The 144,179-nt window shown below is 38.7% G+C and overlaps 3 protein-coding genes across 4 annotated transcripts; 1 reads left to right on the top strand and 2 right to left on the bottom strand.

Moving 5' to 3' along the window:
- The first annotated feature begins 372 nt into the window (after positions 1 to 372).
- Positions 373 to 9,684, top strand: SPX (spexin hormone). Its single transcript, XM_042948288.1, has 6 exons — positions 373 to 378; positions 782 to 862; positions 1,033 to 1,090; positions 1,722 to 1,784; positions 2,777 to 2,860; positions 8,321 to 9,684. Exons 1-6 carry the CDS (start codon positions 373 to 375, stop codon positions 8,365 to 8,367), a joined length of 339 nt encoding a protein of 112 aa, XP_042804222.1. The 3' UTR covers positions 8,368 to 9,684.
- A 4,363-nt stretch (positions 9,685 to 14,047) lies between these two features.
- Positions 14,048 to 69,913, bottom strand: GYS2 (glycogen synthase 2). 2 transcript variants are annotated; one of them, XM_042948447.1, is made up of 17 exons: positions 69,793 to 69,913; positions 61,169 to 61,350; positions 57,065 to 57,256; positions 56,275 to 56,277; positions 48,779 to 48,961; positions 42,666 to 42,810; positions 39,086 to 39,203; positions 38,563 to 38,683; positions 35,452 to 35,558; positions 34,493 to 34,552; positions 33,245 to 33,323; positions 32,377 to 32,490; positions 22,950 to 23,076; positions 19,529 to 19,624; positions 18,222 to 18,385; positions 16,674 to 16,754; positions 14,048 to 14,512 (listed from the first exon to the last, which is right to left on the bottom strand). In XM_042948447.1, exons 1-17 carry the CDS (start codon positions 69,911 to 69,913, stop codon positions 14,294 to 14,296), a joined length of 2,112 nt encoding a protein of 703 aa, XP_042804381.1. In that variant the 3' UTR covers positions 14,048 to 14,293. The 2 variants fall into 2 exon arrangements, with proteins under 2 accessions (XP_042804381.1, XP_042804380.1); XM_042948446.1 differs by lacking the exon at positions 56,275 to 56,277.
- Positions 69,914 to 93,480: 23,567 nt separating this feature from the next.
- Positions 93,481 to 115,100, bottom strand: LDHB (lactate dehydrogenase B). The gene is made up of 8 exons (XM_042946004.1): positions 114,998 to 115,100; positions 111,790 to 111,924; positions 104,081 to 104,198; positions 102,687 to 102,860; positions 100,861 to 101,034; positions 96,981 to 97,098; positions 95,415 to 95,538; positions 93,481 to 93,845 (listed from the first exon to the last, which is right to left on the bottom strand). The coding sequence occupies exons 2-8, from the start codon at positions 111,916 to 111,918 to the stop codon at positions 93,678 to 93,680; spliced, it is 1,005 nt and encodes a 334-aa protein (XP_042801938.1). The 5' UTR covers positions 111,919 to 111,924; positions 114,998 to 115,100; the 3' UTR covers positions 93,481 to 93,677.
- Positions 115,101 to 144,179: the final 29,079 nt, after the last annotated feature.

Consider the following 144,179-nt stretch of genomic DNA (forward strand, 5'->3'; position numbering starts at 1 on the left):
TTTGATTCAGCCTGGGCTTGTTAATCATTGTCTCTACTACTACTAATAACTACTTTGGGAAGCTAGTGGGAAAAGCAAAAAACGATGATTCTGATATATTCAGGATATCTCCTGGCTGATGTGGTCAGTATCTAAATAAGTGATGCCCACTCATCAATCATTTCTCTACTTCCTGCAAATGAATCTCCCTGGAAAAATCATCAGATCCTCTCAATCTTGAATACTGACAAGAAGTCCCTATGGACTCCCTAACTCTACTGAAGATCCGGAGGGGTCCTAGACACTAAGATTTAAAAGCCCCACTCTCAGAACAAGATTAGAAAACTGACAGGCAAAGTTGTAGTTACCTCAGGTTCTGGAAAGGAGCAGAACATGAAGGTAAGTAGAAGTTTTACTTACTTGAGACTTTTAAGCTATTTTATGAAACGCTTTATAGTTTCTTACCCATTTTATCTTTAATAAGCATTTTATAGGCTAACGGATATTTAAACAATATGCCTTAAAATATCAAAATCATTTGATTTTACTTCAAAAAAATCAGTCATTTGAGTGAATTAATGGAAATAACATATTTCTACTTTTTCTTACAAAGAGAACTCCCTTGCGGATTAATTACAAGGTAGACTAGGGAATCACCCTCTCCCCCACATGCTAACTGTTATTAAACATAATTATCAAAAATAGAGCACGTCGAAAAGTAAGAGGTTTGTAATTGTTCGGGTGTAATGGAGTAGAAGATCCTATAGGCACAGAAACTACTTTCTTTGATCTTTTCTTGTAGGGACTCAGAAGTCTGGTGGCAACAACCTTGGCTCTTTTTCTAGTGTTTTCTTTCATAGGAAATTCCAGTAGCGCGCCACAGGTAATCAAACGCAAAAACCGGGGCTCCTGGATGTTCTTTCCCTCCCTTCCTTCTTTTCTGTTCTTTTTTCTCTTCTCCCTCCCTCCCTCCCCCTCTTTCTTTCTTTTTGCTAATAGAGGACTGGGCTACATTGTGTTATTAACCGCTTTTCTCTTCTACCTGGGTTGTAGGGACTCTTTGAGAGAAGGAACTGGACTCCCCAATCTATGCTCTATCTGAAGGGTGCACGTACGTTCCAAATACTTTGCTCTCCCTACAGCAATAAAGGAAGATCTTTAGGGGTGTAAGAATCCATGGGATAGATGCGTGGGGAGAAAATAATATCGAGTGTGTTCCCTTAATAGCCGAGGTCATCCTGCAGGACAGAGTGGGGGTGGGGGGGTGTGGCAACGGAAGAAAAAGACTCCCTGATTATTAGAAATTCTCCATCCTCAACTGGAGGGTTGCTGGCTCTTGCCGCACAGGAAGACTGCAGACTGCCCTGGGAAACACCCCACGGGCTTGTGAACCCGACCACCGCTCCAAAGCCCATGCGCCGCGGCGGGCCGGGCGCGGGCAGGTACCGGCTGGGTGCAGCAGGTGCAGGAAGTGCTCGGGCCCGTCCCGGCTTGGCGCAGACAGACGTGGGGGCAGGGCTCGTCTGGGGGCGGGCAGCGCAGGGGCAGGGCGATGGTAAAGGGCGCTTGGTGCAGTCCGGGGGTGCGCGACGAGCGCCCGAAAACCGGCTGTCCCGCGCGGACCCAGGCCGCCGCCGCGGACCCACCCCTCCTGACCTGGGGACCCGCGGCGCGGAGCCCATTTTAACCGCGATTGTTGAGTGTTTAGCGGGCCAGCTCAGCCCCGCGTCTCGCCTTTGCAGAGGGGCGCCGCTTCATCTCGGACCAGAGTCGGAAGAAGGACCTCTCGGACCGGCCGCCCCCGGGTGAGTGAGCCAAGGAGAGGGGGGCGGTCCGGAGACTGGCAGCAGGACTCAGCGGGCAGGGCGCGCTCGGCCAGGCGCCGAACAACTGCGGCTCCGCTCCGGGAGGGACGTGGGGGAGAGCCAGCCAGGGCTGAGTCCAAGCTGGCAGCCACGGCACCACGCACTGGTGCGCGGCTGAGGCTGGGGCTGACGCTCCCGAAGCTGAACTGGGCCTCGTCTGCTCCGACCGCCCTCTGGCCGACGGGTGTGCAGAGGTCCCGGGGGGGGGGGGGCGGTGGGCGTCATCCAGAGACAGGCCAGGCCTGGGCTTCACGTTCGAGGAGTCAAGGAGGAGGAGGAGTGAGAACTGTGCAACTGCCCCTAAATGTACCTCCCCGTTTTTGGCAAGACCTTTACACGGTTTCCTCTTCAATGTTCTTGTTATTAAAGTAGTGATTTTCCCGGACAAATATACGCTCCTATAAATTACTAGAAAGGGCTCTAAAGCAGCTTAAAACCGGAAATAGTTCATAGGCAGAGGCCATTAAGAGTAGGGCCAGGGACTGTTATTTTCCTTATGTGTGGCCAAGAATATAGATTATTATTTCAAACTGCTCTGAACGAATGAGAGAGGAAGTAGTCGAGACTCCAAGGAGGATCCATCCCATCCAGATGTTTCTGCCCAGACATCCCATGTTAAGCTCTGAAGGGAAAAGTTACTCAGGGTCCTTTATCCTAATCCACCCTCCTTTCATGGCATTGTCTGCAGTATATTTAAATACCTTTCCATATATGTAATACACAGCAAAACCAATTGTAAGTAACGTCCAAGGGAAGTGTGAAATGCTTCAATTCATAAAAATCAGTCCTCTGTGGAAGGGGCATCCTTGGCTAAGGCATCAAAAACCTATTTTATAAGGGTTTTTCTATTTATAGTATATCAGAATAGGGTTTATCTACTACAGGAATATTTAAATGCTAATAAGAATGTGTATACACTTCTATTTCTCCAGAAAGACGAAGCCCAAATCCCCAACTACTAACTCTTCCAGAGACAGCAGCTCTGCTACTGGCTTCCTTGCAGAGACCACAAGAAGGTACAAATATAGTGACTGCTTTCAACTGCGGGACAGGGAAGCTTTGATCACTTTTGGGATTCTGTGTTGAATACCAAGTTGCCTTTGTTCAGATTTTTGAATATAATTAACAGTTGCCCCCCTCCACAAACAATTCAGACATCTTTCTTATATAAACACTAGCACACTTCTCATTAACGTGAGTCCCCAAGAACATGAAAACATTTCCTCGAGGACACTGGGGAATTTCATATTGATTTCATAAACCAGAGCCTATTGTGACCTTATTTTCACTTAGAACTCTAGCACTAAAAATGCTCAAAGTTCAACCTCATTATATACAGTTAATAAAATTGAAGCCAAAGAGGTTTAAAAATGTTAAATCCAATTGCTCACTATTAAAGACTGGGCCAAATGAAATTGTTGACAATGAAATAGTTTTTACTTGCATATGTAGCAGTATCTTATGGCTGATCCTAATAGATTCTAAGCCTGTGTAATTTTCATTATACTATACAGCTGCTTGTATATGAAGATTAGGTATAATTTTCACATAGAGACACTCTGGACCACCTGGGTGGCCTGGTCAGTTAGGCATCCGACTTCAGCTCAGGTCATGATCTCACGGCTGGTGAGTTCCAGCCCCATATCGAACTGTGTTGACAGCTCATAACCTTCAGCCAGCTTCAGATTCTGTGTCTCTCTCTGCCCTTCCCCAGTTCGTGCTCTGCCTCTCAAAAATAAATAAACATTTCAAAAATTTTTTTAAAAATAGAGACACTCTGTCCATGTAACATTGAAACCACTAGTTGAATTATGAATTAAGGCATCTTGCAACAGACTGGGTTCAAATCCTTGTTCTGCTGCTTTACTAGCTGGATGACCCTGAGTCTTAGTATCATAATTGGAAAAATGGAATAATGATACCCATGTGCAGGGTTGCTATGAGAGCTAATTGGAACAAGGTACATAGTTTTAGTTACTATTAACAATAGAGGTCATCAAAGCATTATTCAGACCTAGAATGTTCCCTCTCAAAAATTATAATGATGCCATATTGTGACATAATTTAAAATTTTAAATATTAAAAAAAAAAGATATATATATATATAGATATAGATATAGATATAGATATATATATATATATAGCAAGTGGTCTGGTGATCAAAGCACAGGCTGCTGGCCTTGTGCTCTGACACGTATGCTAATGGAGAAGACATATCCTTGGTGCCTAGTATTGGATGGGCCATATGAGGAGGAAAAAAGAGCAAAACATATTTTCCAGCTTCAAGCTTATGGTTTTCTTGCGAAAAAAAAAATACTGATGAGAAGCAAATGCAAGAGAGTGGGATTGGAGGTCTTCTGAACTCAGTGCAAGGCCGAGGTCAACGTGGATGGGTAGTGGGGATTATAATACTTAATTGAGCAAATATGCATTTATGCCTGCTAGGCGCCAGCTAACTGGCAGGCAGAGAAGAAAGCAGATTAAGGGGAAGCAGGAATGAGAACAATCTTTGCAGCAAAATGATAGGGTGAGCAGTCAGTGGAATAGCAGAACGCAGGAGGAGTGGTTATGTTAGAGCTAGGACGACCATTACTGCTATTATTACTACTGCCCGGAGCTACTAGTTGTTGAGGGCTTACTATAATGCAGGGGGCCAGGTGCTGTTTCAGCATATGATATAGGTCAATACTTTTAGCCCTCATAGTAACCCTGGGAGGTAAGGACATTATTATCCACACTTTCCAGGTGAGGAAATAGAGGCACAAAAAGATGAAGTAGCTTGCCCACTATTACATGGCAGGTACTTACTAGAAGCGAGATGAAGAATGAAGATAATTTGTCTTTGTTTGAGAATCAGTAAGAAGTCCTCTGGATTCACAGCAGAATGATGACATGGTGAAGGAGGATGAATCTGATTATGGCACAGAGGGTAACAATAAAACAATGATTATGGTTCAGAGAGTAACAATAAGAACAGTAACAATATCTACAATATAGGAACATCTGCCGTGTGTCACATATGAATGCTAACCTTTATAGTTGAGAAAACTGAACCTTTATGAGGTGTGTTTACTTTCCTAAAGTCATGCAATTGGTAAAAAGCCACGTTGGGATTTTAACTCAGGTCCAAGTGACTCCACTGCTCTCTCCATTATATCTTGCCATCTCTCAAATGCATTGTATCGAACAGGAAAGACCACAGATGGGGATCAGGGAGAAGCCAAGGAAAGTGAAAGGAAACCACAGGAATGAGGAGGTGAGGTGGAGCAGTCAGGAATGGACAGAGAGGCTCCACTCCGAGGTATCCTGGAAGGAAGAATAAGTAACGTGGGATAACTATTCACTGAAAGGATAGAAGGGAATCCAGAACAAGCACATTTTTGAAGTGGTATTATGGGAGTTTGAAATGGTTATGCTGGTGAGGAATGAAAATTTCTGTGGATATAATGGAAGTTCAGTTTGAGATGACAGAGACAGTCCAGTGAGTAAAGGAGTGTAGGTCAGTGGTTCTCAATTATCCATCTATGGACTGGTTCCATTGGAGTTAACTGGAGAGAGTCCTCAAAATACAGATGGCTCAGCCTTAGACCCAGAGATTCTGATTCTGTAAAACTTGAATGAAGCCTCAGAATCTGTATCCTTAAAAAGTTCCCCCAAATGATTCTGATGGTCAGTCAGATATGGGAACGACTGGAATTCAGAGCCAGTTAATAAAGAGTGAAACCATGAAAATGGAAATCTCTTCTAGGCCTCAGATATAACAGGAGAAGGGCAGACAATAAAGGATTTGCCTTGGAGAGTACCTAGAGATTAAGGGGAATGGAGGAAAGTCATATCAGTGAAGGGACTTTTAAAGGAGAAGGCAGGGATGTAAGAGGAGAACCAGAATAACAGCATATCCAGAAATCAAGAATGGAGAGTTCCAAGAAAGGAGTGATTAAAGCATCACATGGAGCAGAATGGTTAGTAAGAGTACAGAAATCAATGGAAAGGAAGATCCTGTTGGCTAGGACGGGTCACTGAATAGCAGTTCACAGGACTTTAGCTCAGCCCCTGCCCAGTGATACTACTTGCCACTGCCATGCCCCTTCTGAAACCTTGTTGAGTGCGAACTGGGGACAAGAAGTAAGCAGTGCTAGCTGTCCTGGCTCTCAGGACTCTTGCAATGAAAAGGTGAGAAGTAGTTGGATCGTGGATAGAGGATGCTGTATCCAAGGTGACCTTTACTAAATTGGACATTCGGCAGGTATGCTTACTGATTGTTGAAATGTGTTAGGAGATCGCTGGCGAAGATGGATTGAAGGAGACGTTTTTTATTTGGTTTTTGAGAAGATGTGTGAAGCCAGAAAGAAAATAAATAAATAAAAAGTGAGCTAGAATGAAAGGGGGGGGGGTAATTTCAAAGAGGGGAAGAAAGGGGCCCCTGGGTGGCTCAGTCGGTTGAGCATCTGACTTTGGCTCATGTCAGGATCTCACAGTTCATGAGTTCGACATCTGGTTCTGTGCTGACAGCTCAGAGCCTGGAGCCTGCTTTGGATTCTGTGTCTCCCTCTCTGGCCCTCCCCTGCTCACGCTCTGTCTGTGTGTGTGTGTGTCTCTCTCTCAAGAATAAATAAACATTAAAAAAAAATTAAAGAGAGGAAGAAGAATCTTCATTAGAAACTTTAGGAAAGGGTGTGTGATTATAGGTCCCAATTTCAAGTCTTTTTTGGAAAATAAATATAACTTAAAATTTTTTATTCTAGAGAGAAAGAGAGCACGAGTGGAGGAGAGGGGGAGAGAGAGAGAGAATCCCAAGCAGGCTCCATGCTCAGTGCAGAGCCTGACATGCAGCTCAATCCCATGACCCTGGGATCATGACCTGAGCCGAAATCAAGGGTTGGACACTTAACCGACTGAACCACCAGGCTCCCTGGAAAATAAATGTAATTTTGTAGTCATTGAAGTTTCCAGAGTAGCTTGTTTCTGATGATGAAATAAGGGAACAAAATTTTATTACTTTAAATTGATGGGAAAGTTTTGGATTTATATACGATATATTCGTTACTAGTGCCTTTAATATTTTTATTCTAAAATCCCTAAGTATTACTTGGTAGACTCTTATTTTAAATAGTTAATTTTTATTTTAGTAACTGACATACAAGGATGCACTTCTTACAGAGTTTTTTTTTTCCCCCTTCTCTTTAAAGAGCAGCCCATCATCTGTAATATTCTAAAATGTGCTAGCCATTCAAGTTAAAATGTAACTCAGACATTTGAATTATATTGTAACTAACTAAAGGAATGTGATTTTATCTAGAAATAATCTTAAGGAAGGTTAGGAGAGGCATTTTCCTCTGGCAACTCCCAGTCCTGACACCATGGTAAGTTTTAGCTCTTCTGCCCGTTGTTACAGTCCCAGGAACCTGCTATCATCTGACTTCTTAGCTATCCTGACCCGGAAGTGATACCTCATGCTCTAAAGTTTTGCAATCCCATCCAGCTAACAAGTGTCTCCTCTTTTTGTTTCATTTCCTCCCCAGGCCTAGTATAGCTCAGGTAATAAGAGAATATGTGCAAAAGTATTCCCATGTCATCTTTCCCAAGTAGGATGCATTGTTAATAGGAAACAGGGAAACAGCGCCTTGATGCAATTTAATGGTTCTAATGGTGGATATTTTATTTTATTTTTTATCTTATTTATTTTAATTTTTTTAATGTTTATTTATTTTTGAGAGAGAGAGAGAGAGAGCACAAGTAGGGGAGGGCCAGAGAGAGAGGGAGACACAGAATCTGAAGCAGGCTCCAGGCTCCGAGCTGCCAGCACAGAGCCCGACATGGGGCTCAAACTCATGGACCCCGAGATCATGACCTGAGCTGAAATTGGATGCTTAATCAACTGAGCCACCCAGGCATCCCTAATGGTGGATATTTTAGACATGTGGCACACTTAGAGCAAGATATGTGACCTTTTCAGATTTCTACCAAACATACCATACTATAGTTTCACTCATTCTAGAGAATGACATGTGACATGTGAGTTCCCCTATGTGTGTAGATATGAGGGGAAAAAATTTTAAACCAAATCGATCAAAACACACTTATTTTGGGGCGCCTGGGTGGCTCAGTTGGTTAAGCGTCCGACTTCGGCTCAGGTCACGATCTCGCGGTATGTGAGTTAGAGCCCCGCATCGGGCTCTGTGCTGACTGCTCAGAGCCTGGAGCCCGTTTCAGATTCTGTGTCTCCCTCTCTCTCTGACCCTCCCCCGTTCATGCTCTGTCTCTCTCTGTCTCAAAAATAAATAAATGTTAAAAAAAAAAAAAAATTTAAAAAAAAAAAAAAAAACACACTTATTTTGATTCTTCATAGCAAAGTGCAGGAGTTAACATAATCTAGGAGGCTAAATGTTTATTTTTTAAATTTCTCTTTATCTTATTTTTTCTCCTTTTAAAACACAGAGAATTATGTTTATTTTATGTATTTTTTTTTCTCACAGCTGGAGAAGAAAACTTTGATCAAACCGGAATCCTAGAAGACTACTAACCTGGGGAAAATAGACCAAATTACATTCAAATACAGTTCCATTCTTGTTGAAAACATGAGCCATGTAAATAAAGCCTTTGGAGGCTTTTTACTTCAGTTGTAATCTTAGGAACATGCACAACCAGTTTCATTCTTTCCAGCAACCAAGGTAATGTAGAGTTCTTAGCTGAGAGCATCACCTTCTTTCATTGCTTCAGGTCCTGTTTAGGTCACCTTGTGTCTTAGTCCCCTTTAGAATTAAGCATAAGGCCAGCGACTCTTTAGAGTGTGCTTTCTTTTTGTTAAAATGAGTCTGTCTTGAACTAGTGATTCTCAGTTGTTTTTTTTTTCATTCTGTTACCCCTTGCATTGTCCTGTCACTCAGCAGCAGATCTCCCTCTCCTTTTCTGCCTTTTTCCCATCTTCATGGGTGGGGGGATGGGGAGGCATGGCAGGATGGGAAAGAGTAGAGTGTTCTCTTAATAGTTCATCTAGGAGACATAAATTAAGAAGGGAAGAGGAAGGAGTTGACTGGGAAGAAGCCCTGTGATAAGAACACTTCAGTGTAGGTGCTGAAAGAGGGCATGATCTCTGAAGCTGGTGGAAGGTTCCACAATGGAGAGCTTCCCTTTGTATTATTTGGGGATCTCCCTGAATTCTGGGAGTTACTGGGAAATAAGCAGATGGAGACACACACTCTGTTCCTGTGTACATTGTACAAAAGGAACAAACCAGTTTTTCAGAGGTAACTCATTTTTCACAGCTAAACAGATTCAAAGAGTCTGCTTACTCTAATTAACTAGAGCTCTAGGCTTTATTTTACCTTAAAACATTACATAAAGGCACCCTGATAACATCAGTACAGAGTGATATGCCTAATCTGGTCCTTCTCAAAACTTTGAACTTAGGTTCAAAACTGTCTGAAAAAAACACACACATGCAGTAACACACACACACATATCCACAGCTAGCATAATAACCTATTTTTTTGGAATTGGAATGTGATCACCATGTTAATTTTTTGACCTAATTAATTGAGAGCTATTATTGATAAATGTCATAAGTGGAAAACATTGTTAATTCTTATTGTCATCAATATATAGCCATTATTCAGTAGCTAAAGAATACCTTTATGTGAATGTATCTGTACCTTGAGATTACAGTTTCACTGTGTTATGAAGTCAAAACCTTGCTTATAAGATTTGTCTGTATCTTGTTTCATAATTGAATAATGAAACTATATTCAAGTTAATGTAACACAGATCTCTTGCAAAAACTAATATGCTAGCATTAAAAAAACTATGTGGTATTATATAGGCACCTGTCATTTATTATGAATTGACTTTAAAGTGGATTTTCTAGATAGTGCTTGTATCCAGTATATTGACATTTTACTCATCTGACATAGACTTATACATATTGGCTATTTAAACATCATGCTTATTCCAAGAATATTTTAAAACCCTATCATGTGAAATAATTCTTCCCACAACTAAGCAGAACAACCTCAAGTATTTCACACTAAAACAGAGTTTTTAAAAGCTTTCAGGAGGTGCCTGGGTGGCTCAGTTGGTTAAGTGTCTGACTTTGGCTCAGGTCATGATATCGTGGTCCGTGAGTTTGAGCCCCACGTTGGACTCTGTGCTGACAGCTCAGAGCCTGGATCCTGCTTCAGATTCTGTCTCCCTCTCTCTCTTCCCCTCCCCCACTTGTGCTCTGTCTCTCTCTCTCTCTCTCTCTCAAAAATAAACATTAAAAAAAAACTTTCAAAATGACCAACAGCTATTAAAATAATAGTGTTATATTATAATACTATTAATATTGTATAGAATACTAAGTATATTATAGGCGCCTGAATTCCTTGAATGTTGTTCTGCCATACAGATGTGCTGATTAACATAGTAGTTGCATACAGGCCCCTCTGCCCAGCTGCTATAACATTCTGTCTGTCTTGGGATATTTTGCAGTTCTCTTTATTTCTATATTTTTCAAAACTGAAATGAACAAAAAATGTTCACATTATATGGCTTATATTTTAAACTTGGGAAATACCTGCCTGCAAGTCACATCCATGTCCTAGAATACCACTTCCTTCAGGTGGACAGCTCCCACTGGACAGGACAGTGTCCACTGCTCTTCCCTGTTTGCTTCTGTATCCTTTCTCACCTTTTGCCATCTGGCCTCCAGCATGGGCTCTCAATTACTCTTTTTTCCCCTGGGTTTCCCCAGTGGGTGCCTCCTCTCCCCCAACAGCACCATAATGATCCCATGAGGAGAGGGACGGCAGAGGCCCTGGCATGTTAAAACCAGCCTCCAACTAGCATTTCCCCTTTATCTGGTTATGAGAAATAAACATCTGTATCCTATCAACCTTGATTGGATAATCAAAATAAGTTACATTATTTTGCTTCAGTGCCAGGAGAAAGGGAAGTGGGGATGTCACCTGTTGGTTTCCTGTTACTGGACTATAAATTCCATTAGTAAGAGTTTATTTCTAATGTGACCTCTTCTTTGTATCCCTCACATGTCTTCATAGAAGTGTATCTTCACCCTTTGGACCTCTCCAAGTACCTTGACCAGTTCCTCTCCTGAGTCCTCCTTGTGGGAAACTATTAGCAGAGCACTTGTCACATGTTCTAGTCTCATCAGTATATATAAAACCAGCTCTGTGCACCCTAACTCTTGACATGGAAGGAAGGGTGGTGCAATGCATGAAACATGTCTTGATGGCTGATCAGGCACACACTATTTTCTATGGTTCCTGTGCTCCAACTTATGAAGACATACATTCTTGAAAAACACCCATTTTCTTGCACTTCTGTTTCTCCCAATAAGACCATTCATTTGTGCAACAACTGTTTATAAGGCACTATGCTAGAAACAGAGTCACCTACCAATAGCCCTATTTGTTGCTCTTCACCTGGCTTTGTCAGTCTTGGGGAAAGGACAGTAAATGACTGGAGCAAGGGGATGGAGTCCAGTGGCAGCAGCTGTCTGAATAGAGGACGGAGTCCAGGGTAGAAACATGCCTGGCTTTGCACTGGCTGGGGCGCTGGGTGGCTCCATCAGTTAAGTGTCTGATTCTTGATTTCAGTTCAGTCATGATCCCAGGGTCGTGGATCCAGCCCCGTGTCAGGCTCTGTGCTGACAGTACAGAGCCTGCTTGGGACTCTCTCTCTCTGTCTCTCTCCCTCTCTCTTCCCCTCCTCCACTCGTGTGTGTGTGTGTGTGTGTGTGTGTGTGTGTGTGCACACGCGCATGTGTGTGCACACCTTCTCGCTCAAATAAACATTAAAAAAAATAGGTGTTTGCAAGTCAGTTTATTTCCATGTGCTCTATCATTTGTACTCCTTTCTAATCAGAGAACTATTCTTGCATTCAGAAAAAAAAGCACTTGAATTTTAAAATGTTTTATTAAGAAGCTATTTTATGGAGGAAATTTCATGCTTTCAATAACAATAGACTAACCAGTTACCAACAAAGGGTATCATTTGAATAGACGTATTGTGCCCCCTTACTAGGAATATATTTTCATTGTTATTGTAACACTGAAACCCCTTTTTATCATGAGATCTTTCTGGCACTTCAGCAAGTGAATATCTACATTATAATACAAATCCATCTCCTATTTTCTGACTCCCTGTGCAGACCTTTGCAAACTGCTCTGCAGATGTTGGGTTAATTTGGCATGCACAGGGCATATTTCAAGGATTAGGCTTTAGGTAATTTATTTCCCTTTCTCCTGGGCCCTAAATGAGGTGAGTTTGCAATCATCTTCCATTGTGACCTGATTTATGGCATATATCCACCATTCATCTACTTTTTCTTAACAATAGTGATGCGATTTGAAGTTTCAGTTTGAGAGCGAACAGCTAAGAAAGAATTTCTGAGATAGTTTTGGTGCAAAAAGGTGATTTTATTATAGCATGGGGACAGGACCCATGGGCAGAAAGAGCTGTATCTACAAATACAAGGGATGACTGATTCTATATTTTAGGTTTGTGGAGGGGGGGTGGGGTAGAGGTAACATAAGTTTCCAAGAAATTTTTGTATGCTGAAAGCAGGGTCTTGCAGGACGTTGAAGATTTAGCTATTGTCAAGATAAGGTTGCTTTTAGTCTTTAATGAAATATAAACATTAAGGCATTAAGGCAGCCGTGAACCCCTTGAGGCATGTCATGCCCTGCATCTATCAGTGGGCTGCAGGCTGTAAGGAGATTTAACATAAACTGCATTTTTCTTGCCTTTGTTCTCATCAATGGGGCAAGCAGTGGAGAGCTAGATTATAGTTTTCCCCTAGTCCTGAGCCATTCGACCCAGACCCACCACGGTCATTGTTACTCTTCCCTTGTTGCCATCGACAATCCCACACTGAACAGACTAAAACTTTTTTAAAAGCTCTGCAGATCTAGGTCAACTGATATGCCAACCAAGGTTTTCACTGTGATCTAAATGTAACAATACTCAAGTTGTGGGAAAAAAAAAAATAATCCAAGAATGAAGGTGGTTTCTTTTTTTCTTTCTTTTTTTTTTTTTTTTTTTGCCTATTTAGAAGTAATTACATTTAATAATGTTTTTAAAGTTTTTAAATTTATATTGAGAGAGACAGAGTGGGAGAGGGGCAGAAGAGACAGAGTGGGAGAGGGGCAGAGATAGAGAGAGAAAGAGAGTCCTAAACAAGCTCTGTGCTCAGCGCAAAGCCCAACATAGGCCTTGATCCCACAAACCGTGAGATCATGACATGAGCCAAAACCATGAGTTGGACACTCAACGGACAGCCACCCAGGAGCTCTTAGGTTTAATTACATGTAAAACAAAGATATGTTTATAATCACTCAACAATGTCCATAAGCACATCATGGATGTGTTTAGAAACATTGTTCTTATTATAATTAAGTAGACTCTACATTTTCTTTTTGCTAATTTTTTAAAAGACAGTTTTAAATGTTATCCTTTACAAGGCACTATTTCATAGTAGGTGCTTTCTACAAGTTATCTTATTAAATGTCTTATTTACAAGACATCAATGAAAGCTTAATTGATATGTTGATATTGACATATTAATTCATTTGGATTTAACAATTCATCATTTATAGAAGACTGATTGATTGACCAAGTTTTTGAAAAAGCTTTCCTTTTAAAGAACAGAAAAATTGTTTCAGTCAGATGGCATAGTACAGATGGTAACATCTTCCCATCATTAAGTTGAGACGTGACCTTGTAAATATGCACGAATAGGTATCAGGATCTGGATTTAAGGTAACTTGTTTTCTTATGGATTTTGATTATCTACAAAGCTAGATAGAAATTCATGGTTCTGACTCATGTGAAACATGGAAATAATCACTAAAGACTGAGTTAATTAAAATACGTTTGTAGTGGACATTCAGGGCTGAGATCAGGATCCTTTGTGGGGAAACTGGGAGGCTTGTTTGGTAGTTATGGAAGCTGTATAAATACTAAGCAAAGGATTATGGTGATGATCACTTGAAAATAAACACTAGCAAATGAAAATTCTTATTGCTGACATTAACCATTTTAAAAACATTTCTAAGAGCATCTGGGTGACTCAGTTGGTTAAGCATCTATCTGGCTCTTGATCTCAGCTCAGGTCCTGATATCAAGGTTGTGAATTCAAGTCCCACATTTGTAGCCTACCTAAAACAACAACAACAACAACAACACCCCACATCTAGTCTTCCTCCTTTAATGAACACTCTTCCTCATGCCTAAATTTACTGGGGAAAAAGGAGTAGGGGAAAATAACTTGGACTTTATTAGAAATTACAAAATTGCCATTCACTTAATTTTCTCCCCTTTGGAGGCAGAGAATAAATCCTGTTGTAATAGTTAGAAGAAGAAAATGAAATCTGTAGCATTTTCATGTCTTTAAGTAATCATTCTTACTATGTTCTTACTACATTAGTTCTGTTCTACAAGTGTGGAATTCAGTTCTTGTATTCACCATGCAGCTTTTTCTTCCCACGAGGAACACGGCCCAGAGACAATGGCGACTTGATATTTAACCGATCCCTTTCAGCCTCCTCTTCCTCATTGTAGCGCTCATCCTCTTCATCTTCCACATCACTGCTCTGAGGACTAGAGACCTGAGACCCTGAAGGGGAAGGTGGAACTGAGGAAGGCCTGGGATATTTAAATCCTTCTGTCTGCCAAAGACAAAAATAAGTCACAAACACTATAATGACTTCTTGAGTTTTCCAATGCTGTAAACACTTTGCATGTGCATTTAATAAAAAAGCATAGTTGGATATTTTTTATGGTCTGTTCATGAGCTATTATCTTTGATTTATTTTGATTCTGATACCAGCAAGCTCAGGAGAGATTCATTAAATAAATAACTTCCTTTTATTATGCACTGAAATGTGCCAGGTGCCATCTATCTATCTACCTACCTACCTATGTTATCTTATTCCTAATAACAACACCAATAAATTTGTTTTTCCCACATACAGAAGACAACTGAGGATTAGAGAGGTCAGATGACTTGCCCAAGGTCACACAGCATGACCCTGTGTTAGAGCAAAAATTTGTATCAGGGCTATGATCACTCCAGATCCTTTAATATCAACTGTCATGTTATGCTGCTGATATTCTCAGTCTCTATGTCACTTTTCAGATTTGCTCAATGAAATTGCAGAATATGGGCATTCTGGACATGCATGGACAGCCACCATTAGAAAGAGTCCTGGAAGCCAGGTCACTTAGTTTACCCTGAAATTCCACCAGTTACTTTTAGTTCAGTTAATGAGTAAATATCACTAGATTTAATCAAATTGCCCTTCTACTTAAGATTCACTCAGATAACTCATTTGTTAAACAAGAGCTAAGCACAGCTATGGGTCTGGCACCATAATGTCACTGAGGAAACAAAGATGAAAACCAAGATTCTTGCCCTTTAAGAGCACACATGCTTAACCAGGGAGGACAACTGTATAAAATAGTTGCAGCCCTCGTCACTCTGTATGTCAACTATTTGTGCACATTATTATCATGTCATACCTATACAATCACTGCAAGGTTCAGATATTTTGCCTGAAAGCAATAAAAAAGAAAAGAAAAAACGAGCTGAGTCATGCATTTAGGACCTGGCTCAAAGCAGGAGCTCAATACTTACTAATTGAATACTTTGAATAAATGGATGAATATAGGTGAATTACCATCAAGTAGAGTGACTGCCTCTAAATAAGCTAAACAATTAACCCTGTTAAAATCATGAACATGAGAGTTGGAATCTGTATTCTGAAGGGTTTTAAAAACCCTGTCATGTTCCATATGGGCAAATTCTACCTTGGGTTAACTTTTTAGATCCATTTCCCTTGAGACCTGATGAAGGTAGACCATAAGTTGTATTATTAAGCAAAATTGATTATGGTAAAAGTGACTCCTGACTGGGAGATTACATCTGAACTCAGAGGATTTATAAATACTTGACAAGGATTATAGCTTTGGGGAATCCCTGAATTTGATGACTCTTATAACTGTACATATTCTTTGTGGAGATCATGGAAGCTGTGGGATATTGGCTCCTGGGCGGGGGCGGGGGGTGGGGGAGGCATAAAACTACTAAGCTAAGATAGATCTCATACCTAATAATATAGGTTTCATCTGTTTTACACCTAAGCTTTTACCTGGTGGATAGGGTGGCAAAGAAGTGTAACTTTTGGACTGCTATGTAGACTGCTGTAAGGATGAATCCCACTGAAGAGAAATGTCTGATGCTGCCCTACTTCAAGCTGTGTTTCCTATCTTATATCCTTCTAAGAGAATGTGGTGACAAGTAGCCTATGCTGGTCTCATGAATATAGATATCTAAGTGAACTTCAGAAGAAGACTCCCGGGGGCACTGCTGACTGGTACATGAATACTCATCTAATCCAAATCCTCCTGTGGTTCCTGAATTCACTCTTTCTCTTGCCAAGTAGTCACCTGTATCTCAACATTTCCTTGGATAGCGAATTCACTGGCTATGAAAGCAGGGCAGTTCATTTCTCAATAACTCTCAAGAGAATGGGGGTCTAACAAAGCAGTTTCAAGCACTAAAGCAGGGAGAGTTTTAATGTGGGGGTGCTTCTCCAACAACATGAATTAGTTGACTGTCTGCCCATCTGCATAAGGCTAACTCTGAATCAAGGGCTTTGACTTGGTCTGATCTGTTGGTTCCTCTATTCTTTGCTTTAGGGCAAAATCATGAAAAAAGTATAATAGTTTGTGTATTTAACTACTTCTAAATTCAAAGGTATTGGTAGGACTTACCATACATAAGAAATTTAGCTTTCAAAACAAATCCACAATACATAAAACACTTACCGTTGGTGGTGATGTAGGTTCCATATGGAATTTATCTGGAAAAGCTCTGCTTAATGTCAGGTACCTGGCATGTTGATAATACTGTGATAGAAAACCAATTCACAGGTTTAAAAAATTATATATTTCAGTAACCAAGTTATTATGTAAAATCTTATTCTCCTAGTTATAAAATCCATTTTTAAAGTGGTAAAACCGGGGCGCCTGGGTGGCTTGGTCGGTTAAGCGTCCGACTTCGGCTCAGGTCATGATCTCACAGTCCGTGAGTTCGAGCCCCGCGTCGGGCTCTGTGCTGACTGCTCAGAGCCTGGAGCCTGTTTCAGATTCTGTGTCTCCCTCTCTCTCTGCCCCTCCCCTGTTCATGCTCTCTCTCTGTCTCAAAAATAAATAAAAACGTTAAAAAAAATTAAAAAAAAATAAAGTGGTAAAACCTATTCACCCTAAATTTAAAAACAGAAAAAAAATGAGTTTATAGTTTTATTATTTTCCAGTGAATAGGTAAAGAAATACACAAAAAGTTGGAGAGAGGGGCACCTGGATGGCTCAGTCAGTTGAGCATCAGACTCTTGGTTTCAGCTCAGGTCATGATCTCACAGTTCATGGGTTCAAGTCCCGCATTGGGCTCCACGTTGACAGCACAGAGCCTGCTTGGGATTCTCTCTCTCTCTCTCTCTCTCTAATAGATAAATAAACTTAAAACATATGTTGGAGGGAAAAGCCATACTGACCTTACTGAAAACTCTGAATTGAGCACTAAGGGGACTGAAAACACTGGCTTCATTCCATAGAAAAGCAGTATAACATGGGGAAAAGGTGGGATCTGAATAATCAGACAAACTGGACTTAAATTCTGCTTCAGACCTTAGGTAAGAAACATAACTTGTAATAGCCTTATCATTCTGGTTTTATTACAAAATGCAGACAGTACAATTAATCACGCAGGATTGTAAGGCACTGTCATTAGCATGTGTAGACAGTCTGCAAATGGAGCATCTATCATTTTTCAGGGAGAGTTTAGTGATATCTAAACAGATCTATTATGTGAAGGCAAAGTCAACTTATTCTTTATTAAATCATCCAGTGCTAAGATATATAGACCTCTGGGTACTTAACAAACCTATTGCATAATTGAAAGGAGGTATTTTCTGTACTTGTCATTTGAAAAACAAAGTTATTCCCATTCCCACTGTATTTGAGGCATATGGTCACGTTATGGCTTAGAGCCAAACAAGATACAAATGTTTCTTTAGATGTTTTCCTCATATTCATGAACCAATACCTGTAATGCATCAAGTTAAGCACTGACAATAGAGTAACTGGTAAGATCACAGCTAGCTCCTGACGGATTTGCTGTTATAAGCTCAAACTAAATCTGAAGATTTGAAGTGAGGACTTTGCGAGTTTATAGTAAGTAAAAAAGTACGTGAAAACATTAGTGGAGATTTTAACAATGATGGTACTAAGTTGACTTTGTAGATTATGACAAGAATCTCGATTTTTATAGTTCAGTGGGATTTTTAAAGTGGCTCTCTTGATCACAGACTTGCTTACTCTGCCCAAGTATCTCCAATCCAGAAGATCGGAGAGCCTCTCAGTTCGGTTTCTCTGAATAATTCTCTGGCGGCGGGACTGTTTGCAAAATCCATAGAGAAACTGAGTCAGCTGATTGCAGGAATCATCTGGAGACTGGAACCGCCTGTCAACAATGTAAATGCCTGAGGGGCACAAAAACCAAAGCACAGATAAACGTAGGGCTAACCTTGGAATATTTCTTCTCCCATTCCTTACATTCTATCTCAGACCGCCACATCCATTACCCACTCCCTGACAGCCCCCACTGCCTGTTTCATCTTTCCCCTTCCAAGACTGTATTTCTCCTGTGATCTCCTCCTAATGGTTCACCACTGTCACCAACACACAACCAACACAATGGATCTTGTTAAAAAATTTGGCAGCAGAGGAAAACCCTGGATCAGGGATTCTCCCCAGGACTGCTCACTAACCAGGTGAGACCTGGGTGTCAGTGATTTTTTTTAGGCTCCTTGGTGTTCCCACCATGCACCACTGGCTGAGAACCACAGCTGTAGCCTGAGGAAAGAGAACCGTGACAATGCAAGGGTAGGAGACCAGGAAATTGGCAATGTGTGGGCAGACAATCTATCCCATCTCCCTTTCTTGCTGCTGGGCAACATGGACACAGAGATAGTGGTATGCAAATTCTCCTGCCATCTTAAACAATTTAAGTGAATTTTGCTAACTTGGCACAGACCCTTAAAATAATGACACTGGGGCGCCTGGGTGGCTCAGTCGGTTGAGCGTCCGACTTCGGCTCAGGTCATGATCTCACAGTCTGTGGGTTCGAGCCCCGCGTCGGGCTCTGTGCTGACAGCTCAGAGCCTGGAGCCTGTTTCAGATTCTGTGTCTCCCTCTTTCTCTGACCCTCCCCTGTTCATGCTCTCTCTCTGTCTCAAAAATAAATGCTAAAAAAAAAAAATTAAAAAAAAAAAATAATGACACTGACCAATCTACATACTCTAAGGCCATGGTTACTGTAATGTCACTTCTAGATAGTAAAGGGCCAAACCAGTTCAGAAAATAAAAAGATAAAAGGGCCAGACTTGTCCAAGTTTAGCATGCCTTTTATGGTTTGTCTTTTGGACCATATATTTAATATTAACAGCATTTTTATGTTATCTGTGAACCACATAATTAAATCTACTTTTAATTAAACAAGAAGTATAAACATTACTTTAATCATCAGGATAGCTTTAGAGTTAGGCTCCATAAAGACCCTGTGCTTTGTTTGGCTAGAGGTCACTTCTCCCTGTGTTGGGTGAATGATGAAAAACCTCACCCACCGTAGGCAGTAGGATCAGCCACGTGCTCCTGCATGAAACAGCCAAAGCCGGACAGGTTGGTTGTCACACTGGGGATACCCATCACCGTACATTCAGCTGCCGGGGAAATAGACAAACGCTTGGCCTCAGGCCAGTCCCTATATCCTCTAATGCACGCAGAGGGGGCAAAAGCCCAAGTCTGCCTAGTGATAGTGATGTTTATTTTGTACCAGGCACAGTACTGAGCTCTTTACATGTGTTAACTCATTTAATCTTCTCAACAACCATGTGAAGTGAGACTGTCATTATCTCCATCTTACAGATGAAGAAATTGAGGTTAAATAATTTGCCCAATGTCATAAAGCCAGGGAATGGGGTAGAGCTGGGATTTGAAGGCAGGCGCCCAGCTCCAGGGCTCTTGTTTGGAACTGCTACTCTATACTGCCTCTCTCATTCCAGCTGGTTTTGTTTTTTGCTCCATTCTAAGCCATGTCTCAAAGTAAGTGGTGAGTTTGTGGTGTCAGTAAATAGACTTTGGACATGAGCACCTCCTCCTATCAAATTAATCTGCCATGCCACAGATCCCTCCCCTTTTCCAAGTGGTCACTGAACCTAGTCCTCTCTCACCTTCTAGTCAAAACCTGTTTTTCATAAAATAGCAGATATGGTTTTTGTTTTGTTTTGTTTTGTTTTGTTTTGTTTTGTTTTGTTTGTTTTCTTGTTTGTTTTTAAAGAAGTATTACTTCTCAGGGTGCCTGGGTGGCTCAGTCAGTTGAGCGCCTCAGGATATGATCTCACAGTTCCTGGGACAGAGGCCCATGTCAGGGTGTGCACTGACAACTCTCTCTCCCTGTCCCTCCCCCACTCGCAGACACCCTCTCTTTCTCTCTCTCTCTCAAAATGAATAAATAAACGTTTTTAGAAAAAGAAATGTTACTTCTCACAAGGATGTCTTCATTCTTAACAAGGAATTTACATTTGTTTATGGAATTACTCTTGGTTGACTGGTAGTTTGGGGTTAAAAAAAAAGATTTCCCCACTATTCAAGAAGTAATACAATTTAGACAGTGGCCTTCCTTCTCTTCTGCTCTGCAAGTATTTCCTCTAGAGAGATGTGGTTTCCTAATTTGGTGGAGAGGGATTGGTGGAGGAGAAAATGAGACAGGGATTATTGACTCATACAAGAATCTAATGCAAACCTGGACTTCCTTCCCAGAAAAATCCCTATGCATATATGTATAAGGAATTTTGCCTACAATTCCACACAAGTTCACTGAACCTTATTTTTATTAAATACTCATTAACACACATGTATTGAAATACCAGGTACCCATAACCTTAGTATATGTTCATTGAATGAATTTAATGGAGCATGTGCTAATATTCATTAGATTTTCTCAAAACACAAAACACAGACTTAAATGAATACTTTCTGGAGTATGTTAAACTTAGCATCAGATAAAAAGTTATTCTAAAACAAATAGAGTTATCTAACATGCTAACACCAAACTTATACCACAGAAGAGATATTGTTATTCCTGTAACTATAGGTTAGGTGAAGGGTGGCCAACTTTCTTTGGGTAATTCAAAACAGAGAATGACTCATTCACTATGGAGTATTTCTCAACCTTCTTTTCCTATCTACTTATCTTTTATAACACCTTTGGTGGACTTTATCTTAAAACACGAGATGTATCTCCTCTATCATTTGGGTTAAGTTTATCTTTGTCCTATAAAATGACATTTGGTGGAAAGTCCTCTGTAATTTATAGAACATTCTCTTTACCCAACATAAATGACTTCCCATATCCCTCAGTCACTCATGCTTTGATTTTGTGCTTCTTTATTTTTGAAACTTCCTTGATAATAAAGTATGTTACTTCCTAGAAATAAAAGGAACAAAAGTCAATAACAAAATGTTAAGTCCACCAGTAAAATGTGCATTTGATGTATCTTAAAGGATAGATGCTCTATTATAAACAATTTAAGATGACATGCGGGCATTTCATAAGGAGATATCATCTTTACAAAAGTGAACTGATACCCATAACAATTTTTAGAACTACAAGAGTGATAGCTGGAGGAGTTAGATCAATAGCTTTTCTGTGCCATATTTCAGGAAGAGATAATCCTTTATCTATTTCCCCCCAAAAGTTTTCATGTTTTTACAGCTGCTGGCAAATTATTCTTGGTGGAACTTAAAATGATAGAATAGGGCCTTATGTCAAAAGATGCAGAGACTTCATGTTGCTCTTGTTGTAAAGTAAGATCCTATTTATATAGAATTTTATTCTTTTTCCTTCTAGATGTCTATTTATTTGAGAGAGAGAGAGAGACAGAGAGAGAGAACGAGTGGGGGAAGGGCAGAGAGAGAGGGAGACAGAGGATCCAAAGTGGGCTTTGTAGTGACAGCAGAGAGCTGGATGTGTGGCTTGAACTCACGAACCGCAAGATCATGACCTGAGCCAAAGTCGTAGACTTAACTGACTGTGCCACCCAGGTATCCCCTATATTGAATTTTAAAAGCTATATTGAAATTCTGGGATCAGAATACAAAGATTAGAAAAATTCTTCCTCTACATAATTCAACCTATGATCTCCCTAACCTTGACTGCTGCCGCCTGTCAGTTGGGCAATGATGACATTGAGATCAGAAAGCAAAATATATTATTTGTAAAAACATTTTCTGAACCTTTTCTTTTAAAATTCTAAATGGAATTATATTTAAATAAAAAGGAAAATCTCTGATTGCCAATGTGAGAAGGAAAAGTTAGTATTACATTCTTTCCATTGTCATATATGTAAAGTACTTGTTTCCTTTTTAATACGCATTTCTGTACAAACACAAATTGAGTGCTCTTGATACCAATGACAACCATGCTCATAAGGGACAAAAATGGAAAACAGATAGTGGATCCAAGAACCCACCACTAGAGAGAAAAGAACAAAAGGAGGATGAAGAGGTAAAAGGGCCTGAATGGAAGGATGTCACTGGTCATAATACCTACCACTGAATTGGCATTTTATCTTAAAAGTACCTCTTTTTTGAATGACAAGGGTATGAAGAAAACTTTTCACTGTACACCTTCTTATATTATTTATTTCTTTGACTATGTGAATGTGTTCCCTATTAAAAATTAAATACATCTGTTAATTTTTAAAAAACCCACTTTGAAATAAGTTTTAGAGACTACTTTTGCTGGACCATTGTTTTTCATATTAAATTTACTTGTAGTCAATTTCTCCTTTACATGGATAGTTGGGACTGGTAGAGATAACTCAATAACATGTAATCTTTATAAAACATTCTTTTTCTTTGTAATATAATGTATTATTATTATTTAACCTTAGTGGAGTTACATATCAGCTTTGAATATTATATCTATATGCATAAAATATTAATAAAATTTAAAACATTCCCCAATCTATACAAGCCATATACCTGGAGTATAACCCCATGGTTCATAGTATGAAGGAAAAACTCCTAGATGACAACCTCGAACAAACTCTTCATAATCCATGGGTAATAAGGGGCTGGTGGAGGATAGGAACTCTGGGTGCAAAATCACCTAAAAAAGGGAAAATTCTAATGAGAAAAAAAGAATAGAAGAAATTAAAGCAAAAAATCTACCGTTTGGTATTCTGATACTGTAGAATCCTTGTGTTCTAGATTCAGGGAGAGAGAGAGAGAGGAGTAAAAAGAAAAAGAAAAAAGTGTGGGTGCTTTTCTCTCTCTCTCCATTCTGTGTATCTAGTCTGTGGACCTACTTTCCCTCAGGTTCCAAGGCCTAGATTGGAGGAAAAATGTGCCCATTTTTGTTCTCATGCTAAACTACATCCTTCAACCCAGATTTTGTTGAACAATAAGGGTATTGTTTTAAGACTTTATTTCCAAGTAATCTCTACACCCAACATGGGGCTCAAACTTACAACCCTGAGATCAAGAATCACATGCTCTACCGACTGAGCCAACCAGGCATCCCAACAATAAAGATTTTATTTTGTTTTCTAGTGGCTGACTGTTGTCTTATTTCTCAATTTGCTCCTACCTCAGGCAGGAAAGAGGAGAGCTATGTAATAGGCCATTCTCCATTGCCCCAGGCATGAGTTAGCCCAGAGTAACAGAGCTAAGAGACAGAGATACTAGGAATCTAATCTAAATTAGATCAGACTAGAAGCCTTCACCCAAATCACAATCCTCTCTCACCTCGAGGTAATCACCTCCTAATCCATCTCCCTGTTTCTATTCTGGCAAGGTGTCTACTCAATACAAGACTAGAGGGAACCTTTAAAAATGCCAACCCCTCCTCTGCTCAAAATCCTTCAGTGGCTTCCCATTTCACTCAGAGTAAAGTCCAAAGTATTTACCATGGTCTTTTAAAGCAGTGGTGTCCAGGTAAATGTTTAAGAATGAAAAATAAAATTATAAGTATATATTTGTACATAAATTTACTACACATTTTACTGATATAAAAGATGTATAGCATACAATTTCCAAATAATAAAAAAATGTACACACAAAAACCTACACACAGATGTTTGTATCAGCTTTATTCATAATTGATAAAACATGGGAGCCATTAAAATATCCTTTAATAGGTGAGTGAATAAATAAACTGCAGTACATCCAGACAATGGAATATTTTTCAGCACTAAAAAGAAATGAGCTAGCAAGCAATGAAGAAAAATGTACATGGAAAAAAATGTATATTACTAAGTGAAAAAAAGCCAATCTGAAAAGGTTAAATATTGTATGATTCCAACTATATGACATTCTGGAAAAGGCAAAACTATGGAGACAATAAAAAGATCAGTGCTCAAATGGGGGCAGGGTTGAATAGGCAGAGCACAGAAGATTTTTAGGACAGTGAAACTATTCTGTATGATTTTGTAATGATGGATACATGTCATACATTTATCAAAACTCACAGAAGGTACAAACAATGTAAACTATGGATCTTGGTAGGTAATAATGTGTCAATATAGGTTCACCAATTGTAACAGATATACCATTGTGGTTGGAGATATTGATAGTGGGGAAGGCTACATATGTTCCCAGGGAAGGAGTACATGGGAGCTTTCTGTACTTTCTGCTCAACTTTGCTGTGAACCTAAAACTTCTCTAAAGAATAAAGTCTATTAAATATATATGTAATGTACTCCTTATTATAAATTCTAGATGATTAAATACTCCCAAATGCTTTTGTTGACTGAACGTAGTACATGGTTTCAATGCCTGAACGTAGTAGTTCTGACGTGAGATAAATGTCAGAACTTCATAGTTTCATCGGTGACATGAGTGACTTCTTCCCTGAGTGGACATTAGCCTTTGAATACTGGAAAAATATCTCCTCATGTTTTTGTGCCACTCACAATTTTGTGTAACAACCATAGACACAACCCCCCTTTTTTTTAATTTTTAAGTTTATTTATTTATGACAGAGAGAAAGAGAGAGAGACAGCATGAGTGGGGGAGGGGCAGAGAGAGAGAGGGAGAAACAAAATGGGAAGCAGGCTCCAGGCTCTGAGCTGTCAACACAGAGCCCAATGTGGGGCTTGAACCCATGAACCGTGAGACCATGACCTGAGCCGAAGTCGGCTGCTTAACCAACTGAGCCACCCAGGCGCCCCTAAACACAACCCTTTTAAGCTTAATCTGCATTGTTAATACTTTATCCCTTTCTTAAGTCTAGACAATCGAGACACAATTAATCAAGCCATGATGGGTAGTGTTCACTGTCTTCACTCTCTAGATACTCCCACCATGGCCAGTTTCAAGTTACCAATGTGATGTCACTGAACCAGAAATAGGAAGGGCAGTAGCACGTCCTTATAGAATATTTCCACCGTGTGGGCACAATAGCCATAAATAACTTCAAGTGCATAGGTAATCATAGAATGTAATAAACAATAAGTATGTGATGTGTTTTGAGCATTACCTTTCATTTTAATATAATTGATTTATATTTTAAGTTGATATAATTTAAGTTTTTGATTAATATTTTTTAAGTAAAATTTTTTTTAATTTTATTTTTAGATGTTTATTTATTTTTGACACACACAGAGAGAGAGAGAGAGAGAGACAGAGTATGAGTGGGGGAGGGGGAGAGAGAGAGGGAGACACGGAATCTGAAGCAGGCTCCAGGCTCAGAGCTGTCAGCACAGAGCCCAACGTGGGGCCTGAACTCATGGACAGTGAGATCATGACCTGAGCCAAAGTCAGACGCTCAACCGACTGAGCCACTCAGGCCCCAGTTGATATAATTTAATTTTTTAAAATATCTGTTTTTAAAACTGGCTCACAAAATTTCTGAAAATTTAGCAATTGGCTCTCGAGGGCTGGTATGAGCCACTACTGGGACTTTGCTACCTGTAATGTTATGCAAAGGCAGGGACAAGGGAGACAATGGCTATCATTAGAAAGCTATGAATAGAAAAGCTACTTAACTGGTCACTTGGATGAAAGAACTCTGCTATTTCTCCTATTTATTAACGTTTTTCTTGAATCATTATTAGGTAATTTGTTAGTTTCTCCTCATAGTTAAGTAGTTATTAAAAATAAATAGAATCTGAGGGCACCTGGGTGGCTCAGCTGGTTGAGTGTCCAACTCTTGACTTCAACTCAGGTCATGATCTCACAGTTCATGAGTTTGAGTCTCACATCTGGCTCCAAGCTGACAGTGCAGAGCCTGCTTGGGATTCTCTCTCTCTCTGCCCCTCCCCAACTTGTGCTCTTTCTCTCTCTCTTAAAATAAGTAAATAAACTTTAAAAAAAAGAAAAAAAGTTTAGAAAATAAAATCTGATTTTAAAGTATTGGGACTATAATTAAATATATAAAATTCATATACTATATATTATAGTATTTATATTGTGTATATATACATCATATACATCATATGCAAACATATATAAACACATAATATAATATATAACATATATATGCTTATATATATGCTTATAATATATATATGCTTATAATGTGTATATATTATAATATACATATAAATATATATTGTTTATATTGCATATATACATAATATACATACATATATACATAATATAATATAATAAAAGGATAAGTATATATTTTTCCAAAGATAAATTTTTCTATATTTTTCCAAAGAGATTACTTTCAAGAAAAACCCTAATTTAGATATATAAGAACAATAACAGTTATATAATACGTTCTATATTATAAATAATGTTCTCATATATCACTTCACTTAATCCTAGCAGAATCATGATATTCTCATTACCCTAATTTTATTTTATTTTATTTTAAAGTTTATTTATTTATTTATTTTGAGGGAAAGGGGCGGGTGGGGGGAGAGAGAACGAGTGGGAGAGGGGCAGAAGGAGAGAATCCCAAGCAGGCTCTGCACTGTCAGAGTGGAACCCAGTGTGGTGCTCAAACTCATGAACTGTGAGATCATGACCTGAGCCGAAATCAATAGTCGGACACTTAACCGACTGAGCCACCCAGGCACCCGATATTACCCTAATTTTAGAAATAAATTATAAACATTAGAAATAAATTATATACATTAGTTATATTGCAGGAGATCCATAAACAGGAGGTAGGTTAAACTTAAAAACTAAAATGGTAAAACATCCAAAATTGACACAAATAGCAAAGTAAAAATAGGTAAAATGTTTTCCTCCATAAAGCCAGACCCGAGTTCCTATCATGTGCAAAGTACTGCAGTAGGAAAAGCAACAAAAATACAGATACTGACTGTGTCCAGGCAGTCATCAAATGGGCAGCCCATTGTACTCCTGGCAAATATCAGCAAACAGGGATTCAAAACTCATTGTGTCTACTTTGGCATTTGGAAGCCTAGGAAAATTTGTACTCTCCAAAGACCATTTTGGAACATGAAAACATCATGGCTCATTCGTTTTGTTTCCAGCCAAACAGAATGACAGCACAACTAAAATAAGAGAACAGCTGCTGTGGGCCCTAAACAGCCAATTACAAGGGCCCAGGGCAGAGGAAAGGATGTTTGAGGTCAGCCCAAGGTCATAGGGAGGATTAAATGAGATCCTGTGTACAAAAGCCCCTAGCAGAGAACCTGGCTCACAGCAGGCCTTGGATCAGTAGGGAAAAAACAAATAAAAACCAAAACGTTGCCTGACCATATTTATCCTGTGAGGGAATCAAGATCCCAGGAAGTTAATTTACTTTCACTGAGTGGTGGCACAGGGTCAAGACCTGGAATCTGCACTGTGGGGTTTCCCCACTACACACACTGCTGAGACAGAATTGATGATAAATTTAAATTCAAAATAATCTGCAACACTTCCTGAATCAAATGGCCACAGTCATATGGAGAGCTCATCATTCCACTCTGAGGGTTAAGAATCACTCGATAGAGTTCTATAAATATTCAGGTGATCAAATATGCACTTAAATTAGTTAAGCTTTTAAAGTTAGTGTTAAGCTTTTAAAGGATACCATTCATAAAATAAAATACCTGATTCTGAATTGACCAAAATCCATCTCAGTGCTTTGAGTGTATATTGTTATGAAGGAGTTATTCTTTTATTTCTTGTGTCAGTGTTTGCTTTATGATAATAATCAATGAATGTCTCAAAAGATTCATGACTGTAACTGTATAAACATAATTTGTATGAGACAAACTTCCTTCCCCATTCACTCTACATAAGCCATGTGCTTTTATATCTCTGGGCCTCTTCATCTACTTCCTCTGCCTGTTATCTTCATAATCAACTGATACCGGCATGATAAACTCCCGATGGCTCCTCAATCAAGATCTAGCTCACAGGTCATCCATTTTATAAAACGTTATCAAGTCCTCCATTCTCTACTCTCATCAAACTGTTTACACCTCTTTTCTAAGAGTCATTGAGTACCAGGATTTGCTAGTATGGGGCTAAGTACAGATAAAAGCTAACATTTATACTGCATTATTATGCACCAGGTACTGCATGAAAGGCAACATCCATCATTTATTTAATCCTCACAACAGTTCTGTGAATGTGGGTTTATTTGACCACCATTTCACAGATGAGAAGACTGAAGTCCATTATGTCAATTTACAAACTGATTAAGTGGCAGAGATTAAAGCCAGACAAGGGATCTTGATTGACAGCCCCAACTGCCTCCCCTGTGGAGAAACTACAGCAGTTGCTCTTAGCCTATAGACTTGGCAGAGGTGGGGACAAGGGCCAACTCATTTCTGCCCAACCAATGACTTTTTAAATGGGTGACATTTGTTTGGAAAAATCCCTACTGTGAATAGGAATCCCTATTAAAATTGTCGCAAGGCACCCATCTGCCTACCAACCTGAAACTGGTAGGTGAACAAAACACGTCAAAGTAAAACATAAAGGAAAGGTTTAGATACAGGGAAAAGACATATGTAGTAACACTTATATTTTAAATAAGTCAACAGTAAACCACGATCACACACGTGTGTGTGCACACACACACCTCACATGGGCATCTTTTGTATTAAGAAAGGAAGCACTGTAAAATAATTCTGAATCTGTGTTAGCTATAGATTGTACTGTTGAAAACTATTTTTGTGTGTGGGCACAGGAGTGCATGTGCCTCTGCGTGTGTGAGTGCGCGCGTGTGTGTTTCCTTCCCCTAACTGACCAGCCATGTTAATGGTCTGTTTTTCCCCCTCATGAGTCACTACATAGTGCTGCTATGTGTGCATATTTTTCATTTATTTGTGAATTTTTATTAATTCTAGTTTTTGTTAATGACATTTGAGTTTCCTTTCTGTAAAAAAAAAAAAAAAAAGGTTCAGCAATTTTTAGAACTGGGCTGCAGTCTGTGGGTCTTTACTCCTCATCCTTCCTCCCTGCTCTCTCCACCTGTCTGACTACCCCTCCCTGCCTGCCTTTGCCTTCAACCTCTTTATCTTTCACAGGCATTTTCACCAACAAGTGTTTCCACATCTAATCCTGTCTTGGTGTCTGCCTCTCAGAGAATGAAAACTGAGAAAATTCATATGAGACATAATCGCTGCCTCAAAGAACTCCCAGTCTCACTGGAGGAATGGACATAAATATTTTAAAAATACAAATAGTTCATTGTGATGATTCCTAATTTGCAGTAGATAGAAATCATCTTGAGGATGCACAGAAGGAGGCAATTGTTCTATTTGGAGTAGATGAATGCATGTTAAGAACAAATAAAGGAAGAGATGACTTCTAGGTTGGATCCCAAAGGAATTGTTAGAGTGGCTGAAGTTAGGGCACTTGAGAAAGAGAGAATAACAAAAACAAAGACACAGAGTTAGGAAAGCATTTGACATACTTAAGAAATATGTACTTGTCCATTCCTGAGAAATTGCTTCACTTCTACCATACTTAAAAAAACAACAACACAGGTCAGCAAAGCATACTTTGTTCAGAGCTCTTAATTTCAAGAGACCTTCCAGGCTCAGTCTTCCCAAGAGCAAAGGAAGCATGGAACCATAGCCATGGTTCCATGCTTCCTGTGCCATCTGTATTTACTATACATATCACGTGCCAGGCACCCAACAAGTCCTCAGGGGAAGAACCACAGATTTAAATATAAGTGTGACATACAAAGTTCTGTAAAGCTGAAAAGAAATTCATAAGTTTTCCTTCTGCCACTATTTCCTTTCTAAGGTGGGGGGAGGGACTTGAGAAGGACCAGTCTAATTACATGAAAACGAGGTCAAATTAGTGCTGATACACTCTGAAGTAAGGTATGTTTCTGCAGATCCAATCGTGCTGAAAAACGTAAAGGATGGTGCACCCTTGGGAGATACATCCCTGCATTTTCAGGGAAAAATTTGTAGCCTACCTATTATGTGATGTGTGCTACAGGTAAAAATTTTGGAAATGCAGAAACACAAATGAAAAAATAAGTCACCCATAATTCTATAGCACATATTTTGCATGAGTGTGTGTGTGTGTGTGTGTGCAGAATGTGTTTAAATTGGATGGGTAACACCGCATGGGATATTTTATAAACAGCTTCTATCATTTAATTCTGCACTATGAGCTGTTACTATCTACTATCATGAAAATTCCTCCTGACTTAATTTCTGAGATACTTTTCCTCTTCTAACTCTTGCTCCTTTCTTCCACGGACTTTTCCTCTAATCTCTTAAATCTTGAAGTTTTCTTGGGTCAACACTTTTCTCTGCTCACTCAAGCTGGTCTTCCAGCACAGCATGTTTGGCATTCCCGGTATCCTCTACTGCCCCTGCACTGATCCCTCCCTTCTAAACCCAGACTCTGTTTTCTAAGTACACACGAAACATCTCTACTTGAATAGCTCACATGTAACTCAGACTCAATCTATCAAAAACAGAACTCAATTCATGATGTGACCTGACCCTTAAGCAAGCTTCTGATAATGCCTTTCCTTAGATTTTAGAAAGTATTGATTAAATAATGAAGCTATCATCCTTGCCTTCACCCTCTTTTTCCTTCCCAATGACCATGGGTCACTAAGTATGATCTTTTCTGTAGGCAACCACCATTGTTCCGTCCTCTCCAGCACTTCCGGCATGGCCTTTGTAAAGGGCTCTTATCATCTCTCAGCTGTACTTGGTGGGGCGTCCTTAACTTGTCTCCCTCTGCCACACCCACTCATGCTTGTACCAAGGAGTGAATGCAAGATGAGGAATGAATATACGAATGGACTATTTTTTTTTTCCAAGAAATTTTGCAGAGAAGTGTGGAAAAGACAGAAACATTTAAAAACATCAAGAGGAGACCAGGTTAAGGCAAAGCTTGTTTGCTTATTAATGTGAGAATATTTAAGGAATGACAGCAAGGGAAGGAGCTAGTAAACCTGGAGCATAAGGGAGGACTAACAGGGGAATGAGATCCCAGAACACCCTCAGAACCTAAAGGAAAAGAAATAATAATAGGTCAAGATTTATATTTGAGGGGTCCTGAAGGAATTTAGATCTCATTGAATTCTCTGTTCACCTGATAAGGTGAGAGAAAGAAGAAAAAGTGAGACCTTTGAAAAGATTGGTAAAAGCTTATGACAACTTCATCTGGAATACTGGTGAATGGGTTGAGTAGGGATCAGCAACTATCATTTACATGTTCACCATTGTGCCCTGAACCATGCACTGTACCTGGAACATATTTGGCCCTCGGTAAACGTCCTATAGACTAAGCTCCACAGTGGCAGAAACCAGGTCTTATTCATGCAATGAACACTGTGCTTAATCATTGTAGAAACTCAACGGTCAAAAAGAATGACTTGGTCTATAGAAAATTCTATAAAAATATCATTAGCCACACTCTCTGAAACCAGAAGCTTCTTGTATTATCCCTTTAAAGTTGAACTTTATCAGGAAGAAACAAAGAAAAGTCATCCTCATCTCAGAGATTCACTAATTAAAGTAATTCTTAGATTATATTTGTATCATTAAAAATGAGGCAATTTCCTCATTCTTACTGCCAGTCTTGTACAACGTTAAGAATGATACTAAAATAGTCATTATATTTTAATCACCCAAGACAGGAAATATAATTATTTTTTTAGAAATATTATCTGAGGGGTGCCTGGGTGGCTCAGTTGGTTAAGCATCCAGCTTCGGCTTGGGTCATGGTCTCCCTGTTCCCTAATTCAAGCCCTTTGCCAGGCTCTGGGCTGACAGCTCAGAGCCTGGAGCCTGTTTCAGATTCTGTCTCCCTCTTTCTCTGCCCCTCCCCTCCTCATGCTCTCTCTCTCTCTCTCTCAAAAATAAATGAAATGAAATGAAAAAAAAATTTTTAAAGAAATATCATCTGAAATAGTTCTGATAGGTGTCAAAACAAACACGGGAGGCTTCTAATAAACTCTCAAAAATATATTCTATGTCATTTTGAAATGCCCTATGTAAACAATTAGTTCTACCTTGACTCTGTCTGTGCGGTTGTTGAAAAGTCCGATCCGTCTAATGGTGCTGAGGATGGGATCAGTGGAGTCATCAATCATGTTGTGAGTGGTCACTGGAGGCAAAGACTGTCGCTGAAGTCATAGAGGAAAGAAAATGTCAGTTGTGGAAAGAATGAGTGTGACTAATTTCAACAATAGGTCATTGGCAACACATCATCAGCCTTCAGTCTTCTGAAATGACAGTAATGATGATGACTAAGTTTTGTGTGTGTTTCAGAGGAGGATAATGGGTTGAAGAACTTCCTTCAGATATTATCATACCTTTGTTTTTCACCTGCAGCCACTATGTGAAAGGCCTAGACTTCTTGACTGCTTTCAGGATTTATTTAGAATGAAGGTGTCCTGAAATCTTGACTCAAGATGGATGCCTTTCCTGGATCCTTCTAGCAGGGCTGACCTCTGATGGCTCCTGATGCCTCACTACTGTGACAAGATGTGACACCTAGCTTCCATTTTTTGCAGTAAGTTCACTCAACTGAGAAACAGTCACCGTTTCTCTATCATGACTCAAAATGCTCTGCTTTTTGAAAATTTTAGGGATGATTTTATTGTCATTGCAATATATACAGTTTTGCAAATGGATATATTCATTCCAAATAAGTTTTTTAAGTGGATACAAGATACATTCCATGAAAATGTTCAAAAGAGCCCTGAAAAGCACCCATAAAACAAGCAAAGTTGTTATTTAGGTGAATGCATAAAAAATGACTTTTCTAGCTCTTACGTTTAAACATTTCCCAAACTAGCCCATTCCAATAAATTCAAATATTGATCTAAATTGATTTTAACAATCTCGGGAAGTGATGGGCACTCTTGTCCTTGTTACCTGAGTTGAAAAGATGGCTCTTTTCATAACTGTTACATCATCTCGATCCAAAATATTGTTCATGTCAGGAATTTCTCCTCTGTGAGGAAAACCATGTTAATAACAAAAATAAAAATAACTGGCACTAATTCAATGTTTCCTATGTGTCGGACTCTGTTCTAAGCACTTCAAAAGTAAATATAAAACATGGTTTTATATAAATATAAATATAAAAACATATGGTTTCCTGATGAAGCTTATAGACAAATTCCTAAAGCATGAAGAAAAATAAAAGAACAATTTTGATAGTATAAAAGAAAATGAAAATTTGTAAACATTAATGTTGACCATGAAAAGGACATTTTCATTATATTTTGCCTAGTCTTGAGTACCATGTTCCAAAGTGGCCATAACTGTCCATCTATGAGTTAATATTTTTACTGGTAAAAGGAAATGATGCATGCCTGCAACCATCGATCAGAAGATAACACAGCTTTCTCTTCATATTATAATAAAATCCATATATTTTATATATATTATTATTTTATAATACATTTTTTTTTTAATTTTTTTTTCAACGTTTTTTATTTATTTTTGGGACAGAGAGAGACAGAGCATGAACGGGGGAGGGGCAGAGAGAGAGGGAGACACAGAATCGGAAACAGGCTCCAGGCTCCGAGCCATCAGCCCAGAGCCTGACGCGGGGCTCGAACTCACGGACCGCGAGATCGTGACCTGGCTGAAGTCGGACGCTTAACCGACTGCGCCACCCAGGCGCCCCAGTACATTTTAATTTGATTTGATTATTTAGATTTTATTTTATAAATTTATATATTTCATTTATTTCATTATGTATTTAATGTTTATCATTCATAAAGTAAATATAGATTAATTAACATTACTTAATGTTAATAAATATTTTAATATGTGAGTAAATATAAGTATTTAATATATAAAGTCAATGTATTTTTTGACTCAAACTTCTTGTGAAATCTCCCTCCATTTCACATTGACATATTAATCCTTAATGAGAGTTCCATTGAATTAGAACCTATTTACCTATGTAAATATGTTCTCATTTGTACATCTTGTTTATAACTATTTGCCAGATGAAAGAGAAAATAAAACCTGTTCACATGACATAATACATATTCAAAGTCTACTAATTCCTTTATATTGGAACAAAGGAAACACATTATAGTGTAAATTGTTAAATTTGACCAGTGGAGCCTTAAAATGTTTGAAGTGGTCAGAATTCCCAGCACCTACCTTAATAATGCATCATAGAGTTTCTTTCCAAATTTTTCCTTCACAGAATGTGCAATGTCCCTGTATAAATTGAAAGATTTATAATTTAAACAGTGTCACAATTTGTAATCTTTTTTTGCTATGGCCATGCTGATGTTTTTGTCAGTGTATTTTTTGAAATTACAGGTCCTTTGGTACAAGCTCTTCTATTGTTTTTCCTGGTTGCCAGTCTAGTTGAATTAAAACCTCCAGAGCTGAGGCAGCAGAACTGCGCTGAGCGGCCCACAGAGCTTCACATTTTTTTGCTTCAGGCGAGGGTGGAGGGCAGGGAGGGGGTGTGGCTGGAAGTACAGATGTAACAAGATGGGGAAATTCTGTGATAATTGTTGAATCTGGGCTATGGGCATGTAGGGTGTCATTATACTAATCTCTTCGGCATTCATTTTTAAATTTTCACAAGAATTTTTTTTTTTTTTTTTTTAAGTTCAACCCATCTTTAAAGATTTCTAGGGCCGCCTGGGTGGCTCGGTTGAGTGTCCAACCTCAGCTCAGGTCATGATATAACAGTTCATGGGTTCAAGCCCTGCACTGGGCTCTGTGCTGACAGCTCAGGGCCTGGAGCCTGCTTCGGATTCTGTGTCTCCCTCTCTGTCTGCCCCTCTTTTGCTCATGCTCTGTTTCTGTCTGTCTCTCAAAAATAAATAAATGTTAAAAAAAAAAGTCTAAAAAAATAGTAAAGATTTCTACAGAGGTTTTATCCTTCCACAGTGGTTCATTCCAAAGCTTTTACAGTAACATAGTCCTATAGGCATTCCATAATCTGACATAATAGCCTAATGAGAAGTGAGTAGCATTTGTGCTATAATAATATTAAGGGAAAAAAAAAACCACAACAGTCCAAAAAGATGTATCAGAAATTATGCATGTTAAAAAAATCTCTACACTTATTGCTTGAGAACATTTATAGGACATGAGATTACCATAGTTGTTTCCGCACTGCCTGGCCTTTCAGGGTTTCCACATTGAAATTGTTTGTCTTGGCAGGCATAATGAAAAACACCACCACTGTGACGTCACTTTTATGCATCTAATGAGGGATTAGGAAACACAACCAGTCAACTACCACAGATAAAAGAAAACATCAACAGATGGACCTTAAACTTAAAAAAAAAATAGTGTTTTACATTATCTTTAGATAAAAGGAATACTTATTTATGACTGACAGAGAAATTATACCCACTTTCCTGAAGCTGACTCCGAAATATTATTTTATTTGGGCTTTCAGTCAAGATTTACTAACAATTTGAATATTCAGACACAAAATATTTTCATTAACCAGCTAAAATATAGAGCAACTGCTATTGATAATTACAGTGCTTTTTCTGGGGTTAAAAAAAGTCATAGGAGGGGCACCTGGGTGGCTCAGTTGGTTAAGCGTCCGACTTCAGCTCAGGTCATGATCTCATGCTTGTGCCCTGCACCAGACTCTGTGCTGACAGCTCAGAGCCTGGGGCCTGTTTTGAATTCTGTGATTCTGTGTCTCCATCTTTCTCTACCCCTCTCCAGCTTGTGCTCTGTCTGTCTCTCTCTCAAAAATAAATAAACATTAAAAAAAAAATCTACAGAAGTCATAGAATAGGAAACTCACTCCAGGAATAGCCACTGTATTAAAGAAGAATAAATGTACTATCTGAAAGAATGCTTTCTTTCAATTTCTCCAAGTATTATAATTATCTTTGATGTCTAAAATAGCAATTGGCTTTTTCTTCACACTTAAAAATAAAGTGACTATTAGGAACACCTGGGGGCCTAGTCGGTTAAGTGTCCCACTCTTGATTTTGGCTGGGGTCATGATCTTGGAGTTCATGACTTCGAGCTCTGCATTGGGCTCTGCATTGACAGTGCAGAACCTGCTTGGGATTCCCTCTCTCTGCCCCTCCCCTGCTTGCACTTTCTCTTTCTCTCTCTCAAAATAAATAAATAAACATTAAACATACACACACACACACACACACACACACACACACACACACACACACATTTATGCAGCCACTCTGGAAAATAGTGTGGAGTTTCCTCAAAAAATTAAAAATAGAATTACCCTATGACACAGCAATAGCACTTCTAGGAATTTATCAAAAGGATACAGGAGTGCTGATTCGTAGGGGTACATGTCCCCCAATGTTTATAGCAGTGCTATCAATAGCCAAATAATGGAAAGAGCCCAAATTCATCAACTGATGAATGTATAAGGAAGATGTGGCATATATATATATATGTACACACACACACACACACACACACACACACACACACACACACAATGGAATACTACTCAGCAGTGAAAAGGAATGAAATCTTGCCATTTGCAACAATGTTGATGGAATTGGAGAGTATTATGCTAAGTGAAATAAGTCAGTCAGAAAAAGATGGATATCATATGTTTTAGTCATATGTGGAATTTGAGAAACTTAACAGAAGACCATAGGGGAAGGGAAGGAAAAATAAGTTACGAACAGAGAGGGAGGCAAGCCATAAGAGACTCTTAAATACAGACAATAAACTGAGGGTTGATGGGGGTGGGGGATGGGGGGAGCAGGGAAAACAGGTGATAGGCATTGAGAAGGGCCCTTGTTGGGATGAGCACTGGGTGTTGTATGTAAGTGATGAATCATGGGAATCTATTCCTGAAGCCAAGACTAAAATGTATACACTGTATGTTAGCTAACCTGACAATAAATTATTAAATATATATATATACACACATATATATGTGTGTATATATATACACACATATATATGTGTGTATATGTGTATACACACATATATATGTGTGTATATATATATATATTTAAAGTGACTGTTAAATAAATGTATAGATAAATTGATTAATAATGTCCCTAAACATGATATATGTTTGATATAGCTTTGACTCCATCTATAAAGCTTGTTGAATAGATACATACTAGGAATATTATGGAATAAGATTATTCCAGCCTATTCTAGAAAAATCCATCTGGTCTTTATTAATGTATTACTTCCTTATTAATGTGGTATCAGGAAATCTTTTAGGATACTTAGTACAATATCTGCTCTAAGGCAAAAACAAATCTATGTGCAAGAAAAAAAATTAACTGGACAGTGGTTCAGAGCTCAGTAAAGTTTAGATTGTCTTGGTATCTCAGTAAGATTGAAATTCTACACCCATCACCTATAACGTACTCTTATTTATTCTATATTTCTACATGATAGAATTAGAATATAAGCCAGTAACTTTCATCACTAGATTTTACATGATACCATTTTGTATAGCTGCTTCTACTGGAACAAGTTTTATTGCTGGATTAACTGGGAACCTATATTAAGTCTCACCTTCCTGAGCAAAAAAAAAAAAAAATGATTCCACATTGAAGTGGGAGGCTCCTTTCCCCTCCTTCATGTATCCCTGTAGTGGGACATCTCCTAGTTTCACAATTCAAGACTCTTAATCTCAGGGGGAGGCATGGCGGATGAGTAGGGAGAGGAAAAGCATTTGTGTGTGTCTGCCCAGTTGTACAGAGAGCAAAGGCTTAGTTGCCAACTGTGCATGGTACATGTTCCTCTGAAGGCCTTCTTAGGTTGGGGGAAGATGGCAATCGGATAAGATAGCAAGGTCTAATAGCAAGTTCAATATTAGGAAGCCTATTGGTGTCATATACCAAGCCACATCTTCCATTAAAGACTTTTTTGGTTTTAAAAATTGCAAATTTTGTTCTGCATTTTCTTGATTTCCTCATATTTATCTTTCAATCAATTAACTCTTGGGACAGGAGAAGGAATGTTACAATGTCATCTTAAAACATAACACCATAAGCTTGTGGCTCTCTTTAAAAAAATATCTGATCAGGTAAATATACAAGTGAACAATGTAGCAATCCCAATAAGCAAATTGAAAGACCAGAGTCATTTTTAGAATAAGGTTGTCATTTTAAGTAATCAAAATCATGTATTCTCTTGAAAACATCCTAAGAAACCAGAAAGTTCTTTACTTCTCACAGAAGGAAGTCCTGTTATAAAAGTAGTACATGGTGTACCACCTAGGGTGTTCTTACCCTCAGCAGGAAATTTAACCTGGATAAGGCTTCTAGGAAGATGTCAGCTCCTTTGTTTGAAAACTCGTATCTCCCAGCAATGAAAAGGAACAAAGTCTTTTCAAGGTCAAAGTCCAGATGACTAAAACAAAACAAAACAGTTTCAAATAAAATAAGACAACAGCAACAAAATGTACAAATGAATTCTGTTAAAATTTAATGGGGCTGAGAAAGGTAAACATTTACTATAACAATCTTGTTTTCTCTATGTCATAGGTCCCTAAAACATGTGCTATTTTTTAAAAAAAATTTTTAAAGGTTCATTTATTTTTGAGAGAGACAGAGGGTGAGTGGGGAGGGGCAGAGAGAGAGAGAGAGTGAAACAAGAATCTGAAGCAGGCTCCAGGCTCCATACTGTCAGCACAGAGCCTGACACAGAGCTCGAATCCATCCATGACCTGAGCCGAAGTCAGACACCCAACTGACTGAGCCACCCAGGTGCCCCCGTGCTTTTTTTTTTTTTTTTCAATAAAGAAAAGCATACCCATAGAAATGACCTCGAACAAAATCTTGGATCCTGGCCTTGTACGTGGCATGTAGATTTTGAAACTCATGTACTGCTGAAAATTTCTTAACACTCAAGCCATTTGGAGTAACTACATCTGGAAAAGCAAAAATAAAATCACCATAAATATCTTCTCTTGGGAGAGGGTACCATTGTAGAAAAATAGTGTGCTTAAATGTATAAAATTAGATGTCTATTAACATTTCTAGTTTCTAGCATAGAACTAAAAATTCGTAACACTTCACAATAAATTGTTGATATAGGAAATCAGGAGTGTGTGACCAAAATAATATTAACTAGTACAATGAAACATCTAATTAAAAGCACTAATAATGATTAGTATAATTTTCCTTTATTGATTGCTTACTATGCACCAGGCACTGTTCTAAACACTTTAAAATGTAATTCATTTAATCCTTGCAAAAACCAATGGAGTAGGTGTTCTTATCTGCATTTTCAGAGACAGAAACGGAGGCACAGAGTTGTTAAGGAATCTGTCCGAGAACACAAGTGTCAGTAGGAGTAGAATCCATGCATTATGCCTCCACGTGTTGTGTCTTAATCATTTTGTACACTGAACTACCTCTTAGCAACTTATTTTGACCGACCATGTGGGAAATGTTCTGTCCACTTGGAAAATTGGAAAGGCAAGCCTGTATTTCTAATTCCCAGAAGATTTTACTCAAGCAGGAAGACATTTTTGTTTTCCAGAATACTAGTCTGTGACAAGAAAGATAGAGACTACTCGGAGTACAAAATTAGAGCTACCTACTGACTTGAATACATGGGTTGTTGCATTTAGTAGCAGTAAAAACAAATGAGATAAAAAAAAAAGAAGCTATGTCAAAAAAATTTAACATATGGCATTGGAGATTTTTGCTAGATTTGAGATTTGAGTTAAACTTATAAATATGCCATTATTTTGAAGGATATTTTACAGTTAACCAACTACCTTAAGTTTTTTTTTTTTTAATGTTCGTTTATTTTTGAGAGAGAGAAAGAGAGAGAGATAAAAAGTGTGAGTGGGGGCGGGGCAGAGAGACAGAGGGAAACACAGAATCTGAAGCAGGCTCCAGGCTCTGACCTGTCAGCACAGAGTCTGATACAGGGCTCAAACTGCTGGAACCGCAAGATCGTGACCTGAGGCGAAGTCAGATGCTTAACCCACCGAGCCACCCAGGTGCCCCAACAAACTCCCTTTTGAAATGGTTCCACAAAATCAACTCAGGCTTCTTGGTCATTTCTCATATAAACAACTCATGGTTCTTATGAGTTTTTACTAAGTAATTGGGCAAATGCTATACTCCTTTGCATACCTCCCCACAGCAGAGTGGATTTTAGGTTGCCAAGGTTTCTAGTAAAAGCCCTCGTGAATAATTCCTAGATGAACTGTATAGTGTGATCTGGATAGTAGACAATCCTCCTTTATAATGTATTTATCTTTCCATAACATTATATAGTGCTTACCTTGTGCTAGACTCTAGTATATTTGATAAATATTAATTTAATTTTTGTCAAACCACAGGAAGTATAAGTTATTTTGCTATCCTCATTTTACAGATGAAGAAACTGGCCTGTTGAGAGGCTATTTGGCCAAGATCAAAGTAACTACAAAGTAACAGAGGTAGGATTTAAAAACAAGGCAGCCTGGCTCTGAGGTCTATGCCTTTATCCACTGTGGTGGTCAGCTGTATTGTCCAAAAAGATATAGAAGCCCAAAATGTATATGAATATCTCCTTATTATGACTTTATTTCCTCTGGAATTTTTTTTCATTGTTTCACAAACAAAGCTATATAAGGATGAGATTGTGCAGATAGGATAGTAGCTTTAAGAGAAAGTTTTATTTTAAAACAGGAAAAAAAAACCACAAGTATTTTTGTAAGCTCAGAAAAAGATACTGTATGCAAGAAACAAGAAATATGCAAGAAAGAAATAGCGTGGTGATGGAGTACGTTTCTGTAAGGGACATGACAGTGATAATCCAACTGAATGCTGGAGAATACTTGGAAAGACAAAAGAGGAATAGGCTCTTTATTCTGCCATGATTCAAATTTCTTGGATTCTTTTTTTTTTTTTTAATTATCTGGCACCTTGAAATACTTCCTGTAGACATTCAACAACCTATATTTGGAAGAAAGACAACCAGAGACAAGATCACAGGGATTAAAGAAAGGATATGTTAATTAGGACTGTTTGGTCACAAGTAACAGACCCAGTGCTAACACTGTGTGAATAGGTCCTAACCCTGGTTTATCTATAATAATGAGGAATTTATTCACAGGATGCTAGTGTCTCATGGCAAGGGTTTATCTGGGCTTCAGGAATTGGTTTAAACCATTAGTTTAAATCACTGTGGAGAATCTAGAGTCTGTTTCTCCTTTTCATTGTACTTCACTGTAGGTTAGCCTTCTTTGCATCCCATACAACATAGAAGAAAAATGGGCACTGCCAACAGCTTCAAAGCTGACATTTCTTTTTTTTTTTTTTTAATGTTTATTTATTTTATTTTGAGGCAGAGAGAGGGAGTGGGGGAGGGGCAGAGAAAGAGGGAGAGAGTGAATCCCAAGCAGGCTCTGTGCTGACAGTGGGTCTCCATCTCACCAACTGTGAGATCATGACCTGAGCCAAAATCAAGAGTTGGGCGCTCAACCAACTGAGCCACCCAGATGCCCCTCAAAGCTGACATTTCTGTTATACAAGAGTGCATTCATACAGATTCATCTGTTTAGACTCCCTCCTGTGGGAGTATTCTGATTGGCCTGGTTTATGCTGGGTATCTACCTCTGGACCAATCTGCTGTGGCCAGGTGATACAGTCAAATTTTTTTAAAGTTTATTTATTTATTTATTTATTTATTTTGAGAAAGAGGGAGAGAGAGCACAACCAGGGGAGGGACAGAGAGAGAGAGGGAGAGAGAGACTCCCAAGCAAGCTCCAAACTGTCAGCTCAGAGAGGGGCTTGATCTCACAACCATGAGATCATGACCTAAGTCAAAAGCAATAGTTGGACACTTAACCTACTGAGCCACCCAAGCACCTAGAGTTATGTTTTATGAACATGCCTCTTGGCATTGCAACCTCTAGATGGATCTGGAGATAGTTCCCAGAAAAGCTTTCAAGGTCTTGGGAGAAGTAAAACAGTATGTTTCTACTAAACAGGACTGATGGGGCAGTGTCATAAGATGTAGGACTGACATAATCTCACACAAATTTCTGATATTTTCTGAACTTTTATTTCCTTAAAATAAAAAATTTAACTTGCTTACACCCACCAAGTCACTGTGACAACCCTAGGACATAGGCCTATTTCAAGCATACCTCATTCATTCAACAAGCACAGACTGAACACTACTATGTTGTAGATATAGCTTAGTGTTCATTTTATTACAAAGCTACTGAAATTGAGAATTAAAATATGTGTAAAGATCTGGGTGGTAATAGTGAATGCAATTTTTCCTCTATTATTTTATGGATTTTTCTTTGTTTTAAACAAAATTTTTATACTTCAATGTCATTTAGGACTGAAAGATTGCTGACAAACTCAGAGATAATAATTACCAGGCTTTCTCTTCAGCATATGTTCTGCCTCTATTGCTGTTATTTCAGATACTGTGGTGAACACATGAGCACAATGGACAGAGGCTCGCTCCATGCAGTACCGGTGGTAAATCTGCCTTTCCCCAGCCTCTTTGTCTATGTCAAACTGTTTAAAAGAAAAAAAGAAGGAAAAAGCAAAAACACAAACACATTTTCTCATACTACTGACACTTGAAAAGCATGGAGGTTAGTGGCATTGACCCCCTGTGTAGTCAGAAATCTGCATTTAACTTTTGACTCCCCCCATACTTAACTACTAGTAGACTACTGTTGACCAGAAGCCTTACCAATGACAAAAACAGTTGATTAACACATATTTGTATATGTGTTACATACTGTATTTTTACAATATAATAAGCTAGAGAAAAGAAAATGCTGTTAAGAATATCATAAGGAAGAGAAAATACATTTATAGTACTGTACTTATTGGAAAAATTTGTGCATGAGTGAACCTGTGCAGTTCAGACCTGTATTGTTCAAGGATCAGCTGTACTGATCCATTTACACAAGGAAAACAAAATCACATATATTCATACTGTTTTTCTTCAAGACTGTGTAAAATTTTATGACCAGAAAAAAGTAGTAACTTTTTATTAAACCTATTACTAAAATGTATACCCACTCATGTTTTATTTATTTCTTTTATTAAAAAAAATTTTTAGCGTTTATTTTTGAGAGACAGAGCATGAGCGAGAGAGGGGCAGAGAGAGAGAGAGGGAGAGACTGAATCCCAAGTAGGCTCCAGGCTCTGAGCTGTCAGCACAGAGCTGACGTGGGGCTCAAACCCATGGACAGCAAGATCATAACCTGAGCCAAAGTCCGACGCTTAGCCCACTTAGCCACCCAGGCACCCCCAGCCACTCATGCTTTAAAAAGTACTGTTCAGGGGCACCTGGGTGGCTTAGTCGGTTAAGCACCTGACTCTTGATTTCAGCTCAGGTCCTGATCTCATGGTTCCTGAGATGAAACCCTGCATCAGGCTCTGTACAGACAGCACAGAGCCTGCTTAGAATTCTTTCTGTCCCTCTCTCTCTGCCCCTCCCCCTGCCCTCTTTCAAAATATAAATAAATAAACATTTTAAAAAGTATTGTCCATTTCTGCTTCTAAACTGCTGTTTAATCCTCACGTGAATATTTCTACTTTGGTGTAATTAGAATTCTTAATTTTTGATATCTTAATTATATTAACTTACCTTACATTTTATAAACATTGAGCTAATTACTTTCCCCAAAGACCTTATCATATTTTCCCCATAAGCAAAGAAACAAAGCCGACAGTAAAGTCGATACTGAAAATAAGGATAATTATTATCACCCTTAATTCACTGAAAAGCTTTCTGACAAAGAGAAAAGACAAATGATTTTCCAGGGTTACATAACTCCTACCACTGTATAATTTCAAGAGGTGTATGGTTACTTTAATTGGATGGTGTGTTAAATTGTGCAATAATCCTTTATTCTGGGTATCTTAAAAAAAAACAAAATAACTTTAAAAACCAACAAGCCAAACACCAAACAATTGATTAAATAGTTGGCAACAGTTATGGGCTTTTGCCATTTTGCTTAGTTGCTGAATATTATGTCTCACATAGCTGCAGATGAAACTAGCTGTGTTTAAGGGAGAAAAGTATATCAAGTTTCTGGTATTATATTAGCAGGGTGCTTTCCATAATAAAGAGTATTAGAAGCTCAACAGTACTCATCAAGCTCTCTTCTAAGCATGATGTCATATTTAATCCTCATAAACCACTAAGGCTTGTATTGTGTCTTCATTTTGTGAAGGGGAAACTTGAAGCTTGTAGAGGTTAGGAAATCTGCCCAAGACCACATTCCTATTAAGTGTCTTAGCAGAGTCCTAAACTGATCCTTAATCAGTCTGACTCCAAGATTGTGCTACCTCCTGCTTATAGAACATTTAGACTCCAGCTCGACCAAGTCAGTCCCAGTAATTACTGTCCCATATAGAGGAAAATACCGAAAAAGACTAAGTAGATGATTCTAAAGACTACAACAAAGAAAGTCTTAGAGGATTCTTTCCTGTCTGTAATGTTTGCAACTATTTATCTGAAAATGTTTGAATCAGGGCTTTATATGGCATCCTTGGATCAGCTGAAGTTTTCCCAAAGGCTTATATGTCTGGTCTCATTTATTCAATCAAATCTGTCATTCAATCAATATTTGTTGAGTAATTTATTGTTTCTGTGGCCCTCAAAGAGCTTATAAATTAGTGAGAAAACAGGTTAAAATTAGGCAGAAATAGGTAAGTGCCTGAGGAAGGCATAGGGTCAGAGTGAGACTGATTTACAGAGTGGGACTGAGAATAGGGAAACATAGCTCATACTATGCAAGTGTTTATATTGTCAGTATCACTTCCAGAATGTAAGATTTTCAAGGGCAAGGACCATGATTTATTAATCTTTGTACCTCCAAGTTGTATTGTTCAAGGATCAGATGTACGTGAATAAAACGGCATTTGAACTGGGACATGAAACTTTAATTTGGGGAAAGGTTATTTTGGATTGAAAAATTAACTGTCCTAAAGAACAAGTACATAAAGTCAAATAGGGTTCCTGGGTGGCTCACTCGGTTAAGCATCTGACTCTTGATTTCAGCTCAGGTCCTGATCTCATGCTTCATGGGATCGAGCCCCATGTCAGGCTCTGCCTCTCCCCTGCTCACTCTCTCTCTCTCTCTCTCAAAACAAATAAATAACTATTTTTTAAGTAAAAAAATATAAATTCAAATAGCATGTGCAGAAAAATAGCATCTGATGTGACCGTAGCAGAGAGTATAGAATGTAGGAGACATAGTAAGACAATAGACAAGGCTAGAAAGTCAGCCTTTGTCCTGTATACAGTGGAAAGCACTAAAAGGCTCATTTAAACATACGATAAAGACGGTCTATGCTTAGAAAAAATAACTCTGGAAAAAGTATGAAATGTTTTCTGTTACTGAGCTTTTGTGAAGATTAAATGAGATAACACATAACAGATGTTTAGAAAAGCGCCTGGCACGTGGAAAGTGCTCAATAACTTTACCTATAATCATCATCATTATTGTTGTTTTTGTTGGTATTGTAGAAAGTAATAAGATTTCATATATGGGGAAGGGTTTACCATCTGGACATTTAGAGATAAGAAGATAGGATGTCTAGATGAGCACACCAAGTATGCAGATATACAAAGGGAGAATAGTAGAGGCCTCGTGATCCCGTGAAAGGTCTCCACGAAGACAGGCATGTGCCTTTTCCTGGTCCTGTGGGGTCCATTACCTTCCAGGCCTGCAGTATGCTTGCCACATCTGTGGTTTACAGCAACTCTAGGTGTTTATACATATTGTCCACTTTTCCGCATGTTTATGATAGCCTGTTAAAATCTCTGTCTGGTAATTCCAACATCTAGGACATATCTGGCCCTGGATATTTTGACCATGGATCTTACTTTCCTACATTTTTGTATATCTCATTACTTTTTCCTGAATTCAGGAAAATGTGTAAAAAAGAACAAAAAGTGAGGCAAAGCATAGATAAGTCAGCAAAGCACAGTCTAGTGACAGAGGATGATAATCCTGTGATTGAAGGTGATGAGCTCAAAACTTGGTCAGATGGAAGAGTTAAAATCCATCAAGCAATTGTCTATGGTTTCTTTCACTGTCTGTTCATCCCAGACAACACCGTCCTTACATTTCCATCCAGGAAATCCTGATATCATCAAAGAAAGAGAGTCCAAAGCATAAGAAAATTAATGGCCTTTTTTTAAAGCAGTAGTTATGTAGCCATTATAATTGAGGGGAAAATCGATCAATGGCTAGACCAATAAAAATGAATTTGGAAATATCTTCTTGGAGAGTCTCAGAAGACTGATATGCTGGCTGAAAATGGTTGAAATGCTATTTTAGTTAACAGAGTTAACTAAAAACTTAAAGCGACATCAAAGTCCTTTTGAACTGGCTATTAACTAAACATATTTTCAGTGAGCAATTAAAATTTAAGTGAAATAGTTCTACTCTTTCTGTTTTTAAATTAATTTTTATTTTTATTTTTGAGAGGTGCAAGCAGGAGAGAGGCAGTGAGGGGCGGGGTCAGAGGATCTGAATCAGGCTCTGTGCCTATAGCAGCAAGCCTGATACAGGGCTTGAACTCATGAACTGTGAGATCATGACCTGAGCCAAGTCGGTCGCTCAACTGACTGAGCCCCCCAGGTGCTCCTACTCTTTCTGTTTTTATAACAGTTGGGTACTATTATTCTTGTTCCCATTTCTCCCCCATATTTATTTGCCAGATTCAGAGCTTACCTGATTCTGGGTCTTGCATCAAAGACTAAATTATGACTCATCTCTTATGTTGAACTTTTAAAAATTGTTCATGTATAAAATTTGTTGTTATTATGCAACATCCAAATTCTGAACCTATTGTGAGCATGAGGTGGGGGGATCTGCTGTAGAAAATGATAATGGGGGCTTTTTCTGTGAAAAATGATTAGGAGTTTAACTCAAAATCTAGTTCCTAACTACTTATGATCTATACTCACACTGCTGGGAAGGATATTTTACTAGAAAGACAGGCTGGGGCTGACTAAACTCACATATTTCAACCAGTGAAGAGCTTTAAGCTGGTGAGATATATCCTATTTGAAAAAAGTATGATATAAAAGGATATTTTATTAAGAGGATAAAATTGAATTATGTAACTATATACTGTAATCATTTTTTTTACTTAAAAGCAACTAATAATATCCAATGAATTTTATTAGTTGTTTTTATTAATTGTTACTATATAATGGTTTTAAGTATACTGAAGTAAAATACTTGATATCCTTCTCCAATATTTTCTCTTTCACAAAAATCAAAGTCTGCTCTTTTCTGGGAAATAAGGTTTCTGAGCTTATCACAGATCACTGGTTTGCCCTTATCAGTCTACCATTACTACATACCATCAGAAAATTTCCCTGATCTGACTTTCTGAATTCCTTGGTGACTTTATTTTGAATGTACATCTTATGTTTACAATCTGACCTTTAGATTAGTCTGACCTTTTTATAGAAAAACTCTCATTAAGACCACAAATTGCTTTTCAAATGTTAAAGGTTGTCAGAAAGAACTTTCCTGCACTCAGAGGTCTTTGGGATAGTAGGACAGCTTACCACTACCGTTATCTAAGTGTTCATGTATTACAAACTCTCTCTCTCTCCCTCTCTCTCTCACACACACATACACACCACTCACACATGCACATATTATTTCCACAGAATCCTAGGACTTTTTTAAACTTGGGAAGTCTTTAGAAATCAACTTTCCAATTTCCTAATTTTTCTGATAGTAAATAGGACCCTAAAATGCTAAGTTGATTTCATTGGCAATATAGATACCAAATTTGTAAAAGCCTGACTTTGTGGTACTCAGATACTTTGTTGATATTATTGACATGATAATATAAAAGATATATTTTTATTAATCTGATTTAACTGACAGAAAACAAAAGAAAAAAGTCAAGACTGAATGACTTTGGTCCTCTTTAGAGTTGGGCAATCCACTAGGATAAGGAAACCCAACTGTTTGATCACCAAGGATCCACATCCCTGTTCTAAATAACCTGTCTTACTTGACCCTCCCACAAAACTCCACCTACACATTGCAGAGTTACAGGAGAAAGCTGACCATTTATTCATTCGAAGGAGAGAGGAAGACCATAGTGCAAGCTGTATGCCTAGAACCCTTGGTCTGTAGCTGCCACTCAGAGCTCGTGTGGATCTAGCATTCTCACCGTGTTTCTCCAGCTTCAGGGTAGACAGGAGTCCAACCCACCTATGCCCACCATGCCTCCTGGGATCTTGGGCCTGTAGCTCCAAAGTAGGTAGACATCGGCCTGTCACCACAACACTCTACTGCACTCTGAACAAAGTTAAACTGAATCAGCTGTCACCTCAGGGGAGGCTTTGTCATGAATATTGATTAGTTAAAAGGGCATTTCTGCCATCTGGCTGGCAGATGAAATGTAAAGATCAATACTTCTCATCTTTCAGTTTCAAGGATCAGAAAGAAAGGTGGTGAGGGAGGAAGGAGGAAGGACTTTTTACCTTATCGAGATGGTTGTAGAAATCAATGTTTGCTGCACAGAGATACCTGCCAAGCAGTGTGGCATGAGTGGTAAATATTGTAGCGATAGGAAGCTTCCGAGCTCGAGAAAGGATCAGTCCAGTTCCTGCCTGCCATTCGTGGAATTGGGAAATGACATGTTTCCCATCTGCATGATCCGTCACCTACATCAGAGAAGAAGCATTTAAAACAGTTGGTAAAGCCTGACCTTGCCCATGACCCACAGCATAAGGAAAGTTATCATACCTGTTAATTTTAGCAAAATTTAAAGAGAGTTAAACATGATGTGTACAGATTTAGCAAGCAGAATTGTTTTATAGGATTTAGCCGCATGTTCATAAAACCTATGTATTTTTATGGTATAATCCTTCCTTGCAGTAATGGATCAGATTTATTTTTTGTATCTACAGAGGGGCTTCATAGAACAAATGCACAGGAGGCACTCAATAAATATTCATTGAATGGATGAATGAATAATAGCAATAATATTCTTGAAGATCTTGCTGAGCAGCTGAATCAGTTGCGACTACCCTCTTACAAGCTTCTTTTGAAACAAACAATAAATGACTTCATGTTTTAACCCCATCTTATTTGGATTTTCTGTTATTTGCACTCAAAAGCATTTTAACTGACATATTATTTTAAGAATATGGAACTGGGCAGAAGGGGACTAATAACTTGTTTAGAAGCAAATCCTAATTTAGTAAGACCCTGAGAACATAGGTCTAATCCCGGTCTAGATCTAAAACTAGGGAGGTGTCGGAGGAGAGGGAAGATGGCGGCGTAGGAGGACACTGGGCTCACCGCACGTCCTGCTGATCACTTAGATTCCACCTACACCTGCCTAAATAACCCAGAAAACCGCCAGAGGATTAGCAGAACGGAGTCTCCGGAGCCAAGCGCAGAGGAGAGGCCCACAGAAGAGGGTAGGAAGGGCGGCAAGGCGGTGCGCGCTCCACGGACTGGCGGGAGGGAGCCGGGGCGGAGGGGCAGCTCACCGGCGAAGCAGAGCCCCCGAGTCTGGCTGGCAAAAGCGGAGGGGACTGACGGACTGTGTTCCGACAGCAAGCGTGACTTAGCGTCTGGGAGGTCATAAGTTAACAGCTCTGCTCAGAAAGCGGGAAGGCTGGAGGACAAAGGGAGGGAGAGCTGCTGAGCCCCCGGACGACAGAGCTCAGTTTGGTGGGGAACAAAGGCGCTCACCAGCGCCATCTCCCCCGCCCATCCCCCAGCCAAAATCCCAAAGGGAACCAGTTCCTGCCAGGGAACTTGCTCGCTCTGCGCAAACACCCAACGCTGTGCCTCTGCGGAGCCAAACCTCTGGCAGCGGATCTGACTCCCTCCCGCTGCCACAGGGCCCCTCCTGAAGTGGATCACCTAAGGAGAAGCGAGCTAAGCCTGCCCCTCCTGCCCCTGTGCACCTTGCCTACCCACCTCAGCTAATACACCAGATCCCTAGCACCACAAGCCTGGCAGTGTGCAAGTAGCCCAGACAGGCCACGCCACCCCACAGTGAATCCCGCCCCTAGAGAGGGGAAAAGAAGGCACACACCAGTCTGACTGTGGCCCCAGCGGTGGGCTGGGGGCAGACATAAGTTCGGACTGCGGCCCCGCCCACCAACTCCAGTTATACACCACAGCACAGGGGAAGTGCCCTGCAGGTCCTCACCACTCCAGGGACTATCCAAAATGACCAAACGGAAGAATTCCCCTCAGAAGAATCTCCAGGAAATAACAACAGCCAATGAGCTGATCAAAAAGGATTTAAATAATATAACAGAAACTGAATTTAGAATAATAGTCATAAAATTAATCACTGGGCTTGAAAACAGTATAGAGGACAGCAGAGAATCTCTTGCTACAGAGATCAAGGGACTAAGGAACAGTCACGAGGAGCTGAAAAGCGCTTTAAACGAAATGCAAAACAAAATGGAAACGACGACAGCTCGGATTGAAGAGGCAGAGGAGAGAATAGGTGAACTAGAATATAAAGTTATGGAAAAAGAGGAAGCTGAGAGAAAGAGAGATAAAAAAATCCAGGAGTATGAGGGGAAAATTAGAGAACTAAGTGATACACTAAAAAGAAATAATACATGCGTAATTGGTACCCCAGAGGAGGAAGAGAGAGGGAAAGGTGCTGAAGGGGTACTTGAAGAAATTATAGCTGAGAACTTCCCTGAACTGGGGAAGGAAAAAGGCATTGAAATCCAAGAGGCACAGAGAACTCCCTTCAGACGTAACTTGAATCGATCTTCTGCACGACATATTATAGTGAAACTGGCAAAATACAAGGATAAAGAGAAAATTCTGAAAACAGCAAGGGATAAACGTGCCCTCACATATAAAGGGAGACCTATAAGACTCGTGACTGATCTCTCTTTTGAAACTTGGCAGGCCAGAAAGGATTGGCACGATATCTTCAGTGTGCTAAACAGAAAAAATATGCAGCCGAGAATCCTTTATCCAGCAAGTCTGTCATTTAGAATAGAAGGAGAGATAAAGGTCTTCCCAAACAAACAAAAACTGAAGGAATTTGTCACCACGAAACCAGCCCTACAAGAGATCCTAAGGGGGATCCTGTGAGACAAAGTACCAGAGACATCACTACAAGCATAAAACATACAGACATCACAATGACTCTAAACCCGTATCTTTCTATAATAACACTGAATGTAAATGGATTAAATGTGCCAACCAAAAGACATAGGCTATCAGAATGGATAAAAAAACAAGACCCATCTATTTGCTGTCTACAAGAGACTCATTTTAGATCTGAGGACACCTTTAGATTGAGAGTGAGGGGATGGAGAACTATTTATCTTGTTACTAGAAGCCAAAAGAAAGCTGGAGTAGCCATACTTAGACAAACTAGACTTTAAATTAAAGGCTGTAACAAGAGATGAAGAAGGGCATTATATAATAATTACAGGGTCTATCCATCAGGAAGAGCTAACAATTATAAATGTCTATGCGCCGAATACCGGAGCCCCCAAATATATAAAACAATTACTCATAGACATGAGCAACCTTATTGATAAGAATGTGGTAATTGCAGGGGACTTTAACACCCCACTTACAGAAATGGATAGATCATCTAGACACACGGTCAATAAAGAAACAAGGGCCCTGAATGATACATTGGATCAGATGGACTTGACAGATATATTTAGAACTCTGCATCCCAAAGCAACAGAATATATTTTCTTCTCGAGTGCACATGGAACATTCTCCAAGATAGATCATATACTGGGTCACAAAACAGCCCTTCATAAGTTTACAAGAATTGACATTATACCATGCATACTTTCAGACCACAATGCTATGAAGCTTGAAATCAACCACAGGAAAAAGTCTGGAAAACCTCCAAAAGCATGGAGGTTAAAGAACACCCTACTAACGAATGAGTGGGTCAACCAGCAATTAGAGAAGAAATTAAAAAATATATGGCAACAAACGAAAATGAAAATACAACAATCCAAATGCTTTGGGACACAGCGAAGGCAGTCCTGAGAGGAAAATACATTGCAATCCAGGCCTATCTCAAGAAACAAGAAAAATCCCAAATACAAAATCTAACAGCACACCTAAAGGAAATAGAAGCAGAACAGCAAAGGCAGCCTAAACCCAGCAGAAGAAGAGAAATAATAAAGATCAGAGCAGAAATAAACAATATAGAATCTAAAAAAACTGTAGAGCAGATCAACGAAACCAAGAGTTGCTTTTTGAAAAAATAAACAAAATTGACAAACCTCTAGCCAGGCTTCTCAAAAAGAAAAGGGAGATGACCCAAATAGATAAAATCATGAATGAAAATGGAATTATTACAACCAATCCCTCAGAGATACAAACAATTATCAGGGAATACTATGAAAAATTATATGCCAACAAACTGGACAACCTGGAAGAAATGGACAAATTCCTAAACACCCACACTCTTCCAAAACTCAATCAGGAGGAAATAGAAAGCTTTAACAGACCCATGACCAGCAAAGAAATTGAATCAGTTATCAAAAATCTCCCAACAAATAAGAGTCCAGGACCAGATGGCTTCCCAGGGGAGTTCTACCAGACGTTTAAAGCAGAGATAATACCTATCCTTCTCAAGCTATTCCAAGAAATAGAAAGGGAAGGAAAACTTTCAGACTCATTCTATGAAGCCAGTATTACTTTGATTCCTAAACCAGACAGAGACCCAGTAAAAAAAGAGAACTACAGGCCAATATCCCTGATGAATATGGATGCAAAAATTCTCAATAAGATACTAGCAAATCGAATTCAACGGCATATAAAAAGAATTATTCACCATGATCAAGTGGGATTCATTCCTGGGCTGCAGGGCTGGTTCAACATTCGCAAATCGATCAACGTGATACATCACATTAATAAAAGAAAAGATAAGAACCATATGATCCTGTCAATCAATGCAGAAAAGGCCTTTGACAAGATCCAGCACCCTTTCTTAATAAAAACCCTTGAGAAAGTCGGGATAGAAGGAACATACTTAAAGATCATAAAAGCCATTTATGAAAAGCCCACAGCTAACATCATCCTCAATGGGGAAAAACTGAGAGCTTTTTCCCTGAGATCAGGAACACGACAGGGATGCCCACTCTCACCGCTGTTGTTTAACATAGTGCTGGAAGTTCTAGCATCAGCAATCAGACAACAAAAGGAAATCAAAGGCATCAAAATTGGCAAAGATGAAGTCAAGCTTTCGCTTTTTGCAGATGACATGATATTATACGTGGAAAATCCGATAGACTCCACCAAAAGTCTGCTAGAACTGATACATGAATTCAGCAAAGTTGCAGGATACAAAATCAATGTACAGAAATCAGTTGCATTCTTATACACTAACAATGAAGCAACAGAAAGACAAATAAAGAAACTGATCCCATTCACAATTGCACCAAGAAGCATAAAATACCTAGGAATAAATCTAACCAAAGATGTAAAAGATCTGTATGCTGAAAACTATAGAAAGCTTATGAAGGTAATTGAAGAAGATATAAAGAAATGGAAAGACATTCCCTGCTCATGGATTGGAAGAATAAATATTGTCAAAATGTCAATACTACCCAAAGCTATCTACACATTCAATGCAATCCCAATCAAAATTGCACCAGCATTCTTCTCGAAACTAGAACAAGCAATCCTAAAATTCATATGGAACCACAAAAGGCCCCGAATAGCCAAAGTAATTTTGAAGAAGAAGACCAAAGCAGGAGGCATCACAATCCCAGACTTTAGCCTCTACTACAAAGCTGTCATCATCAAGACAGCATGGTATTGGCACAAAAACAGACACATAGACCAATGGAATAGAATAGAAACCCCAGAACTAGACCCACAAACGTATGGCCAACTCATCTTTGACAAAGCAGGAAAGAACATCCAATGGAAAAAAGACAGTCTCTTTAACAAATGGTGCTGGGAGAACTGGACAGCAACATGCAGAAGGTTGAAACTAGACCACTTTCTCACACCATTCACAAAAATAAACTCAAAATGGATAAAGGACCTGAATGTGAGACGGGAAACCATCAAAACCTTAGAGGAGAAAGCAGGAAAAGACCTCTCTGACCTCAGCCGTAGCAATCTCTTACTCGGCACATCCCCAAAGGCAAGGGAATTAAAAGCAAGAGTGAATTACTGGGACCTTATGAAGATAAAAAGCTTCTGCACAGCAAAGGAAATAACCAACAAAACTAAAAGGCAACCAATGCAATGGGAAAAGATATTTGCAAATGACATATCGGACAAAGGGCTAGTATCCAAAATCTATAAAGAACTCACCAAACTCCACACCCGAAAAAACAAATAACCCAGTGAAGAAATGGGCAGAAAACATGAATAGACACTTCTCTAAAGAAGACATCCGGATGGCCAACAGGCACATGAAAAGATGTTCAATGTCGCTCCTTATCAGGGAAATACAAATCAAAACCACACTCAGATATCACCTCACTCCAGTCAGATGGCCAAAATGAACAAATCAGGAGACTAGAGATGCTGGAGAGGATGTGGAGAAACGGGAACCCTCTTGCACTGTTGGTGGGAATGCAAATTGGTGCAGCCGCTCTGGAAAGCAGTGTGGAGTTTCCTCAGAAAATTAAAAATAGATCTACCCTATGACCCAGCAATAGCACTGCTAGGAATTTATCCAAGGGATACAGGAGTACTGATGCATAGGGGCTCTTGTACCCCAATGTTTATAGCAGCACTCTCAACAATAGCCAAATTATGGAAAGAGCCTAAATGTCCATCAACTGATGAATGGATAAAGAAATTGTGGTTTATATACACAATGGAATACTACATGGCAATGAGAAAGAATGAAATATGGCCTTTTGTAGCAACGTGGATGGAACTGGAGAGTGTGATGCTAAGTGAAATAAGCCATACAGAGAAAGACAGATACCATATGGTTTCACTCTTATGTGGATCCTGAGAAACTTAACAGAAATCCATGGGAGAGGGGAAGGGAAAAAAAAAAAAAAAGAAGAGGTTAGAGTGGGAGAGAGCCAAAGCATAAGAGACTGTTAAAAACTGAGAACAAACTGAGGGTTGATGGGGGGTGGGAGGGAGGGGAGGGTGGGTGATGGGTATTGAGGAGGGCACCTTTTAGGATGAGCACTGGGTGTTGTATGGAAACCAATTTGACAATAGATTTCATATATTAAAAAAATAAAAAAAAATTAAAAAAAATAAAACTAGGGAGGTGTCAGTTTCTTTGCCTTAAACTTACCTTGTTTCACCCTTTACATTCTACTATTAATATTTACATCCCACTGCCATTATGATTGCCTATTTCCTCAATGAGGGAGTAGAATTGATAACGCAAAACATGTGCATTCAAGAAAACTGAGCAGAGAATCGGGAAGCCGAAAGTTTACCCAAGGAGGCAGGTCTCACATTTAGAGAACATCAGCATCACCTGGAAGGCTGGTTAATCATGGATATCTGGGTCCCATCACCAGGTAATCTGATTCAATAATTCTGGGCTGGAGGCAAGAGCTTTCATGTCTTACACGTTTGCAGGCGATGCTGCTGGTGGCCCATGGAAATACTCTTTGAGAACCACTGACTTAGGCTAGGACCTTTGTATTTTAGAGTACCTGCTCTTCAAAATTTCCTCACAGTTATTAGCAGTTGCACAGATTGGTGGCATCCAAGAGGTGACTGCAGAAACAGGGCTTGCCCAGCAGCCTGGGATTTTTGTCAATGTCTTTATTTACCCTTTGAATCAAAGAAAATTTCTGTTTCTGAAATGGCTTTATTTTAGAGAATATTGGGGCTTTATTTTCTTGCTTCTCTCCTCTCCAGTTCTCTTTAACAGAAAGGAAGAGGGCAGACACACACACACACACACACACACACACACACACACACGGAAGCTGACCTCAGTCCTGGGGGGCAGTGGCTCAGGGAGGTAGTTTTCAGAGGAAGAGTTGGTTCCACCAACTGATGATAACACAAACTGCTTACTGTCATTAAGCCAGATCTTGTCAGTACCCTCACCCTGTTCTCCTAATTCTGTCACTAACACAAGCAGTGGGACTGCCCCTTCACCTTCCCCTTGACTTCAAGGCAACCTTTTTGTGGCTATTGGAATATGACTTCATCGGTAAGAAAGACTGGTCAAGGGGACACACTGCCAAGCATGCAGTTCTGTGATTTGTCCTTAGACTACACCCCCCCTTTGCTAGGGATGTTCTTCCTTCACCATCTGATATTTAAGTTAGGCATAATCATTTTGAGTTAATGCAAGGAATGCAAAAAAAAAAAAATCCTCCTGCCATGCTTTGAGAACTTAAAAAAGTGCAGGCTTGGCTTGTTTCACAGGAATTGATTTCTAAGGCTCTTGGTTTTTTATTTTTTAACTTTTTTTCATTTTGGGGATATTTCAGTACTGTGGACTCCTTAGCACCTGCTGAGATCACTTCATCCCTTAGAAAATGATGAAAATATCTAAAAGCCACTGCAACTGCACAAGTACTCGTGCATAAACAAAACCAAATATTTCAAGCTACTTTCTACTCCCATAAGTCTAGAATTCATGTACATAGTGCATGATCATCAACCATCCCAAAGGCTAGTATCTAGTTAGAGGAAAGCTAACATTTTGTCAGATTCTTTTGAAATGTATTAGGACAATCATGACGGCATCATCGCATTTACCTTAATCTCAAAATCATGGGATCATTGCTGGGCACAGACCACAATCATGTTCCTCCTCTGTTGTATGACTATATGATAAACTATACCTCTTTTAAGAACCAGGCGGTTAAAGATCCGAATATTAGCATATCGTTGGCTTCTCGGTCATGATAAGGGATACCGACACTGCATGCTTCCCAGAGATCTCCCTTCCACCTGTCCAGGTTCCAAGCCGAAGAGCCTATGTCAAATAGCACCACGTAAGGACTCCCTTCTATCAGCCACCTTCCAAAGTACACCTGCCGTATAAGGAACACATGGGCTTGCAGTAATAACAGGCAATGCAAGGGAGAAAAAGGTATTTATGCTTAGAGTATGTACACTTTATTTAGAATTCAACAGCAGATGATCCAAGCTGTATAGGAAGCTGTAGTGGTAACCCAAAGCATCTGATATTTGAGCCTGAAGATGGAATGGGCTTGCATGCATTCATCTAGAACCTCCAAGTTCTTGCTCTTCATTAAATGTGGTCATTTAAAAACCAAGTATCTAGATCATGTGATCTTTGTCCATCTGTTTCTGATTACCCTCCTGTGACCTTGAATTCATGGTTTTAGGATTTAATATCATGGTCTATGTTTTTATGATAAAGTCATAAGATGAACTGGTCTGTATCTTTAACTTGTAGTGGGATATAGTGTCTATGGTGTCACTTATTTCCCTATATGCAACAGGACTTGTAATAATAGGTCACGCTAGAAAAATGTGTTTCTGTGGACAAATGTATACGATTTCTTTCTTTCCTTCTATCAAAAAAAAAAAAAAAAAAAAAAAAAGGTGACACAAAGTGTTTCCCAATAGGGTTGCTGCCAGATGTCTTAACTAAATATATTGCCCAAGATACTTTATCTCTTTAATCTAGCAGCTCAAAGTCTAATCCTATTACATTCTTCAAATTGAAGTCCTTTATTCCTATTTTATTTTGTGCAAGTTTTAATGTATTAGCTCTCATTTTTTTTCCAATTGTAATTATATAATCACTGTATATGTAAGTTTTAACTTTTTTTTTTGGCCTCTATTTTTTCTACAGTAATTTACACATTCTTTTGTCTTGAGTTTTATTTTATGTTTATTCTCCTATTTCATGGTATGTAACTCCATACATCACTTCAAGCGCTTCTTGGAAATTGGTGAAAACTAAGAGCCTCTCATTGGGTAAACTGAATGTGTCCACATGTTTAAATATTGACCCTTGTGACTCCACCCAACGCTGAATTTGGAGAGCTTGAATGCCCATTTGATCATCATTCTGTTGCACAGGACTCAGGAATGCATGGTGATTTCTCTCCCATCTAGCCTTGGACAACTGTGAAAGACCTCCATTATCTGTCGGTTGCTCCCATTGTGATTAGCATTTATCATGGCATTCCTCCCTTTTCAGACTGAGTTTTCCTGAGCCCCAAACAACTTTTGAATAGTTTTCTCTTTGGCACATTCATTGATTTATGTATTCATTCAATGACTAGTGCCTAATATGTGACATATGATACAGTGTGCTAGGGTCATAGAGAAGTGTTGATACTAGAGAATGTAAGCTAGCTTGTATTGGCTTCCAGTGACTTCTTGGCTATAACAGAAACATCCGTACATCAGAAATACATTTAGAACCTTGAGATCAATCAGTCAATTATGCTTTTCATCTCCCTCTTCTTTCACAAGAGCTTTAAATGCAAGCCCCTTCCAGAGTCTTATTTCACCCCAATAGTACAACAGGCATCCCTCTCTCATTTTCCTATGTTCTCTATGCTACACTCACTGATATATTTCCCTGTGCTCTGTGGGAACTCAAGTTCCCTTCATTTAAATCTTCTGCATCTTAAGCCTTGCATATAACTTGTAGATGCTGCTACCCACATGGACATCTCAATGAGGGCTTGTCATTTTTCCACCCCAGAAACTATATTCCTGGGATGAGTGTGAAGGAAGTTTCGATTTTTTTCATTGCACTGAAATTTTATTATTTGTGTATAAAGACATCTTTGAAATTTATGGTATTCAAACATACTACCTTTGCTTGTTCTATTAATCATCTGGTTATTTTTCCATCTTTTTCTGGGCAATTTCAAAATCCAAGATTTTATCTTACACATATACCTCATAGTTATCTGACTTTATTAACTTCAAAGAGCTTCATGTCCATGGCATTTCAGCCACCCAAGCTCATGGCTGCATCGTTATCCTTGTCAAAACCCAAACTATTCCTCCTCTGGTATAATAATAATGGAATTATTACTTGCCCACAATGTCTATACCTGCACTTCTCTCACTCTGTTTCTCCCAGTGTGTATGTTCTTTTTTTTTTTTTCCTCTTCAAGACCTCCAGTTCCTGGAACCTTCCATTTTTTCCTATATCACTGCCTCCTTTCTGACTTTGCTTCCTTTCCTATTCATTTTAGATATAACTGTCCATCAATTTCAACCATTAATTCAGTCAATTGTTTAATTACCTCCAGGACTTGTGCCACCTCATCCCATTGCTGAAATTAAACATCACTGAATCCCCAATTATTCAACTTCCTGCACTTACTTACCCCCAGGCTACTGGTTGCTGCTGGAGAAAGTCACAGTCATGCATATTTGTGCCGCTAAAAAGTTACGAGTATACCTCAAGGTGTCCAGAAATTCTTTCATCTTCCTTTTTCAGATCTTCTTCCTCAAATGATCTTATTTTAACACTTTCCTCCTAACTCTTACAAGATGACCTTCAACTCCTATTTCAGCAAGATCATCAAAAATGAGACCATCCTGCTTCTTGATCAACTTATCTCTATTTGCATTCATCCTTTATTTTCTGTTTGAGTCAAAGGGGGAAAATAATCCTCTCGATAGTGCTTTGGATTGTGTTCCCTCTCCAATTCTCAGCGATCTTACTCTCTTCAATTGTCCATTTCTTATGAATTTTCAACTTCTTCCTGTCTGCTAGGGTTTCCTTTTGGCATATAAATATGATCAGGTCTCACATTTAATAAAACACTAATTCTCAAAACAATGCCATTTGCAAACTACTTAATTATCCTTTTTTCTCATAGAAAACTCTCATTGACACAGCTTCTGTACCCTTTTCCTCCCAATTCAGTCATTCTTCAACCACTGCAATCTGCTTTAACCCTCATCTCTCCTGAAGCTATATTTCACAAGATTACCATGAAAGACCTGAATGTTGCTAAACCCAATTTACCCTGGTTTAATCTTTCATTGACTTAATCCCTTCTTCATACTTGAAACTTATTCCTCACTTGTTTTGACCTATTCTGTTATGATAGCAACAGATTACCACAAACCTAGTGGCTTAAAACAACACAAATTTATGACCTTACATGTTTGGGAGTCAGTAATCTGAAACAGGTCTTGTGAGTTAAAATCCACACATTGGCAGAGTCGCAGTTAATCTGTAGTCTCTAGGGGAGTCTGTTTTCTGGCCTTTTCCAGCATCTAGAGGCTACTGCATTCCTTGGCATGTGGCCTTTTCCTCCATCTTCAAAACTTATTAGGCCAACCTCTGCTTCCACTGGCACATCTTCATTCTGATTCTGACTCTACTGACTCTCTTTTATAAGGACCCCTGTGATTACATTGGGCCCACCTCAATAATCCAAGGTAATCTCCCCACCTCGGGACCCAAATATACAAAATCCTTTTGCTATATAAGGTAACATATTTTCAGGTTCTGAGGATTAGGAATTGTACATCCTTGTTTCTGTATCACTAGCTGTGTTTCTACTTTTACAATCTCTGAGTTGTGGGGGTTTTTTTGTTTTGTTTTTTAATATAGATGTTCTAACATGTTGACACTCCCCTCAAGGTTTGGCTCAAAACATCTGCTTTTAGTCTATAAACTTCTACTGAATAATATTATCAACAGCCATAATGTCAACTACAATTTAAACACAAATAACTTTCTCCCAAACATCTCTATCCTATACTTTTTGTTGAGCTCCAAACCTATAACCCTCCTGGACATTTCTTGATGGCTTTCACAAAGTGCCTCAAATGTAACCTATTTACACTTAAATTGATCATCTTTCTCACAAACCCTGTCCTTTTCCCTAAGGAGATAGTCTTCTCTTGTGAGGTCATGTGAATGGTGGTCTGTTCTCGCATAACAGTTTTACTAGGTCTTGCTGGGTGAAGTGTCAGTCGGTGTCCCTTACCTGGCAGCCATGTTTATTCATTGTGTCCACTGCTCTTCTGATAGCATCATTTATAGGTTCACACCGTTCCACCTGAGTCTTCATATTATGCTCAAAATAGGGGCCAATCAGAAAATAATTGTCTCCCCATTCATCTGCTGTGGTTTTGGCCTTCGTCTGAATCACAGTATAGATGCCACCAACTGTTGAAAAGGAATGCTTCTGTTTATCATTCAGGTTCGTATTTCACTTTAAGTGATGAAGGTATGGAAATGAGTCCTTGTTTTTAAGTTAGCATTTAGGATTTATCAAGCACAAGAGTTTATTTAACTTTCTAAAAGAAAGTTTTATTTATTTATTTAAAAATATAATTTATTGTCAAATTGGATTCCATACAACACTCAGTGCTCATCCCAACAAGTGCCCTCCTCCATGCCCATCACCCACTTTCCCCTCTCCCCCCATGCCCCATCAACCCTCAGTTTATTCTCAGTCCTTGAGTCTCATGGTTTGGCTCCCTCTCTCTCTGTAACTTTTTTTTCCCCCTTAAAAGAAAATTTTTAAAGGACACCAACAAATAGTTACTATTTGGTTCAATTCAATGCATATTTTAAAGCCTTTTCTGGGTGCATGTCAGAGAGCAGCAGGTTGGCAGCAGCAGAGAATTCCAAACATTTGAAGGAAATCTGAAGAGATGATTGGAATAGAGCAGTATGTAGCCTAAAGCTCTATCCACACTGAAGGGTCAAAGTTGTTTCCCATAGCCATTGTCACGACACACACCCTCAACAACAGTTTTCACCTTTTACTCTTGCAGTGGTCCAAGGGGCCAGAGTATGTCCATGTAACAGCCATTGCTGAAATGATGAGCATGTCTCTCAAGATAAAGAACCACTTACCTTCAAAAGTAACCAGCAAGGTACCTTTTGGTAAGAGAAAAGAGCTGATAGATTTTGAGGTGGGATGCTTGGCCCAAACCTCATGTCGAACCCAATGACACAAATTTTCACATGGTATTTCATTTTTCCCCTCTGGCACTGATGTCATGACTACTAAGACACAGGGCCAAAAAAATATGTACACTCTTGGGAAATATGCCCACTCTTGGATCCAGCATGTCCACATCTAGAAAATTGTTCTGGGAAATAAGAAGAGTGCCAAATGATGTCTATTAAGATATTTATTGAAGCATTACTGTGGCAAAAAAATTGGCAACAACTTAAATTGAACTAGTTAATTCAACTTGTCTAAGGCTCAATTAGCTCTTCTGTTCAGTGGGGATAAAATATTACTTAGCTTGGGGGCAGAAGGCAGGTTGTAGCAGAAGTATCCCAACCTAGGGCTCATTTGAGTAAATACTGAAAAGGGTGAAGAAATTAGGCAAGCAGCTATCATGGGGAAGAACTTTTTAAGCAGAGAGAAGAGTTACACCCAAGGCCCTAAGTTGACAGCACAGTGTGCAAGGGGAGAGTAACAGGATGCAAAAGGAAAGGTTTGAGAGGCAGGTAGGTAAGAGGAATAGGGAGGACCAAGGGGAAGACGACCTTCGTAAACTCAGGCAGAATATCTGGTGCTGGCTCTAAGCAATCATGTTGTATGAGAATATGAAAATAGTCTGAACCAACTTCTTGAATAATTCTTTGTCCATGAGCTAGAAGTGAGGAAACAACTCAAGAAATGCCGTGAGAAATCACAAAGCTAACACAGATCCTGGCACCAATCTTCAGCTCTATTTCCTGGAGCAATTTTATTACTTGTATATTAAAAAGAGAGATTCCTATTTTTCATCTCAGGTTTTCATAAGTTATTTCAATTCATCAGGATAGAGCGTTCGATAGCAATTGCATCTCTTAAATTGTCTCGGTAATTTAGGCTTTAAATAATAAATCTTACCAGTAATCACAATCTATGACCAAAAGGTAGAATTGCCATCTGCAAATTTTTCTTTACACCTGAACCTCAAAATATACTTTTGGTTAAATTATTTTTAAGAGGTGAGACACATAATGCAAATGTTCGTACTATTATATGAGACCAACAGGATTCATTAATTCACAAAAGAGAAGAGTTAATATAATTTCCCAAATGTAAATATTACATGCAAGCAATTTTCATATGAGTCTACATAAACTTATTGTCTTTAAGAACTTCATCTCTAAGAAAAGACTTTATGACTATAGAAAATTTAGAGAAATTTGAAACTAACTTGAACAGAGAATGGTAAGGACATTATCAATCACATTTCAGATGTCAGGTGATGAGGATAGCATGGAACACATGAAGAAAACCTGTAAACCTTGCCATCAGAGACTTCTAGACTGGACCAGGACCAACGGGATTCACTTACCATCAACAATGAATCTGAGATGACATACATTGAGGCCAAAACCAAATATGCCTAAATATTTCTCCAAATTTCAGAAAATTTTATGAACTGTTAAAACCATTTGTTGAGGAAAACAAATTTAGAGAAATAATTTGCAAGAGTAGCTAAAACTTTTTTCTTTAAAGAGTCACATCATAGCAACGTACTTATATATAAGCTTTATTCACACTTGCTATCCATAAAAAGACAAAATCTTCAAATAATTTCTTCTGTAGACTTATTTCCTTCATCTTTATCTTATCAGGGGCTATGTTATAGGATTCTGATGGCACACATTTATTAATGCCTTACTTACATCTCTACTCTTGAAAATTCTCTTTTATGTACAACTATGTATCTTGCCCAGAGATCTTAGGACATTCTTGTTTGTTAGATTATGTGTTTCAAGTTCAAATACACTTGGGTAAATGCAAATACATTTTTATTTGCCAAAGTACAAAAAGGAGAAGAGAAAATCTTTACTAAAAAACAAAAAAGAATGATTAGATGTGGGAATTGAAATGCAAAATTAAACATTGCTAATTAATTTGCTACTTCTTTTTCCCATTTCAACTTTGATGAGGATAGTCCCCAAATAGCATTAGACTGTCATAAATACTATGGATATGCTGTTTCAGTCTATCAGGAATAAAAACATAAAATTAAAAAAAAAAAGGCAATCGTGTATTGGTTGGGGCCTAATTTAAAATGAATCTTTCCCCCTTGACTTCTTCCTGTGCATCTATTCATGAGGAGGTCACCTCACCACTATTTCATATAGTCAAGCTCGTTTTAGCCTCTCGCTGTCCTCCTCATATTTAGATGCCAACTAATTTCCTTCAGCTTTTTCTTTGTCTAAATGCCACACGTTACCCCAAATTCCTCTCCTGGCATGCTAACTACAGGTGAATGTGATGGCATAGAAATAGGATCATTCCTATTTTCAAATTTGGAGCATAAACCAGACATTCCCCAACACATATTTTTTATTGAATTATTGTTTTGCCACAGCATAGGTCAGTGAATTTGGATTCACCCTTCACTTTCAAACATGTACTTTGTATTTTATTGATCTATATTTTCCTGAAACAACATGGGAGCTATCTTTAGTGTGAGGGCAAAGTATCAGGCCTTTCATAAGAAAGAAAAGATGAGATCCCATGGCATATGCCATGGAGATAGTTAAAACCCCAAATTTTCATCTGTAAACATTGCTTATATTGCTAAAATCAGGATTCCAAAGCAGTATGGCATATGGACACCAGCCAAATAAGATGTTGTCTCTGTATAATAAGTTATATGTTATTATGCTAAATATATTATATACAACAAGAATATACATGTTTTATATAATAAGGAGGTATAGTTGACCCTTGAACAATGTGGTGGTTAGGGTTGCCAACCCCCCACATAGTCAAAAATCCACGTATAAGTTTTGACTCCCCAAAAACTTAACTGCTAATAGCCTACTGTTGACCTGAAACCTTACTGATAATATAAACAATTAACACATATTTTGCATGTTATATGTATTTTATATTATCTTATTACAATAAAACAAGCTAGAGAAAAGAAAATGTTTATTTTAAAAATGAAAATGTTTATTTAAAAATGTTTATTTAAAAAAATCATAAGGTAGGAAAAATACATTTACAGTGATGTACTGTATTATGAAAAAACTCTGCATGTAAGTGGATCCACATACTTCAAAATGTTCAAGGGTCCACTGTATTTTATATATTGGGAGAATCTTCACTATTTTTAATTGCTTAAAGTTTACAGAATTTGGAAGTTATATGACTTCTGTATGCATAGCTACTAACCTGACCCTCCTATTCCAAGATACAGTTGCAGAGCAGGGGAAGTCATTATACAGTTAGACATCATTCTTTGGGCACCAGGTCTGATGGGAAAGAGTTACTGGTAACAATGGTCAACAAATGGTTATGTGTCCAGAGCTTTGCTGGTCTGTGGTTTAAATTAAAGCATATGCAGTTTGGGGCAGTGGAGGACAATACACTCAAAGCAAGACTTTAGACACTCCCCACCCTGAATATTCCACAATGATAACTCCAAATGTTTTATACAGGAGGGCTCAGACATGGTAATCTGGATGAAAAGGAAGTGAGGAGACTAGTGCTCATCTTGAAACTATGTGTGTGTCAAGCACAGTTTTTGCATAGATTTTGTTCCATGTGGTGGGGCTTGGGATGCCACTGACACAGCCACTGCATATCCACACTGGGCAAAGGCACCTCAACCGTAATTACTGTAACCCTGATCCATATCTTTCCCCTCCCCCTCTCTGCTTTTGCATTTAAAAATAGAATCATGGAATTGCTCAAAGTGAAAGGTAGTATGAAAATGAATGATCCAACTTCCTCATATTATGAATAAATTTTATGAAGAAATAAGAATAAGCTAACACCTACAGAGCATTTATTAAATGCTAGGCACTGTTCTAAGTGATTTTCAATTGGTATTTCTTCTCATTTGCACAACACCATTATAGGTAGGTGCTATAATTATCTTTATTTTTAAATAGAGAATCTGAGGCACAAAGAGGCTATGAGACTGATCCAACATCACACAGGTAATGATGAGTTGGGATTCCAATCCAGGAACTCTTACCCCAGAGCCCACAGGCTCTAGACAGCAAGATTGTAAGAAACTGTGTGGAACAACATATTGATGGATTTTTAAAAGTGATGGGTGGGAGGGACAGAGGAAGAAAATGACCAATATCACAAAAAGATAAATATCTTAAGATTTGGGAAAAGTGGAATCCTTTTTATTCTGCCTTAGAGAAAATCCATTTGGAAAACAATACTTAGAGGAAATAGCTTTTTTATTTTGTCTCTTGACGCTTTGGGTTAACAAAAAGGAACTCGGGGTTTAGGGAACTTTAGAGCAGTGGTCCTCACATCAGTCATTAAGGCTTTTGGAAATCTGATGAAAGCATTCAGTACTCTTCTCCAAGAGGACTTATACATACCATTTTCAGATACAGTTTTAAAGGTTTACAAACTCCTTGTGATCCTCTTTTATCAGGGTCCCACCTTCCAAACTCCTGCCTTAGAAGAGCAGACTTGTAGTTACAATCAGTTTTTACCACACCGTTTTGACTGTAGGTTTCTGAGTTTCTCCCTATGCCTTTCACACCATGTGACCTAAAGCGTTGATGCCCAGTTTGAGAAGGGAGAAAGTAGAGTATTAAATGTGTTATATTACATACTGGCCTAGGACTAAAATGTATTGATTTTAGTAAATTTTTAAAAAGAAGCATTCATTTAGCGACTATATTTCAGAAGTGCTCACATGTATTAAATTAGCAACATTATTTGTGACAATATTTATTCAAGTCTTTTTAATGATCTTAAATATTCTCAACATAATAATTGGTCCATAATCTACCATGATTTGGGCAGGTCTTTGCAGAAGAAATGATTGTAGTGAGGCCTGCCTGAACAAAGGAGAAAGTAAACCATTTTGTTTCTTACATCTGGGCAAAACTCTCTATCCTAGACCACGTCACAGTCTTTAACTTGTCTGTTACTTTCCTGCTATCCTCTCACCCAACTAGTAATAGCACTTTTTCAAAAACACACCTGACTACTTAGTACTTCTGCTGTTTAGAACTTCAGTGGCTTCCCACCATTCACGAATTGGAGGTAGAATTTTTAAGGCTATTAAGTAACCCTAAACTTCATGAACTGCCCCCTGCTGGTATCTCCCATCTGCCCTCACATTCCACTCCTTTCCCCTCTCTGAGCTTCTCTCAGATCTTTGAACAGAGTACACTTTCTCACCTCTGCATCTTGGCACATACAGTTCCCTCATCCTTCTTTATCCTTCCTCCATCACTATTACCCAATGGCTATTCATCCTTCAGGTGTCAGCTCAACTGTGTCTTTCTCACAGAGGTTCCACCAGCCCAACCCCAATCCAGGTAGAAACCGCCCCTCCCTTGCCCCCAACATATAGTCTAAGAGCCACTTGTTCTCTTATTCTTATTGTCATCACATTTGACAACAATCGCATGTTCAATGTCTATCTTCCTGCAGGTTTGTAAGTACTGGAAGACTGGGAATCAATTCTGTATTGTTAAACTCTATCTCCTTCATTTCCCCGTGCCTGACATCTAATAAACACTTGATGAATCTTTATGAATAATAAATGAAGAGCAATGATAAATGGATAAATGAATAAAAGCAATGAATGTCAAGGGCAATATGAACAAGGGAAAGTGTTATTTTGAAGTCTGAGGATTAACATCCAATAATTTAACTGTGACTCTCTCACTTGTTATATTTTACACATATTCATTGTTCATTGGCAAAATTCTGGCAGAGAGGGATTTTTTCCCTCTAATAAATCTTTTGTTTTCTTGGATGTAAATAGATTTCCTTGCTTGCCACAAAACATTGTGAGATACCAGGAGCATATGACATTAACTTCATTCATTAATAAATGGATATTCAGGTAATTTAAAGGATGTTTTTTCAAAGTCTTAGAAATCTATGTCCCTTGACCATAAGTCCTGTGTTCTTTCATCTATAGGACATTTCCTTAGGCAATGGTTTTAATTTTTCATTCTTCTGTGGTAGTAAAAAGAGAAATGAGCTTAAAGAAGACCTAAATGCTAGTCCCAACCCTGCCATTTGCTTAATCATTTAATGCCTTAGATACCCATTTCATCTTTGAAATAGAGAAGTTGGATCATTGATCTCTAAGATGCCTCATATCACTGCCATGAGCTACACGGAAGTAAAAGTTTAAAGTAAATTTAAAGAAAACCTACATATATAGTATCAGTGCATTGCCAAGGATGAACACAATAACTGTCCATTTATATAAAAATTTCTAAAAAATTAGGCTGTAATAAATATTAAAATAAAGATATGATGGAGATGATGTCAATGTTGGTAAATCACATTGTGGTTCCCTTTTCCACCAAAAAAACCTTTTTTTTCTTTCCTTTGCATGGGAAACAAAAGAAAACGGGTTTCAAGGAAACTTAGGGCTAAAAACAAAATGTATTTATTCCTTCATTCAAAAGAAAAAAAAATCCATTGAGGATTTTCTGTGCACCGGTACCATTCTAGGTCCTGAAATCAGCACACACGTCACCAAGATGTAAGGAATAACGGTTTTCAACAGTGTGTTCCCAGCGCCTGGAAACAATTCTCCATTAATGTTTGCTAAGTGGAGAGAAAAGAAGGAAAGAAGCAAGAAGAGGGGGCTCTACTCAGGTGCTAGAACTCACACAGGGGTCTTCTGAACTGATTCCTGGTGCTAAAGAATCCCCCCAATTTTTCCACCAACAAGCAATATCCTTGAGTTCCCACCTACTCTATAGAGAAAAAAAACCTTCATTTCAGGTCATAGCCTAGGATATGTAATAGAGATGACTCTGTTCCAGGGAACTTTGGGCACATTCAAACACCTTGTGAGTGGAAAAAGAATATTAGAAAAAGCTCTTCATAAAACACTTTTCCATAATAAGATTTCTGTCCTCTTTGCCTCCATCTCATTAAACTACAGAGAGGAAGAATGTACTTTGTTCTCTCACATTCATTCTTGCATTTCTACATAAGCAGAATTGATTTTTTATTTTGATTTTATGAATTTTATGAATGTACACACATGAGAACTTTGAACACTTAGCATAAGGTGAAAATCAGAACATATGTCAAATATAATTCCTCTAAGTTTGAAATATTCTCATTCTTCTTAATAGGAGCTCAATATAATACATTCTGAGCAGCTTCTAAGTTAAAACTTTAACTATAAGCTGATCTTGAGTTATTAGAAACATTATTAAGTATTTCACACAATCTTTAGCAGTGCATTAAAGTGCTTGGCATTAAAGTTTGCAATTGGTCCTGATCACATATGGTTTTCCTTAAAATAAAATACTTGTTTATGCTTTTTTGTTGAGAGAAATCATAAAACCAAAAAAGTAAATTATCATTATATTATAATATATATAATTATATATATAATATATTATTATTCCTGTTTTGTCATAACATGCATGTCAAATTTAATTTAAATGCACATTCCAACGACTGCTTTCAACTGTCTCCCTTCCACACAGCCCTATCTAAGTTATCATTGTCTGTTGAAATAGACAAGGTTAAATGTAACCTAAACTTACATTCAGTTTGAATACTTCCCTCACTCACTGTCAGTTCATTCTCACTACAGTCCCCTGTGAAATCCTAATCTGCATTCTTCAACAATCTGCCAAAGATCCACTTTCTAGGGCAGTACAAACCTTTATTGGTTACTTCCCAAGCGACTTCAAACAGCAGTAAATCCTCCACAGGAAGTTCTTCCACTTCCCACCGAGGAAGCCCGCTCAGGGATGTCACAGATAGAGATCGGCCTCGGAGCATTCTTTCTCTGGTCCTCTGAAACTTTTTTGAATCCCTTTTTCAATAAACTGTGATGCCAGTAGCGGTGTGTCGAGAGCCTTGCAGGGTCAGAGCTGGAAGATCTCAGGCTTGGGGAACTTATTATAGGTATAAACCAGTCAAATGAAATCTCATGTGGTTCCCAGAGAACTCTCAGTTGAAGGAGGAATTATCAGCCCTTCTGTACAGTCTTTCTGGGCAGGTCCAGTGAGGACAGTATCTCCAATCAGTATCAACCTGACCAACTCAATCATACATAAAATCCTCAAGTTCTGGGCTTAGGTAAGCACCCCTTCAGATGGTGGAATCCTCATAGGCTGAGCACGACACAAGTCCCGACCTTTAGTCCTTGTCCTTTTGGCCAAACTCCTAGACTCATTCAGTCATCAATGCTTATTTCATCACTTCCAGAGTGATCCAAGATTAGCAATTCCCCTTATTAGGGTTGCAGACCATTTTAGATTACACATAGAATTCACTGGGACCATTTACAAACTTTCAATACTTTTAGATTTCCTAAGTATTCTTTGAGTCTTATTTCTAGAGCATTAAAAAAAATCCTAGTTTTTGTAGTCTACATTTATAATCTAAATTTTGATGTTAGGCATAGATCTTGGTTCCCCCTTCTCTTAATTACTTTTCTCAAAAATTTCCCTATGAAAAAGTATAAATCCCAGGTGGTTTTGAGTACAACATGCAAGGAATGTAACTTTGATCAATGATGATTAAAAAGTAAAAAACTATCTCCAAAAGTTTAATCAGATCACCTCAGGATTGTTTCACTTATTCCCATCCTTAGCTCATTACTGTTTTTGAAATTCCTGGTCCTCAATTCTCATTTGGGGTTTCTGCTTCAAGTACCAGCATTCTCAACAACACATCATCTCCTAATGACCCTTCAAGTAGCCTTACATAACTCTTTTGATCCTATAATTCCTAACAGAAGAATCCCCTTTGCCAATTCTTTGCTTTTCTGTGGTGAATGCCATTTTCAAAATTTCTCCTTGAGTCAAGAGGAGTGAAATAAATGGAGTCATACAAAATATGTCCATGGGATATATCTTCATCCATCCATGTTATGTGGATGAATCTTCTTCTTTCGTGTGTGGCAGGGAGAGAAGGCAAGGAGAGACAGTAATTTATGTAATAAGATTTGGAGAGGAATCAGAAAAAGTTTTCTGCTTTCTGTTTCCTTGAAAATTCTCTTCAGAGATTTGTGCTGAAAACACAAATTGAGGGGCACCTGGGTGGCTCAGTCGGTTAAGTATCCAACTCTTGATTTCAGCTCAGGTCATGATCTCATGGTGGTGAAATTGAGCCCCACATCAGGCTCTGTGCTGGGTGTGGAGCCTGCTTAAGATTCTCTCTGCCCCCATCGCCCCACAACAAAAAATTAAAAAACAGTTTTTTTAGTAAAATAATAAAAACATAAAATGTTGAGCTGGGAGTAGAAAGAAAACAGTCATTCAGATAGAAAGGCAGGTGGAATTTCTCCAAGACGGCAGAAGGTCTCAAAAGTCCTGATCTCTAATTTCAAACTCACACTAACACTTCATCATTCAATGAAAATGAGGTAAGAGGACAGTTAGGGAAAAAGGAAGACTTCTGTTTGGTTTCCTTAGTAGGTATTCCAGCAGAGGTCACTAGATATGTTTAGAAAACCACACATTTTGCTTTGACAGCATGTAATCTTCTTGTAAGTCTTTAGGATATTGAAGGCTTGATTAGCCTTTACCTGCATATCCAGAAAGAGTCAATTAATGTATTTATGGAACACCTATTATGTGCTATTATTCTGGAAGCTGAAGGTATTTTAATAAACAGTAAACACGTCCTTGCCTTCATGTGGACAGATAGGCATCAATCTTGTTAACAACTAAACAATATTATTTCAAATGTTACTAAGTTTGTGAAGAAGAAAAACTGCAAAGTGATAGTGCTATTCAATAGAAATGAGTGTCTTAGCTGGAGAGTGCTTGGAAGATTGTTCTGAGAAAATGATATTTTAATTGAGACACAAAGGATAAGAAAGAGGCAAAATGTTGAAGATCTGGAAGAAAAGGGAGCCCTAGCACATTGTTGGTGGGAATGTAAAGTGGTGTAGCCACTGTGGAAAACAGTATGGAGGTTCTCAAAAGATTTAAAAAAAAAACTACTACAATATGATCAAGCAATTCTGCTTCTAGGTTTTTATCTGAAGGAAATGAAATCACTAACTCAAAAAGATATCAGCATTTTTGTGTTCATTTTACAGCATTATTTGCATTAGTTGAGACTAAAGATGATGTGTTTGTAGGATCTGGAAGTGCATCATATGAATATTTAACTTCTGAAAATTCAATTATATCTTCTAGACAAAAAGAAAACAGAAAGAACAAGAGAAAACAATTTAAATAGCTTGGGAGGATCCATGTGATGAGGAGAGAGGATGCCCCAGATGAGGGGGAACTAGGAAACCACATTTCCTGCATTTGGTCTTTCCATAGTCTGAGTATCTCATTGGCTGAGTATCTCATGTTACTGAGGTTTGACATACATTTTTCCATTTGTATAATGGCTATAGAATCCAACCTCAGTAAAAATGGCTCCAATTAACTCTATGTAAAAGATAGTAGCAATTTGCGGGAGAGTAATAATAGTGAAAGTAGAGAGAAGTAGGTAGTGGGATACGGGTAACAGTCGGCAGAACGTGGAATTGATTGGGTGTGGAAAAGTAAGGGTAGTTTGGTACCTACCAAAGAAGGCAGATGGTTAGGTAGTGGACTAAAGTAAGAAATATGGGGGGAAGAATAGATTTATTTGAGAAACTAGGTAATGACTTCAATTTTAGAAATGGCAAGTTTGAGATACCAGCCAGATGTAGAAAGTTAGATATTTTTGCCTCCTCAGAACCTCAGACAAGAGGTCTGGGACACAGCTGGTAACTGAAGCCATGGGAGTAGTGAGATCTCAGGAAGAGGGAGTGCAGAGTGGGTAGGGTAGGTCCGCTGGGAAGAGTAGGGTACATTGTTCCAGAAAGTTCAACTTTTATGGCAACGACGATGATATGGCGCCCTGAGTTGTACTTGGTACATACAGCACTGCACAAAAGGTACAATTATTTCTCAAAAATGGGGATTTCACACAAAACTTTGGATCTCTATGTTTCATTGAAAACAAAATCTAAATCCATTTTTCCTATTTTTTGACAAAGACAACAATCTGCTAGAGTAAATCTGTCCTTTTAACTGCCATCAGGGTCACCTTAGTCCCATGGGGCTATTTCACTCATTTACCCTGTCACATCTCTAGAAACACAGGAATCTTAACTTCCGATTCACTTTTTTTCTGTGCATATTTGGAGTTGATGATCAGGAAACGATTACTTCCAAAGAAGGAGGAAGTAATAATTGTTAAATTAACATTGTAATCTAAATGGACAATGTCCACCCATCATATTGAAGACAATGAGAAGGATTTTTGACTTTGACTGTTGACATTTTTTTTTAGAGACAGCGTAGACAGAGTCTTACTCAGACACCCAGGACATGTTTTTAGTGTAGACTTTTTGCTTTACTGTGCTGTCTTCTCTGGTTTTATTTTAATCTCTTCTTTAACTGAGTAGAGTATAAAAGCTAAAGATATTCAGAAGGGTAGCTTTAGCCCCTTTAAATAAAGAGGTGAAAGAATGAGATTTTGAGCAAGAGAGGAGGCAGAGATATCTCTCTGGAAACAGTCACCCTGAGAAGTTCAATCACATTTTGTGATGTTTTTGTCAATGAACACTCCTCCTCCATTTTCACAGTAAATTTTCAGTAAAATCAATATGAGCGTTTTTTTAAAAATCAGATAAAAAATCAGAATCTGGAGCAAAGGTTTGTGAGGATGGGAGCAAAAGCTGCCAAGAGCAGGAAACAGATGCTGTATATTTACCAGAAGGTTGGTAGAGGAGGAACATAGTGGAATTGTTAAAAATAAAGGCTTCGGAGTTGGGCTCATCTCAGTGAGAAGTGGACTATTTACTAGCCTGTAACATAGGGGTGATAATATTTACTTCTTGATGATGTTGTGAGGATTAGATAAGAGAATGTACACATGTCTCTCCTACAATATCTTCAAAATCCTGCTTCTCAGGGTCCAGAGACTGCAATCTAGATGCATGAAGTTGACTGATGACAGCCCAGCTCAAGCTGCTAATCTCTCCCTCCTGCCCTGGTCTCAACTCAATATTTCTAACCTCCACACCAGTGTCCCTGCATCTACGTAGAGCTTGGAGGAAACGGAGTTTAATGGCAGCCAACTAATGGTCTTCTAACTATGGGCTTACTTTTCTGATAATCTCCACCAATTCAGGATGTAAAATATTGGCAAATATTTTTACATAGTAATTATATAGTAAACACAGATATGTATACTATGCCAAGGCTCATATATATATATATATATATATATATATATATATATACATATATGTGTGTGTGTGTGTGTATAAATGTAAATGTCAAAATGACAAGGGTAACAAATAATGTATGTGGTGATGTTAAATGAATTTTCTTCCCAAACGGTGTCATGGAAATAGTTGATTTAGTAATATTTATTTGTTTGTTTGCTTTTGATATAATGAAAGAAACTGTAATGGTAGTACAGCCATTGCACTAGATCAGTTTCTGCTGGGCAGAACACCTGTTAGTAATCACCCACTTTCCCTTCCTTGTCAAGGCTCAGCGTAGTTAGGCAAACATACACAACTTGATGAAACCAGCAGTACATGAGACCCCAATTAATTCTTTTACCATCAATGTTCATCAGATGTCTCCTTGAGATCAGATATTTTTTTTGATTTAGCCATTTATATCGACCTAATAAATCTCCATTTTGTGTGCAGAAGGCATAAGATCTTGTTCTCATTAAACACAAGTCTTGGATTTGATGGAGTCAGAACAAAAGGAAAAGTCATAATAGTCATAGACATTACCTCGCCCTGTTTATAAACACAATTCCATGGGAAAATCAGATTTTAAAATTTAATGTTAGATTATATTCGCATTTAAAGTTTTTTTTTTTAATCATATCTTTCACAAGACCAGTAGAGAGTTTCTCAATCACTACACTTGGAAGAGAAGTGTTACTTTATGTAGTTGGCAATTCCACTTGCACTTTGACTAGAAAACAAGTTGTTCTTTTAACACTGAAGTGGCTCCCAAGGAATACTGTAGAGTCATTTTCCTGATAAGTGATTATAAAACTCTTTAGTACTGGGGCACCTGGATGGCTCAGTTGGTTATGCATCCAACTCTTGATCTCAGCTCGGGCCTTGATCTCAGGGTCATGAGTTCAAGCCCTGTGTTGGACTCCATGGTGGGCATGGAGACTACTTTAAAAAAATTGGTGTTGATGTAGACTGGAAGGTTAAGAAGAGGAAAGGGGTATAGAAGGGTATTAGAATGCCAAAAGATTTCTTTCTAAACCCATGCACTAGCCTACAGATGGCAAATATGTTCTATTTGTTTTAACAGCTCTTCCTAACCCAGTGCAATGAAGATAGGTATGCATGGGAGTATACGCCTCGTCATTACTGATATCTTAATAATTAAGAGCATGGGTTTGATTATCGGGCTGGTGTGTGTGTGTGTGTGTGTGTGTGTGTGTGTGTGAGATCCCAGGCAATTACTTTAAATGAAGTCAGTGTTTCATCAAACATGTGTATAACCATGTAGTTAAATCCACAAATGATTGAATAAATCAGTGATAAATTAATGAATGGTTGATTAAAGGTAATGCTGTTCTGTTACTTAATAGGTCATGTTAACTTTATTATGGGAAAAGAAATAAATTTTCTTTCATATTTTTTTAGAGAGGTTACTTAGATCAGCTTTGCTTGAAGAACCAAAAGTTCATTTCATGAATAAAAACAAACTTTAAAAATGCTTCCTTTTTATGGCCACCTCAGTGATTCAGTCAGTTGAGTGTGTGTCTGGCTTAGGTCATGATCTCATGGTTCTTGGTTCTTAAGTTTGAGGCCTGCCTTGGGCTCACTGCTGTCAGTGCAAAGCTTGCTTCAGATCCTCTAATCCCTCTCTCTCTGTCCCTCCCACACCCCACCTCAAAAATAAATAAACTTGAAAAAAATAGAAAGCTTCCTTTTTAGAATATGTACTAAATTGGTTTTCCCATTAATCCTGGGAATATGGCCACCTGACAGAGAACACATTTCTCAGCTTTCTGCAGACCAGGTGTAGACATGCAACTAATTTTTTACCAAAGGAAGGTGAACAGATTGATTTGTGTCCCTGACTTCAGTTTTCCCCCAAATGCCATAATTCATAAAAAATATTTTCTCCGTGAAAATATATCATATAATACCGTAATTAGATAAATAGTAGTTCTTATATAAAGGGTAACATATTCCTTAGGGTGAACCAATCAGGAAATATAAAGTAACTGCAGTACCAGCAGGTATCTCTCAGGTAAGTTCAGGAAATTAATAATCAGAATATAAAGCATGCAGTTTCTTTTTTTTTTTTTTTAGGAATTATTCCGTTTATTAGATGAATGTTTTGTGTGTCAGTCTGAGTACTCCCAGAAGCACGTGCCAAGGCAGAATTAAGTGTGTAAGGATTTTATTAGGTAAAACAAAGGTGAAGGGAAATATGGAGGGATCTGGAGAAGTCAGGGAGGGCAAGTTCAACCCTGAGACAGAGAAGAGGAAGATCACTATGCAGTCTATGGCCAACCTCAGAGGAATCTTGTGTCTCCCAAGAAGAAGGTGCTGTGACCAGTGATTGGCTTGGGAGCAGTCCCTGGGAAGCTGGCTTCAGCACAAAGTGTGCAGCTTGCAGTTTCTTTTTTCTTTTTCTTTTCTTTTCTTTTTTTCAGTTTATTTATTTATTTTGAGGAGAGCACGGGAGAGAGAGCGAGCGAGCACAGGAGCACAAGTGGGGGAGGGGCAGAGAGAGGGAAAGAGTCCCAAGCAGGCTGTGTCCCTGGGGAGCCCCATGCATGGTGCTCCATCTCAGGAACCTGTGAGATCATGACTTGAGCTGAAATCAAGAGTGAACTGTTTAACCGACTGAGCCAGCCAGGTGCCCCAGCATGTAGTATCTTCTGAAATAACCAAGGTAACCAGGAAGAATTAAAAATTAAAAGCAATCTGTTATCTCATTGGCAATTAGACTAGCAGTTCTTACCTTCAGGGGAGAGATGGGCAAATAGACAGAGACAAGTTAGATTAGGCATTTAAAAACAGATGTTGAGGAGCACCTGTCTGGCTCAGTCAATGGAGTGTACAACTTTTGATCTCAGTGTCATGAGTTTGAGCCCCACATGGGGGACAGAGATTTTTAAAAAATAAATAAACTTTAAAAAACAACTGATGTTGAGTCCTTAAGTCCTAGACCAAATTAATGTCTGGATTGAAATTCAAAGATACTGTTGTTGTTGTTGTTGTTGTTGTTGTTTTCTGAAAACATTTATTATCTCAACTTTGCAACTGTCTAAAATTAGGCCTTGATTCAAGAATAGAACATACAGCTTTCACAAGAAGACTTGTGGAAAAATAGAAAAAGACCTTGAAAGTTGTTTTTAAAGTTTATTTAGTTGCACATTATGCAAATCTTAATTAAGAATTAAAAAAAATCTAAATATTTTATAAAGCAAAAAGTCTACATGTTTGCAACTAAATGAATTCTACAAAGAAGTTTTGTTTTGTTTTTTAGGTGTTTTTTTTTTTTAGTTTTTGCTCACTACTGGTTCAATATCTGGCACCGTTCATCACACCACAGGAGCTCTGGGGACATACTGAGATATATGTATCAGTCTATGGGATACAATTTTGTCTTAATTTTTGTAGACTATTAGAAACTCACCTTTATGAAAATGCATCATTTAAAATAAAAAATGCTGTCTTCTTCAGGAAGGAACAGGGCAGTTTGTAGAATAACAGGAAGAAAAAGTAGTTATCTATCCTAAACACATTTCTTTCTCTTTTTTTTTTTTTTTTTTTTTTGGACTTCGGAAGATTCTAACGGCTAGGCTTTTACTCTGATAATTATTTGCTAGAATGATATTTTTGGAACTACATCTTCATGGAGAATTGACCTTAAAACTATCTGAAAGATCAGGTAGAAAGGAATCCAACTCTCCTGGTGCAATGAATTTATTCTCCAGAGTCAGCAAATGACACCGCAATTGGACTAGCGAAAACAAAATTCTCTGAGAAAGACTGCTCACCCAGTGTCTTTACTCTGGATAGCAGAAGACTGAGTGCAAATCAAACAGCATTGACCCAGTTGAGATACATAATGCTTATCAGTCTCTGGAGGGCTTCCCTAACTAGGATTTAATGAAGAAAACAGGGTTAGGTAAGAATGAGTGAATTCACATTATGCCATTAATAATATGAACAATTTTTAAACACTTAACTGAAGCATAATCTAACAGCAAAAACAAATGATAATTTTGTTATTAGTTTCTAGTTTCTTCCTTGCAAGAAATGCTGAAACCCTTAGGTAGTTGTGGCTGGTAGAAAAGTCATTCTTCTCATTATTTCTGGATCTTCTTTTGAGATACCTGGGTTTTACTGATGCTTTCCCTAAAGTTTCTTATCAATTACTCTCATGATACTGTCTACTGGGGATCATTACGTCTCTCAAGAGCCTGTTTCTCTCTGCTGCCTCTGTTGCTACCATGGTCCAAGTCACCCTCAGTTATAACCTGTTAACTTCTTATTCCTCCCACCTACATACCCCCCCACCCCGCCACATCACGTCAGCTCTTCTTCCTGTAGCATACACACACAATCTATTTTCTATGCAGCAACTAGAGTGATCATTTTAATAGGAAAATTGCAACATCTCATCTAATTCTAATGTACTAGGATAAATCCACCACCACCAAAACAACCACCACCCCTTTAAACCTTCATTCCACCACACAAAAGCATCAATTCATTCAGATTCTGCTAGGAGTTCAGGTAATTTCATATTGGGAAGAACAGATATTGTTACAATGTTGTCTTCTCATCCAGGAATATAAAATATCTCTGTGTTCAAGTCTTTTCATTGGTAAATTTTGTAACATAAAATTATTCCATTATAATTTATAATAGTAATTTTATAATTTTTATATGAGATTTTACTTTTATTTTGCTTTTCTTGTTTAATTTATTCATATGTATTTTAAAGCCTTTATCATTAGTGTGACATGTGAAAGGAGGTTTTTTTTCACTTCCATTTTGAATTTTTCTAGTATAAAAGAAAGCCATCAGTGTTTATATAGTTAGTTTGTATCTGCCATCCTATTCAATTGTCATATTAACACTGATAGGTTTTTAAATGCTGCTTCTTGGATTGTTTAGGTAGGCAGTCATCTAAAACAGTAATTCCTTCCCAGTATTTATAACCCATTTCATTTTTGTTTGGTTGCAATAGCTGGAATATGCCAAACATTGCCAAATAACAATGACAAACATCTATAATGTTTTACTGACTTTAATGACACTACTTTTAGTATTTTAATATAGTATTTGCTATTGACCTCTAAAATATAGCCTTTCTCATGTTGAGTAGGTTTACTTAATTTTCCCTTATTTTTACTGTATCAATTCTGCTTCTTTTATTCAATTTGTTAATTTCAGATACAGCGTTTTATTTTAAAGAATTTCCTGGGTTGTGTTTAACATCGATCTTCCAGAGCCACCTGGGTGGCTCAGTTGGTTAAGCAACGGGCTCTTGATTTCAGGTCAGGTCATGATCTCACCAAGGTGAAATTCAGCCCCACGTGGGTCTCTGCAACGGCAGCATGGAGCCTGCTTTGGATTCTCTCTCTCTCTCTCTCTCTCTCTGCCCCTACCCTGCTAGCACATGCGCACTCTCTCAAAATAAAATAAATAAGACTTAGAAAAAAAAAAGAAAAAGAGATTCTTTCTTGCCGGAGTCCAGCTCCAGTAGGTCCAGGGGTTCCCGAAGGATGAATGGTGTCCACGAAAATAACAAATGGACACGGAAAACAGCAGTGTGTTAGACTGGCCGCTTTACTGTGGCAAACGTGGCATTATGTTTGTTAGCAATTTCCTTGTAGTGTGTGTCATCTATGTTTCTTGGCATTCCTAATTCTTTTTTTTTTTTAATTTTTTTTTTAACGTTTATTTATTTTTGAGACAGAGAGAGACAGAGCATGAACGGGGGAGGGGCAGAGAGAGAGGGAGACACAGAATCGGAAGCAGGCTCCAGACTCTGAGCCATCAGCCCAGAGCCTGATGAGGGGCTCGAACCCACGGACCGTAAGATCATGACCTGAGCTGAAGTCAGACGCTCAATGACTGAGCCACCCAGGCGCCCCTGGCATTCCTAATTCTAAAAATGTTGCTTTGGGTAATCACCCATTAAGGAACATCATGGTTATTTCTTCGTAACGTTCCCTCCTGCTCTTTGCTTATTGATTAATTTCTTCATACTACTTTCATTATGAATCTATGTTTATTTATAGCCTATAAAGCATTTGCTTTGCTATTTTCATGAAAGCTCATCTAGCTCTCAACACCTCAAGTGGAACATTTACAGGGACATGACTTCTTAATTGTTCCTTTGAACCATTTGCGGTACAAGGAACAAAAGTATTCGCTTTGGTCTGGGGTGCCAGGAGGGAGCCAAGAGGGCTCTGGGAACCCACACCTTATGCATTCCCAGAGACAATGTATACCTAGGAACTAATGAACCATTCTGTACCTTCACCCACCAGGTCCAATTATCATCTGGAATGCCTCCTGGGGGCCAAGTGGGCCTAGGGGTTGGAGTAACTTTTATCCATGGATACATTCCTTTGTTGCCCGAGTGGGGATTTCGAAACCATTTGTCCACCTCCTTGGCTGGGAAATATATGGGGCTATCCTTTCTTTAGGTAGGGGACGGGCAGGTGGGGGTGGCACCGGCTGGATATAAGGTTTCTTTTTTGTCCTGGGGTCATCCCCAGAAAATATCCCCGAGTTTGCCCCCATGGGTTTATTTTGAATCATCAGTGTCAATTGGACCACTGGGGATGGCCATGATGAGTAACAGGAGGGATACCAGTAGCTTCCCATTCAGAGAAGCGCTGTGCGTTGCCCTTCCGCCAACCACCCGGGCTGTGCCATCAGGAAGGCTGGATGGATCAGCTCCCGGCACTTTCTCTCCCTTTGCTCCTCTTCTTCTCCGACACGTGAGCGCCCACACTCTCTCTCTAAAACAGTAATAACAATAACATCAGTCTTCCACATTAATGTTTAGGCAGTAATTTCTAATTCTAACATACTAGGATAAATCCACCACTACCAAAACAACCACCACCCCCTCAAACCTTCATTCCACCACACAAAAGCATCAATTCATTGAGATTCTGCTAGGAGTTCAAGTGATTTCATATTGGGAAGAACAGATATTGTTACAATGCTGTCTTCCCACCCAGGAATATAAAATATCTAATGCCTATCTGTTGTGGTCACTTCTGTATCTCTACACCTAGCAAATCACCTGACCTATTATAGGCACTCCAGAAATAGTTCCTGAAATAACAGATGAATGAGGGTCTCCATAGCTTCCTAAAGAGTTTGCTGCTAATTATTGTCTGAGGAACATTTTCTTATGTAATTTTAATACATAAAATTAAATACACATACATGTGCTCTGTGATATCTGGGCAGCTTCTTGGGATTTTGCCATTTTTGTGTTCAACACTCCTTGGCAAAAATGGATCACTTTTTGAAAGAAGAATAATTTCCTCACTGGGGTCTGACATTAAAAAAAAAAGATTCTCCCATTGGGCAAAAGCATAATCATCTTTTGTTGATTATTACTAGTTTAGAGATTAACAATTTCATGTCACTGAATGATTCATTCTAAACCAAGTTCAGCCAGGATTGAAGGCAATGGATATCATTACTGACAGTCTTCCTTGACTCCTCCTCTTTTCCATCTACATTCCCCATACCAAACCTCATAGCATCAAACATTTCTAAATTGGTTGTGTCAGCCAATGTGCTAGATAGTTTACGTTTTTTGAGTATTTTGTTCTCATAGCAATCCTGGTGGGAAGTACCAATATGCATGCACATTTTACAGAAATGAAAATCAAGACTAAGGTTAATGAACTGGTTTAAAGTCACGCAGCTGACAAGTGTTAGAGCCATGATTCATGTCAGGCAGTCCGGCTCTAGAATCTGCACTCCTGACACTGTGGCCTAACCCCTGCTCATTGCTCTTAGTGTTATCAGTGCAGCCTTGCAAATATCTCCAGCCTTCTCCCGTTTCTCTACTTCTCCATCACCACAACCCGGGGTAAGTTACAATCATCTCTTGTAATAGTTTCCAGGATCCACTCTTGCCACTTGGAAACCAAAGTGCTTTTTGAAAATACAAATCTGATCAAGTCATACTCAGACTCAAAACACTTGATTGCCTCCAAATTCTCTTAGACTAAGTATTCAGATCCTAAACCTGTATGACAGGATTTTGTAGAATATAGTAAATGCATATTTCTGCAGCTCTCTCTCTCTTTTTTTTTCTGAATCCCAGCTACACTGGCTTTCTTCCAGTTTCTTGAATAAGCCATGACCCTTTCGACTTCATAGCCTTTGTACATGCTGTGCTCTCCTCCTGGAATGCTCTGCTTCTCTTTCACCATCAGATCTAATGTAACTGTCCCAGAGAGAAGCTTTCTGTGGTTCCCTAAATAAGGCAGGTTCCTCTGTTAAAAGTCCTTGTTAGCATCCTGCAATTTTCCCTCATAATACTTAACACAGTTTGTGATTATATGTTTCTAGTTGTGTGATTATTTGATTAGTGTCTTTTTCCCTACTATGTTTCATGCCTGTTGCCTTCCACTCTTTTTTTAGAGCCTGTCACAGTGCATGGTACATAAGCACTCAATCAAAATTACTGACTAGGGGCGCCTGGGTAGCTCAGTCGGTTAGGCAGCCGACTTCGGCTCAGGTCATGATCTCACGGTCAGTGAGTTCAAGCCCCGTGTCGGGCTCTGTGCTGACAGCTCAGAGCCTGGAGCCTGTTTCAGATTCTGTGTCTCCCTCTCTCTGACCCTTCCCTGTTCATGCTCTGTCTCTCTCTGTCTCAAAAATAAATAAACGTTAACAAAAAAAAATTACTGACTAGATTCATGAATGCGTACCTGTTTCTGGGGGCACAGGCAGAATTCTTCATATTTAGGCACTTAAAGCAAGATTAGGCAAATTTCAGTCATCAAGCATGGGTAAAATGTTGAAATGTCACAGTTGCAAAAATACCGAGTATCTCTCTAAGGAAAAGATAGAAGATTTGGAAAGGATTGAAGGAAAGAAGAAGGGAAAGAAGGCTTTCTAACCCAGCCCTATCATGGAAGAAAGTCGAATGCACTTTTCAGGACCAGAAACTCTGCCTTCCTGGGGACAATCCCTCCTTCAGGAAATGATGCATTTCTTCCCTGTGACAAGCATCTCCATACATCCTAGCATCATGGCAGTCAGTTCTCAGGTTAAGGAATTGAGGAAGGGGAGGGGAGAGATTACTTATCTTTTATAAAACATATTTATGTCAATGAATGTCTTTCTTTAGAGAGTTTAATGAGTATGTTATTCTTACATCCAAAAACCCTGAAAGATCATAACTATTCAAATAGCCTAAATATTGTCAGCATTCACTGTAGATTTCTTTCCTTCTTTCTTTCTTTCTTTCTTTCTTTCTTTCTTTCTTTCTTTCTTTCTTTTAATTTTTTAATGTTTACTTTTGAGAGAGAGAGACAGCACAAGCGAGGGAGGGGCAGAGAGAGTGGGAGACACAGAATTCAAAGCGGGCGCCAGGCTCTGAGCTGTCAGCACAGAGCCTGATGCAGGGCTCGAACTCAAGAACGGTGCAATCATGACCTGAACCAACCGAAGGAGCCACCTAGGCGCCCCTCACTGTAGATTTCTAGATGCTCAGTGCGTTGCACCACCACAACTTCCTGTAGCGAATATCTCTGTGGAAGTAGGCCCCTGCCACTGGCTCCCGTCTCCTCATCTAACACTCAGAACTGGGAATCTGATGCTCCAGCGACACCAGGCTGCACTTCAAAGCCCCTCCCAATCCCCACCCCCCACTCCCCCCCCTGCACAATGATGTGACCTGTTTCTTTTCCTGTGTGCTTCCAGTTCCTCTCTCCTCTGGCTGGCTTAGTGAGTCGGCTGCTCATTCTGCACTTGGCCAACTCCTCTCTTATCCTCTAGGTGTCACTAGACCAACGTTTTTTTAGGCTCCACTTTCCTAGGTTATGGTAACTATTCCTCCGTGATGCTTCTTTAATGTCCTGTGCCGATTCTCTGGCTACATTTGTCATACTGCGTTTTATAACATTTTTCTGTTTGCATAACAAATCTTGTTTCTTAACAAGACTGTCGAAAGTGGCATTGTCTTGTTTTCATCTTTGAATCCCAGTCCCGAGCACAATATCTGGAGCATAATTGTCAAGAATTCTGGAGGTTTTGCTTGCAGTGGCCTTTTATGCAGTTGTATTTACTTATGATATACATTTTTATACAATATTTCAAACGGTTTACAATGATACATACAATAACAGGAAAATACCACAATTTTGAAGAAGGGTTAAAAAAAGAATAATAAGAACATGGATAAAGGATACTTAGGAATAAAGTTAAAACTGGATGCCATCATAAGTAAAACTTCTTATAGTATGAATCTGTCTCAAATATGTCCGTCATTGCTCTTATTCCATTCTTAATGTTCACAAAATAAGCAGCAAAAGCAATTTTTTTACATTTAAAAGGATTTTATGGTCATTTATATATATATATATATATATATATATATATATATATATATAATTTTTTTAATGTTTATTTGTTTTTGAGACAGAGAGAGAGCGAGCACAATCAGGGGAGGGGCCCAGAGAGAGAGAATCTCAAGCAGGTTCCACACTACCAGCATAGAGCCCAATGTAGGGCTCAACCTCACGAACCAGGAGATTATGAACTGAGCCTAAATCAAGAGTCAGACACTTAACTGACTGAGCCACCCAGGGCCCCTAAATATATTTTTATTATTAAAATTCAAATGACCTTACTATTTATTATATGGGTTAAGGCATGGAGGAAAGTGTTAAGTGACATTTATTTAGTTACTTATTTATCTATGTACTTTAAGTAAACTTTATACCCAACTTGGGGCTCAAACTCACGACCCTGAGATCAAGAGTCTCATGCTCTACCAACTGAGTCAGCCAAGCATCCCCCCTTTTTTTAAAGTAAATAAATGATATTTAATTTTAAAATGAGATGTAAATACATTACTGAGCTTACAACACATTCATGATTAACATACAGAAAAAAATGCTTTCTTATGCATCTTGCATAAATACAATAAAGTATAAAATAGGTCTTTTAACCTAAAAATAGTTCTGCAAATACACAGTTGAACTAGTTTTCATGAAAAGTATGCTTGTGTCAAACACATTATGCTAGCACACTTCCCTCTCCCATCCCCCCACACTATTATTAGGGTAGAAACAAAGAGTAATAAATTTTTAAATCTGAAGTAAGCTCATGATGTTGCCTTGCAAAGCCCTTGGCTAATATATAGGGGTTATTTTTGTCTACTGTTAAAAATATCTTGTGCATTGTTCTTATAATTATGTAGCTGATTAGAAAGGACCATTTACGATGTTGGCATGAATTGAAAGCACCAGCTGCCTGCTGTCAGGTGGGAGTCACAATTTCCAGGCAGCCTTCTAGATCCTCATTGCTAAGAGGACTTGCCCGGTAACCATGAATGTTTTGTAATGTGAGTGGCAAATACCATGTCAGTAGAACAAACAAGAGATAACCTGAGAAGTGAGTTGTCATCACTGTCTGATTTTTTTCCCCCCTTGGGAGAAAAATTCCCCGTGTTATTTAACCCTTCAAAACCTCAGGGTTTTCTATAATTTTTAGAAAGTTGTTTTCATGCCAAACCAGATTCAGAATGATCTCGTCACGTATATGTCTGTTCTTCTGTGTTCCTTAGTAATACAATTTCTTGGTTGGTTTAAAAGAAGTTAAATTAAATCTGTCTTCTAGGGATGTAAGATTTTTTTTTTCCTGGGGCGCCTGGGTGGCTCAGTCAGTTGAGCGTCCGACTTCAACTCAGGTCACAATCTCGCAGTCCGTGAGTTCGAGCCCCGCGTCAGGCTCTGGGCTGATGGCTCAGAGCCTGGAGCCTGCTTCAGATCTTGTGTCTCCCTCTCTCTCTGCCCCTCTCCGTTCATGCTCTGTCTCTTTCTGTCTCAAAAATAAATAAACGTTAAAAAAAAAAATTTGTTTTTCCTCCATATCACCCAGTTAAATCTATTGGTTTTAAGATTGTAACACCTGTCCTTTATTATCTGAGCAAGAACTAATATAGAACATTTAAGAAGAATGGTGGTGGGGTGCGTGAGTGGCTCAGTTGGTTGAGCATCCGGCTTCAGATCAGATCGTGGTCTCATGGTTTATGAGTTCGAGCCTCACATTGGGCTCATTGCTGCCAATGCAGAGCCCACTTTGGATCCTCTGTCCTCCTCTCTCTCTGCCCCTCTCCTGCTCATGCTCTTACTCTCTCTCTGTCAAAAATGAATAAACTTTATTAAAATTAAAAAAATAAAAAGGAATGATGGTTCTTTCATCATTAGCTCCTATGGGTCTCAAGCTAATAATCTGGAGATAAGGAAACATGTCTCAATATTAGATTCAGATTCCCTGAAACACAGTGTATATTCAGAAACTTGTACCATGGGCTTGAAAAGGGACATAGAATTTATTTCTTATAATAATGCTTATTCTGTGTTATACAATGAAAATATCTTATACAGTGTAATTTAGTAGAATCTCAAACTTTCTCAAGAGAAAATAATGAGATCTTGAGAAATCTTGTGAAATCTGACTTCTGTGAACAATAGTAAATAGCTTGTATAGTCTAATGACCTGATTGGCATGGGTTGCTTTACTTTATGATGCAGGTGAAAACATTAAAGAAATTTTTTACTAGAACATTTAAAATGTCTGCAAAGGATGCTTCATGAAGTAAGTTGTTTTTGTTATTTTTCCACATTGCAGAGGCTGAGGGAAAGGTGAAACAGACAAAATCAATCCATCGAAATTTCTGAAGATTTTAACGTCCTTGCTGTTATTTTTTACATTAAAAGCAATGTTTAATATTTTAAAGTTTATTTATTTTGAGAGAGAGAAAAGTGCTTCAGCAGGGGAGGTACAGAGAGAGAGAGAGAGAAAGAGAGAGAGAGAGAGAGAGAGAGAGAGAGAGAATCCCAAGCAGTCTCCAAACAGCACAGAGCCTGACGCGGGGCTCGAACCCATGAAACATGAAATCATGACCTGAGCTGAAATCAAGAATCAGATGCTTAACTGACTGAGCCATCCATGCATCCAACATTTTTTTTAAACTTTAATAAGCAATACATTTGCCTGCTTCGAAAACCATCAATAATAAAAATTATACCCTAAAATGTCCCCTTCCTCATGCCCAGCTCTCACCACACCCTCTTCCCCAACTACCACCCATTAGCTGTAAAGCTACATTGGCTTTTTCATAGTTTCTCAATGTACATACCCTTAAGGATAAAATGTGTTTTTTTGTCTCCCTCCATTTTCTACAGGCTATTCTTTTCACTTATCAATCCATCTTTCTGTCTTGCTATGTGGAAAACATGGTCCTTCCATTACACAATGGAATAATATTCTACTGAGTGTGTAGATATACTTCAATAGTCCTCTATTGATAGACATTTCAGTTGTTAACTGTCTTGTACTACTATAAACAATGCTGCCCAACTAAACTAAAACATACAATCATGTCATTCTTATGCTAACATGTAGAATTCATTCCCCAAAATGAAATTTCTGAATGAAAAGCATTTGCTTTTAAATTTTGATAACTATTGCTCCATTGCCCTCCATAAGGGTTATATCAATTCATGCTCCTTGCAGCAATGTATGAGCTCCATTCCCCACAGGCATGGGATTAGAGTATATTATCAAACATTTGGATTTCTATTAGGTAAAAGATTGTATGTCCAAATATTTTTAACTTGTACTTCTTATGAAAGAAGTTGAGAATTTTTTTTCACATATTTCATAGTAATCTGCTTTCTTTTTATTTATTGTTTTTATCTTCTTCCTTTTTACCTGAGCTGTCTATTCATATACCTTCAATTATTTTTCTATGGAATTTAAGAATTCAGTTTCTGAGAAGTCCTTATCGGGAGATTCACCCTGTGCCTGTTTATGAGTTGATATTTTTCCTTCCAGCTTTTTGTTGCCTTTTGACTTTTCTTATGTTGTTTTTCCAAGCAGGCAGTTCTTTTTTTTCTGTAGTTGAATTGAACAAGTCTTTTTTTTTTTTTTAATGACTCTGGATTTGGAGACTTAGTTTTAAAGGTGCTTCCAAGGTCCAGGTAATAAAGGAATGTAGTACATATGTATATATAATGTGTATATGTATATACATATATAATTTGTATATGTATATACATATATACATATACATATATAATTTGTATATGTATATACATATATATATATATACATATGTGTATATATACACATTACAATACACATTACAATACACATTAAATTTTGATTCACTTTAAAAATTGTTCTAGTTCAAGGTGTGAGGCACAAACACCAATTCTTTTTCAATCATGCTATTGGGTTATTCATAACTCTTTCTGCATATCTCTATCTTCTTTTTCTAAATCATCCCCATAAAGCATCTTTCAGTTCACAAAGATTACTGTTCAGAACTGCCATGGCACTTGGGATTTTACCACTTACTGTTATCATAATAATGTGCCTGTGTAGGGTTTTATAATTTATTTAAAGTTATTTATTTAAGTCATCTCTACACCTAACATGAGGCTCGAACTCACAACCCCAAGATCAAGAGTTGCATGCTCCAGGGTGCCTGGATGGCTCAGTCGGTTAAGTGTCTGACTCTTGATTTGCATTGACAGCATGGACAGCACAGAGCTTGCTTGGGATTCTCTCTCTGCCCCTCACCAAAGCTCCCTTTCTCTGAAAACAAACAAGTAAAAAACAAACAAACAAACAAAAAGAGTTGCATGGTCTCCTCTGACTAAGCCAGCCAGGCACCCTGGGTTTTATCATTTACAAAGACATCTTCTACATGTAATCTCATTTATATTTTTATTCATTACATTAAATTTTTTAAAACATTTATTCATTTTTGATAGAAAGACAGAGAGCCAGTGAGGGAAAGGCAGAGAGAGGGAGACACAGAATCCAAAGCGGGCGCCAGGCTCTGAGCTGTCAGCACAGAGCCTGATGTGGGGCTCAAACCCATGAACCGTGAGATCATGACCTGAGCTGAAGTCAGACACTTAACTGACTGACAGCCACCTAACTGCCCCTATTCATTACATTTTAAGAAAAGAATCTGACATTCTGATCACAAAGATTTGAAGAAGAGCCGTGACTCAGTAAGTGTAATGTTAGGACACAGGCATATCTCTGTATTCTGTACTCAATGCACAAATGTCATATAACTGCACTTCTAACGGTTTTATTTTCCTGGAGACATGGACTGTGTCTTCTGACTTCCCACAACAACTAGAAGAGTTATTTATATGAAACACTGAGTAAATATTTGTTTATTGGCTGACTTAGTGTTTTATGACTTCCCCTTTTAATTTTCTGCTTAATTATGTTCACATAGACCTGCTTGCTCCAAAACTAGATACAAGATTCCTACTTTCCTCTCGTCTCTCAGTTTTCAAAAGTAATGAATAGTATTTTTCTTTCTTTTTTAGTTTTTTTTTTAACATTTATTTATTTTTGAGAGACAGAGAGAGACCGAGCATGAGCAGGGGAGGGGCAGAGAGAGAGAAGGAGACACAGAATCTGAAGCAGGCTCCAGGCTCTGAGCAAGCTATCAGCACAGAGCCTGATGCGGGACTCGAACTCACAAACTGTGAGATCATGACCTGAGCTGAGTCGGATGCTCAACTGACTGAGCCACCCAGGCGCCCCATGACTAGTGTTTCTATGTGGGAGTTTCAATAACAGGAACCAAGTTAAGCCAGATTCTAGGAAGGAAAATGTAGGGGTTTTCCCCTCAAAAGGTCTACATTTGATGTAAAAAACTTCACTAAGGCAGAATCTAGATAAAATTGAAAGCAGTTATTACGTAGGTATTTGGGGGACGGAAATGCTAGGCAGTAAAATGGGGGATTGGAAAGGATCAGAAATTGGAATGTCAAGATTGAAAGACATTTATTGTTTTTGTTGTTGCTGTTGTTGTTGTTTCAACTAGCATGTTATTTCTCAGTGTCTGGTAACTTAAATTTCTGCTGGGACCCACCCTCTCTACCTTTCTCAGTTATTTGGCTCCAGAAAAATCAAGTTATTAGTAAGAACAGTGACCCTCCCAGGCCATGGAGATAGTTTCAAGAATGTGCATTTAATCAGTGAGATAACAGGATGCAATGAGATATTTTTCTGGAGTTTCTAGGAAAGCTGAACACAAGAGGATATGAGATTGAAGTTGTTATAAACAATTCACCGCAGAACCTGAGAATCTAAATATACAAAGGAGACAAGAATTAAGCAGGGAGTTGGAGAGAAGTTTGGTAATTCTGGTGACCTTTCTTTTGTTGTTTCTAAATAAAGTCTTGCTTAAGGTCAGTTCTACTTTTAGGCTTTTCAGTGAGGTACACCAATAAATTCTCCCTCCTCTTTTGTGTTTTGTTTTGGCCAGTTTGAAGGAGTACTAGCCAATAAATCCACAAACTAACCTGGTTGCATTTAGGCAAATCAGATTAGTACTTGGGTCTCAGTTTCTCCTTTGTAAAATAACTTGCAACACAGGTACCTCCAATGTTAAAATTATATGGGATAACATTTCCTTTATGAGTATACTATGTTGGTCCCAAACAGTGGTGATTTTTGCATTTTGGATATTGACCTCTGGAATATCTGAACCCATGTATTAACTACTTGTTACTCTATTCCTAGAGAATATTAGCAGTTCCATTTTCCATATTTCCCCAGAGAATAAGAAAATAACTGAAGTACCCCAGTCGAACAGGTGAGAACTCAGTTTTTTGGTTTTTTTTTTCTTGATTTAAAGTACCTTATTTTGGGACGCCTGGGTGACTCAGTCAGTTAAGCATCTGATTCTTGATTTCGGCTCAGGATAGAATTTCGCAGCTCGTGGAATTGAGTCCTGAGTCGGGCTGTGTGCTGACAGCACAGCCTGCTTGGGATTCTCTCTCTCCACCCTTCCCCTGCTCATTGTCTCTCTCTGTCTCTCAAAATAAATATTTAAAAAAATAAAGCACCTTGGGGCACTTGGGTGGCTCAATCAGTTAAGCATCTGACTTCGCCCCAGGTCATGATCTCACAGTTTGTGTGTTCGAGCCCCGCATCAGGCTCTATGCTGACAGCTTGGAGCCTGGATCCTGCTTCAGATTCTGTGTCCTCCTCTCTGCCCCTCCCCTGCTTGCACTCTGTCTCTGTCTCTCTCAAAAATAAACATAAATTTTTTTTAATAAAAAAGTAAAAAATAAAGCACCTTGTTTTGCTATTCTTATTTGTGTCTATCTCCATTAGATACAAAGTTATTTGCTAACATGTACATTGCCTGTTTCCAATAAAGTCTTAACAGAGTTTGTCACTGAGAATGAGCTTTGGCTAGCCGAAAGAGATACCCAAAATAACAGTGCTAGGAGTTTATTTCCTTCTAATGTAAAAGCAGTTTTGAAGCAGACAGTCCACAGCTGGTATAACACCTCTATGAAAACCAAGGACCGAGACTCCTTCCAGCTTTTGGCTCTGCATCCCAATGGTTTTGCCTTTCTGTTCATGGTCCATGACAGTTGATAAATTTGAGATTATGGCCTTTCCATTCTTTTGGCATTAAAATGTCTGTTTATCTGTATGATGGTGAGATTATATGGTTATATTTTTTTTCCTCCACATCCTTATTTGGCAAAATAAAAAGTTGTCAAACTTATGTCGAGATGCCCTACGTCACTCAACACACGTACTCATGTGAGGGCAAATTCTACCCTCAACGTGGGGCTCGAACTCACAACCTTGAGGATCAAGGGTCACACACTCCACTGATTGAGCCAGCCAGGCACTCCACAAAATTAAAAAATTTTTAAACCGATCCATGAAGTCTTAAGCTTGGAAACTTCTGGCTTATTATAAATTCAGCATTCACATAGAAACTGGAACAATGTATAACTTTTGTAGTTTTGTAGGAGTGCTGACAATTCTGACTCCAAATTAAGCCCTCCATCTTGTTCATGTTCGCTCAATGACCTCTCTTGGGGTTCTAAGTTCCAGGCCCCTTGGAGATTAACATATGTACCTCAGAAATGCCTGCCAGGTCCAGAATGGGGGAGGCTTGTTTTGGTCCCCCACGAAATCTGTTAAAGATAACAATCAATGTCTTTCCCCTTCCTGAAGCACAGGTGGTACCACAAGACCTAACTAAAGGTAGGTGTGTGTGTGAACCCTCTGATCTCCCTACAATGCTCTTGTGTGTCCCCTTGCTCTATTAAATCAGAGGATTAAGGTCCAGATCTTGCAGAGAATGGTTATGCAGCTGCTGTGGGTCATCCTCTGCTTGGAGCAACCCCCCCCACCAACAGTAAGTCACCCTGAATAAAACTGTATAAACTGTATAAAGTCACCGCCTTCGTTTTCTGGTCTCAAAGTATCTTCTCAGTTTGGGGAATATTTACTGTCTCTCCCCCACCTTCTAACACCTTTCTTCTTACATCTGTATGATCATTATACCAAGATTGACTCACTTTGGAAATGTGACTGGCAAAGGAACTTAATACCTTGTCTACCTTTCTGTAATACAGAATACCTTCATAACATGCTGGAATATTAAATGTAAGAATGATTTTGAGATTATTTTATAAACCCTAAAGATATAAAAATGTAACAGTAACTAGTATTTACTGCAGTATAGTACACTGTGATCAGGGAGGGATTAAGAAGCTATAATACCTGTGTTGAATCCCAACTCTTTGCTACTTAGTAGCTGAGCGTCCATCTGTGTACCGATATTCCAGTTTCCTCATTTATACAATGAGGATCCAGATACTTTAGCGCAGTGATTTTGTGCTCCCCAGGGGACATTTAGCATGTCTGCAGACATTTGGGTTTGACACAACTAGGGGGAGGGATGGGTTACCAGCATCTCATAGGCAAATGCTAGGGATGCTGTTAACCATCATACAATGCACAGCAGTCCAGAATCATCTATGCAGGAAATCACTATACCTTCCTCTCAATTTTGTTGTAAACTTAAAGTTGCTCGAAAAAAATTATGTCTTTAAAAATAAAAGGGTAATCATATTCTTAAGATGACAGTAACAAAATCATGTCATATATTGTAACAAAGAGCATGCTGTTTGGAGGGACAAATGTAGAAAATGGAGTGAGATGATCAAATTTAGGAAATTTTATGAGGGGGGAAGAATTATTTGAAATACTGACTGAAATCTTTCAGAAGTCACTAAAGAAAAAATCCCAGAAACAGAAGCACACTAAGATAATTTTATTTGTTCAAGGGCTCATATTGCAAGCACTAAACCAAGCATGGGCTTTGATTCTGTGAGCCCAGATTCACATATTTAGCAGGATAAAAGCAAACTGTGATCCATGTATATGGATGAAAAACTAAAGGCTCACGGTTAATCACATTGTAGTTTTAAATTTCTATAGCTTAGAGGCCAGAAGTCACAGGTCTTTTAGGTCTTTCTGGATGTCCCACAAAGTATCGGCACTTTTCTTGAGCTGAGCAACCTCATCATCCTTCAGCTTCTGGTTGATAACACTGGTTAATCCCTTAGCGTTCAGGATGCATGGAAGGCTCAGGAAGACTTCATTCTCAATCCCATACATTCCCTGCCAGAACAATAGAAATACAGACTAAGAAATGAAACCACAGATAAGAATGATCACAGATCCTATGTTTAAACAGAAAGAAATGTAGGAATTAATAAGATAAACACAAATTCATCCATTAATTTTCAACACTTACAGGCCTATATTTTCTAAATACTTACATTTTGAATTTGATTTTATACAAAGAATATACAAAATAAAGGATAAAACTAGAAATTTCTAAGAAAGTAGTAAGTACTTTATTAAATTTATTGACACATCCCTCTCTGCTTAGATATACTTTAATAAAATTTCATATATGTCTTCACATTAAATTGCACTGTAATGTGTTTCTTAATGGGCTGCTTTTCATGAAATCCTAAATTTTTAAAAATTATTTAGTTCAGGAATTTCAGATGATAGCTGATCAAGAATAAGTAATTGGAAGCCACTCAGAGGCAAGATTTCTGCAACATCCAAGAGTTGCTGAAAAAATAGTACAATTTCCAAAACACTTTATCAGTTTCTATAAAGCAATTAATTTATTCACAGGGTTAATTTAACCATATAACTAACTGGATTATTTAATTATATCAAACAAGTTGCTTTTATATATATTTTTAAACTTTTTAAAAAAAGTTTATTTATTTAATCTCTACACCCAACGTGGGGTTCGAACTCACAATCCCAAGATCAAGAGTCACATGCTCTCCCAACTGAGCCAGCCAGGTGCTCCTATTTTTTAAACTTTTAATTCCAAAATTTTTGTATATACAGGGTACTTGGGTGGCTCAGTCAGTTAAGCATCTGATTCTTGATTTTGGCTCGAGGTCATGATCTCACAGTTTGTGAGATTGAAACTTGTGTTGGGCTCTGTGCTGGTGGCATGGAGCCTGCTTGGGGTTCTGTCTCCTCTTTCTGCCCCTCCTCCACTCACACTCTCTCTCTCTCTCTCAAAATAAATAAATAAACATTTAAAAAATAAATAAAAACACATTTTTGAACATACATCAAAATAGAGATAAACAAATTCCAAACATGCACTCCAAGTCTGAATGGAGTTATCAAATTTTTGCCATACTTACTTTAAAGTTTTGCTATAGTATTTAAAAAAACCACAAACACCTGATACCACATTTAACCACCAAATACGTCTATATCTTTCTCTTTTGCATATTTCTTTTAATCTACTGCATTTTCCTCTTATGTTTTCACCCCTGCCACTAACTTGTGGAAAATGAATCAGTTAAGTCACACAATGTTTTAATACAATCTTAATTTTATTGAAAAATAATCATTTTCTACTGAAGTATATCATAGCTTTTAAACTGAACTAAATTTGCTAAGGTATCAAATACTGCAAAGGCAATCTATAGATTAATATGTCAACTTGAGCTATTATACATTTTGAGAATGTGTCAAAAAAGATTCACAGTTAATATTTAATAACAAGGGGAAAAAAAGAGAAATTTCCATAAAACTTTTGAGTCAGAAAAAATCAGACTGAGACTATCTTGTCCTTCTTTAAATAAATCTATTCATAGAATATAATACTAAAAATTATATTATATTTATTACAGTTTCTCTTACCTTCACCATTGTTGACACTGGATGAATCCTGGATAGATTTTTCAACATGGATTCAATGAGATCAGCCACACTTAATCCAATAGCCCAGTTGGTATATCCTTTTAGCTTGATGACTTCATAGGCACTAAGGAAAGAAAGAATCATAAAGAGATCATTGAAATCAGACTTAATAATTACTGAAACTGGACTCTGGATTTGGCTTCTGCTCTTTCTCTTATTAACTGTGCAATCTTCAGTAAACCTTTCTTATCTCAGTGTCCTCTACTATAAAATGAAGATAACAATGGTATCTATTTCACAAGTTTGTTAAATGACTTAACATACATGTAAAAATGTTTAAAGTTATAAACACTACCTAGAAGGCTCTTATATGAATGTTTCGATAAATTTAAACAGCTTATTGTATGCATGAATATTTACAAAGTCACAGTGGTAAAAATATTTTTTCCAACAAGTTTTCATATTCATAAACATAAATATTCCCAAAGTTATTAAGGAAATCAGGAAACAATGAAAATAAAAGGACCCTTACATTCAAAGGACAAAATATACCTTGATTTTGAGGTCCCACTTACTGTCACCTAGAATACTATGACTAAGCTAACAGCACAGTGAAGACAATACCTTGCTTGGCAATTTTCTGAGCTTAAAATTTACACCTGGAAACCCACAACGGCTCTGGTCATGGTGTAGCAGGAGTAACCAAGATTAGAATTTAGGAAACTGGCATTTAATGCAATCACTGGCTAGGAGACCTTGTGCAAGTTATATTGCCAGGGTGAGTCCCAGTTTTCTCATTTGTAAAATAAAGGGATTACGTTAACTGAAATGCTAAGTTTTAAATAATCTTTTCACAGTTTTAAATAATCTTTTCCTCCAAAAAAAAAATCATTACATTTAAACTAAGCAAAACAATTCCATGTTTGAGAAAGTCTTGTAGCAATTCTCTGCAAATAATAACAGCCAACATTTATTAAATGCTCACCAGTGTTATGTATGTGCTTGTGACTCAATTTTTATAATAATTCTATTAGCATATGACTTTACAGGGGACAAAACTGAGATTTAACTTCAAAGTTAAATGGCTTCTGCAAGACTGTAGTTAGTGCCAGTGTTGTGATTTGAATCCAAGCCCATAATCCTTTACTCTATTCCAGAATGACACCTTATTTTATAAGCATGAAGGTCACAGAAGGGAAGATGGTTAGTTAAAAAAAAAAAAGAGAGAGAGAGAGATAAAAGAGGGAGACCTCTTTAGTTAAGTGTGGAAAGGTAAATACAGCACAGCTTTCATACTTTTAGCAATCAATCAGAAAGCATTCATTTTAGGCAATGACGAGACAGTGTCCAGGTTCTAGGTTAAGTCAACGTTATTTATCGATAAGAGACAATTGGGAAGCCTTTCTCCCTTCTCACTTGTTAATTCCACATTTTGCTCCTGTTCCCTATATAACAGAATTTCTCCAGAAAAATATTTGCTTTCCCTAGGGGGACTTATATGGCAGCTTAATTTTATCTGAATAAAGATGAAACTAACCATTTTAAATCAACGACCATTCTACTTACCTTTCAACCACCATCTTGTGCACTTCCTTCCAATTTTCACTGTCATTGTCTGTTCCCATTTCCGGGTTCAGTTCCTGCAGAGAAACGCCTGCCACATTCACTCCACTCCAAACAGCCACTGGAGAAAAAGGATAAACATTTCATAGATTTCTGACACTATTTTAAAACCTCTTTTCTTCTCTTAGCTCAGATTTCACCTCAGAGGCAAGTTAGTGAATTCCCCCTGGAACTGCTCCCAAGACAACTGGCCAGTAAACTTTCCCCCAAAGGCAGACATGTGCTTTCAAACAGCCACACATTTGACATTTTAACTTTCAACCATTTTGGTGCAACACAGAATTATTGTGTCATTACTTACAGAGAATGTGAAACTCCTTGCCTCCCTCTAGGTTTGTGAAATCACAATGGGTTTCAGTTCAGGACTACCCTAAACTTTAGATTTGAGAAATTGTTAACTTCCTACTTATTTTTCTTACATAATAAACCTCTTTCTTCTGGAGCAAAGTTTAAAAAAAATCCTATGATAAGGTCCAAATATACTCTATCTCTTCATGTCCCAACTTTAGCCCATCCCTTGAACGAAACTCCATGTAACCACAGTGAATTTTTCTGGTCCTAACTGGATCAAATAGTTCCAGGAATGCCTCCAGAGGCATAGCAAAGGTCTATCAGTGACTGACTACATCTTTTGGAGGGCTTGATGCGTAAGAACACCCTTACCTGTGCCAGCCTTACCTTTACCCAGCCAAAAGTATATATTATATTAAAGATGTAGATGTACAAAAATGAATGAGGACATGTTCTGTGCTGTCGACAAGCTCAGAATTTACTGGGAGAAGCAGGTAAAGGAAAGGAAAGCAATGGGATGAGCTATCATGGAAGTATGGAGAAAGGATAATAAAACATAAGTGTCTGCTTTAATTTAAGGGTAAAGGGTGTCAGAAAGGGCTGCAAAGGGACGCCTGGGTGGCTGTTGGTTGAGCATCCGACTTTGGCTCATCTCATGGTTCATGAGTTCGAGCCCCACATCTGGCTCTCTGCTGTCAGTGTAGAGCCCACTTCGGATGTCTGTCCCCCTCTCTCTCTGCCCCTCCCCTGCTCAAAAATAAACATAAAAAAAGGGGGCTGCAAAAAAAATAAGCATTTGAAGAGGAGCTTGAGAAATAAGTATGGTTCCTCAGAGACCTTTGGAGGAGAGCACTGTAAACTCAGGAAATATGAGCAAAAGCATGGGTGAAGTCTAGTATGGCTAAAACTAGCTATGAAGGGCAAAGCTACCCATGCCCAAACAAGACTCCCTTTTAAGTCCACCACTTCTGCGAACCCAGGCTAATTCTTGGGAAAATTAAGGTACTCTCATGGCTTTTGATGAAACTATGAAATCTACATAATCAATGTCAGGGTTGTACACAATACAGGTCAAATGTGGAAATAGAAAAAAAAAAGCGTTTTGGAAAAAATGACAGTGATGAGTGAATAGAAGACTGGATAGGAGTCAGAAGACATGATTCTACTTTTGGATATGCCACTAACTGCTGAAGGATCTTTAATAAGCCACTACTCCTGCTTTGCCTTATCTTCTTCATTATGATGCAAGCCTTAAACTGTAGGACACATACTATCACTTCTAGATGTGTGGTTCTAATAACCACACAGTATAATAACTAGCATTGATTGAATTTTCACTGTACACTGGAGAGTTTTTTATATAGGCTGTAAATTCAAGCAAATCCTTGGATATAAGGAACTCTCGAATGAAGTGGTACAAGATACCTGAATAATAATTAGCATGATTATATAAAAAAGCACAAATACAACAGTCACAAGTCCAAATTCTTACACCAAAGCAAATGCTTAACTAAAATCACATTATACTCTCACTAAATTCGAAAGAAAATTTATACCTTAACCTTTTAGGGAGAAAATAGTTCCTTGCATGTAGGACAGATATGAATGTAGTAAAATAAAGACGATCATCAGTATTAAAGTATTGTGGACAATTACAGTTTTACACCATTAGCCTACACAATGTATTTTGGTTTAATAAATAGGCTTAAAAGTTATAAGATAAAATTAGAATTGTTCATAAGTGTTTTTACATCAAATTGTTTGGAAGAGAAATATCAACTCATTTAAAAATGTTTTAAGTTTATTTTTAAATTTTATTTTACTATTTTTTTAAATTTTTAATTAAAAATTTTTTTAAGTTTATTTATTTTGAGAGAGACAGAAAGTGAGCAGGGGAGGAGGGGCAGAGAGGCAGAGAGAGAGAGAGAGAGAGAGAGAGAGAGAGAGAGAGAATACCAAGCAGGCTCTGCACTGTCAGCACAGAGTCTGATGTGGGGCTCAAACTCACGGACCGTGAGATCATGGCCTGAGTTGAACCAAGAGTCGGACACTTAACCAACTGAGCCACCCAGGCACCCCTATTTTTTAATTTTAGATACATGTGTGTATATATACATACGTATATATGTGTATATATACCATATACATACGTATATGTGTATATACGTATGTATATGGTATATATACACACATGTATATGCCATATACATATATACATAGATACGTGTGTGTGTGTGTGTGTATATATATATATATATATATATATATATATATATATATATGGTAGGCACCACACCCAGAGTGGAGCTCAATGCAGGGCTTGAACTCAGGTCTCATGACCCTGAGATCAAGAGTTGGATGCTCTTCCAACTGAACCAGCCCTATTTATTTAATATTTCTGTATCCCGTGGAACAGAATTATTAACTTAAATGAAAGTTGAAATATTAACTTAAAGAAACGTTTTTTTTAACTGTTTCAAAACAAAGCATTATAAAAGAAATGGAGTGCAATATAACTTTAATGTTGGTCTTTTTATAATGATTAATTTATGTCCAACAATTCTTTTTAAATTCCTAAAAACATATTTGAGATATTTACCAAATGATCTCTTACTACTTAAATGAGTTATTAATGACTTATTAAAAATCAGATTTCATTTTTTTTCTTCATTTCTTTTTTTTCAAGTAGGCTCCATGCCTACTGTGGAGCTTGAAATCACGACCTCAGGGTCAAGATCAAGAGTTGGATGCTCTACCGACAAAGTCAACCAGGTGCCCCCAAATCAGGTTTAATTCAAAGCAAGATTTATTTTACACTATAGAATAGTACACTGGTTATGTAAAAGCTTTTGTTACCCATTTATTCCCCCTTCAATAAAAATAATGGATATAATACCTCTGTCCGTTGAAAGGACCTAGAAGCAGAGACATACCAGGATCATGAGCAAACCTAGGAGATCTTGGTTTCTAAACACCATTCCTCTTCGAAGGAAACACGGCACGTGCAGGGAACAGGGAGGTATAGCACCAATAAGTATAACACCGATATGATGCACTTTACTGTCCCAGACACAAAGAAGTGCTCAAAAAATGCTGGGATATGTCAAAAAGACACAGGAGCCAGTTTGAAGAGCCTGTTACTTGCCTAATCTGGGACAATTTCTGCATTACGATGACAGCAAGAGAACATTTGTGGAATAAAATAAAAATGTGAGTTCACATTTATATAAGTAAATGAATACATAACTGGGGAAGATAAAGCTCTCTTTTACAGTAGAACATAATAAATAGAGAAGGAATGATTGAATATTGTGTCTGACAATTATAGTAACAATTTATTTAATAAAGAATTATCAATGAATATTAAACTTAGCAGGCAAAAAACTGATGAGGAATGTATACATGTTTACCTAGTCACTATCAAAATATTCTCCCACAAATTACTCATTTGTAACATGAAGTATGTGAAAATTCAGAATGGCAAGAATAATACCATAAGTACACATAAGAATATTATGGATTTTTTCTTTACCACTTGAGTCGCCATGTTCTCCCAAAATCCATCCATGGCAGCTGCTGGGATGAATGCCAAGTTTTTCAGCCATAAGATAACGAAATCTAGCAGAATCCAGATTACACCCGCTTCCAATCACACGGTGTTTGGGCAGTCCACTTAGTTTCCAGGTAACGTATGTAAGAATATCCACTGAAAGGTTTAAAAAAATACGTGACTAAATCAAAACTGATTTCAACTGCTACATCAATTATGGGGAGGAACTTCCTCCTCCCCAACTTTTCCAGCCTTCAACTGAGATGTGGCCAGAAAGATGTGAATACTGACTTTATAGAGTTGGGGGATAATGGAGGTAAGAGAGAACCAGATCGTCCCATAAATTTCTTCCGATTGTAATGTTCCATGACAGTAATAAATGTCATCGTAACCCAAAAACCATGGGTTACTAAATTACTAAGACACACTACTACACATTTTCCTGGGCACAAAATACTAATCAGTAAGCAATTGTGATAATACAAGGGATTTACATTTTGTAGTATTTAATGAAAGGATGTCTAGGATAGAACTTCTATCCTGATGTGGCACAGCCCTGAGACTCCGTAGAGTAAAACCTGCTGGTCTAGACAGGATCACAGCACTTACAGGCTAAGCTGTCAAAAGGATAAAATGTGCACACAAGGAAGGCAAGAGGTCAATCTTGCAATCTCCACCTCCACACATATATAGACCTTGGTTATGATATTTTAAGGTCATTTTGGATGGGATATTATAAACTCTTCCTTGGCAACTTTGATTGGGTGGGAGTAACTCTCTGGAGAGTTAAGACTTTGAAGCTATACCTGGAAAGTTGTATAACCAGTTAATAATGTCTGCGTTAGGCACAGGATACAGCAACTTCCTGAGTGCCAGCTATCTGCTACTCCTGTTCCAAGCCTATGTGCCACTATGTACTTGCAACAAGTTTCATACATAAGAGTGAACTATTTAGTAACACCCATCCAGGATTGCCGATAATAATACTAATAGAATCTCTATCCTTGCTGATTCCCAACTCTCAATATTCCCTAAGCCATAAGGATTCCCCTGATTCTTATTCACAATCTTTTTCAACGTGAAGTGTCAGAAACCATTGGTTTTATCATTTTATCAATGTATCTACTATGCTCACCAATAAACAGTATGTTTGGTGGCAAATTACAGACACAAGTGTGAAACAGAGAGTGGCTTCTGACTATTGAGATGAAATAACGCAATTCTTTCTAACCAGAAGTTTTAGTTCTCTCTAACCAGAAGTTTTAATATTTTGCAAATGTTGATTTAATGAAAAAAGCAAGTAACATTTGGCATTAGCATGTATTTGTCCATCAAGATAGTCTATTTCTATCTTTAAAATTAGACTGACTAATGGCTTTTAAGCTACTCTCAAATTCATTGCCACTAGAACACACTTTTTGGCCAGCAGAAGGTCAAATATGCTAAAATGTTTCTTACAAATAGAAGCCACCTTTCAATGTTTCATTACAAATCCCAGGATAATCTTCCTAGAAAATTTAAAAAGCTTCTAGACTCTGCAACAAACTCTGATGAAAGAAACAGATGCAACTGTTTTATACAGAACTCTTCTCACAGTTTTAAACATTTGGCCTCGGACTCTGCCATTTGTTTTGAAAACACTAGTCTTTTGTGGTCAATAAAAGAAGACACAAGTATTACTTCAAGAATTGATTCTGCTAGTCAAATACTAGAACATATTTTTTTAAGCCAAAAAACAAAATAAAACAAAACCCCAAGACATTTAACTTAACAGGAATGAACCTGAAGACATCACTGTAATAAAATACCTGGATTGGAGACCACAATTATGATACAATCAGGACTGTACTTGACTATCTGAGGAATAATGAATTTGAAGACGTTAACATTCCTCTGCACCAGGTTGAGCCGGCTCTCCCCCTCCTGCTGGCGGACTCCTGCGGTTACCACCACAATCTTAGAATTGGCAGTCACAGAGTAATCTTGAAGAAGAGGGGGAAAAAGAGAAGGTACTTTAAATACAACTCTGCATCAAAATACATCATATATGAGATACTCTAGAAACTGAACATACAGAAGCTTCTAGAACTTATATAAGAATTACGTATGCAAGAATTCAACATTATAAGGATTTGAAGTCCGATGCTCAAGAGAAATGACTTCTTCCTCTTTGAGCTATGTAGAAGCAATCCAACTGGCTCGGAGAACGGACCGGGGAAATAAAGAAGGCCTTAAATTATGTTTCTGGCTAACAAATTCAAAATGCTGTTGACTTTAGAGAATATTAGATTGCTAGTAATTTGACAAAACAGAACAGTGAGTCCAAAGTTCAACAGGCAGCCCTCCAACAAAAAAAGGGACTTAAGGACACTTCTAGGTTTGTAATGTTAATCCAATCTATGAAGGGGAAGGAAGGCAGAGAAACTAATTTGTCGTTGGCTGGAAACTAATTTCTAATACGCAATATTTTGAGGAGGCCTATTCACTTTTAGCAGCTGTGTTTCTCTGGAGAATATTTTCTTCCTCAAGGAAGTGTGCCACACTTCCCAAAATGTAGACATTTTGACCTGATTGTGATCATTAGATTCAATAGCTATGGTTGAGTCACATCATAAACTGTATTGCTATGTGACTTTTGATGATTATTAATATTTTTATCAGTTTCCTCTTATAACAAGAAGATAATAAGATCTATCTCTCATAGGCTGGTTGGGAAAATGAGGTAAAATGTGATATTCAAAAAATTCACAGTACCCAGATACTAGTAATTCGATGAAGAGCAGCTATTAGTAATAGAAATTATTTTGAGGCCCACATTTCTGTCTTTAGATACTGCTATGGTGGCAATATCACTGCATACATGTGTTAACCCAGAACAGGGACAGAATATGAATTTTATTTTGCTTCTTCAAAGCACTCCAATTACTCTGTGCACATATTTTTGGGGGTTTAAAACATTCTTGTTCTCAGATACACATAAACAAGCATTATGATACAATTTCCTAAAATGTTATGCATCAGATGTGTGGAAATCATGTGGGAAGAATTCATAGAGGTAATACTTGCATTTGTCCTTGAGGATGAATTGAACTGAGAAGGAAAGAAAAACCACCAACGCTAGATTCACCAGGATAGAAGAGTAATTTTATATTAGAGTAAGGGCATCTATTATTAGATCACTTTGGTCATAAAATGCAACTACCTTTATCTGCCACAATTTTAGGTGTCTGAAGAAATAAGCTCCCATGTTGCAGATCCATCATTTCTCCTTTGAGTTTATCTTCCAAAACATCCACAAGGGCAAGTTCATCAGCCAGAGACTAGAAACACAAGAACAGGCGTTATAACCTTAAGCCATTTGAGGGCACCTCAGCTGAAGCGCAACAGGGACCCTTTAAATGGCTAAGTACCAAGTGTCTAAAAACCCTGAGAATTCTACCATGGAGTTAGGTGTGCTCTTTAAACTGCATGAGAAAGTCTTGAATTATGATTATTAAGATTTAAAACATTGATTTTTTCTAAATTTTACCTTCTAGTACTCAACTAGGATTCAATTACCATGATACAAATCACTTTAAGAATATGTAGACAAAGATTCCTCATGAAACCAACAGTTAAACAGTGGTCTTAGGATATACAAGACTTCCCATTAATGAGGGGTGGTGAAGATTCACCCAGACCCAGAAACAACCCTGGGCAGTGTCCATCCCTAAAGTCACCTCCAGTTTGGAGGGTTTTTCAGAGGAAAAATTTGGTTCAAACCACCAATAATTTGAGCATAGAGTAGAATTTGAAGCCCTGGTTGGAGCCTGAACTCCCCAGGTTGTCTTGAACCGACCTGTCATGATGGGGAAAGGAAGAGGCATCCTATGGATGGGAGGGTCCAGGAGGAGCAGATTCTCCTGTGATCAACCCAAACTTCCCCACTCTCTAAGCTCTCTTGTTTTCTATTCCAATTGTCATCCTCTGCTACTCATTCAAAATAAAAGTCTAAGTCAACAAATATACTATCTAATCTTGATCCAGTATCATAATTTTATATTCCATAAAATGTTTTATATGTAACATGTTTTATGTTTACATGTTCTCTATATCTTTACATGAAGAATGGGAGAAAACAAAGCCTTGGGTTATCCTTTTATCAATCATGTATGATATTTACTTTAATAAGAACTTGATCTCTTCTTGGAAAAGTAAGGAGGGGGGAGGTTGTCAGTCTAGATGTATCCAAACAACCTTTCAGCTTTCAAATTTGTGAAACCTTTGGAAAAAGTAGTTATCCCTCCCACCAAAATTAACTAGAGTCCTTGCCTTTACTGTCTTCAGGGCTGTTAGCAAAAGAATCAGCTTAATATGATATATCAAGACTGAAGCCCACTTAAAAATGCAGATACTGCTTCTAAGGATAGTGTCATCAGATATACAGGAGAGGGGTGTTGATAGTGAAAAGGGTAGGTAATTGGGTTCAGAAAGCACTTTGAAGGGAAAGGTAGAGTAGTCCAGGGTGGAACTCAGGGAGTCTGGAGGGCTGGCCAGCAGAGGGAGAAACCAGTAAGAAAACTTGACCTCCTTTAGTTTACCAGTCAAAGCAGGTCCTGCTCCCTGTAGGAGCCAACAAATGAGCACCGTGCAGTCTCTAGAATCCCAGTGGCTTGCTAGCCTCAAGAAATGAATTATAATAGGCTGGCTTGTGAGGGTTTCTGAGATTGAACCTCCCAATGTGTTAATTCCAAGCAACAGATTGACTTGCAAATTTATGAAGTAACCATTTTGTGAATTGGGGATTACTGAGTAACTATATTCTCATTTCCACATCTATCAAATACTGGCATTGATTGGTAGCAAGTTTTATTTAAAAATAGGTTTTGATACTTTTTAAATGGTTTTGTTCCTCTGTAGCCTCTGACAAGATCCCACAAACCCTCATTTGTGTTTTTTAAACCTTAAATTAATACATTATAAATTAATAATAGCCATAATATTCTGTCAAGGTACTAAGCACTCAGAATATCACTTTTATTTTAGTAACACCACATGTGTGCTGCTAAAGTCAGCATGGCAAAACAATTTCAGGCTTAAGTGGAAAAGGATGTCACAGGATCTCAGATCCTGTCTTTTGTTTCAGCCAGTGGGTGTAGAGAATTGGCTGAGAAGCTCATCCTCAGCTGGCAAGGAAGGAAGAGATGCAACACTTGAAAAAAATAATCGTAGCACTGAATTTAGCTGCATCTGCACAACTGAATATCCTCCGAGTGTGGGGGCAGGCAAAACAGAAGATATGTGACTAAGTACCGACACTTGTTGGACTGAAATAAATCTCCTTCTGTGTTCATACACAGGTTTCCCCCGCTATCATAAAGTAGAATGTTCCTATCAACACTTTTGTAAGCAGAAACGGCATAAAACAGAAGCGATTACCATTAACTTATATGGGAAAATTTTGAGAATTCTCAAATCCCAAAATAGCCTCTCTTAAGCTTTTATGATACCTCAGGACACATTTTGCTCAGATGCACAGAATTCAATTGAGGTAAAGCATAGATGCTCAGTTCAAAGCTGAGCAGCTTGAGGCTGAGATGCTGAGTGGGCGTGGTTCCCAGAGAAGGAGCTTGGTGGGGCCACTCACTGCTTGGGATGTGTGCTGCCTCTGTAACAAAATAAACTCTGACTGCTTTTTGCTTTTTTACCTTTTTGAGGTAAAACAGTTTCCCTCTTGGGATTTCGTTTGGTTAGCGAAAACAGCTATTAATGGAGGTCTTTCAGTAAAAGCAAAATGGCGGAACAGGAGCTTTCAAAAAGCAGGGAATAACGTGTAATATAAAGCCTATGAATTCACTTAAGCTGTTAACATATTTAAAATAGTTTGAAATAGCAAGGCTTAATTGCGAAAGCAGTAATCTTATCAAGGAACAGGTCAGGTAGAAGGCAAGAACATCACTGATGAATCTGACCCTTTGTTTAACATACAACAAAAATACCTTTTAATCTAAAGTCCTGTGTGGACCAGAGGTGGCCATATTTGCCTCTTGACCTTCTTAGCCAATAAATTACTTGCCACCAATGCCTTGGTATTTGATGGTTGCATTTTTACATTCAAGTGCTTAATCTGCATGAAATTTTGTGGGAGGAAAAGGTATAACTTTTTCCAAATAATGAACTAAATGGACAAGCACCATTTATTCAGCAATTCGTGGAATGCCACTTATATTAGTAAATACTGCTTGGGCCTTTTTCTGGGCTTTCAGTCTATGTTATTCATTGGTCTATTCTTATACAAGTACCAAATTTTAATGATGTCCTACTTTTAAGTCAAGTCCTGTTCTCTTAAAACTACTTCACAACAGGCCTGTAATTGCATTGCTCCTAGGAGACTTCTCAGGCCGTAGCTGTACCACCAGAACACAGCTAGCTGACTGTAAGTGAGGATAGATACTCCACGGCAGCTGAACACCGAGGCTAAGGGTTTATGACAACCTTGCGTGGAATGAAAGTTCTGCAAGACCCTGACAACATGATGCAGTTAATATTCACAGCCTCCCCTTGGCACCTAACATGGAGAGCCTGTGATTGGCAGTAGGGCAGGAGTTCTATTTGGCAATAGAAGCCATGGAAAAGGAAAAGCTACGATCGAAACTTGACAAAATGTAAGTGATTACTAGGAATAGCAGAAACATTTATTTTTGTGTAATACATACTTATTACTAAATGTGCCAGATATTATTCTACTAATCAGGAACACAGTAATGAACAAATTCAGCAAAGTCGCTTCTCTCATGGAATATCTCAGAAAGGGAACAGGAACTAAGCAAATAATTTGAGATGATTTCTAACAGAGGGTGAAGTTCTATAAAGACCATAAGGCAGGGATGCTTGGGTGGCTCTTTCAGCTCAGGTCATGATCTCACAGTGAGATCCAGCCTCACTCCACGATGGTGGGAAGCCTGCTCTGAATTCTCTCTGCCCCTCCCCCGTTCAAGCTTGCAGGCGCTCTCATGTTTCTCTCTCTCTCTCTCTCAAAATAAATAAAACAAATAAAAACATTTAAAAAAGACCATAAGGAAGGGTGATGTTAAAGTTTCTGCGAAGGGGGGGCACCTGGGTGGCTCAGTCAGTTAAGTGTCCAACTTCAGCTCACGTCACGATCTCACAGCTTGTGGGTTCGAGCCCCACGCCGGGCTCTGTGCTGACAGCTCAGAGCCTAGAGCCTGCTTCGGATTCTGTGTCTCCCTTTTTCTCTGTCCATCCCCCATGCACGCTCTGTCTCTCAAAAATAAACAAATGTTAAAAAAATTTACTGTAGTTGATGAATTAGAATCATTATTTAAAAATAAATGAATAAAATAAAGTTTCTGGGAAGGAAGTTAACTTGATATTGGATAGTCAGAGACTGCCTGCCTACAAAGGCATATCAAAAAGGAAGAAGTCAACTTTGATGGTCTAGGGTAGAACATTCGAGCTGACAGAAAATGGAAGGAAAAGGTTTTTTTTTTTCTCTCTCTCTTTTTTAATGTTCATTTATTTTTGAGAGAGAGAGAGTGGGGAAAGGGCAGAGAGAGAGGGAGACACAGGATCCAAAGCAGGCTCTAGGCTCTGAGCTGCCAGCATAGATAGAGCCCATTGTGGGGCTCAAACTCACAAACTATGAGATCATGACCTATGCAGAAGTCGGACATCTAACCAACTGAGCCACCCAGGCACTCCTGGAAAAGGGTTTTAAATTTTTTTTTTTTTTAACGTTTATTTATTTTTGAGACAGAGAGAGACAGAGCATGAATGGGGGAGGGTCAGAGAGAGGGAGACACAGAATCCAAAACAGGCTCCAGGCCCTGAGCTGTCAGCACAGAGCCCGATGCGGGGCTCGAACTCATGGACCGCGAGATCATGACCTGAGCCGAAGTCGGCCGCTTAACCGACTGAGCCACCCAGGCGCCCCTGGAAAAGGATTTTAGAAATGAGCATGGTATTTTGGAGAAAGATGACAGATGGTAAATGATAAACTCAGAGATGGGAAAAGTGTTGCTAACACTGTGTGAATGGTACCCCCTGGAGGTGTGTGTGCTCTCCACCAAATTGCTCTGTGAAGTCTCAGATTTTGAGAACTGTATCCTGTGTCCTGTGAAACTACTGGTAAGTTCAAGTACAGGAGCTACAATTTTTATCAAAGCTTACTACATTCAATATAAAGGCAATGAAGATGGGGAAAGTGAGCAAAAGAAGCAAAAAATAACTTGAGTTTTTGGTGGTAATGGGACACTGTACTAGGGAGCCTCAGTTGCCTTCTCAGGCCTAGCAAAGGTGTGGGCCTCCTCACCTCTCTATCTCTGATGCCACAGCTTGGCTCACTTCCTGGGGAGAAAGCAATGCGTATCCTCTGTAAAGCACACCAGTCCAGTGATGGACTCAAAACCGGATCAGGAACTTACTATCTCTGTGTGATCTTAACCAAGTGGCTTACCTTTCTAGTTTGTTTCTTTCCAACTGTAATACAGAGATGGCAATGCCCCACCAGCTTTTGAGGAGTAAATGAAGTCATATATGAACCCCTGACAGAGTAGGCACCGTTCTTTTCATCTATTAAATTAGTGGCACTTGTAATCCTTACCAACTATGAATCCTAATTCTGAAGCACTTTAATCCTCACACACTAAAATAAGATTTAAACATTTTTAATTAGTAAAAATGGTCTCTGAATAAAGGCAGCCACTCCTTCGTAGCATTGAAATTAGAAGACTCCTACTGTGTTAGCAGCTGGAGCTGTTCTCCCAAGCACTAGAACTGGGCCAAAGTGTTATATAACTGCAAACAGTCACAAGCTATTGACTGAAGGGGATTTTAAGTTTGCAATGAAAACCAGAGGTACTTTTCATGGAATGACGGCTCAGATGCTGTTTCCCAAAAGGTCCAAATTTTGCGATCAGCAGGAGGAAAGAAAAATCTTTAGCTCGTATTTTACTAACACCTTTATGTTCTTAACTGCCTACATACTAGCACAGAATAAAAAGAAACTGGAGGCGCTATGGTCAAGAGTCCAGAGTCCGCGTTCAAAATACATCTCTACTGGGGCAACTTGTGTTCTCTCAGGCGGTGCACCATGTGACTCTGATCTCCGTGTCGAGGGTTCGAGCCCCACGTTGAGGGTAGAGTTTACTTAAATTAAAAAACAAAACACAAACACACCTCTACCCTTCGGCTCTGTGACAGCTGGCAGGCTGCTTGTTCTCTTTATACCTCAGTCACCTCATCTGAAAACAGGATATGAACACTTCCCATTCTGAGGCTGTTGTTTAAAATGAGGGGTTTTATGAAAATACTTTTTTTTTTTTAATTTTTTAACGTTTTATTTATTTTTGAGACAGAGAGAGACAGAACATGAACGGGGGAGGGGCAGAGAGAGAGGGAGACACAGAATCGGAAGCAGGCTCCAGGCTCCGAGCCATCAGCCCAGAGCCCGACGCGGGTCTAGAACTCGTGGACCGTGAGATCGTGACCTGAGCTGAAGTCAGACGCTTAACCGACTGAGCCACCCAGGCGCCCCTATGAAAATACTTTCAATATGGTACATATTCGATAAACGTTTTAAAAGACATGTAAGCTGGAATATTTTTCATTTTAACTGGCATGAACAGTGAGCACTAAACTGTGATTGCTTCAATTCCCTGAAATTTGGGAAACAGCCATCCTAATAACAGGCACCAAGTCAATACTAGCTAGAAAAGTGTAAAAGCAGAAAACCTTCATTGGTGTGTACTACATATTTTAGTTGTTTTCTTTGATAATGTATACAATTGTTCCTTGAGAATTTAAACTTTGCAACAGAAACATACTTGGCTAGGGTTGTTCGGGCAGCCTTCAGATATAACACAAAGGGATAGTGTACTCTACTGAAGGCAAAGCAGCATTTTTTAGGGAGGGCAGGGTTCCTACATTTAAGGCAGCCTTCAGAAAGCTCAAGGAATCAATCCAGTGAGGTGAATAAGAAAAGACCGCTTTCCTCAAAAGTCCTTGGAGACTAAAAAAAGCAATGGCCTGACCTACCTGGAGTATATATACGGGAAGCCAGACGTCTATGGAGGTATATAGGGAAAAGTCTGCAGGGGTGGAAGGTGCTAACAGTATGACATCAGTGTTAAATCTCCTGATGCCGATAACCGTATTGATTATGTGAGAATTTATGTCCTATTAGGAAATGTACTCTGAAGGACTTAGAAGGTTATTTCCATAACCTCACCAAGTCCTGTGCAGATTATTTATTAATTATGTAGGGTAAAGGGACCTCTGCAATGGAGAAATCTTGTACTCATCACTTCAAACCAGGGCATCTTGGGCACTACCAGTAATAAGACTAGCTGATCATCACGTGCTGATGTGTGTGATGCCCCAAGAAGAAGATGACGTCACCTAGTGATAACCCCAAAATTTAACCTGAACCTAATTACGAGGAAACATCAGACCAACATAAATTGATGGGCATTCTACAAAACTGACCTGCACTCTACAAAATTGTCAGTGATAAGACAGACAAAGAAAGCTGAGTAACAGTTCCAAACTAAAGAAGAGTGAAGAGACATGTCAAGTATATAAAATATATGATTTGGGATTCGGGTGAAAATAGCTGTAAGAAGCTATAAAACAGTTGGGAGAATTTTAACTCTAAATACTATGCAGTAGATAACAGTATTGTATCAATGTTAACATCCCTGAGTATAGTAATTCTATGGTGGTCACATAAGGAGAGCATTCTCAGTAAATGCATGTTCATGTATTTAAAGGTGAAGTGTCATAAGGTCTATAACTTACTTAAAATTGTTCAGGAAAAAAAAATCTTTTAAAAGATACAATAAAACCATGAAGTGCCTAAAGAGACTGTATACACAAGCTGAAATTATCATGCATGGTGTTCTTGAAATGTACCTTTCCCAGAATGCTGATGGCACATGCCATACCAACTTGTCCAACACCCACTACAGTTATCTTATTGTTTGGGACGGCTGCCTCTTCTTTTGCCACTGGTGCAATCAGTTTTTCCTTAAGAGTTGCCATTGTGCCCTGCAAGAAAAGAATCAAAACGTTATACATACACCCACATGTGAAACCCAGATGGGAATAATCCATAAAATGTTACTGTTGCAATTCTGAACTATGGCATGGTTGAAAACTACCCTAATGACATTCTCCAACACAAAATCTATTTAAAGAACCATGTAGCCTGCTTAATAGAGAATTTCATTAAAACAAAAATTTCCATGAAGCCATAAGAATTTGGGTCCTTCTCTTCAGCCTGTGATTCTGTGCTAGTATTTAACAAGTTGCAACAATTTTGTCTTGTGGCTGTTCATTTATTGGCTGAAAGACATGAATATTTACATTTAGATTAGCCTACTTGTTTCCATTCCCCTCATAAAGAATTTATATGTAACTATGTAAACTGAATTAGGGTCCCATATTAACCCATATGTAAGCTTGGTCTAAAAGAATTAATGGCCAGTCATGAATATAATTCCTACTGCTAATGGTTATTATCACTCTTTGAAGACAGGGAATGGTTCTTCTACTTTAAGTCTCACTTAAAACCTGTTACAGTGTACTGGACATCCATACAGTGATAGGAAAAGGGTGATGAATGTTTACGTAAAATCTTCAGAAATATTACTCTCAATTCCGCTTAGTGCACCTTGGAAGCTAACTGGAAGGCAGGTACACGCTTAATACATTTTCCTTCCAGGGAGTCACATTAGGAGAATATCAGCCTTTGAATTATAATTTTGTTCCAGTCATTAAAAAAAAGAAAGAAAGAAAAAGAAAAGAAAATCTGTTGGAAAACTTTCCATCTGGTAACACCAAATTTATCTGTGACGTCAGATAATCAGGGGCATTTTCTGGATAACTAAAATGTCAAAAGTTACTGAAATAAACTTCAGTAATTATTTGCCAATTCTGTGGCAACTTAGGACACAAAATATTCTGCCCTGACTTCTTAAAGAGAGACAGTACAGGTCTCAACAAAGCCCTTTCTTCAGTGCAACAATCACTTATAATAGTAACCCATTATTAGTTTAGTTTTCTCTTTACTTTTTATGCTAGATTGTCAGGTCCACTGTACCTATTTAACTATTTCAAACCGTGCCCTGCTTTCCAGTCTCCTTTTTTGTTTCACATCTGCAGTGGACTAAGGAACAACACCTCATTTAGTAACTGATATGTTAAGTAATTGAGTTGGTAAGGCTCTAAGTTGGTATAAAGTACTTGAATTTGGAAGACAACTATGTGACAACTATTTTGTTCTATAGCTATTTTTCCTGCCCAAAATATTGCACCCCATCTGTAGGAACTACATTTAGTGATTATTTTGCAGAGTACATCTGCAGTTTTCTCACCGGTGCTAAAGAAAAAATAGTCAACCTAGTGCAATTGTCTCCACAAATGGATGGTCTTACAAAGAAATCCACACACGTCCTGCATTTTGAGCAGAATCTGATGAATACCACATCTTTTATTGTTGAACACAGACACAAAATACTCATGTTTTCTCCATTACATCTAGCTGGTTTAAGATCCTTATATATAGAATCCAGTAAGGGTGGAAAGGAAAAACCCAGAAACGGTTGCTATATACAGATTAGTTGTTCAGACAAACCTTCTAAATTAATTTTGTAAACTTCAGAAACTACAGTTTAGAGACTGAAGCCAGTACATATTTTCTTTCAGATCTTGCTGGAGAAAAGTGCTTTAAAATTTTTTCCTTAATAGGAGCTATAAGAAATTAGAAGAAAATGTTCTCTATTATATATGCAGGTCTGTGCCAAGATCAGAGTGTTGGCTGCAAGGAAAAAGAATGATAAACAGGGTTGGGGTGCCTGGGTGGCTCAGTCGGTTAAGCCTGGGACTTCAGCTCACGCCATGATCTCGTGGGCTTGTGGGTTCAGCCCCACGTGGGGCTCTGGAGCCTGGAGCCTGCTTCAGATTCTGTCTCTCTCTCTCTCTGCTCCTCCCCTGCTCATGCTCTCTCTCTCTCAAAAATAAATAAACATTAAAAATTTTTAAATAACAATAAAAAACAGAATGGTAAAGGGTAACAGTCGCTGACTCTTCGTCCTTTCCATCCTAACCTCGGGTCCAGCGCCTCTGCTGGTGGACATCCTTCCCACCCCCACCTCCTCCCGGCGCATATAAATCATTAGAAATGAGCCAATGAACCACAACTTTAGGTTCAGGTAAAAAGGTCCTTTTTGGAGGCCACCCCTCCATTTTAGCCGGTTAAAAAGCCATGTTTTGCCATATAATTCCTCCACTAGACAAGTCCCAGCCCGCCCGCTCGCCCCCGCCAGCTCTCCCGGGGCCCTAATTGCAGCTTGCGTAGCTCGCCGCCCACAGGCCACCTCTTCCTCCCCGCGCGGGCCCCCGGAGAGCAGCAGGTCACAAGGGAAGGCGGCAAACACAGATCTCCCAGGAGGTCTCTAGGGAAAATTCCAGCCCTTCCTTACTCTCAACACCCAAAGCTGGCCAAGTAAACAAAGCACCCGAAGCATGAAGAAAGGAGGCCAGAAGAGAACAGGCCCGCATGTCCAAGAAGGCCTGGATCTGTGGCCGGGTGAAAACTGGAGCGCAGGGCCAATCCTTCACCCCCGTCCCCGCAAAAGCAGGGGCATTTGTCCATTACCGTGCTGGTGGATTCCAATACCCAGACTGGAGATCAGCCAGCCCTCACTGTTGTCGGGTTCCCTCTCCCGCCCCTAGTTCCTCAAGCACGTGTCCGGGCTCCGGCCAGCAGCAGGCACTGGGGGTGATGCGGCCGCCATAAACCGGTCAAGGGCAAGCTGCAAATGCAACAAGTCTCTGCCCTGATACAGCGCAGGCTGGAGGCGAGCTCTGCGGCGGTGAGGACAAGGCCTGGGCTCTGGCAGTCCCTTCGCTCTGCCTTCCCGTTCCCCAGCGAAGGGCACGGCCTGCCGCCCCGCGCCCTGGGGTTGAGCAAGGCCCAGGCCGGATGCTCAGGGCGAAAGGCCCCAGAAAGCGGCAGTCCTTCTTGGTCCTTCTCCCTAGTGTCGCTACGCAAGGACTCCCCTGCACGCCCCACCCTGTGTCCCTGAGCGAGGACTCGGGGTCCTGGGCTGAAACCTACCAGAGAGAAACGGCTGTAAGGGTCGCGCGAAGAAGACACCGTCAGCGGCAAGCGTCTCCTCCGGCCCAGGATCTGCAAGGAGAGAGGAGGAGGCGGGGCCCACACGCCCCACAGCCTCTTAGCTTCCTCTATTGTGATTGGAAACCCGATCGCCGCCTACCCCTCCCCTCGGCTCGCTCAATCCCCTTCAAGGACAAGGGCTCCAGTGTGCTCACGCTCTCTCCCTCCCCACGTGAGGAGGTCACCTTCTGATGGCAAGGGCGGCCTCTGCTCTTTGCAGCCTCACAGTTTACGGACTTTTCAACACAGAAGCCCCGTTATTCCTACAACTTGCCCATCTTTGGCTGCTCTGGACTCTCATGCTCTCGTTTGAATGCATTTAGTGCAAATAGAAATAAACTTTAGAGGACCGCCGTTCTTGGCCAAGATGTTGGTGGCACTTTCCCCTGGAATAGTATTGGTGCTTCCGAATGTTTTTTTAAAAATAAAACTGAAAAAAAGAAAAGAGAGAGAGAAAGAAAGCCTGCATTTTCAATTTTCAGCTTTGTTGGTGATGAAGTTCATTCGCTACAACAATGACTACCTCCCATCCCCAAGCCCCCAGTCTTAATTCAGGAAATATCCTTCCATTTCCTACTAGTTGGCTGACAAGATCTGTAAGGCCTGGTGCCTGCCTTCTGAAGTTCCTCTAGAAATGTACATCCTCTCAAGGGCAGCTTTGCCCTCAAGGAAAGATAATGGGGTACCATGCTTTTTCTCTGTTGGTCCCTGAGCAACTGCAAAGGCGAGTGTTATTATTCATCTCTGTGTCTTTAACACCCAGCCCAGCGCCTAGTACAATACAGTGTTGGTGAATGAATGAATAAGCAGTTGAAGGCATCCTGAAGATTTAGCTTCAGTTGTGTGTGTGTGTGTGTGTGTGTGTGTGTGTGTGTGTGTGTGTGTTTTAAAATGCTTTCAGGTTTAGCAAACACCCTGTACGTGAAGGGAAGTTTTTTGTGTTTGTTTTTATGTAAATGATCATGAATCCAATTACTGCTTGCATTTCATTTTGTGCCAGGCATTGAAGGTACAAAGATGAATATAACACCACGCCCCCCTGAGATGCTCCCAGTTCAAAGGAGACAAGTAGGCAATTCTTTCAATTAGAATACAATGTGATTGGTTAAAGTACAATAAAAAAGTCAAAGACAGAGGCCACTAAGAAAGGGGTCTGTCTAGATGAACTGAAAAATCTCCAACTTTCCAGGATTATAGCAACCAGTTCCTGGTCCAGTTACAAATTCAAACTTGTGTAATGAAGGAGAAGAAGACTTTGGTGGATAATCTCAAAAGTATTCCATTCACCTTGAATCCAAGTTTGAAGCAAGACTTGAAAATCATCCTAGAAAGACTTCTCACCTACTTTCTGAAACAATCTACATGTCCTGTAGACTTCTAAATAGCTCCCTATTTTCTCTCCTTCTTGCCATCTCTATTACTGTGTGTGTCTTTGGGTGGAGGGAAAGGGGGACAGAAAAAAATAAGAAGAGGTCTCTATTTCTTTCCTCTAGCCTCATCTTCATACCCTCACAATCATTTAATCTGATTGATCAAAGTGAGTTCACCAGTATGCAACTCTGGATACCAGGACAGCACGTAGTACCAGTCTTAAAGATTTTTGAGAATTATAAAGCTAGATAGCTTATTTTTAAAGTATGAAGTGTGAGGGACGCCTGGGTGACTCAGTGAGTTAAGTGTCTGACTTTGCATCAGGTCATGATCTCATGGTTCATGGGTTCCAGCCTCAGGTCTGGCTCTGTGCTGACAGCTCAGAGCCTGGAGCCTGCTTCAGATTCTGTGTCTCCATCTCTGTCTCTCTGCCCCTCTCTTACTTGTGCTCTGACTCTGTCTCTGTCTCTGTCTCTCTCTCTTAAAAATAAACATTAAAAAAATTGAAGTGTGAATTGTGAAAGACAATTTTATACATGCAATGATTCAAACAATATATTTCCTTAATAGGGTTCAGGACATGCTACCCTAAAATGTGGCACCTTGACATACTGAATATCTATCTTAAGCTGAAGAAGTGTGAGATAACAGCAAAAGTGGAAGGTCACTCTGACCTCCGTCCACTCTTGCCCTTACCCTACTCCAGAAATCAGGAGATAAATCTCCCACGTGAAAGGTACCCTCCCTGTGCCAGGAGAGAGACATTCTTATCACCAGAAACAGAGATTTTGGACCCAGAAATCTGGTTAAACAATTCTGTTAAACTAACCTTTATCTTCCTAGTTACTTCTTCCCTATCTACTACCCCTTAAACCTCAAATCTCTTTGTCTTGTGAAATTCTTCACAAATTTATTGTTTCATTGTCTGAAAGATATAAAAGCTTCCTGCCCTGATTACTTCTTACCATCTTCATTCTTTTGCGAAGGCTCCCATGTATGTGTAAAAAAAAAATAATAAAATTTGCATGTTTCTGTCCTGTCAATCTGTCTCTTATCAGTTAACTTTTCCATCCTAGCCAGAGACCCTACCAGGGTCAAGGAAAACTTTCTCCTTCCCTACACCCCATATGATTCCATTCTTTAAGAAATCATTTAGAAGCTATATCCCAAACTCACTGAAAAATAAGCAAAATTAGGAATCCAAGAAAGGGGGAAGTTAAGGCATAAAGTGTAGACAGTATGGTATAATAAGAAAAATATTCGGTCTTCATCTGGTTCCCAGGACAGAACTCCTAAAACCCCTATAATTTCTTAAATGGTAGGAGTATCTTTTATTCATAACAAGACCTTTACAGCATACCTGAGTTTATGGTAATTGGTGATTTAACGTGGGGTCCCTACTAGCATCAGGCTGAGGCTGTTCTCCAGAAAGTCCAGGTAATTAGAGGGGGCAATTTTCAGCTCATGCACCAACCTCTGGAATGGAGATTGAAGACTAAATCTATTTAAAAAAAAAAAACCAAAAAACCAAAAACCTCTTGGACAAGATTTTATCAGATTCTGAGTTAGTAAACATGCTGAGAGGGTGGTGCACCCTAGTTCCATGGAAATAGAAACGCTTTGGACTCCTTCCTGGCCTCACTTATGGATCTCTTCATCTGGCTGTTCATCTTGTATCTGTTACAATATCTTTAATAATAAAATGATAATCCTATATGTAAGTGTTTCTCTGAAGTCTGTGAGCTGCTCTGGCAAAATTAATCCAACCCAAGAAAGGGGTCATGGGAACCTGTGACTTATAGCCAGTCAGTCAGAAGCACAGGTGACAACCTGGACATGTGATTGGTATCTGAAGTAGGAGGGGGAGGACAGTCTTGTGACACTGAGCCCTTACTTAACCTGTAGAATGTGATGCTATTTCTACATAGACAGTGTCAGGAATGAGTTAAGTTTGTAGGACACCTGGTCAACGTCTGTTGAGAACTGGAGATTGCTTGGTGTTGTGGGTAACAGAGGCAGTGAATGCTAAGCTAGTTCATTTAGAGATAAAACTAAATAGTTCCCAGAAATTTGGTTATAATACTGAATGCAAAAGTCAAAAACCCATCCAAAGAGAAGATTATTTTTTTCAAAAAATATTTATTGAGACATATGTGACAGGCACTGTTTCAGAGATCAAGATGGACAAGATGCCCTCAAATGGTGAGTATATATCATGTTAATAAACAAGTTTGTAAAAATGGTAGAATACAGATTGTAAACATAATAACATACAATTGCACTGTCTGTGCTTCTCCTACTTGTGGGCCTTTGTGAACAATATTGTTTTAATTTTTTTTTTAATTTATTTATTTTTGAGAGAGAGAGAGAGGGAGAGAGAGAGAGAGAGAGAGAGAGAGAGAGAGAGACCGAACATTAGTGGGGGAGGGGCAGAGAGAGAGGGAGGCACAGAGTCTGAAGCAGGCTCCAAGCTGTCAGCACAGAGTCTGATGTGACGCTGGAACTCACAAACCTTGAGATCATGACCCGAGCTGAAGCTGGATGCTTAACTGACTGAGCTACCCAGACCCCGCTGTGAACGATATTCATGAACCATGATGAAGCCTACTCTATGGGGTAGTGCTTTGTTTCTATAGTAAATTACCCCAAACTGCTGGTCTTTTCTTTCTTTCTCTTTCTCTTTCTTTTCTTTTCTTTTTCTTTCTTTCTTTCTTTCTTTCTTTCTTTCTTTCTTTCTTTCTTCTTTCTTTCTTTCTTTCTTTCTTTTTTCATCTTATGCCTTAAAAATATTATCTCCTGTTGTCAGATTATCAACTCTTTTAAAACTATATTCATGGAGTTTTAGGACAGAATAGGAGCTCTGACATAATCTAATCCTAATGAATACCCAGTGTTTGAGTCCCTGACCTCATATTACTCTATGTGTTACCAATAGAACCAGAAATAGTTTTGATCTCACCCCTGTGTGCCTGTGGGAATCCTTTTAATTGTTTTTTCGTTTTTGTTGTTCTGTGGTTATAAAACCAGATTAGCTAATCTTATTAAAACTGTAAATTCCTTCAGCGTATTTTATTCATCTTTATATCTTCAGGTAACACAGCATCTGACAAGATACTTTTTTCTCTCCCAGAAACGTAGGGCATAATATATGCAAATAAGCTCTGTGAGTTAGGATTTGAGAGGCATCTCTTGGTTCATAGATTCTTTTATACCAGATTTTTGTTTGTTTCTTTGTTGTTTTTTGCATTTTTCCCCACTGTCCTTTGTTTTCTAATTCTTACATATATTGCAGATAGCTGAGGCTCCTTGAAGCCAAGCTCTGATGGGTGACTTGTTACTCAAGTTGAAACTATGATGGCAATATTTCCTTATAAATGAAAAACTGATGTTGGTAGGTATCTTTAATTACAACAACAATAACAACAACAACAAACAAGGCCTTCGGTTATTAGAGGAGAAAGTAGTGAAGGTTTAATGTCTTGGAAATCTATTAAAATAATTAGGTTTAGTTGTCTAGCTGTTCACTGGATAGTTGTAACTTAGAGTACCTTTTCTGTGTACATATTGGCTATTCCTTTTTTTTTTTTTAATTTTTAAAAAATGTTTATTTATTTATTTTTGAGATAGAGAGATCGTGTGCACTAGCAGGGGAGGGGCAGAGGAGAGAGAGAATCACACCACGCTCTAAGCCACCAGTGCAGAGCCTGACTCAGGGCTCTCAGGGCTGGAACCCATGAACCTCAAGACCATGACCTGAGCTGAAATTAAGAGTTGGACACCCAAGCACCTCTTTATTTGCTTTTTATTTAAAAAATTTTAAAGTTTCATTTATTTATTTTGAGAATGAGACAGAGCACAAGCAGGTGAGGGGCAGAGAGAAGGAGAGACAGAATCAGAAGCAGGCTCCACACCATCAGCACAGAGCCCACTGTGGGGCTTGAACTTATGAATTATGAGATCGTGACCTGAGCCAAGATCAAGAGCCAGACACTTAACTGACTGCACCACCCAGATGCCCCTGTTTTTAATTTTTTTAATGTCTATTTATTTATTTTGAGAGAGAGAGAGCACACACAAGTGCAAGAGAGATGGGGGGGGAGTGCAGAGAGGGGTGAGAGAATCCTAAGCAGGCTCCACACACTGTTAGTGTGGAGCTCAATGTGGGGCTTGATCCCACAAACCATCAGATCATGATTTGAGCCAAAATCAAGAGTCTAACGCTCAACTAACTGAGCCACCCAGGCACCCCTAGCTACTCTTTTTTAAAGGGAGGTAATGATATCCTGAGTTATACCAGGAGTTTTGGAATGACCCTGATGGAATGAGAAGAATATGGACTAGTCTGTGCTAAGAGGTATCAGGCCCCTGGTGGGCCTGACTGATAGATGTTTAGAATTACTGTGCTAAAGTTCCTGAGCTTAAGTCAAAAAATACACATGGATTTTGAAAAAAAAAATTTCATTTATTTATTTTTTTTTTTGAGAGACAGAGAAAGAGCAGGGAAGGGGCAGAGAGAGAGAGGGAAAGAGAGAGAATCCCAAGCAGGCTCTGCACTATCAGTGCAGAGCCAGACACGGGGCTCAAACTCAAGAAAATGTGAGATCATGACCTGAGTCGAAACCAAGGGTTGTACATTCAACCTACAGAGCTACTCAGGTGCCCCGAGTGTGCATGGATTTTTGTTTCTGTTGTCCTTGTGTTACAGGTGGGTGGAAGAGACACTGGTCCTTGTCCCACAGAGTGGAGGAATAAATCTCGCAGACAGCAGAGAGTGAGCAAAGTGATATATTATTGAGCAAAAGTACCAAGCTCTCAACAGCGAGAGGGGTCCTGACTGGGTTGCTGCCAAGTATTTTTGTCCTTGACATTTTATTAGGACCTTATCAGGAATTGATAACAGTTTGTGAGACTCTGTTCATGGCACCTAGCATGGGCAGTCTGTAACGGGTTTATCCTCCCCCCACCAAAACCTGCCTCTGGAGCTGCAGCCTCCCACCCAAAGCTGCAGTCAGCACCCCCAGAGTCTCATCTATCCCTGCCTACTGATAACCCTTTCCCTACTCATTTGGAGGCTGTTTTCTCTGGGTGTCTAAAAAGCAGCAGTGGAAAACTCTTTGACTAACATGACCCACTCATGAAAAAAATGTCTTTTTGCTCTTGCCTACTGGGGGAGATGATAAGTCTTTGTAAGATACCTCAGGTGAGCCTTGTCTTGGTAAGGGATCAGTCCTCAGGGTGATAAAGGAGAAAGTGTTCACACAGTGAAATATACAGCAGATTAAAGTTCACAATTTTTGTCCAAAGTTGAACTTCAGGTAGGCTGGCTCCAGCAGAGCCAATCAGAAAGCAGAACTTTCGGGGTGCCTGGGTGGCTCAGTCGGTTAAGGGTCCAACTTCGGCTCAGGTCATGATCTCACGATTTGTGGTTCCAGCCCCAAGTTGGGCTCTGTGCTGACAGCTCAGAGCCTGGAGCCTGCTTCAGATTCTGTGTCTCCCTCTCTCTCTCTGCCCCTCCCCCGTTCATGCTCTGTCTCTCTCTGTCTCTCAAAAATAAATAAACATTTTTTTTAAATTTTTTTTAACGTTTATTTATTTTTGAGACAGAGAGAGAGCATGAACAGGGGAGGGGCAGAGAGAGAGGGAGGCACAGAATCTGAAACAGGCTCCAGGCTCTGAGCTGTCAGCACAGAGCCCGACGCGGGGCTCGAACTCAGGGACCGTGAGATCATGACCTGAGCCGAAGTTGGACGCTTAACCGACCAAGCCACTCAGGTGCCCCAAACATTTTTAAAAAAAAGAAAAGAAAGCAGAACGTTCCTATTGCTTTTAGTGGGGGTGTTCTTGAGGTTGGCTGGGCAGTGCTTCTGGGAACAGATGTGCCCATCCCCCATGCCCTCAGGACATTATAAAGATCTTCCCTGTGAGAAGTTCTGGATAACCATCAGTATTTTCCATTCCTGGAACCCTGGCCTCTTATTCTTTCTGGTGCCAAGTTTCTTCAGTAGCTTCAAATATTTCTCTTAATTTAGAGACCATGAAGAAAATGAGTAGTTTTTGGTGCTCTGGTCCTGTACATTTCAAAATATGAACTTTTTAAAAAATATATATTTTATTTTTAAGTAATCTCTACACCCAAAATGGGGCTCGAACTTACAACCCTGAGATCAAGAATCACATGCTCTACCAACTGAGCCAGTCAGGTGCCCCTCAAAATACTAACTTTTTATTTTTAGCAAATGAAAAGATTAAGAATCAAATAGAATGAAAATAGTCTCCTCTCCTTTTCTCTCATGCCAGTCTGGATCTTCAGAGCAACCACTTATGCCTGACTTCCCAAACTGTAGTGCTGAAGCCCAGGAAAGTGTTGTCACTGATATGTGTGTGTGTGTGTGTGTGTGTGTGTGTGTGTATTTGTTGTTGTTGTTGTTGTTTTTAATTCGTAAGTAAGCTCTACACCCAATGGGGGACTTCAGCTTACCACGCTGAGATCAAAAGAGGCATGCTGCACCAACTGGTTTCATTTACTGTAAAAAAGTACTATGTGTGACTAGGTATTTATCTAAGAGATACAGGTGCGCCATTTCAAAGGGACACATGTACCCCAATGTTTATAGCAGCACTATCAACAGTAGCCAAAGTATGGAAAGAGCCCAAATGCCCATCGATGGATGAATGGATAAAGATGTATATATATATATATACAATGGAGTATTACTTGACAATCAAAAAGAATGAAGTCTTGCCATTTGCAACTATGTGGATGGAACTAGATGGTATTATGCTAAGCAAAATTGGTCAGTCAGCAAAAGACAAATATCATATGTCTTTACTCATATGAAGACTTTAAGATACAAAATGGATGAATACAAGGGAAGCAAAAGTAATATAAAGACAGAGAGGGAGACAAAACATAAGAGACTCTTAAATATGGAGAACAGAGGGTTGTTGGAGGGGTTGTGGGAGGGGGGATGGGCTAAATGGGTAAGGGGAATTAAGGAACCTACTCCTGAAATCATTGTTGCACTATATGCTAACTAACTTGGATGTAAATTAAAAAAAAAAAAGTACTAAGTGTGGGGCACCTGGGTGGCTCAGTTGGTTAAGCATGAAACTTTAGCTCAGGTCATGATCTCATGGCTCATGGGCTTGAGTCCCACATTGGGCTCTGCGCTGACACTATGGAGCCTGCTTGGGATTCTCTCTCCCTCTCTTTCTGCCCCTCCCAAACTTGCTCTCTCTCTCTCTCTTTCTCAAAATAAATAAATAAACTTAAAAATATATATAAGGCATCCTTATTATCCTCATTAAAAAAATTTTTTTTAATGTTTATTTATCTTTGAGAGACAAACAAAGCATGAGCAGAGGAGAGGAGAGATAGAGGGAAACACAGAATGTGAAGCAGGCTCCATGTTCTGAGTCATTAGTACAGAGCCTCATGCAGGGCTTGAACTCACAAACTGTGAGATCATGAACCGAGTTGAAGTAGGATGCTTAACCGACTGAGCCACCCAGGTGTACCATTATATAGATGAGGAAACTTAGGCACAGAGGGTTAATTCTCTGCCCAAGATCACATAGCTAGTAAGAAAACTGTTTTAAAATCTAAAGGTCATTCTTAATACACAGGTTTATATATTTTTATTTCCTTTTAAAAAGTATTACAAGAAGTCAGGAAGGTTACTAAATATTCAATCATTCAGAAATATAACTCATTTAACTATTCCCATATTTAGACACATTATAGTTTTTACAGAGATAAATAACATTGCATAAATATCCGTGTACAAAGTCATCATCTGTATTTTTTATTCCTTCCTTAGGATCTCTGAGGGTGAGATTACTGGGACAAACCATAGGAACAAATTTCCAGAATTGTACCCTTTTAGGTCTCCTAGCCATGTTTGTTTTACTTGATGTTTTATTTTTACCAGTTTATTAGATGAAAGTGGTACTTTCTTCTAAATTTGTATAACTTTGATTATTGGTAAAAATCTATACCTTATACCTTTTAAATATTTATAGAACACTTGCTTTTTTTTCTTTTTTGACTTTCCATTGTCTGTTCATCTACTACAGTAGATATTTCTTTTTTCTTTTCTTTTTTTTACTTAGCAACTTCACCTTATGTGAAAACAGCCAAGAATTTTCTGTTTTCTAATGTTTTTCTCACCTTAGGTATACTCACTGTAACTTCTGGAGAGAACCTGTCTGAAACTGGAACCAGCCAAGAGAAATAAGAACTGGTGGAAGGCAGGCCAGAGAGAGACCAAGTGATAACATTTGAGGTTCTTCTGGACTTTTTCAGGTATGGAGATCACTGACCACAGAAAGGGTCCTCAATGACATATTCTTTTGCCTATTTTTAAATCACAGTGTCATTTTTTATTTTAAAACCAAAATATTAGAAGTACGAGGAATTTTTACAAACTTATTATTTTTAAATAGATTAGACTCACAAAAAGTTGCGAAAATTGTTTGGAGAGTTGCCATACTCCCATCACTCAGCTTCCTTCAATAATAACACCTTAGCTACCGTATACTATTAAAACCAAGAAATTGAGGGGCGCTTTGTTGCTCAGTTGGTTATGTGCCCAACTCTTGATTTTGGCTCAGGTCGTGATCTTATGGTCATAGTATCGCCATCATGAGATTGAGCTCCTCATAGAGCTCCCCACTGAGCATGAAGCCTGCTTAAGATTCTCTCTCTCCTTCTCCTTCTGCCTCCCCAAAGCCCCCAAAAAACAAAAAAAATGAGAAATTGAAATTGATACGCTACTATATAAATTAAACTATAGACCTTATTCAGATTTCACCAGTTTTCATATGAGTCAAATGTTCTTTAAAAATATATATACTTCTTTAAATATACACTTCTTTTAAATTTACTTATTTATATTGAACAATTTGTGCAACATGCAAAGATCATCTTTCTAAATAGAAAACATGCAGTATAAATATTTTAAAATATATCAAGCACTATGTAGGTTTTTAGGCAGTGTCTATGGACTCAGGAATTTCACTTTTTGATAGAAAATGTTGCAGAGAACATATGCCTCAGGCATTTGGCTGCAGACTGTGTATTTAAGTTAGTTATTCTGTCTTGCCCATTATTTAAGGCAGGTTAAAATGCAATTTCCTGCAGTGTTCTTGTGTTCCACAAAGGAATTTGTTTCTATCAATCATCCATCACCAGTGCTTGAAACCGGTTAGCTTAATGGGTTTTTGAAAAGCCATTTCCCTGCAGCTGTGTTTACCCTTCACTTCAAATGCTCTTTGGTATTTCCTAGGCAAAAATACCAGAAGGAATACTTTTCTTCTCTGCATTTGAATATAAAAAAGCCCCTTTTTTAGTTTCTCATTTTGTTTTCTCCGATCTTAGCCTATAGGAGAAAAATCTTAAAAAAAAAGAAAAAAAGAAAAATGTGGGGGTGACTGGCATCAGTCGGTAGAGCATATCACTCTTGATCTTGGGGTTGTAAGTTCTGACCTCAAGTCGGGAGTAGAGGTTACTTAAAAAATAAATTTTAAAGAAAAGAACAACAGTAAAAACAAAACTAATATAGAAAAGCTATACTGGGGCGCCTGAGTGGCTCAGTCGGTTGAGTGCCAACTTCGGCTCAGGTCACGATCTCGCGGTCCGTGAGTTCGAGCCCCGCATCGGGCCCCTGTGCTGACAGCTCAGAGCCTGGAGCCTGTTTCAATTCTGTGTCTCCCTCTCTCTGATCCTCCCCCATTCATGCTCTGTCTCTCTCTGTCTCAAAAATAAATAAACGTTATAAAAAAAAAATTTAAAAAAAAAAAAAAAGAAAAGCTATAGAAAGACAGAAAGGTGCACCAAAAGCAATCGCTGAATTCCAGAATCCTGATGTTGCTCATTAAATGAAAATGGGAACTAATTAGGGAGAGGGACATAAGGGAACTAATATTTATTGAGACGTGCTATGTACTAGATGTGATACTGGTATTTTAAATGGCCCACTATCACCTTGACAGTATACTCAATACCGCATATTGACCTTAAGACAGTTGTCTAATAGTTTTTAAGGTAGAAAGGTAACAATTTAATGAGGCAACAGAATCATTGTAAAGCCAGAGGCAGAAGAAAGCATCAGTCAATTTCCGGCTAATTAAGTGATACTGTTTCGGGGTCCTGGAGTGCAAAGGTCAAGAAAGAATTCTTGAGACGTTGTATTGTGCAACTTAGTAAGTTTACTTGAGTAGCACAGGGACAGGACCCTTGGGCAGAAAGAGCTGCGCTTTTGCTGTGTGAAGCTGTTGGATATCTGCTTAAAGGTGAACATTTTTCTGCTTTCATACCTCATCAATACTATACTGTCTGGTCATCTCTTTTTGACTCCCTTAATTTCATTCTATAAAGAGTCCATGATTTTAGAAAGAATTGAAAATATATAGAAATACACAAAGTAGAAAGCAAAAGTCCTCAGTTTCCCCATCTCCCATTCTTCTCCTTAGAGGTAATTACCCTTAACAACTTAATATGTATCCTTTTGTCTCTACATCTTAAAAGGTATACTGATTCAGCATATTTGACATACAGTTTTTCAACTTTATAATTATACAGAAGTGATAAGCATTTAGTAGATATATTTCAAATTTTGAATTTTGAGCTTTCCCCAGGCTAGCCGTGTGCAGTATGATCTCTCTCATGATACTGGGCAGTGGCACACGATCAGAAGGGTAAAAAACCAATATATTTTGCCAACCATTCTGCACCTGTACAACCATTCTGTTTTTACTTTCATACAGTATTCAATAAACTACATGTGATATTCAATACTTTATTATAAAAGAGGTTTGTATAGGGGCGCCTGGGTGGCTCAGTCGGTTAAGCGGCTGACTTCAGCTCAGGTCACGATCTCGCGGTCTGAGTTCGAGCCCCGTGTCGGGCTCTGGGCTGATGGCTCAGAGCCTGGAGCCTGCTTCTGATTCTGTGTCTCCCTCTCTCTCTGCCCCTCCCCCATTCGTGCTCTGTCTCTGTCTCAAAAATAAATAAAACGTTAAAAAAAAATTAAAAAAAAAAATAGGTTTGTATTAAATGATTTTGCCCAACCACAGGCTAACGTAAGTGTTCTGAGCATATTTAAAGTAAGTGAGGCTAAACTGTGATGTTCAGTAGATTAGGTATATTAACTGCATTTTTGGCTTTTGATATTTTCTATTTATGATGAGTTTATCAGGTTTAACCCCATCATAAGTGGAGGAAAATCTGTAGTTGAAATTTTTTTATCATACAACATGACTAATAAATTCTATTCCTTTTCAGAAGTAAGTTATTTATTATTCATTATAATTGTTTTACTTTTAGCAAATTATACTTTCCAATTTCAAATACTGAAGATCTTAGATCATCAGTTAGGAATAGTTCCATGATCAATTTTTTCTCTTGCTTGTTTGGTATTTAATAAAAATTGTTAAAATTCATCACAGTATATGATTATTATGTGTATCTGGTACCTTACTTATATGAACATATATTAAATTTAATTCTCATGAGAATGCTTTAATCCACGTGTTATGATTCTCCCTATTTGTAAATTGGGGAAATTGAGGCACAGAGAGTTCAAACCAACTGGCCAAGGCCACTTGATGCTGCTGGTGATGCTAAGAATCAAGGTTAGGAGGGCTTGAAATCATCAGTGCCAGTCTGCTGGACCAAGTCCCACAAGTTAGTCTTTTTGTTCTCTCTGTGCTTTGGTTTGCATAGTTTTATATTATGTTTTCTAATTCTCTGAAATTTTCTTCTGTAGTTTCTAATCTGCTTTCAAGTTTACCCAGTATATTTAAAATTTTTTAAGTTTATTTATTTTTGAAAGATAGAGAGAGACAGAGTGCAAGTGGGGGAGGGGCAGAGAGAGAGGGAGACAGAATCTGAAGCAGGCTCCAGGCTCTGAGCTGTCAGCACAGAGCCCGACGTGGGGCTTGAATTTTCCTGTGAGATCGTGCCCTAACCTGAAGTCAGGTGCTTAACTGACCCCCCCACATGCCCCCCACCCAGTATATTTAAAATTTTAGAAATAATATTTTCATCTTTGGAAATTCCACTTGGTTCTTTTTATACTTTAACTTACTCTTTTGTTAATATTTATATTTTCCTTTACATCTTTAAGTGTTTCTGTATGTATGTATGTGTGTGTGTGTGTGTGTAAAGTTCAACTATCTTTGTCATTTCTGTCTTCTGTTTGTATTGACTAATATTCTTCCCCTACTTATAGGTCACAATTCCCTGCTTCTTCCCATATCTAGCTTTTTATTTTTGATGCTGGAGATTGTAATTGTGAATGTTGTCATGTTTTAAAAAAATTTTTTTTTTTTACATTTATTTATTTTTGACAGACAGAGAGAGAGATTGCAAGCAGGGGAGGGGCAGAAAGAGAAGGAGACACAGAATCTGAAGCAGGCTCCAGGCTCTGAGCTGTCAGCACAGAGCCCGACGTGGGGCTCGAACCCACGAACCGTGAGATCATGACCTGAGGTGAAGTCGGACACTTAACCGACTGAGCATTCTATAGAGAGAGTTTGTTGCATTCTATAGAGAGAGTTGAAGTTTGTTTGGAAGGCAATTAAGTCACTTGTGGATCAGCTTGATTCTGTTGAGGCTTGTTCTTAAGCTCTGTTAGGGCAATTCTAGAGTAATTTTACTCTGTGGTTGGCTTACACGTATTAATAATGTGTTACACTTCTGGGGTATACCATGAAGACTGGGGTCTTCAACAGGATGCCTATACAGTGGCTGGTCAGAATTCAGATTATCACCAAATATCATCTGGGCTCTGGGAGTCACTCAGTTTACATCTCCATAGCAGATTTTCTTTGCTGACCTTATATCTTATGTATGCCCCACGTGTTCCAGCTGCCTCCGCTTTCCTGAATGCCAATCCCTCTCTCTTCCACTTACCAGGGCTTCAAGGCTTTGCTCAAACTCTCTCTACTTACATTACAACCCCAAAAAATGCTTCCAGGAAGAAATTTAGGGCAATGCTATGGTTCATCTTCTTTCCTGTTTTTCAGAGATTATGTTCTTGTCATGTCTATTTTCCAATGTCTTTTCTTCTTTCTTTAAAAAAGAAATGTTTATTTTTGATAGAGAGAACATGAGCGAGGGCAGAGAGAGAGAGAGAGAGAGAGAGAGAGACAGAGGATCCCAAGCCGGCTCCGCACTGACAGCAGAGAGCCAGATGTGGGACCCCAATTCTCGAGCTGAGAGATCATGACCCAAGCTGAAGTCTGATGCTCAACTGAACCACTCAGGCGCCCCGCCCCCCACCCCCGTCACTTTTTTTAATTTGAGAGAGAGAGAGAGTGCATGAGCATGGGAGAGGAAATAGGGCGAGAGACAATTTCAAGCAGGCTCCACCCTCAGCACAAAGCCTGATGTGGGGCTCTATCCCACGCTTCTGGGATCATGACCTGAGCCCAAATCAAGAGTCAGATGCTCAACCTACTAAGCCACCCAGGTGCCCCTATTTTCCAATGTCTAAAAACTGTTGTTTCTCCTGTTTTGTTTAGTTTTCCAGTTGTTTACATTTGCAAGTCCAGCATCATTTTACTCTATTGTGGCCCCATATCCTCTTCATAGGCAAGCGCTGAGGAAAATTCTCAATTTCCTACTGTGTCAGAATAAAATGGGTGCTTCAAATGGTTAACAAGTGGGCTGATATTCATGGCATTGTATATTTAGAAGCATTTTGGAAGATTCTGAATTTTGAATTTTCAGCAGGTAAAGCCTGGTGTTGAAGAGTCTGTATTTAATGAACATCCAAGTGACTCTGATACAGGTTTCTATAGCACACATTTTGTGGAAAACTGTTCTAAACCTCTAAAAAGTCTCAGAGCTTACCTTTGAGTCCTTTACTCCCAAAAGAAGGCATATACAGTTCATTGCCAAATGCTTTGATCAAGGTGATAGGCAAGTATAGGAGGCAACAAGGGTGACGATCACAAGGGTACATTCTCAGATCATCTGGGCTTGAATCCAGGTCTTCCATTATTGGCTATGTCAAAGGTAGTAGGCAGAGTAATCTTTATGAAGCTTTTCCTCTGTAACATGGACATAAAAATGGCATCAGATTGTTGTGAAGCTGAAAATAGATACAATAAGTGCAGGATAATCCCTATAACAGCAACCAGTAGAGAACTAATAACCCCAGGTCTATAATTTCTGAAGTCTTTTCTTAACCCAAACAGGAGAAAGAGTCCCTCTTATTGCTTCCTCTCTACTTTGGGCATGTGTGGGCCGTGGCACTGGTGCAGCTGTGCATGTGGAAGGGGCTCTCTGGAAAAGTGCTATCTATTCACACTATCTACTTAAATCAACAGGTATAGCCTGTGAATTTCAGTGAGCTGCAAACTTGTAGAGACCCATCTTTCATCTCTGTATTCTCAGAGCCTAAAATAATTTAAGGCATAATGTGGAAAATAATGATTTCTTTTTACTTTTAAATAGATACATGAATGGGGGCATCTGAGTGGTTCAGTTGTTTGAGCATCCAGCTCTTGACTTCAGCTCAGGTGGTGATTTCATGGTTCATGGGTTCAAGCCCCACTTGCGGCTCTGGGCTGGCAGTGAGGAGCCTGCTTGGCATTCTCTCTCTCTCTCTCTCTGTTCCTCCCCAACTCATACTCTGTCTCTCTCTCAAAACAAATAAATAAACTCTAAAAGAAACAATCAGATAAATAAATAGATACACAAATGAAAATTAGATGAAAACATGGAAGCCTCAGACACTCTGAGCTGCTCTTGCTGCTGCTGCTGCTTTTTTTCCTCTCTTCTTTCTCATCTTCCTCTTCCTCCTTCATCTTCATCTTTGTCTTCATCTTCGGATTGTTTTAGCAAGCTTTCCCTATTGCACTCCTGATCTCGCTTTCTAGGCACAAGTTTTGAGCAGGTCCGGCAGTAGATGTTTACAGGACTTTCAAAATCGTCCCAAGTTCAAGTGGATGATTTACATATCAGGGCAACCGGAGACGTCTGTCTCCACTTTGAATGTTCCACTAACGTGAGGAGGAAAGGTCCCCTCAGGGCATTCTCTTAGAGTTACAATTGCAACAAGATATGGATCTGCAGAAGGACAGAACAAGAACCTGTATCGTTCATTGTTATATTCCCATGGTCCTGGCACACAGAAACCACTCAATAAATATTTGATAGATTAAACTTTTTTGCATCTGTCACTGTGCTGATAACACTTTCTTGAATCTCTGTATTTACAGTATCCTACAGGGCTGGCTTTCGTAGTGTGTATCAATGTAATTTAAAATGTCCACAGTACAAAATTTGCCGATACTTTGATGTTTCAAAATCAAACATTATTAATTTATCACTCACTGCTCTGGACTGAATTCCAAAGTTCATATATTTAAACCTAATCCCCAGTGTGATGGTATTTGGAGGTGAGGCTCTTGGGAGATCATGAGCTTGGAGCCTCTCATGAATGGAATTCGTGTTCTTAATAAAGACATCCCAGGGACCTCCCTGCCCCTTATGCCATGTGAGGAACACAGAAACAAGATGGTAACCAGGAAATGGGCTCTCACCAGCACTGGATCTGCTGGTGCCTTGATCTTAGACTTCCTAGCCTCCAGAACTGTGAGAAATAAGCTTCTGTTGTTTATATGCTACCCAGTTGTGGTGTTCTGTTATAGCAACCCAAACTGACTATGATAATCCTTAACTGGTCCTTCCTGAATCTGGTTATTAGCTCTCTTTGCATCGTCCTTAGTATTGGTGCTTCCCAGGATTCAGTTTGATGCCAGAATTTCACCTCCCTCTACCTGTGCTGCTTGGGCTATTAGCATCATTCCAGTGACATCAACAATTCCTTACCTGTGATCTTTATCTCCTGCCCAGAGCTCTTCTCTCTGGGACTGGGACCTCTGTGTCCATCCATCTCCCGGATAGATTTGCCTGGATCCTTTCCAGATACCTCAGACTCACTCATCCATCTGTGAAAGGCCTCTAGACCATGTTGTTCTTTCCTTTCAGCAGTTGTCAGAGGTTGAGAATATTTTAGCCACGAGCAGATTCTTTCTCTTGAATGTATGTCTTAAAATGTAATGGAAAATATTTTTATATACTTAGACAATGACTGCTTATGGTGGTTGCTTTTGGGAAGGGGTTTGAGTAACTGGGGTGAGGTGGGAAGAAAAGTTTTTTTCCACTGTATATATTTTGGTAGCTGTTAAAAATTTATACCATATACTGTACATCTATTTAGGGAATAATTATGAAAGTGTAATGAAAGGAATGAGAAATGTTTACTATAAAAATTCACTTATTGAAAACTGACTCTTGGGAGCTCACCTTGAAGGAGGTGCCTCAATCCTTTTCAAAGTATGCTTTGCTGTAAGCGAGAGAAAAGATAGGATAATTTATTCATGGGTGCGTGCTCTTTTAAAACAAGCCTGTTCAAGGCAGGGATATTGTTTCAAGTTCTTCTGAAAATTAGTTCAAGCCTGTCTAAACTTTAAGCTCTTATTCATTTATTCAAAAACACTTCTGAGTTTCAGGTACTGTGTTGAGACCTGAGGACACAAAGTTAAATCACTCAGAGTTCCTGGGCTCAAATCGCTTCAGGTCTAGAGATCACCAGAGGGGATATTTGGGGCTTCTGGCCTCGCTGAGGAGTAGAGGTTTTAGGAGTTCTGGGAAAGCTTCCTAAAAAATGTAGGTCTGTATTCACTTCTAAGAGTGAGTTGAATAAACTTCAGCTCAACCTTAGGAGAGGAGAGGAGAGGGGAGAGGGAGAGAAGTGAATCAGGGCAAAGACCCTGAGACATGAAATGGCAGAGCGTAAGCTTGGAGCAAGTGATTTTGAGTCATCGGAGCATGAAGTACGAGGTAGCTAAATGGTGATTTTAGACACAGCCTCTTCCTTAACCCAATTCAGCTCAGGCTGTGTGTCTGTGTTTGAACCAGGGAGTATCCTCTTTCCTAACATTCCCTATTTTCTGAAAAGTGTTTGTTTTTCCTTTTACACTGCCTAAAATTGTATTCGTTAATGTAAAATTTCCTAACCTTTCAGTAAACCCATACAGTTTCTGAATTTTTGCATAAAATTGTGTGTCCATGCACCTGAACATTTTTCCGAGGGAGGAACGCCAAGTATCTCATCAGTAGTTTCCAATGGGTCTCTCTCTCTTTCTTTGACAATGTCTCTCTCTCTCTCTCTCTCTCTCTCTCTCACACACACACACACACACACACACACACACACACACTACTCAAAATGTAAATACATCTTTAGTTATAAGCTTTTATTTATTAAAATAATTTTTTAAATATTTATTTATTTTTGAGAGACAGAGAGACAGAATGCCAGCGGGGGAGGGGGCAGAGAGAGAGAGGGGGAGGGGCAGAGAGAGAGGGAGACACAGAATCTGAAGCAGGCTCCAGGCTCTGAGCCATCAGCACAGAGCCCGATGTGGGGCTAGAATTCATGAACTCTGAAGATCATGACCTGAGACACTTATTCCAGCAATTCCCAAATATTGAGCAACTGCTGGCAGTGGGTAAACATCACTTTGCCCATCTGAAGGAAACTTCTAGTGGCTCCATAATGGGAGATTAGGACTTCCTGGATGTACAGATGCACAGACAATACTATTTTTTACCTCACAGCCATTCACAAATGCATGTAAACCCTCGAATCTAAAGGTGCTTAGGGTGTAGAGCTACGTGCTCCCACAGAACCCCTGTCATTTTTGCCCAGCCACAAATCCTCTTAGCTGCCTGGGACTTTCCTATGCAACTACCTCATGTGTAGTCTGTGTAGGCTGCATAAACTCAGCCTGATAGCACATATTTAAGAGTTAATAGGTGATCTTGGAGGAAAATTGTACCACATAAATTAGGTCAAAAGTTTCTTTCCAGCCTAGATGACACTTAGTTTCTTTCAATGCCATTTTTTTAAATAGCACTTTTTTGGGTAGTTCTACTTTTATTTTTTATTTTTTTTAGCAATTGCACTACTAGGAATTTATCCAAAGGATATAAAAATGCTGATTCGAAGGGGCACATGCATCCCAATGTTTATAGCAGTGCTATCAACAATAGCTAAATTATGGGAAGAGCCCAGATGTCCATCAACTGAAGAATGGATTAAAAGATGTGGTTTATATATACAATAGAATACTACTTGGCAATGAAAAAAAATGAAATCTTGCCATTTGTAAGAACATGGGTGGAACTGGAGGGTATTATGCTAAGTGAAATAAGTCAGTCAGAGAAAGATATCATATGATTTCACTCATAAGTGGAATTTGAAGAACTTAACAGATGAACATAGGGAAGAGAGGAAAAATAAGATAAAATCAGAGAGGGAGGCAAACCATAAGAGACTTTTAAATACAGAGAACAAACTGAGGGTTGATGGGAGAAGTGGGGGGTGGGTTAAATGGGTGATGGACGTTAAAGAGCGCACTTGTGGGGATGAGCACTGGGTATCCTATGCAAGAGATCAATCACTGGGTTCTACTCCTGAAGCCAAAAGTACATTGTATGTTAACTAACTTGAGAATAAAAAAAAAAAAAAAAAGCACTTTATGTTTCTTTCAGGTTTTTGGTTGTTGTTAGTTTGAAAAAAAAAATTACAGTATTATTTCTAGTGGAAGAATGGGTTTTTCTCCATAACATGGTGCACCTACAAGGAAGGAGAAATGAAAAGGTGTATGAGATGGACAAATGCATTATCCAAGAGAGATAATGAGCACAGGTCATTTCCTAAATTAATTGATTCTTATGTTCTTCCTTTACTAAGTCAGTTAATCATGTCCAAGCACTTCAAGTTTACTGTGATTCTGATTGTCCTGAAATGAAACAGACAGAAAGAAAATAGTACAATGGATAGTTTAATTTTAAAAGAGACCATAGTAAAGAAGAATATAATGGCCTTCCATTGTAATGAACCAACACTTTTCTTCTTTGGTAAAATCTTCCTTTCCTCTTTGCTTCCCTGTATTTATGAAACAACCTTTATTATCAACTTAATTTTCTCTTCCCTTCTAAAACACCCCAAGAATGAATTATCATCTCATGGATTATATTGATTTATGAAATATATTTTTCTTTAGGTAGAGTATGGTGATTAAGGACTGGGTCTTTGGAGTAAGAGAAATTACATTATGAGTGCCAATTTTGCCATTAACTGTCTGTGTGGACTTTAAATGTCTTATTCACTGTTATATTCAATTTCCTTTATCTAAACATTAGGAAAATGAGAGGACATAACTCCTAAGGTTGTTGTGAGAATCACATAAATAGAGATGAAGTGCAGTCACTAGTAACTTATGTTTATTCTGTATGTATTTATGCTTTTATTACAAATATGCCACGTGATTTACACATTTTTAAATTAGATCTGAATCTATGGTGTTAGATGTCGGGGTAGTGATGGGGCGCCTGGGTGGCTCAGTTTGTTAAGCGTCCAACTATTGGTCAGGTCAAGTCATGATCTCACCGCTTGAACTCAGGTTCTGGGCTGGCATTGTGGAGCCTGCCTGGGGATTCCCTCTCTCTCCTTCTCTCTCTGCCCCTCCCCCACTCACGCTGTTTCTGTCTCTCTCAAAATAAATAAACTTCAAAAAAAGAAGTTGGGTTAGTAGTGATAGGAATTGTAAACAAAGGGGTCCTGGTTCTGATATGTTCAGACTTTATCTAGATGTTGGCTTCACAGGTATGTTTACTTGTAAGAATTTATCCTCTGTATGGCTGTAACTTACACACTTCTTTGTATGTATATTATATTGCAGTCACAAGTTTGTGCAAAAAACAGGTACAAAAGAAAAAGGAAGATGGGAGTATTATGCACTTTGATTCAAAGTGCCTTGCAAACATAAATTCTGCATTTTGGAGGAAAGCCCAATTCTGAAAGAAATGCAAATTCTAAAGATACTTAAACTTGTTTTAACATGTATTCATTTTTGAGGGAGAGACAGAGAGCGCAAGTGGGAGTGGGGCAGAGAGAGAGGGAGACACAGAATCTGAAGCAGACTCCAGGCTTCAAGCTGTCAGCACAGAAGTCAACCCAGGGCTCCAACTCATAAACCGCAAGATCATGACCTGAGTTGGACACTTAACTGACTCAGCCACGCAGGTGCCCCAAATTCTAAAGATATTTAATATGAGAAGTGGAATTGGCCACAGATGACTCTTTGGACACATAAAAATCTCAGAATAGTTTTTCATGTGTATTGAGTAATTATTGAATTGAAAAATTGCAGAATAAACATATATAAAATCTATATTATGGGAAATATTGATTTCATAAGTTCTGAGAAAATGCACAGTGAAGATGCAAAACAGGAGCATAGAATTAGGAAAGAATGTTTTTTGAAGAGCATTTTGAAGCAAGGTAGGTACATGGATTGAGAGACAATGAAGCAGAATTTTTTAATAGGAAATATGCAAGTAAAGTATGGAGGTGGGACAGCAATGTGCACAGAAAGGCAAAGGGTTTGTTAGACTGTTGAGGGATGAGTGCTGCAGAGTGATGGGAAATGTTGAATGTGCAGCAGATTGTAAAGGCCTTAACTGTGAGGGAAATGTGAGAGTTCCTTTTGTTACTAGGCAAAGCAGAAGCATTCTTAATGATGCTTGTGCAATGTCAACAGCGCCTGACCCTGTATTTCACACATTGCTTTGGAATTTGAGACACAACACAAAATAATAGCCATGTAAATACCACTCTGTAGTGTATACACCACTTCTTTTTTTCCTCTTTTCAAATTGAAGTGTAATTGACATCCAGTGTTATATTAGTTTCAGGTGTACTGTATAATGCTTTGGCAATTCTGTATATTAGTGGTGCTTGTCATAAGTGTACTCTTAATCCCCTTTCCCTATTTCACCCATCTCCCCACCCACCTCCTGTCTGGTAACCAGCAGTTTGTTTTCTATAGTTAAGGGTCTGTTTTTGTTTGTTTGTCTCTTTTTTCTTTGTTCATTTGTTTTATCTTTTAAATTTCATATATGAGTGAAATCATATGAGATTTATTTTTCTCTGACTGACTTATTTCACTTAGCATTATACCTTCTAGGTCCATCCATACTGTCACAAATGGCAAGATTTCATTCTTTTAAAAAAAATTTTTTTTAATGTTTATTTATTTTTGACAGAGAGAGAGAGACAGAGCGTGAACAGGGGAGGGGAAGAGAGAGAGGGAGACACAGAATCTGAAGCAGGCTCCAGGCTCTGAGTGGTCAGCACAGAGCCCGTTGCAGAGCTCAAACTCACAGACCACGAGATCATGACCTGAGCTGAAGTCGGACGCTCAACCGAGCCACCCACCCAGACACCCCAAGATTTCATTCTTTTTTATAGCTGAGTAATATTGCATTGTGTGTGTGTGTGTGTGTGTGTGTGTGTGTGCGCGTGTATGCACACTCCACGTCTTTTTTATCCATTCATCTATGGATAGACACTTGGGTTGCCTCCATATCTTGGCTATTGTAAATAATGCTGCAATAAACATGCAGATGCAAACAGCTTTTCAATTAGTGCTCTTGTTTACATTGGGTAAATTCCCAGTACTTACTGGAATACTTTTTTTGCTTTTGTTTATTGGATTAGAGTTGATTATTAGCCATCAGAAAGAATGAGATGTTGCCATTTGCAACAACATGGATGGACCTAGAGGGTATAATGCTAACTGAAATAAGTCAGTCAGAGAAAGAAAAATATAATATTTCACTCACATGTGGAATTCAAGAAACAAAACAAATGAACCGACAAAGGAAAAGAAAGACAAACAAAAAACCAGACTCTTAATACAGAGAACAAAATGGTGGTTTCCAGAAAAGAGGTGGCTATGGGGATGTGTGAAATGAGTAAGGGGGACTAAGGGTACACTTATGGTGATGAGTACTGAGCAATGTATAGAAACATTGATCATTATACTGTACACCTGAAATTAATATAATACTGTGTGTCAATCATACTTCAATTACTGAATAAGTAAGTACCACCATCTAGCATAGCCCATAAAATTCCAGGGATGGAATTTGTATTTGGAACAATTTCAAGTACCTTACACAGAATTACCCAAATAGGAGTAACTAAATTTACTGTAGTTTATTAAAGCCAGTGTTCTTTATCTACAAGGTGAGGGGTGAAACCCAAATTAAACAATTATCTGGGAATGGCAATGCTTTAGCTTCTGAATCTTTCTAAGGACAACAAATAAAATAATTGGAAATGCAAATATGGGCCAAACTTGAAGGGCTGTTGTTTGACACTCAATCTCTTTGCCCCAATAGCAGCAGTCAAGTTGTGGCTATCAGTAATGTTTTTAAACACTGTCACCTACTGGAAGTTTGCTAGAAACGCTGATCACAATGTTAAATTAGATTTCCAACATTTTCTGTATTTCATTCTGATGGCATTTATCTCTCTCTATCCTCCCCATCAAATCAATCATGACTGGAAGCAAAGGAACAGGAATATGTAGCAGCAGTGCTAATGATTTGTATTTTTATGTTAATTTATTTTTTATTTATTATCACTCTTTTTTTTGTGATTTTTGTATTTACTTTGTAATATTTGTTTACTTTTTAAACTTGTTTTATTTTTTATTTTTTTAAAATTTTCATCCAAATTGGTTAGCATATAGTGCAAAAATGATTTCAGGAGAAGATTCCTTAGTGTCCCTTACCCATTTAGCCCATCCCCCCTCCCACACCCTCTCCAGTAACCCTCTGTTTGTTCTCCATATTTATGAGTCTCTTATGTTTTGTCCTCCTCCCTGTTTTTATATTATTTTTGCTTCCCTTCCCTTATGTTCATCTGTTTTGTCTCTTAAAGTCCTCATATGAGTGAAGTCATATGATATTTGTCTTTCTCTGACTATTTGCACTTAGCATAATACCCTCCAGTTCCATCCACGTAGTTGCTAATGGCAAGATTTCATTCTTTTTGATTGCTGAGTAATACTCCATTGTGTATGCATGTATATATATATATATATATACATACATATATACATTGTATGTATGTATATATATATGTATATATATACATATATACATTGTATGTATGTGTATATATATGTATATATATATACATGTATGTATATATATATATATATACACATGTATATATATATACATACATATATATATATGTATATATATATACACATATATATATACGTATATATATATATATATATGTATATATATATATATACATATATATATACCACATCTTTTTTTTTTTTTTTTTTTTTTTTAATTTTTTTTTTTCAACGTTTTTTATTTATTTTTGGGACAGAGAGAGACAGAGCATGAACGGGGGAGGGGCAGAGAGAGAGGGAGACACAGAATCGGAAACAGGCTCCAGGCTCCGAGCCATCAGCCCAGAGCCTGACGCGGGGCTCGAACTCACGGACCGCGAGATCGTGACCTGGCTGAAGTCGGACGCTCAACCGACTGCGCCACCCAGGCGCCCCCACATCTTCTTTATCCATTCATCCATCGATGGACATTTGGTCTCTTTCCATACTTTGGCTACTGTAGATAGTGCTGCTATAAACATTGGGGTGCTTGTGTCCCTTCAAAACACCACACCTGTATCCTGTGGATAAATGCCTAGTAGTGTAATTGTTGGGTTGTAGGGTAGTTCTATTTTTAATTTTTTGAGGAACTTCCATACTGTTTTCCAGAGTGGCTGCACCAGCTTGCATTCCCACCAATGCAAAACAGATCCTCTTTCTCCGAATCCTCTCCAACATCTGTTGCCTGAGTTGTTAATGTTAGCCATTCTGACAGGTGTGAGGTGGTATCTCATTGTGGTTTTGATTTGTATTTCCCTGATGATGAATGATGTTGAGCATTTTTTCATGTGTCAGTTGGCCATCTGGATGTCTTTTTGGAGAAGTGTCTATTCATGTCTTTTGCCCATTTCTTCACTGGATTATTTGTTTGTTGGGTGTTGAGTTTGATAAGTTCTTTATAGATTTTGGATACTGACCCTTTATCTGATATGTCATTTACTTTTATCTTCTCCCATTCCATCAGTTGCCTTTTAGTTTTGTTGATTGTTTCCTTCACCATGTAGAAGCCTTTTATTTTGATGAGGTCCCAGTAGTTCATTTTTGCTTTTGTTTCCCTTGCCTCTGGAGACATGTTAAGTAAGAAGCTGCTGCGGCCAAGATCAAAGAGGTTTTTGCCTGCTTTCTCCTTGAGGATTTTGATGGCTTCCTGTCTTACATTGAGGTCTTTCACCCATTTTGAGTTTATTTTTGTATATGGTGTAAGAAAGTGGTCCAGGTTCATTCTTCTGCATGTCGCTGTCCAGTTTTACCAGTACCACTAGCTGAAGAGACTGTCTTTATTCCATTGGATATTCTTTTCTGCTTTGTCAAAGATTAGTTGGCCATACGTTTCTGGATCCATTTCTGTGTTCTCTATTCTGTTCCATTTATCTGAGTGTCTGTTCTTGTGCCAGTACCATACTGTCTTGATGATTACAGCTTTGTAGTATAGCTTGAAGTCCGGGATTGTGATGCCTCCTGCTTTGGTTTTCTTTTTCAAGATCGCTTTGGCTATTTGGGGTCTTTTCTGGTTCCATACAAATTTTAGGATTATTTGTTCTAGCTCTGTGAAAAATGCTGGTATTACTTTGGTAGGGATTGCATTGAATATGCAGATTGCTTTGGGTAGTATCGACATTTTAACAATATTTGTTCTTTCTATCCAGGAGCATGGAATCTTTTCCCATGTTTTTTTGTGTCTTCTTCAATTTCTTTCATAAGCTTTCTATAGTTTCCAGTGTATAGATTTTTCACCTCTTTGGTTAGATTTATTCCTAGGTATTTTATGGTTTTTGGTGCAACTGTAAATGGGATCGATTCCTTGATTTTCTGTCACTTCATTGCTGGTGTATAGGAATGCAACCATTTTCTGTGCATTGATTTTACATCCTGCAACTTTGCTGAATTCATGAATCAATTCTGCAGGGTTTTTTGGTGGAGTCTTTGGGTTTTCCATATAGAGTATCATGTCATCTGTGAAGAGTGAAAGTTTGACCTCCTCCTGACCAATTTGGATGCCTTTTATTTATTTGTGTTGTCTGATTGCTGAGGCTAAGACTTCTAATACTATGTTGAATAACAGTGGCAAGAGTGTACATCCCTGTCTTTTTCCTGACCTTAGAGAGAAAGCTCTCAGTTTTTCCCCTTTGAGGATGATATTAGTGTTGGGTCATTCACATATGGCTTTTATGATCTTGAGGTATGCTCCTTCTATCCCTACTTTCTTGAGGGTTTTTATCAAGACAGGATGCTGTATTTTGCCAAATGCTTTCTCTGCATCTATTGAGAAGATCATATGGTTCTCATTCCTGCTTTTATTGATGTGATGAATCACATTAATTGTTTTGTGGATATTGAACCAGCCCTGCATCCCAGGTATAAATCCCACTTGGTCGTGGTGAATAATTTTTGTAAATGTATTGTTGGATCCAGTTGGCTATATCTTGTTGAGGATTTTGCATCCATGTTCATCAGGGAAATTGGTCTATAGTTCTCCTTTTTAGTGGGGTCTATATCTGGTTTTGGAATCAAGGTAATGCTGGTTTCATGGAAAGAGTTTGGAAATTTTCCTTCCATTTTTATTTTTTGTAACAAGTTCAAAAGAATAGGTGCTAACTCTTCCTTAAATGTTTGGGAGAATTCCCCTGGAAAGCCATCTGGCCCTGGACTCTTGTTTTTTGGCAGATTTTTGGTTACCAATTCGATTTCCTTACTGGTTATGGGTTTGTTCAAATTTTCTATTTCTTCCTGTTTCAGTTTTGGTAGTGTATATGTTTCTAGGAATTTGTCCATTTCTTCCAGATTGCCCTTTTATTGGCATATAACTGCTCATAATATTCTCTTATGATTGTATTTCTGCTGTGTTGGTTGTGATCTCTCCTCTTTCATTCTTGATTTTATTTATTCCTTTCCTTTTTCTTTTTTGATCAAACTGGCTAGTGGTTTATCAATTTTGTTAATTCTTTCAAAGAACAGCTTCTGGTTTCATTGATCTGTTCTGTTTTTTGTTTTTTTGTTTTTTGTTTTGGTTTTGATAGCATTAATTTCTGCTCTAATCTTTATTATTTCCTGTCTTCTGCTGCTTTTGGGTTTTATTTGTTGTTCTTTTTCCAGCTACTTAAGGTGTAAGGTTAGGTTGTGTATCTGAAATCTTTCTTCCTTCTTTAGGAAGGCCTGGATTGCTATATACTTTCCTCTTATGGCCGCCTTTGCTGCATCCCAGAGGTTTTGGCTTGTCATGTTATCATTTTCATTGACTTCCATATACTTTTTAATTTCCTCTTTAACTGCTTGGTTAGCCCATTCATTCTTTAGTAGCGTGTTCTTCAGCCTCCAAGTATTTGTTCCCTTTCCAAATTTTTTCTTTTGGTTGATTTCAAGTTTCATAGCATTGTGGTCTAAAAATATGCATGGTATGATCTCGATCTTTTTGTACTTACTTAGGGCTGATTTGTGTTACAGTATATGGTCTATTCTGGAGAATGTTCCATGTGCACTGGAGAAGAATGTATATTCTGCTGCTTTAGGATGAAATATTCTGAATATACCTGTTAAGTCCATCTGGTCTAGTGTGTCATTCAAAGCCATTGTTTCCTTGTTGATTTTTTTTTTTTTTTAATTTTTTTTTCAACGTTTTTTATTTATTTTTGGCACAGAGAGAGACAGAGCATGAACAGGGGAGGGGCAGAGAGAGAGGGAGACACAGAATCGGAAACAGGCTCCAGACTCTGAGCCATCAGCCCAGAGCCTGACGCGGGGCTCGAACTCACGGACCGTGAGATCGTGACCTGGCTGAAGTCGGACGCTTAGCCGACTGCGCCACCCAGGCGCCCCCCTTGTTGATTTTTTGATTAGATGATCTGTCCATTGTTGTGAGTGGGGTGTTGAAGTCTCCTACTATTATGGTATTACAGTCAATGAGTTTCTTTATGTTTGTGATTAATTGATTTATATATTTGGGTGCTCTCACATTTTGCGCATAAATGTTTACAATTGTTAGGTCTTCTTGGTGGATAGACCCCTTGATTATGATATAATGCCTTTCTGCATCTCTTGATACAGTCTTTATTTTACAGTCTAGATTGTCTGATATAAGTATGGCTACTCTGGCTTTTTTTGTTGTTGACCATTAGCATGATAGATGGTACTCCATCCCCTTATTTTTAATCCGAAGGTGCCTTTAGGTCTAAAGTGGGTCTCTTGTAAACAGCATATAGATGGATCTTGCTTTCTCATCCATTCTGTTACCCTATGTGTTTTGATTGGAGCATTGAGTCCATTGACATTTAGAGTGAGTACTGAAAGATATGAATTTATTGCCATTTTGATGCTTGTAGAGTTGGAGTTTCTTGTGGTGTTCTCTGCCCCTTTCTAATCTTTGTTGTTTTTGATATGTGTGTGTGTGTGTGTGTGTGTGTGTGTGTGTATATATATATGTATATCTTTTTTTTTCATCTTTTCCCCCCTCAGAGAGTCCCCCTTAAAATTTCTTGCAGGGTTGGTTTAGTGGTCACAAACTCTTTAAATTTTTATTTGTCTGGGAAAATTTTTATCTCTCCTTCTATTTGGAATGACAGCCTTGCTGGATAAAGAATTATTGGCTGCATATTTTCTGATTCAGCACACTGAATATATCCTGCCATTCCTTTCTGGCCTGCCAAGTTTCTGTGCATAGGTGTGCTGCAAACCTGATCTGTCTTCCCTT

The sequence above is a fragment of the Panthera leo genome, chromosome B4 (assembly GCF_018350215.1).
Source record: "Panthera leo isolate Ple1 chromosome B4, P.leo_Ple1_pat1.1, whole genome shotgun sequence".
Taxonomy (NCBI): domain Eukaryota; kingdom Metazoa; phylum Chordata; class Mammalia; order Carnivora; family Felidae; genus Panthera; species Panthera leo.

What these genes read in the sequence shown, in the direction of transcription:
- SPX (XM_042948288.1), top strand. An exon ending in ATTCCAGTAGCGCGCCACAG is followed by an intron (nt 863 to 1,032) that starts GTAATCAAACGC and finishes CCTGGGTTGTAG; the next exon opens with GGACTCTTTGAGAGAAGGAA. An exon ending in CTCGGACCGGCCGCCCCCGG is followed by an intron (nt 1,785 to 2,776) that starts GTGAGTGAGCCA and finishes CTATTTCTCCAG; the next exon opens with AAAGACGAAGCCCAAATCCC.
- LDHB (XM_042946004.1), bottom strand. Translation starts at nt 111,918, where the DNA reads ATGGCAACTCTTAAGGAAAAACTGATTGCACCAGTGGCAAAAGAAGAG. An exon ending in TAAAATTGTGGCAGATAAAG is followed by an intron (nt 102,861 to 104,080) that starts GTAGTTGCATTT and finishes CTCTTCTTCAAG; the next exon opens with ATTACTCTGTGACTGCCAAT. An exon ending in CACAAGATGGTGGTTGAAAG is followed by an intron (nt 95,539 to 96,980) that starts GTAAGTAGAATG and finishes TTCTTTCCTTAG; the next exon opens with TGCCTATGAAGTCATCAAGC.
- GYS2 (XM_042948447.1), bottom strand. Translation starts at nt 69,913, where the DNA reads ATGCTCCGAGGCCGATCTCTATCTGTGACATCCCTGAGCGGGCTTCCT. An exon ending in TTGGGAAGTAACCAATAAAG is followed by an intron (nt 61,351 to 69,792) that starts GTTTGTACTGCC and finishes CCTTTTCAACAG; the next exon opens with TTGGTGGCATCTATACTGTG. An exon ending in ACCGCACAGACAGAGTCAAG is followed by an intron (nt 23,077 to 32,376) that starts GTAGAACTAATT and finishes TCCCTTTTTTAG; the next exon opens with GTGATTTTGCACCCAGAGTT.